Genomic DNA, 144,179 nt, shown 5'->3' with positions numbered 1-144,179 from the left:
GCAGATAAAAATAATTTTTAATTTGCAACCTGGTGGAGGATAGTATAGATGGACTAATAGACCAAGTCCCACACACTGCCAGAAGCCGAAATATTTTTTCAGAGCTAGATGCAGAAAAAAATCATATTGAATTTGCAACCTGATGGAGGTCAGTATAGATGGAAAAATAGACCAAATCCCACATAATGCTAGAAGCCCAAATATTTTTTCAGAGCTAGATGCAGAAAAAAATTATAATGAATTTGCAACCTGATGGAGGTCAGTATAGATGGACTAATAGAACAAGTCCCACACACTGCTAGAAGCCCAAATATTTTTTCAGAGCTAGATGCAGAAATTTTTTTATTGAAATTGCAACCTGATGGAGGTCAGTATAGATGGACGAATAGAACAAGTCCCACAGACTTCTAGAAACCCAAATATTCTTTAAGAGCTCGATGCAGATACAAATTATTTTTAATTTGCAACCTGGTGGAGGTTAGTATAGATGGACTAATAGACCAAGTCCCACATACTGGTAGAAGCCCAAACATTTTTTCAGAGCTAGATGCAGAAAAAAATTATATTGAATTTGCAACCTGATGGAGGTCAGTATAGATGGACTAATAGTACAAGTCCCACACACTGCTAGAAGCCCAAATATTTTTTCAGAGCTAGATGTAGAAAAAAATTATATTGAATTTGCAACCTGGTGGAGGTTAGTATAGATGGATAAATAGACCAAGTCCCACACACTGCTAGAAGCCCAAATATTTTTTCAGAGCTAGTTGCAGAAAAAAATTATATTGAATTTGCAACCTGATGGAGGTTAGTATAGATGGACTAATAGACCAAGTCCCACACACTGCTAGAAGCCCAAATATTTTTTCAGAGCTAGATACAGAAAAAAATTATATTGAATTTGCAACCTGATGGAGGTCAGTATAGATGGACTAATAGAACAAGTCCCACACACTGCTAGAAGCCCAAATATTTTTTAAGAGCTAGATGCAGAAAAAAATTATATTGAATTTGCAACCTGATGGAGGTCAGTAAAGATGGACTAATAGAACAAGTCCCACACACTGCTAGAAGCCAAAATATTTTTTCAGAGCTCGATGCAGATAAAAATTATTTTTAATTTGCAACCTGGTGGAGGTTAGTATAGATGGACTAATAGACCAAGTCCCACACACAGCTAGAAGCCGAAATATTTTTTCAGAGCTAGATGCAGAAAAAAATTATATTGAATTTGCAACCTGATGGAGGTCAGTATAGATGGACGAATAGAACAAGTCCCACACACTTCTAGAAGCCAAAATATTCTTTAAGAACTCGATGCAGATAAAAATTATTTTTAATTTGCAACCTGGTGGAGGTTAGTATAGATGGACTAATAGACCAAGTCCCACACACTGCTAGAAGCCCAAACATTTTTTCAGAGCTAGATGCAGAAAAAAATTATATTGAATTTGCAACCTGATGGAGGTCAGTATAGATGGACTAACAGACCAAGTCCCACACACTGCTAGAAGCCCAAATATTTTTTCAGAGCTCGATGCAGATAAAAATTATTTTTAATTTACAACCTGGTGGAGGTTAGTATAGATGGACTAATAGACCAAGTCCCACACACTGCTAGAAGCTCAAACATTTTTTCAGAGCTAGATGCAGAAAAAAATTATATTGAATTTGCAACCTGATGAAGGTCAGTATAGATGGACTAATAGAACAAGTCCCACACACTGCTAGAAGCCCAAATATTTTTTCAGAGCTCGATGCAGACAAAAATTATATTGAATTTGCAACCTGGTGGAGGTTAGTATAGATGGTCAAATAGACCAAGTCCCACACACTGCTAGAAGCCCAAATATTTTTTCAGAGCTAGATGCAGAAAAAAATTATATTGAATTTTGCAACCTGATGGAGGTCAGTATAGATGGACTAATAGACCAAGTCCCACACACTGCTAGAAGTCCAAATATTTTTTCAGAGCTAGATGCAGAAAAAAATTATATTGAATTTGCAACCTGATGGAGGTCAGTATAGATGGACAAATAGAACAAGTCCCACACACTGCTAGAAGCCCAAATATTTTTTAAGAGCTAGATGCAGAAAAAAATTATATTGAATTTGCAACCTGATGGAGGTCAGTATAGATGGACTAATAGACCAAGTCCCACACACTGCTAGAAGTCCAAATATTTTTCCAGAGCTCGATGCAGATAAAAATAATTTTTAATTTGCAACCTGGCGGAGGATAGTATAGATGGACTAATAGACCAAGTCCCACACACTGCTAGAAGCCGAAATATTTTTTCAGAGCTAGATGCAGAAAAAAATCATATTGAATTTGCAACCTGATGGAGGTCAGTATAGATGGAAAAATAGACCAAGTCCCACATACTGCTAGAAGCCCAAATATTTTTTCAGAGCTAGATGCAGAAAAAAATTATATTGAATTTGCAACCTGATGGAGGTCAGTATAGATGGACTAATAGAAAAAATCCCACGCACTGCTAGAAGCCCAAATATTTTTTCAGAGCTAGATGCAGAAAAAAATTATATTGAATTTGCAACCTGATGGAGGTCAGTATAGATGGACTAATAGACCAAGTCCCACACACTGCCAGAAGCCCAAATATTTTTTCAGAGCTCGATGCAGATAAAAATAATTTTTAATTTGCAACCTGGTGGAGGATAGTATAGATGGACTAATAGACCAAGTCCCACACACTGCCAGAAGCCGAAATATTTTTTCAGAGCTAGATGCAGAAAAAAATCATATTGAATTTGCAACCTGATGGAGGTCAGTATAGATGGAAAAATAGACCAAATCCCACATAATGCTAGAAGCCCAAATATTTTTTCAGAGCTAGATGCAGAAAAAAATTATAATGAATTTGCAACCTGATGGAGGTCAGTATAGATGGACTAATAGAACAAGTCCCACACACTGCTAGAAGCCCAAATATTTTTTCAGAGCTAGATGCAGAAATTTTTTTATTGAAATTGCAACCTGATGGAGGTCAGTATAGATGGACGAATAGAACAAGTCCCACAGACTTCTAGAAACCCAAATATTCTTTAAGAGCTCGATGCAGATACAAATTATTTTTAATTTGCAACCTGGTGGAGGTTAGTATAGATGGACTAATAGACCAAGTCCCACATACTGGTAGAAGCCCAAACATTTTTTCAGAGCTAGATGCAGAAAAAAATTATATTGAATTTGCAACCTGATGGAGGTCAGTATAGATGGACTAATAGTACAAGTCCCACACACTGCTAGAAGCCCAAATATTTTTTCAGAGCTAGATGTAGAAAAAAATTATATTGAATTTGCAACCTGGTGGAGGTTAGTATAGATGGACAAATAGACCAAGTCCCACACACTGCTAGAAGCCCAAATATTTTTTCAGAGCTAGATGCAGAAAAAAATTATATTGAATTTGCAACCTGATGGAGGTTAGTATAGATGGACTAATAGACCAAGTCCCACACACTGCTAGAAGCCCAAATATTTTTTCAGAGCTAGATACAGAAAAAAATTATATTGAATTTGCAACCTGATGGAGGTCAGTATAGATGGACTAATAGAACAAGTCCCACACACTGCTAGAAGCCCAAATATTTTTTAAGAGCTAGATGCAGAAAAAAATTATATTGAATTTGCAACCTGATGGAGGTCAGTAAAGATGGACTAATAGAACAAGTCCCACACACTGCTAGAAGCCAAAATATATTTTCAGAGCTCGATGCAGATAAAAATTATTTTTAATTTGCAACCTGGTGGAGGTTAGTATAGATGGACTAATAGACCAAGTCCCACACACAGCTAGAAGCCGAAATATTTTTTCAGAGCTAGATGCAGAAAAAAATTATATTGAATTTGCAACCTGATGGAGGTCAGTATAGATGGACGAATAGAACAAGTCCCACACACTTCTAGAAGCCAAAATATTCTTTAAGAGCTCGATGCAGATAAAAATTATTTTTAATTTGCAACCTGGTGGAGGTTAGTATAGATGGACTAATAGACCAAGTCCCACACACTGCTAGAAGCCCAAACATTTTTTCAGAGCTAGATGCAGAAAAAAATTATATTGAATTTGCAACCTGATGGAGGTCAGTATAGATGGACTAACAGACCAAGTCCCACACACTGCTAGAAGCCCAAATATTTTTTCAGAGCTCGATGCAGATAAAAATTATTTTTAATTTACAACCTGGTGGAGGTTAGTATAGATGGACTAATAGACCAAGTCCCACACACTGCTAGAAGCTCAAACATTTTTTCAGAGCTAGATGCAGAAAAAAATTATATTGAATTTGCAACCTGATGAAGGTCAGTATAGATGGACTAATAGAACAAGTCCCACACACTGCTAGAAGCCCAAATATTTTTTCAGAGCTCGATGCAGACAAAAATTATATTGAATTTGCAACCTGGTGGAGGTTAGTATAGATGGACAAATAGACCAAGTCCCACACACTGCTAGAAGCCCAAATATTTTTTCAGAGCTAGATGCAGAAAAAAATTATATTGAATTTTGCAACCTGATGGAGGTCAGTATAGATGGACTAATAGACCAAGTCCCACACACTGCTAGAAGTCCAAATATTTTTTCAGAGCTAGATGCAGAAAAACATTATATTGAATTTGCAACCTGATGGAGGTCAGTATAGATGGACAAATAGAACAAGTCCCACACACTGCTAGAAGCCCAAATATTTTTTCAGAGCTAGATGCAGAAAAAAATCATATTGAAATTGCAACCTGATGGAGGTCAATATAGATGGACTAACAGACCAAGTCCCACACACTGCTAGAAGCCCAAATATTTTTTCAGAGCTAGATGCAGATAAAAATTATTTTTAATTTGCAACCTGGTGAAGTTAGTATAGATGGACTAATAGACCAAGTCCCACACACTGCTAGAAGCCCAAACATTTTTTCAGAGCTAGATGCAGAAAAAAATTATATTGAATTTGCAACCTGATGAAGGTCAGTATAGATGGACTAATAGAACAAGTCCCACACACTGCTAGAAGCCCAAATATTTTTTCAGAGCTAGATGCAGAAAAAAATTATATTGAATTTGCAACCTGATGGAGGTCAGTATAGATGGACGAATAGAACAAGACCCACACACTTCTAGAAGCCCAAATATTCTTTAAGAGCTCGATGCAGATAAAAATTATTTTTAATTTGCAACCTGGTGGAGGTTAGTATAGACGGACTAATAGATCAAGTCCCACACACTGCTACAAGCCCAAACATTTTTTGAGAGCTAGATGCAGAAAAAAATTATATTGAATTTACAACCTGATGGAGGTCAGTATAGATGGACTAATAGAGCAAGTCCCACACACTGCTAGAAGCCCAAATATTTTTTAAGAGCTAGATGCAGAAAAAAATTCTATTGAATTTGCAACCTGATGGAGGTCAGTAAAGATGGACTAATAGAACAAGTCCCACACACTGCTAGAAGCCGAAATATTTTTTCAGAGCTCGATGCAGATAAAAATTATTTTTAATTTGCAACCTGGTGGAGGTTAGTATAGATGGACTAATAGACCAAGACCCACACACTGCTAGAAGCTGAAATATTTTTTCAGAGCTAGATGCAGAAAAAAATTATATTGACTTTGCAACCTGATGGAGGTCAGTATAGATTGAAAAATAGACCAAGTCCCACATACTGCTAGAAGCCCAAATATTTTTTTAGACCTAGATGCAGAAAAAAATTATTTTGAATTTGCAACCTGATGGAGGTCAGTATAGATGGACTAATAGAACAAGTCTCACACACTGCTAGAAGCCCAAATATTTTTTCAGAGCTAGATGCAGAAAAAAATTATATTGAATTTGCAACCTGATGGAGGTCAATATAGATGGACTAACAGACCAAGTCCCACACACTGCTAGAAGCCCAAATATTTTTTCAGAGCTCGATGCAGATAAAAATTATTTTTAATTTGCAACCTGGTGAAGTTAGTATAGATGGACTAATAGACCAAGTCCCACACACTGCTAGAAGCCCAAACATTTTTTCAGAGCTAGATGCAGAAAAAAATTATATTGAATTTGCAACCTGATGAAGGTCAGTATAGATGGACTAATAGAACAAGTCCCACACACTGCTAGAAGCCCAAATATTTTTTCAGAGCTAGATGCAGGAAAAAATTATATTGAATTTGCAACCTGATGGAGGTCAGTATAGATGGAAAAATAGACCAAGTCCCACATACTGCTAGAAGCCCAAATATTTTTTTGACCTAGATGCAGAAAAAAATTATTTTGAATTTGCAACCTGATGGAGGTCAGTATAGATGGACTAATAGAACAAGTCTCACACACTGCTAGAAGCCCAAATATTTTTTCAGAGCTAGATGCAGAAAAAAAAATTATATTGAATTTGCAACCTGATGGAGGTCAGTATAGATGGACTAATAGAATGATGCTATGCCCAAAAGGTTCACTAGGTGCAGTAAAAAAATTGGTATTCTATACACAGGTGGTGTAGCTTGCAACACAGATAGGCTACTCCACTGACTAACACACTCTGCAATAGGCCAAAAAGGATTTGCTTTGCTAGATTTAGCCAAATGCTGTGAAAACAACTTGCACAGAACTGGCACAGACCTGCCTGGCAAAAACTGATAGGAACTGATGTAACTTAGTCCTGAAAAGGACTGCAATTACAATTAGTCTTTACTCCCAACCTATCTATTTAAGAGCACAGACCTGCCTGATAAAAGTCGTAGGAAATGATGTAACCTAGTCCTTAAAAGGACTGCAATCACAACTCTTCCCTACTCCCAATCTATCTGTAGATTTGTGCGAAAATTGGCTTGAAATTAACAAAGTATAGCCCACACAGCAACAGCGGTGCCGTCTAACACGCAGCTGCAGCAGTGAGAAAATGGTGGCGACGGGGAAAATGGCTGGGTCTTATAGGGCAAGGACATGTGACATGCACTGCCAATGACACATGCCCTTGCTTGTGTGAAAAAAAGCAGTTTGCTCCGTGTGTGCGCTGCTGATAGGCTGACAGATTGCACCTCCCCACTGTAAATGCGGGAAAGAGAAAAAAAAATGGAGATCTTCATTATTTCTGCAGAGATCCATCCCCTGCTCCTCCCCCCGCCCCGCTGTACACTCAAACTGCGTATTAACATTAAATTTCAGCATTACTGAGAAAAAATCCAGTTATGATTTTGGTGCACGAACAGTTATCGAACATAACCTCGAACAGCCGAATTTTTTTCAAATTGTTTGTGTTCACCGAACGGCTCGAACACCGCCCAAAACAGCTCGAATTTGAGACTGGCGAACAGTTCGAGTCGAACACCGCTCATCTCTAGTCATCATGGTAACGATATAAGAGAATATTTACTATTGCTTTCAGTTAAAAAGTAAAGTTGAATTGACAATGTCAGGTACCACAACATTTTTACAAGAATATACCAAATACCATACTGTATAAAAGTATCTGCCTGTATTTCTCAACACTGAAGACACCATTAATCCTGATCTAATCACCAACTCCTGTTTCTGAAATGCAATCCCAAACCTGCAAAGACCATCCACCATGCTTCACTGTTACTTGCAGATGCTCATTACTCTACCACTCTCCAGCATTTCAGCAAACAAACTACCTTCTGTTACAGCCAAATATTTCAAATTTTGACTCATTTGTACAGAGAAAATGCAGCCATTTTTCCCACACCCCAGGTCCTATGTTTTCGTGCTTTGTACTTTTTACGTATCGAAGGCATGGAATTTTGGCTGCAATTCTTTCATGAAGTCGACTTCTGTCTAGACTTCTTCAAATAGTGGGGGTGTATCCGAGTCCAACTTATTTCTGCCAGTGCTGAACTGATGCCACTGCTTGAAATCCTCTGATCTCGAAGGGAAGTAAGTAAGATATGTCTTTCATCTGCTGAAAGTTTCCCTGGCTGAAAAAATACATGTATGATCCTTAACAATGCCCATTTATTGGTGTCCTCAATGCTGAGAAAAACAGGCAGATACTTATCCATCCTGAAATACTATACTGCTCAAAAAAATAAAGGGAACACTTAAACAACAGAATATAACTCCAAGTAAATCAAACTTCTGTGAAATCAAACTGTCCACTTAGGAAGCAGCACTGATTGACAATCAATTTCACATGCTGTTGTGCAAATGGAATAGACAATAGATGGAAATTATTGGCAATTATCAAGACACCCTCAATAAAGCAGTGGTTCTGCAGGTGGGGACCACAGACCACATCTCAGTACCAATGCTTTCTGGCTGATGTTTTGGTCACTTTTGAATGTTGGTTGTGCTTTCACACTTGTGGTAGCATGAGACGGTCTCTACAACCCACAGAAGTTGCTCAGGTAGTGCAGCTCATCCAGGATGACACATCAATGCGAGCTGTGGAAAGAAGGCTTGCTGTGTCTGTCAGTGTAGTGACCAGAGGCTGGAGGCACTACCAAGAGACAGGCCAGTACACCTGGAGACGTGGAGGGGGCCGTAGGAGGGCAACAACCCAGCAGCAGGACCGCTACCTCTGCCTTTGTGCAATGAGGAACAGGAGGAGCACTGCCAGAGCCCTGCAGAATGACCTCCAGCAGGCCACAAATGTGCATGTGTCTGCACAAACGGTTAGAAACTGACTCCATGAGGGTGGTATGAGGGCCCGACGTCCACAGATGGGGGTTGTGCTCACAGCCCAACACCATGCAGGTCGCTTGGCATTTGCCACAGAACACCAGGATTGGCAAAGTCGCCACTGGCACCCTGTGCTCTTCACAGATGAAAGTAGGTTCACACTGAGCACATGTGACAAACGTGACAGAGTCTGGAAACGCAGTGGAGAGCAAACTGCTGCCTGCAAAAACCTTCAGCATGACCGGTTTGGCAGTGGGTCAGTAATGGTGTGGGGTGGCATTTCTTTGGAGGGCTACACAGCCCTCCATGTGCTCGCCAGAGGTAGCCTGACTGCCATTAGGTACCGAGATGAGATCCTCAGACCCCTTGTGAGACCATATGGTGATGCAGTTGGCCCTGGGTTCCTCCTAATGCAGGAAAATGCCAGACCTCATGTGGCTGGAGTGTGTCAGCAGTTCCTGCAAGATGAAGCCATTGAAGCTATGGACTGGCCTGCCCGTTCCCCAGACCTGAATTCGATTGAGCACATCTGGGACATCATGTCTCACTCCATCCACCAATGTCATGTTGCACCACGAACTGTCCAGGAGTTGGCGGATGCTTTAGTCCAGGTCTGGAAGGAGATCCTACAGGAGACCATCCGCAACCTCATCAGGAGCATGCCCAGGCATTGTAGGGAGGTCATACAGGCACGTGGAGGCAACACACAATACTGATCCTCATTTTGACTTGTTTTAAGGACATTACATCAAAGTTGGATCAGCCTGTAGTGTGTTTTTCCACTTTAATTTTGGGGGTGACTCCAAATCCAGGCCTCCATTGGTTAATAAATTTGATTTCCATTGATGATTTTTGTGTGATTTTGTTGTCAGCACATTCAACTTTGCACAGAACAAAGTATTCAATGAGAATATTTCATTCATTCAGATCTAGGATATGTTATTTGAGTGTTCCCTTTATTTTTTTGAGCAGTGTATAAAGGAGGTATCTGATTGACTCAAAATTTATTCTGCAGCAGGACAATGACCCCAAACATACAGCCAATGTATTCAAGAACTATCTTCAGCTTGAAGGAGTCTTGAAAGTGATGAATTGGACCCCATTGCCACTAATCTCAATATCGTTCAGTCTGTAAGGGATTACATGAAGAGACAGAAGGATTTTGATATGAACTGACCTGGGTTGGTGTAGTGGAATTGCAACCACTAGGGGCAGCACCTGCAGGTAGCATAGTCAACAATCAGCCAGAGTTTACTACATGGGACAGTATAGTTTGAAGGATAAGCAGGTTGCGTAGTCAGGAATCTGCCAGAGATCGGTGCACAGTAGCAGCTGTATAGTTATGAACGAGGCAGCAGGTGAAAGGAGAACTTGACTAAAGGCTAGGTGCACAATAATCTTGCATGGAAGGAAGTGTAATGACCAGATGTGTGGTTATTTCCTTAAAGTGTTTGGAACAACCCTCCCTGCTAAGTTTCATGCCTGTACAAACAATTTTCCCCACAGGGGGGAAAATTAGCATTTGATACACTGCCGATTTTGGAAGTTTTCCCACCTACAAAGAATGGAGAGGTCTGTCATTTTTATCTTAAGTATACTTCAACTGTGAGAGAGAATCTAAAAATAGACACCAGAAATTCACATTGTATGATTTTTAAATAATTATATTGCATATTATTGCATGAAATAAGAATTTGATCACCTACCAACTATCATCATAAGAAAACCTCTCCTGCAATGTCACCATAAAATTTAGCATCAGAACTATGCAAAAGAACATCTAAACAAGCCTGATGCACTTGAGAAACAAGTCCTGTGGACCAATGAGGTCAAAATAGAACTCTTTGGCCATAATGATCAAAAGGTATGTGTGGAAAAATAAGGGCACAAAATTTCAGGAAAAGAACATCTCGCCAACCATTTAGCATGGGGGTGGATCAATCATGCTTTGGAGTTGTGTTGCAGCCAATGGCACGGGGAACATTTCACGGGTAGAGGGAAGAATGCATTCAATGAAATTTCAACAAATTCTTGATGCAAACATAACACCATCTGTAAAAAAGCTGAAGTTGAAAAGAGGATAGCTTCTACAAATGGATAATGATCCTAAATACACAATAGACTACCTCAAAAGACGCAAGCTGAAAGTTAATAATGGCCCTCAAAGTCCCCTGATCTGAACATCAATGAAAATATGTGACTAGACCTCAAAATAGCAGTGCATGCAAGATGACCCAGGAATCTCATAGAATTGGAAAAGTTTTCCAAGGAAGAATGAATGAAAATCCCTCAAACAAGAATTGAAAGACTCTTGTCTGGCTACAAAAATGCATTTACAAGCTGTGATACTTTCAAAAGGAGATGCAACTAGGTATTAACCATGGTGGGTGTCCAAACTGTTGCATTGGGCCATTTTCCTTTTTGTAATTTTTAAAATGTAAAAGATGAAAATAATATGTGTGTGTGTGTCTGTATCTTGCCAAAAATGTCAAATATGTAAATTTCAGATTCCAGGCGAGAACAAAAAAAAAGGCACAGAACACCAAAAAATTGAGCTGTAAAAGTCAGTGATAGTAATAAAACAGATTTTAGTATTGCTAGAGAGCTGAGTGATGGGTGAAATGCATTAATAATGAAGCAATGTAATTTCTGCTCAGTGGAAATGACCAGGATTTAGTTAAAAAAAATAGACACCACGTGCATTACAAGTATATGGGGGGAGATAAGAACATGAGAGAGAAGAGGTTATCCGGAGATCATAATATTATCACGATGTCCACACAAAATTGAAGACAGAAATGATAATGTGAGACAGCAAAAGTAGGGAAAAACAGTTGGACATTAAGGTTTTGAAAATAAAGATAAAGCAGCAGTATATATGTATTGTTCTAGCAAAGTATATATCTTCACCAGCGATGGGGAACATTTCAACCCCATTATGCTGCCTCTAATTTCCAAATAAGTGTCATGAAAAAAAAAAAAATGTTGTAATTGAAAGCAGTGCTGCAGGGGGCAAAGTGGTACTTAACTGCAATATGCCCAAGTTCATGCAGAATGCAATAACATAGATTAAAATTGTCACAAGACAACAAGGATGAATCTTAAAAAAACAGGTATTTTGTGAATTAATGGCTGTAATAGGTCATCTACCCAAGCACTGATACCTTCGCAAAGTGAGCCAATGCCAGAGATTATAGGCCTTAAAGGAGGGGGAAAAATATCCTTGTGTGTTTTAAGTAAGCCATAAAAAATGACCATGATAGGATGTTTGGTTAATGAAAAATTTAATTGTTGGTAGAAATAACAACCATACCAAAACATTGATTGTGTCATTTTTTTAATCCCAATTTAAATGCCATAGTTGGATCTGAGGTGAGAATATGATATGTACTATTATCATCCAATACATCAAACACCATTTTTTTTATACATAAGTATGCAATACAATAATTGAACCCCCTTATCGGAAGCCCAAATTATGATCTCTTTGTTATTTTTTAGTTGTGTAAGAGCCACAAACTGGGAAGAATTCAGTTTGTTCAGTTTGCTCGGTTTAGTTGCATTGGATAAGTCTGACAATTCTAAACAAGTGTTTGAGATTGAACAAGTACAGGAACTCGTGAGTGTATAGGATAGTACGTTGGAGTCCACAATATCAACTGATCAGTGTGAACTGTGTCATCCTTGATCATACCACTTTTATAGTATTTGTTCCCTGAAGGACAAATCATTATAATTATTAGCAGTAATTTTAGTAGTTTCAGGATGGTCACTGTTCAGTTCACAGGTATTTTCCACAGAAGGCTGGAGTCACACCAGCATATGGCATTGGAGGCCAGAGGTTTGGATGCCATATGCTAATGACCCCTGGCACCTGTTCTGCTTCGAGCGTGAGCCAAGTGTCATGCTACTGTGCTCCGATCCTCTCGCATGAGATAAACACAGCACAGCTACGGAGGAGACGGAGATAGTAATTTCTCCATCTCCTTCATGGCCTGACTGCGTATATTGGACTGCACTGAGCTGACATCCGAGTGCACTCCGATGTCTCACTCGCACCCATAGACTTGTATGAGTGCGAGTGAAACGAGTCTCACTGCAAATCGCAGCACGTTGTGATTGTTCTCTCATGCCGAATCGGCATGAGAAAATAATCACTGATCTGTGCTCGCCTATAGAATAACACTGGGCCGAGTGCTATGTGATGTTCATTGGGGAATTATAATCATTATCATTGGGGAACATGGCAGACCTTCTACCAAGAGTTTTTTAAGCGTTTCTGCAGAGGAATTGCCACTGCGGAAACACTTACAAAACGCATAGTGGGCACACAGCCTAAGCGTAGATTCACTGGAGGTGCATTGAGCACTTTAATCAAACACCTGAGCCAGTTTGACAAAATGTGAATCACCCTCCATTATAGAGATGGTATAGTCAGTTTTGAACACATGTATGGCATACAGTGGGTATAGTTCTTATAATTGAATGGGCTAATTAGTCAAAAATCCCCTTTAACTGAAGCAATATCAAAATTCACTTGAGAATTTTTAGTGACCAAAAAGTTGATATCGCATAAAGTGCAAAATTTTGAAAAAAAAATGCTGACCAATACCAATTCAATATGTACGCTGAACAGTCTTGAAATCCACTGAGAAAACTTAACAGCTTCAGTAAGTGAATATGAAAATAGAAAAAGTGCTGCAGGGTTTATATAAAATACAAATACTTTATTTAACCCCTTCACCCCAAAGCCTGTTTTCATCTTCCACACCAGGCCAAACTTTACAATTCTGACCAATTTCACTTTATAAAGGTATTAACTCTGGAAAGCTTCAGTGTGTCCCAGTGATTCCGATGTTGTTTTTTTGTGACATGTTGTGCTTTGTTAGTGGTTACTTTAGCCTAATATTTTTTGCCTTTATTTATGAAAATATCAGAATTTTGATGAAAGTTTTGCAATTTTTAAACTTTGAATTTTTATGCCCTTAAACCAGGTAGTTAATAAATAACATTTACCACATGTCATCCTTACATCAGCATCATTTTTTAAACAATTTTTCTTGTTATGAAGTTAGAAGGGTTAAAAGTTTATCGGCAATTTCTCAGTTTTCCTTCAAAATATACAAAATAATTTTTTAGGGACCACATCATGTTTGAAGTGTTTTTGACAGGCTTAATGACAGAAAACACCCAAAAGTGACACAATTTTAAAAACTGCGCCCTCAGTGCTCAAAACAACATTCAATAAATTTATTAACCCTTTAGGTGCTTCACAGGAATTAAAGCAATGTGGAAGCAAAAAATTAACATTTTCATTTTTCCCACAAAAATGTTCTTTTAGCCCCAAATTTTTAATTTTCACAAAGATAACAGGTGAAAATGAATCATAAAATTTGTTGTGCAACTTCTTCTGTATACGCCAGTACCCAATTTGTGGTGGAAAATTACTGTTAGGGCTCATGGAAGAGCTCGGAAGGGAATTAGCACCATTGAAGTTTTGGAGCACAAAACTGGCTGAAATAGATAGCGAACGCTATGTCACGTTTGCACATCTAGTTTGGAAACTAAACCCCTCAAGGAACTTATCTAGAGATGTGGTAAGCACCTTGAACCCGCAGGTGCTTCACAGAATTTTATAACATTGAGCTGTGAAAATGAAAAAATATATTTTTGCAGCAAAAATTTTGCTTCAGCCCCAAATTTTTGATGTTCACAAGGGTAAAAGTTCACAACAAATTGCACAGTTCACTTTCTACTGAATACATCAATACCCCATATGTGGTGGGAAACTCCTGTTTAGACGTACAGCAGGGCTCAGAAGGGAAAGAGCAGCAATTGAATTTCTGGAGCGAAATTTAGGCTGAAACAGATTGTGGATGTTGTGTCATATTTGAAGAGCCCCTGGCATGCCAAAACAGCATAAACCCCCACAAGTGATAATTTTTTGGAAACTAAAGCTCTTAATGAATTCATCTAGGGGTGTAGTTAGCATTTCTAATTCTCAGGTGATTCACAGAACTGTATAACATTGGGCTGAGTCAATGGAAAATTACCATTTTTTCTACTAAAATGTTGCTTTGGCTCCATGTTTTCAGTCTTCAAAAGGGATAACGATACAATTTGTTACATAATTTCTACTGAGTATGCAAAATTCCCATATGTGGTTGAAAACTGCTTTTGAGGCATAGTACAAAGCTCAGAAGGGAATAAACACCATATTGGAGTTTAGATTTTTCTGAAATGGTTTGAGGGTGCCATGTCACATTGTAAGAGCCCCTGAGATGCAAGAACAGCAGAAAACCCCATAAGTAACACAATTTTACAAACTACACCCCTCAATGAATTCATCTAGGGGTGCAGTGAGCATGTTGACACCACAGGTGGCTCACAGAATTTTATGCCGTTCGGCTGTGAAGAAAGAATAATTGCATTTTTAACACTAAAATGTAGTTTTAGCCCCAAGTTTTTAATTTTTATAAGGGCAAACAGGAAAAAAATAGACCACATAGTTTGTTGTGCAATTTCTCCTGAGTACGCCAATACCCTACATGAAATCAGGAAATACTTTTCAGACACAGTGGAAAGTGTGCAATATTAGAGTGCAGATTTTGCTGTTATGGTTTGTGGATGCCATAACTCGCTGGCAGATGCCCTGAGGTGCCATAACAGCAGAACCCCCATAAATGACCCCATTTTCCAAACTACACCTCTCAGTGAATTCATCTAAGAGAGCAGTGATCATATTGACACCACAAGTGTGTCACAGAATTTTATACCATTGAGCAGTGAAGAAAAAATAATTAAATTTTTGCCACAAATTTTACATTTTTCAGGGGGAAATGAGTAAAACTGGCACCAAAATTTGTCACACAATTTCTGCTGAATGTGACAATATCACATATGTGGCTGTACAGTACTGCTTAGCCACACAGCGAGACAAAGTGCTATTTACCTCCTGGAGGGCAGATTTTCCTATAATAGTTTGCAGATTCCATATACAGAGCCCCTAAGTGCTAGAAGAGCAGAATCCCCCCTCAAGTGACCCTATTCTGGAAATTACACAGCTCTGGGAATATATCTACAGGTGTAGCGTCAATTTTGACTCCATGGGTGTTTTCCAGAAACAAGTAACAGTGGATGTTGCTGAGTGAAAATTCCAAATATGCCAGTGTAGTGCCCAGTACGTTGTAGTGCCCATACATTGTGCCAAGCTCGTGCTTCTGGACTCATGCACCCCGGTAATTAAGTGGGCTCTCATCACTACAGAAATGTTAAACATGTGGATGCTAAGTGTAGTTTAGCCACACTTAGGGGCTCAGAAGGCATGGGGACATTTTGATTTGGGAGCACAGAATTCGCTGGATTTGTTTTGGGGGCGAGGAGCCATTTTCCAGTGCCTTTGTGTTACCAGTAACGGGGAAGCCTCATATATTTCCATTAACAGATGACGGACCTGAGTGGGGACTTTTTTCGTGGATTGAGTCTAAGCTTTTATTAAGAACATTTTACATAACATTTTAAATCACATTTATCCTTTACTGAATGCTGAGCACTTACATCCGGGTTTCCATCTAAATCTCCAAATGACATGACTCAGATGAAACCCCTGAAGGATCCATTCACCATAATGAGCACTGAGCAAACAGGAAAAAAAGAAGCGCTAGCTGACAATTCATAAAGCGTGGATGGTGATAATGCAGATAAGGAAACTCACATTGCAGTGGGGAGGCAGGTAGCCCCAACACTGCCTCCCCCTTGCAATGTGAGTTTCTTTATCTGCATTATCACCGTCTAAGCTTTATTAATTGTCAGCTGGCACTTCTTCTTTTTTCCTGTTTGTTCAGTGCTCTCTTTGCGGCATCAAGGTAGACATCTGGGTGAAAGCTGCAGGCTGAAAATTCACTGAAAGCTTGGTTGCATTTGTGAGTTGTTTTCAAGGCACTCACAGAGTGTAAGTTTCACATTTCTCCTTAGTCATTTTTAAATCCTGATATATTCCCATAGAGAAGCGCTGTTTTTTCAGATCCTCTTTTTCTTTCCTTTGCATTTAATTCACTATAATGAGGCAGCAGAGGTGCACAAAACTGAAGACAATTGTGGTTTTAGGCTATGCTCAGACATTGAGTTTTTTCTGCGTTTTTTTCTGCATGCAAAACCTGTTCTCTTGGCAGTAACAAAGCTGCTTACAAAAAGCAGGTTTTGCTGTGTATTTGCTGCATTTTTATTGTCTCTTGTGCATGCTGATAAGTTTAGTGCCCCCCACCCCCAAAAAAAATAAATGCTGCAACTTCCTTAAGGTTTTTGCACCAAAAACGCAGCAAAACCTTATACCTGTGTTTTCTGCACTTACTCATTGCTTTCTATTGGTGAAAAAATGCTGAAAGAAGTGACATGCTGGAGTTTGCAAAAACGCAGCAGTTTTCAAAATCAGTCAGGGAAAAAAAGTGTGTGCATGAGATTTCTGAAATCTCATAGCTTTTTCTGGTAATGTTAAACGCAGCTTAAAATTTGCATAAATAAAGCAGCAAAAATGCAACATGTGAACATAGCCTTATGCACACTTAAGAAGACAGACACCACCGGGTCATAGGCCTGACAGAGTCCACAGTGTTCAAAACCAAGTTATGTGAAAGGTAATACATGGATTCTTCCTATCCTTGAAACGTAGCAAAAAGCAAAAAATGCACTCGAAACAGCATAAATATATTATAAAAAAAAACGTTTTACTGTATGCAATTTTTTTTTGTTACAATTTCAGTAGCAATTTCATATATTACTATATACAGATTGTTACGCTCGCGCCCAGACTGACTGGCGTGAGCGTGATTAGTGATCCCACTGTACCATGAACCGAGGAGTGCCTGGAGGGGCGTAACTAAGTATCAACCCGATCCGACCAAGGTCGCACGGCGGCTTAGACGACTCCGTGGACCAAGGAGGAACCGAGCAGAGGTACCAGGTGCGACTCCAGGTCAGACCCCGGTCACAGTTGTTGACCCACACCGGGGAATGCAGGAGCAGGCAGGTTAGACTGGCATACAGGCAGGTGGGTATTGGCAAATACGACTGGTATGCAGACAGGTGGGTACTTGCAAGTACGGCTGGTATGCAGACAGGTGGGCACTGGCAAGCACGGCTGGTATGCAGACAGGGAGATACTGGCAAGCACGGCTTGAGTGCAGACAAGGAGGTACTAGCAGGTTGGAGCGCGGGCTGGATAGGGTCCAGTACAGACTGGGAGACAGGTACAGAGCCGCAGATGCGGTAGACAAGCAGAGTAAAGCAAAACCGCCAGAGCGGAGGACAAGGCAGAGCAGAGAGGAAATGCTGGTGTGGTGAGCAAGGCAGAGCAGAGAGAAGCCGCCGGAGCGGTGGGTAAGGCAGAGCAGAGGGAAGCCACCGGAGCAGTGGGCAAGTCAGAGCAGAGAGAAACCGCCGAAGTGGTGGGTAAGGCAGAGCAGAGGGAAGCCGCCGGAGCAGTGGGCAAGTCAGAGCAGAGAGAAACCGCCGAAGCGGTGGGCAAGACAGAGCGGAGCGAAACCGCAGGTGCGGTGGACAAGGCAGAGAGGATAGGGCTCTGTTCGCATGGAACAGACTGGAAAATACAGGAAGATGGCCAGAACACAGGAGGAAGATACGGAGGAAGGGAAAAGGGACAAGCCGAACCAGATACACACAAGATACTTACTATGAAGTAGGGAGTGGACACAAAACTCACAAACAGATGTACAGAGACAACGAGTTGGAGTAGGTGCAGGTTCAGATACTGCAGGAAAAGGGAAGGTATGGACATAGAGACAAACAGGTAACAGGCTAGGATACAGTTCAGACAGGAACTGCTACTGCAATGAGATACAAGAATGAGCCTGGGTATACAGCCCCCAGAGTGGCGGAAGAGACTAGAAGTCAGAGATAACAGGCCTGGGTATACAGCCCCCAGAGATGGCGGAAACGGACAAGAAGTCACAGATAACAGGTCTGGGTATGCAGGCACCAGAGATGGCGGAAACAGAAAAGAAGCAGAACTGGACCTGGCAACTTCAGAGTCAAGGAGCACACTGAATGTTAGTGTTGCTCAGGCACCTCCTACTGGGTGGAGGGGGTTTAAATATCCAGTGACTCACAGCAATAGGCTGGAGACGCATTAGGGGTGCGCCCACAGCAGCTATAAGAATCAGGAAGTAACCGGGCCGCCGCCCTAAGCAGTCAGTCAAGAGACATGCACACAGCATGAACTGGAGCAAGATTTGCAGGCTGGACTGACAGGTAAGATTGCAATCTTGCATAGTGAAAGGTGGTGCACTATGTAAGCTCGCCGCCAGGGATGTTACACAGATGAAATGTCCTTAATCCTTGTTTGGCAATTATAAACATTTTCTTTTGGCATAAATTCCTCCAATGTAAGATCCAGACTTCAAGACATGTAGCAAACACATGAGCAGCCAGCACTGACTTGGGACTCTTTCACTCGTCAGTATCTCCGGTACGAGTGGTGAGAGTTTCCACACATACTGGAGACACTGACACACGCAGACCCATTCAAATGAATGGGTCTATGCACACCTCAGTGTGTTTTCACGGACCACATGGATTACATTTGTGTGTCATCCATGTGACACATACCGGAGCCGGGGAATGGCGCTGTTCCCAAGCTCCAGTGCTGAACGCTGCCCTCATCAGGGTTCCCTGCCGATGCTGTGGTCAGCACCAGCAGGGACCATGATAAGGGTAGTAGCGTCTGCTCCCGGTGTCCACACCTGTTAAAATAAGAATAAAATAATAAAATACATGTACTCACTTCTCCTAGGTGTCCCCGGCTGTAATCCATGTGACCGCTGCTGCAGAGGAACCAGGTAGAATGAGCCACTCTGCGCTGCAGCTCAGGAGCGGTGTCCTGTCAGTCACTGAGTGCAGCCCTGGAGCCGCTCATTCTCCCCAGCTCCTTGGCTGCAGTGGTTGCATGGATTACAGTGGGGGACACCTAAAGGAGGTGAGTACATGGATTTTATTATTTTATTCTTATTTTTACAGGTGGGGACACCCGGGAACAGACTACCACTACGTTCATCATTGTCTCTGCTGGTCTGGTGCTGATCACAGCGCCGGCAGGGAACCATGATCAGGGCAGCGTTCAGCACTCGGCGCTTGGGAACAGTGCTACCCATAGTGCTGATTCCCAGGTGCCCGTGTGATCCTAATGCGGCACACATCCCGCACATGAATGCAACACATAAAACACACACGGGCCACAGATATCTCCGGTACCAGTTTTTCTGGTACCGGAAATATCCGGACGTGTGAAACCAGCCTTAGGGTATGTTTCGGGGGAACGCCCAGTTTCTCAAGCATGTGAGTTGGAACATTACACAGGTTTAAATACTTAATAGTGATGAGCGAGAATGCTCGTTACTCAAGATTTATGAGCATGCTCGAGTATTTTCCAAGTATCTTCAGCGTTCTCGGGTGTTATGTTTCAATCAGTCACTCCAGAGCTCATGATTTGTGACTGTTTGACATACATGTGAGGAATGCCTGTTTCTTAGGCATTCCTCACATGTATTTAAGCTGTCAAACAGTCACAAATCATGAACACTGAGTGACTGAAACATAACACTCGAGCACTCTGAAGATACTCGGCGAGCATCCGAGCATGCTTGCCGAAAGTGTTAACAGAACATACTCGCTCATCACTAATACTTAATCATTATCAAACATATTTGCATACATAGAACAGACAGAGTTCACAGTGTCGCTGTGACACTGAGTCACTTTTCACAGCCAGGCCGTGAGACGGGAAAGTCAAGGAGTCCGAAGTCAAAGCCAGGAGGGTACATCATAAACAGAGGGAAGAAGCAAAGGCGTAGTCAGGTAACGTTGCGTTGGTCAAAATACCAGGAGGATAGCGGATCAGAGCAGAAGGGGTTAAACAGATGGATGATCAGAACAAAGTCCAAGTTCAGGCAACGGAAGATCAATAAACAGAACTCAAGGCACAGAGAACAAACCTCAAACTACCTGAATGTACGTCTGGCAGAGATCTGGGACAAACAGCGCAATTAAGTAGCCAGGCATTCAACTGGGATAATGAACACCTGAAGATAGCCAGTGCCTCCCAGTCTCAGATTCGACAGCCGAGCTGTCAATCACCACACTGACAGCTATTGCACGCCCCTGTACCAGATTGCGATTTCTTGCCATAATACAAATTCTAGAAGTTTATTCAGTAGGACTATCAGCTGTGTATCCACCAGACTTCTGCACAACACAAGTGATGGTCCCAACCCCATTTATAAGGCAAGAAATCCCACTTATTAAACCTGACAGGGCACACCTGTGAAGTGAAAACCATTTTCGGTGACTACCTCTTGAAGCTCATAAAAAGAATGCCAAGAGTGTGAAAAGCAGTCATGAAAGTAAAAGGTGGCTACTTTGAAGAACCTAGAATATAAGACATATTTTCAGTTGTTTCACATTTTTTTGTTAAGTATATAATTCCACATGTGTTAATTCATAGTTTTGATGCCTTCAGTGTGAATGTACAATTTTCATAGTCATGAAAATACAGAAAAATCTTTAAATGAGAAGGTGTGTCCAAACTTTTGGTCTGTACTGTATTTCAAAGATTTACACGGAAATCCCGATGCAAGCGCTCAAGGTAGAGTGCAAGATAAATGTGAGCCAGGCTTTACTGCAATCTTTGGAAGGCAGAATGAACAAAACAACAGCAGGTCAAGAATTGGTTTTATGTACTTTTTACACCGTTGATGAGGAATAAGCGATTAGCTGACTTTATTCTTCGGGTTGGTGCGATTACAGTGATACTAGATTTATATCATTTTTTTGTGTTTGGCTACTATCACACACTAGTTTTTGCATCTCCATATTTTGAGAGCTATGCTTTTTCTATATTACTGCCAACAGAGTTATGTGAGGTTTTTTTTGCAGGATGAGATGATGTTTGTAATGGTATCATATTTGGCAGATAGCATTTTTTATCACTTTCTGTTCTGATTTTTAGGAGTCAGAATAAACAAAAACAAGGAAAATTCAGAAATAGTTGTTTTCTTGTTTTTTATGCCATTCACCATGTGGTAAAATTAATAGGACAGCTTTATTCTTCAGGTCACTATGATTACAGTGATACCACATTTATATGATTTTTTTTTTTTTTTCCGCTTTTACACAATAAAAACAATTTAATAAAAAAAAGAATTGTTTTTGCATCACTATAGTTGTGCTCAAAAGTTTACATACCCTGGAAGAATTTTTCCTTTCTTGGCCTTGTTTCAGAGAAAATGAATGATAACAAAAAAACGTTTTCTCCACTCATGGTTATTGGTTGGGTGAAGCTATTTATTGTTAAACTACTGTGTTTTCTCTTTTTAAATCTTAATGACAAGCAAAAACTTCCATATGACCCTGATCAAAAGTTCATATACCCTGGTGATTTTGGCCTGATAACATGCATACTGTAGAATTTGACACAAATAGGTTTGAATTGCTACTAAAGGAAACATCCTCACCTGTGACCTGTTTGCTTGTAATCAGTGTGTGTGTATAAAACCTGAGTGAGTTTCTGGGATCCAGACAGACTCTTGCATCTTTCATCCAGCCACTGACGTTTCTGGATTGTGAGTCATGGGGAAAGCAAAAGAATTGTCAATGGATGTATGGGAAAAGGTAGTTGAACTGTATAACACAGGAAAGGGATACAAAAAAATATCCAAGGAATGATAATGCCAGTCTGTAGCGTTCAAACTGTGATTAACAAATGGAAAATCAAGGACTCTGTAAAAACCAAGCCACAGTGAGGTAGATCAGCAAAAATTTTGGCCTCAACTGCCAGGAAAATTGTTTGGGATGCAAAAAAAACCCCACAAATAACATCAGCTGAAATTCAAGACTCTCTGAAAACTAGCGGTGTGGCTGTTTCAAGATGCACAACAAGGAGGCACTTGAAGAAAAATGGGCTGCATGGTCAAGTCGCCAGAAGAAAGCCATTACTGCGCAAATGCCACAAAGTATCTCGCCTACAATACGCCAAACAGCGCAGAGACAAGCCTCAAAACTTCTGGTACAAGGTAATTTGGAGTGATGAGACCAAAATTTTACTTTTTGGCCACAACCATAAACATTACATTTGGAGAGAGGTCAACAAGGCCTATGATGAAAGGAACACCATTCCTACAGTAAAGCACGGAGGTGAATCGCTGATGTTTTGGGGATGTGTGAGCTTCAAAAGCACAGGAAACTTGGTAAAAGTTGAAGGAAAGATGAATGCAGCACATTATCAGCAAATACTGAAGACAAATTTGCATTCATCAGCCCGGAAGCTGCGCATGGGACGTACTTGGACGTTCCAACATGACAACGATCCAAAACACAAGGCCAAGTCGACCTGTCATTGGCTATAGCAGAACAAAGTGAAGGTTCTGGAGTGGCCATCTCAGTCTCCTGATCTCAATATCATTGAGCCACTCTGGGGAAATCTCAAGCGCCCAGTTCATGCTAGGCAACCCAGGAATTTACAAGAACTGGAGGCTTTTTGCCAAAAAGAATGGGCAGCTTTACCATCTGAGAAATTAAAGACCCTCATCCACAACTACCGCAAAAGACTTCAAGCTGTCACTGATGTTAGAGGGGGCAATACACGGTATTAAGAACTGGGGTATGTGATCTTTTGATCAGGGTCATTTGGATGTTTTTGGTTGTCATTAAGATTTAAAAAGAGAAAACACAGTAGTTAGACAATAAACGGCTTCACCCAACCAATAACCTTGAGTGGAGAAAAAAATTTTTTGTTATCATTCATATTCTCTGAAACAATCCCAAGAAAGCAAAAATTCTGCCGGGGTATGTAAACTTTTGAGCACAACTGTATATTCTGAGAGTTAAAGCTTTTTTATTTCTCCCCTGATTTAGCTGCATGGTGGCTTGTTTTTAGAGGGACAAGATGATGTTTTCAGCTATACCATTTTTGTTTATATTCGACTTTTTGATCGCATTTTATTCCACTTTTTTGTGATATGATGAAAAAGCCTAATATTTTGCCAGTTTTTTATGGTGTTTACTGAAGGGGTTAAGTAGTGTGACTTGCAGTGTGTTTTATAGGTCCATACATACCAAATATGTATACTGTATTTGTTTATTTTTTTATTTTTGTTTTTACATAAATATATACAGTGCTGGCCAAAAGTTTTGGCACCCCTGCAATTCTGTCAGATAATACTCAGTTTCTTCCTGAAAATAATTGCAATCACAAATTCTTTGGTATTATTCTCTTCATTTAATTTGTCTTCCATGAAAAAAACACAAAAAGAATTGTCCTAAAGCCAAATTGGATATAATTCCACACCAAACCTAGAAAAGGGGGTGGACAAAAGTATTGGCACTGTTTCAAAAATCATGTGATGCTTCTCTAATTCGTGTAATTAACAGCACCTGTAACTTACCTGTGGCACCTAACAGGTGTTGGCAATAACTAAATCACACTTGCAGCCAGTTGACATGGATTAAAGTTGACTCAACCTCTGTCCTGTGTCCTTGCGTGTACCACATTGAGCATGGAGAAAAGAAAGAAGACCAAAGAACTGTCTGAGGACTTGAGAAACCAAATTTTGAGGAAGCATGAGCAATCTCAAGGCTACAAGTCCATCTCCAAAGATCTGAATGTTCCTGTGTCTTCTGTGCGCAGTGTCATCAAGAAGTTTAAAGCCCATGGCACTGTGGCTAACCTCCCTAGATGTGGACGGAAAAGAAAAATTGACAAGAGATTTCAACGCAAGATTGTGATTATGGTGGATAAAGAACCTTGACTAACATCCAAACAAGTTCAAGCCCGAGGGTACAACAGTGTCAACCCGTACTATCCATCGGCATCTGAATGAAAAAGGACTGTATGGTAGGATACCCAGGAAGACCCCACTTCTTACCCCGAGACATAAAAAAGCCAGGCTGGAGTTTGCCAAAACTTACCTGAGAAAGCCTAAAACGTTTTGGAAGAATATTCTCTGGTCAGATGAGACAAAAGTAGAGCTTTTGGGGAAAAAGCATCAACATAGAGTGTACAGGAAATAAAAGAGGCATTCAAAGAAAAGAACACGGTTCCTACAGTCAAACATGGCGGAGGTTCCCTGATGTTTTGGGGTTGCTTTTCTGCCTCTGGCACTGGACTGCTTGACCGTGTGCATGGCATTATGAAGTCTGAAGACTGCTAATAAAATTTTGCAGCATAATGTAGGGCCCAGTGTGAGAAAGCTGGGTCTCCCTCAGAGGTCATGGGTCTTCCAGCAGGACAATGACCCAAAACACACTTCAAAAAGCACTATAAAATGGTTTTAGAGAAAGCACTGGAGACTTCTAAGGTGGCCAGCAATGAGTCCAGACCTGAATCCCATAGAACACCTGTGGAGAGATCTCAAAATGGCAGTTTGGAGAAGGCACCCTTCAAATATCAGGGACCTGGAGCAGTTTGCCAAAGAAGAATGGTCTACAATTCCAGCAGAGCATTGTAAGAAACTCATTGATGGTTACCGGAAGCGGTTGTTCGCAGTTATTTTGGCTAAAATTTGTGCAACCAAGTATTAGGCTGAGGGTGCCAATACTTTTGTCCAGCCCTTTTTTGGAGTTTTGTGTGAAATGATCAATGATTTGATTTTTGCTTCATTCTCTTTTGTGTTTTTTCCTTGCAGGCAAATTAAATGAAGATAATAATACCAAAGAATTTGTGATTGCAATCATTTTCAGGAAGAAACTGAGTATTATCTGACAGAATTGCAGGGGTGCCAATACTTTTGGCCAGCACTGTATATTTATTGGTATAATATTTTTTTCTGATCTTTATTATGTGGTTTAAAATGTTTTTATAATTGTTAAAACTTTTTTTTAAACTTTTTTACCTTACCAGTATGGGACATCAACTTTCCTTTCTCTGATCACTGATCCACTACTCTACAATGCTTTTGCATTGCAGTGTATGAGATCAGGGTATGAGACACAGGCAGGAGGCGTGTCAGCTCCTGCTCTCAGCAGGAACTTACAGGCCAACATACCTGGGTGACCCCACGCCCAATTTTCGGCTTGGGGTCACCTAGGAGTCCACCGTCACAATGAAATCACAATCGCGATGTGACGATCAAAGCACAGAGGGAGCTCCCTCCTGCTATGCCGATTCATGTCACTATCACTATTGACAGCAGCATCAGAGGGGTTATATGCCAGCGATCAGCGCTAGCACTGATCGTGGGCATTGCTCTAGGGTGATAGCTGTCATATAGAACTGACACTTGCTGATTAATGCGCCAGTGCTGGGAGTGAGCGCGCGTAATCCTCATGCCGTATATGTATGGTGGATGTCATGAAGGGGTTAATCTGCATTAAAATTCCACATACATGTCAGGGAAAAGTGGCTACATCTGCTCTCTGACTTCCTCTTGATGTTCGATTTGTCTGATGCCAGCAGTGATTGGTCTCCAGACTCACGTGTCCTAACAACAGCTCGAAAGCCCAGGGAACGCGAGTGCCAAAACTGTTGTCATGGTGCCGGCATGGGAAGTGAGTATAAGGTTTTTTATTTTATCAGTGCCAATCATTCACATTGAGAAAGGGCTGTCTTCGTAGGGGACAACCCCTTTAATTATGAAGAATGCCCAGTGGCAGAGCACTTGTCCCAATACAGAGCCAACCTTCAAACAATACTGCTGCTTCCGTGTACCGACCTCTAGCTATTCTTGACTATGCAACCTGCTTTTCCTTCAAACTATACTGCTGCTTCCGTGTACCGACCTCTGGCTATTCCTGACTATGCAACCTGCTTATCCTTCAAACTATACTGCTGCTTTCATGTACCGACCTCTAGCTATTCCTGACTATGCAACCTGCTTATCCTTCAAACTATACTGATGCTTCCGTGTACCGACCTCTTGCTATTCCTGACTATGCAACCTGCTTATCCTTCAAACTATACTGCTGCTTCCGTGTACCGACCTCTAGCTATTCCTGACTATGCAACCTGCTTATCTTTCAAACTATACTGCTCCTCCCGTGTACCGACCTCTGACTATTCCTGACTATGCAACCTGCTTATCCTTCAAACTATACTGATGCTTCCGTGTACCGACCTCTGGCTATTCCTGACTATGCAACCTGCTTATCCTTCAAACTATACTGCTGCTTCCGTGTACCGACCTCTAGCTATTCCTGACTATGCAACCTGCTTATCCTTCAAACTATACTGCTCCTCCCATGTATCGACCTCTGGCTATTCCTGACTATGCATCTTGCTTATCCTTCAAACTATACTGCTGCTCCTGTGTACCGACCTCTGGCCATTTCTGATTACGCTACCTGCCGGTGCTGCCCCTAGTGATTGCAATACCACTACTCCAACCCAGGTCAGTTCATAACACAGTGAGTAATAGTTTCATGTGGCATTAAAAAGGCTAAAACAGGAAATAAAATTGCTTCCACAGGTACAACTTTGGCCATCTTAGTAAAGGGCAATTGCCGATACAAAATAGCAGCCTCCAGTAATAAGGAATTGAATGCAGCACAATTTCTCAAGATAAATAAGAGCAACCACCACTAGTGGCTATTTTTTTCTCTTTTCTCTGCTCTATGTAGAAACAGGAAATATCTTCCCCTCTTCAGCTCCTGATCCTGCTGCTCCACTCCTCCCTCCTGCCAGAGTGACTCATGACTTGTGCACAGAAAATTGACTTCCTGTTTCTACATAGTGCTTACAAGGATTTGATTCAGCTAGTCAGTTTTTAATCACGTGATGTCATAGACCTAATGGAAAACACAATAAATAACTGGCTAGAAAGGCAAAATGATCAATTGTAAGAACACGATGCTATACTGTATAATATCTTGACTGCAATATATTAAGAGGATAAAAAATTTTAATAGAAGTCCTTTAAATTCAGGATATTAACAGTGCATGGAGTGTGCGTTAGTTTGTCTGACTTTAAGGGTATGTGCACACGATCAGAATTGCTGCGGATTTGAAGCAGCGCACTTGGGCTGCGTGCAATCCGCAGCGGCCAGATATTACAGCATAGTACATGGGATTTATTCAAATCCCATGCCCACTATGCGTCTCCGTGCACCCGTGGCTCACCCGTGGACACGGACATGCGGGGCATCTTTACAGACTGCAGCATGTCAACATCTCTTGCAGAGACGCTAGTCTCCGCAAGAGAAATTCTATCAGTGCAATGTATGGGATGAGGTGAATCCACATGGTTTAATGAATACATGCGGATTAACCTGCGTGCAGCACTTTGGACGCATCATAAAGTATGCTGTATTCAAAGGGCTGCCAATAGCGCCCGTGTGCCCAAAGGCATTCAGAATGTTCTGGGCATTATCAATCTCAACAACTTCAAGTTGCCGTTCAAGTCTGTGTTGCACACACGCTGCTAGGTTCAGATAGGGGCAAGACAGGTTACATGAATTCTTTGGAATCATGGGGGAACTCAGAGCGACTATAGACCATATGCTGCAGCTTCTCGCAGGCACACAGGGGTATTGACCCTCAGGCACAGACACGTAGGTTGTTTCACTTGCTGACCAGACACACTTGACAAGTGTCCTCATAAACGGAAGATCAGTAGCAATTAATAAGAAGCCGCACACCCAGTGCAAGTTAAGTCTTATGAGCAACAGACTCCAGTGACAAACAGTACAGTTTACTTAGCAGAAAAGCAGTTCAGTCTTTCCACTAGTACAGGACAGCACAGTTCTAATGCAAAGGCACAATAATGAACACAGCATTCCTTACAGCACAGTGAGAGGGAGGAGGGGGGAGGGTTTGCGGAGGGAGATGATCCCTGTGACACCATTTCTACCAGTCCTTATCTTTCTGGCTGACAATACTCTGCACTGCTAGTTCAGGAACTCTACCTGACCTGTGCTTAGCGTCACACTTGAATCCTTATCACTTGCAGGGGGCTTCTGTGAGATACAAAACACACACACCACCTTTCTCTTCGGCTCCAGCCAGACAGTAAACTACTTCTCACAATCCCCCTGGGGCTCTGATAAAACACTCCCCTTCTTCTGTGACTGTGCTAACCCTTCTAGTTGCTCAATGCTTCTGTAGCACAACACTTCCTGTCTCCTGTGCTTGTGTTACTTCTAATAGTTGCAAAATGCTTTTAAAGCAACAGCACTACTTCTGCATGTCACACTCTGCAACAGCACTACTTCTGCATGTCACATCTCCCAGCGAGCAAGTTGCTGCTTTGTGCACAGCAGCAACTTGTCCACCATTTGACTTTTCTTCCTCATGCTTTAAGAGGGAATCTGTCAGCAGGTTTTTGCTATTTTATCTGAAGACAGCATGAGGTAGACGTTAAAACACAGGTTTCAGGGATGCCTGTCTTGTCAAGCTCCCAAGTTTTGTTTGCTTATAATGATTGTTTTAGCACCATTAGCTTATCATTGCTGTGACAAGCTGGTTGCTTGAACCTTAGTCCAACATGCCCTCTCCGGTGATGGGCAACTCACTGTCTATGGACATTGTATATACAGAGCCGTGGTTGGGCAGGGTTAGCTTTTCAGCTCTACTTCATTGCTAAATTTAAAAACTCTGGCTGTATGAGAACGATTGCACCCAGTAATCTAAGTGATACATCATTGGATTCAGCTTCTCTTTGCTTTCATCAAGATGCTCTCAGATGAGGTAGCAAAAATCTGCTGACAGATTCTCTTTAAGCTGTAAAACGGTTAGGCAGCTCTTTGCTTTGAATGAACGAAAAGAAAGCGTTGGTGTATGGAATCAACAATGGGCCCTGTGGCTGTTGTAGTGGCACATGTAGAGGCAGGCACATGAGGCATTTGCCCCGGGCATAGCTAGTAGGAGGGCACCGTCTGACCACCTGATGTGGCTGTCTGAGATGTCTCCCAGGCAGCTGCATTTTGCCATCCCCCAAGAATGTGATTCAGCCGTGCTCCGAGCCGGCTGTCAAAATTTTCACATGAAATAAAACATTTTGTTCTGTACAACTAAAGAAGTATAATCTATTCTACACTCCCTGACAGAAGTTATGTCGCTTATCCATGTTATGTAAATAAAAGCTTATAACCTGACGTTAAATTCATCCATTGGTTTTATAAATTACTCTTTTGAAAGCTGAAACCCTCCCAAATTTGGTTTAGGTTAAGAAAATAAATTGGCATCAATGCTGAAATATTGATCATTTAATGAACACAGAATGGTCAGATTTTGGCAAGACAAAAGTTTTGTCGCCCACAGAAAGTAATGTGATATTCAAACAAATAATTATCTTAAAATACAAATATATGTTGCATATCAATGAAGTTGTGGTGCTATTAGAGTCATATTTAATATTTTGTGTGACTTCCATGAGCTTGAAGGACTGCATCCATGCGGTTCAACAATGATTCATACAATTTATTAATGAAGCCATCAGGAATAGCAAAGAATGCAGTCTTACATGCCTCCCTGAGTTCATCTAGATTCTTTGGTTTTGTCTTCCAAGCTTCCTCTTTCATCCTACCCCAAACATGCTCAATGATGTTCATGTCTGGTGACTGGGCTGGCCAGGCATTGAGCACCTTGATCTTTTTTGCCTGGAGGAACTTTGTTGTAGAGATGGATGTATGAGATGGACCACCATCCTGCTGCAGAATTGACCTCTTTTATGATTTGGAATGTAAGAGGTAGCTAATACTTCTTGATATTTTAGGCTATTGATATTGCCTTCCACCTTGCAAATGTTTCGCACACCCCCATACTGAATGTAACCGCAGACCATGATTTTTCCACAACCAAATTTAACTGTTTTCTGGGTGTATTTTGGATCCATAAGGGCTCCAGTAGGTCTCCTGCAGTATTTGCGGCGGCTGCGGTGTAATTCTACTGAAGATTCATCAGAGAAATCAACCTTCTGCCACTTTTCCAGCGTCCATCTGTTTAGCAGGATGTGGGACTTTGCAAATGCCACACGGTTTTTTATTTGCCTTTTGTTTAGTGCTGGCTTCTGGGCACTGATTCGACCATGGAGGCCATTTCAAGACAGAATCCTACAAACTGTTCTATTTGACACAGGGACTTGAGGTGACCAGGCCTGTTGAAGCTCTGCTGCAGTGGAAGAGGGGCTTGCTTTGGATTTTCTAACCGACAAACGTTCCTCCTGAGCAGTTGTCTTGCGGGGTCTGCTGGACCTGGGCTTGTCAAACACATCTCCAGTCTCTTTAAATCTTTTTTTAATTCTTTATACTTGACGTTGAGACTAGTGCTGAGCCACCCCCGTAGTGTTCGTGTTCGGTTTGGTTCGTCGAACACCTGTGTGTTCGCCGAACTGCTCGTCGAACTGTTCGTCGAACACCTTCGAACACCGTTAAAACCAATGGCAGGCAAACAAAAACACATAGAAACACATAGAAAACACCTTCAAAGGTGTCCAAAAGCTGACAAACTGCTCAGAAGACATAACTAACACATGGAAAAGTGACAAGTACATATAGTCATGCGAAAAGAAAAGAGGTGGAGGAGTAAAAGGAGGGTAGACACAGATATAGGCATGTCATGCCCTTCTAAAATCCAAAAAGTGAGAAGCCGACACGGCCAGTCCGTTCCTGCCTGTGCCACCTCCGTGTCGCCGGGTTTGTGCCAGAGCCGCGGTGGACCCTGACGGACAGCCCCCCTCTCCCAATACTGGTGCCTGTCCACTGGTGGGTCGAGCTAGCCCCCCTGTGGTGGAGGCAGCTCTAAGCTTTTTAATTTAAATTGTCTCTCTAATAGAGATGAGCGTTGTTCTACTCGAACTGTTCGCCAATCTCAAATTCGAGCTGTTTTGGGCGGTGTTCGAGCCGGTCGGCGAACACGAACAATTTGAGAAAAATTCGGCTGTTCGAGGTTATGTTCGATAACTGTTCGTGCACCAAAATCATAACTGGATTTTTTCTCAGTAATGATGAAAATTAATGTTAATACGCAGTTTGAGTGTACAGCGGGGCGGGGGGGGGGCAGGGGATGGATCTCTGCAGGAACAATGAAGATCTCCATTTTTTTTTCTCTTTCCCGCATTTGCAGTGGGGAGGTGCAATCTGTCAGCCTATCAGCAGCGCACACACGGAGCGAAGTGCTTTTTTTCACACAAGCAAGGGCATGTGTGATTGGCAGTGTATGTCACATGACCTTGCCCTATAAGACCAAGCCATTTTCCCCGTCGCCACCATTTTCTCACTGCTGCAGCTGCGTGTTAGACGGCACCGCTGTTGCTGTGTGCGCTATACCTTGTTAATTTCAAGCCAATTTTCGCACAAATATACAAATAGCTTGGGAGTAGGGAATAGTTGTGATTGCAGTCCTTTTAAGGACTAGGTTACAGCATTTCCTACGACTTTTATCAAGCAGGTCTGTGCTCTTAAATAGATAGATTGTGGGAGTAAAGACTAATTGTAATTGGAGTCCTTTTCAGGACTAGGTTACATCAGTTCCTATCAGTTTTTGCCAGGCAGGTCTGTGTCAGTGCTGTGCAAGTTTTTTTCACAGCATTTGGCTGAATCTAGCAAAGCTAATCCTTTTTGGCCTATTGCAGAGTGTGTTAGTCAGTGGAGTAGCCTATCTGTGTTGCAAGATATACCACCTGTGTATAGAATACCAATTTTTTTACTGCACCTAGTGAAGTAAAATCTTTTGGGCATAGCATCATTCTATTAGTCCATCTATACTGACCTCCATCAGGTTGCAAATTAAAAATAATTTTTTTCTGCATCTAGCTCTGAAAAAATATTTGGGCTTCTAGCAGTGTGTGGGACTTGGTCTATTAGTCCATCTATACTGACCTCCATCAGGTTGCAAATTAAAAATAATTTTTTTCTTCATTTATCTCTGAAAAAATATTTGGGCTTCTAGCAGCGTGTGGGACTTGTTCTATTAGTCCATCTATACTGACCTCCATCAGGTTGCAAATTAAAAATAATTTTTTTCTGCATCTAGCTCTGAAAAAATATTTGGGCTTCTAGCAGTGTGTGGGACTTGGTCTATTAGTCCATCTATACTGACCTCCATCAGGTTGCAAATTAAAAATAATTTTTTTCTCCATCTAGCTCTGAAAAAATATTTGGGCTTCTAGCAGTGTGTGGGACTTGGTCTACTAGTCCATCTATACTGACCTCCATCAGGTTGCAAATTGAATAAAAAAATTTTCTGCATCTAGCTCTGAAAAAATATTTGGGCTTCTAGCGGTGTGTGGGACTTGGTCTATTAGTCCATCTATACTGACCTCCATCAGGTTGCAAATTAAAAATAATTTTTTTCTGCATCTAGCTCTGAAAAAATATTTGGGCTTCTAGCAGTGTGTGGGACTTGGTCTATTAGTCCATCTATACTGACCTCCATCAGGTTGCAAATTAAAAATAATTTTTTTCTTCATTATCTCTGAAAAAATATTTGGGCTTCTAGCAGTGTGTGGGACTTGTTCTATTAGTCCTTCTATACTGACCTCCAGCAGGTTGCAAATTGAATATAATTTTTTTCTGCATCTAGCTCTGAAAAAATATTTGGGCTTCTAGCGGTGTGTGGGACTTGGTCTATTAGTCCATCTATACTGACCTCCATCAGGTTTCAAATTAAAAATAATTTTTTTCTGCATCTAGCTCTGAAAAAATATTTGGGCTTCTAGCAGTGTGTGGGACTTGGTCTATTAGTCCATCTATACTGACCTCCATCAGGTTGCAAATTAAAAATAATTTTTTTCTTCATTTATCTCTGAAAAAATATTTGGGCTTCTAGCAGCGTGTGGGACTTGTTCTATTAGTCCATCTATACTGACCTCCATCAGGTTGCAAATTAAAAATATTTTTTTTCTGCATCTAGCTCTGAAAAAATATTTGGGCTTCTAGCAGTGTGTGGGACTTGGTCTATTAGTCCATCTATACTGACCTCCATCAGGTTGCAAATTAAAAATAATTTTTTTCTTCATTTATCTCTGAAAAAATATTTGGGCTTCTAGCAGCGTGTGGGACTTGTTCTATTAGTCCATCTATACTGACCTCCATCAGGTTGCAAATTAAAAATAATTTTTTTCTGCATCTAGCTCTGAAAAAATATTTGGGCTTCTAGCAGTGTGTGGGACTTGGTCTATTAGTCCATCTATACTGACCTCCATCAGGTTGCAAATTAAAAATAATTTTTTTCTTCATTTAGCTCTGAAAAAATATTTGGGCTTCTAGCAGTGTGTGGGACTTGTTCTATTAGTCCTTCTATACTGACCTCCAGCAGGTTGCAAATTGAATATAATTTTTTTCTGCATCTAGCTCTGAAAAAATATTTGGGCTTCTAGCGGTGTGTGGGACTTGGTCTATTAGTCCATCTATACTGACCTCCATCAGGTTGCAAATTAAAAATAATTTTTTTCTGCATCTAGCTCTGAAAAAATATTTGGGCTTCTAGCAGTGTGTGGGACTTGGTCTATTAGTCCATCTATACTGACCTCCATCAGGTTGCAAATTGAATAAAAAAAATTTCTGCATCTAGCTCTGAAAAAATATTTGGGCTTCTAGCGGTGTGTGGTACTTGGTCTATTAGTCCATCTATACTGACCTCCATCAGGTTGCAAATTAAAAATAATTTTTTTCTGCATCTAACCCAGCCAATAGTTTTGGCCTAATACCACAGTTTGGCCACTCAGCTCTGCTCGGTTACCATCCATTGTTTTTTTGTGCAAACAACTCCAGAGTTGTGAATTAGTTAACCACCAAAATGAGTGGAAAAAGGCCTGCTGCTGGTGGAAAGGGGAATAGGCGTGTTGGGAAGGGGAAAAAAGGTTGTGTCCGTGGGGTAGGTGCAGAAGAAAGACCATCTTCCAGCCAAACTAAAATGTCTACTTCTTTTAGCGGACAATGTGATAAGATCTCTTTCTTACGGCCACGCCAATCGCTACAAATTCCAGATGAGGCACAAAAACAGCAGGTGCTTCAACGGATATCAAGTGCTCCTTTAAGTGGGCTCTCCTCCACATCAACTTCAACATCACAAATACTCCAGTCCTCAAACGTGTCACCCAAATCGCACTTGCTTCCTCACAGCTCCCAAATCTCCAGCTGCCCGTCTGAGTATGAGGTAGAACAGATGGTTGAGTCTGCAGAGCTGTTTACTCATACTATAGCCTGGGAATCAGAGGTCGACTCCAGCGCTTCTGTGAATCCAGACGAGGAAATGATCTGCACTGATGCCCAGAATCTTTATAAGTCGGATCCAGGACCAGACGCAGAAAGTTCTGACCATAATGTAGACCCTCATTCCCAAAGTGTAACTCCTGTTGGTGGAGACAATGAGGAAGACGATGATAAGACTCAAATACCTGATTGGAGCGACAACTTTAGTTTTTTGTCAGGGCAGGAACAGGTTGGCTCTGAGGACGACGGGTGTGATACCGCACAGGGTGATGATGATGAGGTCGGAGATCCCACTTACTGTCAACCCACAGTCAGCCAAGAGATGAGGTCAGCAGAGGAGGTGGAGGAAGATGCTAGTGACGACGAGGTCAGGTTGCGCCTTCCTGGACAGAGACGTAGTACTGGAAGCACGTCAACAACTGCATCCTCAAACACAACTCTGCCTCTCACCACAAGTCGTGGTGGCTCTTCAGGTCGCATGGGTGCTAAGCCTTGCATAGCCTGGGCATTTTTTCAGATCGATAAAGATGACCCAACTCGTGTTATCTGTAACATTTGTCAGCAAAAGCTAAGTAGAGGCCAAAAAATACATAGTTTGAGTACTTCATGCATGAACCGGCACATGGACATGAAGCATAAGTTGCAGTGGGAAGCTCAGTGTGCTACAATGCGGCCTAGCCGGCCGGGCCAACCACCGTCTGCCATATCTTGTGCATCCGCGGCCTCTTCATCCTCTGTGACTGGGGGGACAGCAGTCACACCTGTTTTGGGGCGCAGACCTGCCACCTCTTTACCCGCAACAGCCAGCGTGATCGGCAGGTCATCATTTTCTTTGGACGTGGTAACACCAGCTGGTGTTGAGCGCTGTCCGACATCGATAGCACCACCTTTGGATCAAGGCAACCTAACATGTCCGCCTGCATCTTCCTCACAGACCGGCAGTTTGCCGGGGACACCCTTATCAACCCCGTCTAAGCACAATAGCCAGCCCTCGGTCCCTCAGATGTGGACAAGTAAAAGACCATTTCCTCCTAGCCATGAGAAAGCTAAGAGGTTGAATTTCACCATCTGCAAGCTCTTGGCTACAGAAATGCTGCCTTTCCGCCTGGTGGACACAGAGGATTTTCGAGACCTTATGTCCGTCGCAGTGCCCCAGTACCAGATGCCCAGTCGGCACTACTTCTCAAAGAAAGGTGTGCCTGCGCTCCACCAGCATGTCGCACACAACATCACCGCTTCTTTGAGAAACTCTGTGTGTGACAGGGTGCATTTCACCACAGACACTTGGACGAGTAGGCATGGACAGGGGCGTTACATGTCGCTGACTGGGCACTGGGTAACTATGGTGACAGCAGGACAAGGGGCTGCTGTCCAAGTCTTGCCGTCCCCACGAGTTGTGCGTCAATCCTCTTTATGTCAAAGTTCCTCCACTGCTTCTGCCTCCTCAACCTCCTCTCGGTCTTCCACCTGCACCCAAAGCCTGTCTGGTCATGCCACAAGCTTTCTAACTGCGCAGAAGGGATCCTGCACACCTCCTTACTATGCTGGCAGTAGGGCTCAACGTCATCAGGCGGTTTTTACATTGAAATGTCTGGGAAATGTGAGTCACACAGCTGAGGAGTTGTGGTCAGCTCTGGAGAACCAATTTCATGAATGGTTGTCTCCACTGGACCTGAAACCAGGGAAGGCCGTGTGCAACAATGCTGCAAACCTGGGTGCGGCCCTTCGCCGGGGCAATGTCACACACGTGCCTTGTATGGCTCACGTGTTGAACCTGGTTGTCCAGCAATTTTTAGCCCACTATCCCAGACTAGATGGCCTTCTGCAGAGGGCACGGTCGCTGTGTGCTCACTTTTGCCGTTCGCATACCGCAGCTCAGCGATTTACATCTCTACAGAAGTCGTTGGGCCTGCCACTTCACCGGCTAAAATGCGATGTGCCTACCCGGTGGAATTTAACTCTGCACATGTTGCAGCGACTGTGGCAGCACCGACAAGCCCTGGTGCAATACGTTCTGACGTATAGCCTGGGCCAACGAGATTCAGAGGTGGGGCAAATCACGCTGGAGGAGTGGTCTCAGATCAGGGACCTATGCACCCTTCTGCACAGTTTTGAAATGGCGACGAAGATGTTTAGTGCTGACGATGCCATTATCAGCATGACTATTCCGGTGATTTACATGCTGGAGCACATGTTAAACAGAATTCGGAGTCAGGTGGTGGCACAAGAGGAGGTGGAGGAAGTAGAGGAGGAGGAGTTGTATGCGGAAGGGCTAACATCTGCAAGGTCCAGACGGTCGGCAGCACCAAGGCGGCAGGCATGTGAGGGTGGGGGAGATGATTTTACCGGGGCGCATGGTAGCAGCCAAACTAGTGAGGAAGGTGCAGGAGCCCAGGAAGAAGTGGAGGACGAACTGATGGAAGACTCATCAGATGAGGGAGACCTTGATCACATTTCTGTTGTGCGAGGTTGGGGGGAGAGGACAGAGGAAGGAAGCATGATTGTTACCTCGCCACCAACACAACAGGGACTTGGTGCTCCTGGATGCGCAACACACATGAGTGCCTTCTTGCTGCACTACCTGCAACATGACCCTCGAATTGTGAGAATTAGAAATAATCCTGACTACTGGGTTGCCACACTGTTAGATCCCCGGTACAAAAGTAAATTTGCAGAAATTATTCCTGCCATAGAAAGGGATGCACGCATGCAGGAGTATCAGCAGAGACTGTTGCAGAATCTTACATGTGCTTTTCCACAAAATACCAGTGGTGCACGTAGTGAATCTCACAGTTCCAACTTGCCAACCGTGGGACCGTCAAGTGTTCAGCACTCAAACCGTAACAGAACCACAGTATCTGCTGGTAACATCAATTTTACGGAATCATTTCACCACTTTTTTAGCCCATCCTTTGCAAGGCCACAGAAGACAAGAAGTCTGACACATAGTCAACGCCTAGAGACGATGGTACAGGAGTATCTCCAAGTAAACATTGAAGCCACGACTGTGTCACTGGACCCTTGCTCTTTTTGGGCTTCCAATCTGGATAAATGGCCGGAGCTAGCCACTTACGCCTTGGAGATCTTGTCATGCCCCGCAGCCAGCGTTCTGTCTGAACGTGTGTTCAGCGCTGCTGGTGGTGTGCTGACAGATAAGCGCACGCGGCTCTCCACTGATAATGTAGACAGACTCACGTTCATAAAGATGAACAAATCATGGATCCGAAACGACTTTTCTACCCCTGTGTCATCCTGGGGAGAGTAAAAGCTTGATGATTGGTTAAAATCACCCTACCAACCGTTTTAAGCTTTCAAATTACTAATCATGTTTATCTGTATCTTGACTGGAAAATAATTTGGGCTTTGTAGCAGTGTGCAGCACTGATCCTATTAGGCCATCTATAATAAGCTTCACCAGATTTAAAATTAAAAATAATTTTTAGCTGCATCTAGCCCGGAAAATAATTTTGGGGCTCCGAGATGCGCAAGACACATAAGTGCCTTCTTGCTGCACTACCTGCAGCATGACCCTCATATTGTCAGAATTCGAAGTAATCATGACTACTGGGTTGCCACACTCTTAGATCCCCCAAACTTTTCGATCAACCTTTTCATTTTAATAAAGACCAAAAAAATGGTCATTTTTGAAATTATAAGCATTAGCTGGTTGTTAGAAACTGAAATCAAACAGTTTTCAACTCAAAACTTTATTCTAGGTGATGTTACATTTTCACATAGGACCCCTTGTTCGAAAGAAGCTTCTGAACTCTCTCGTCCATTGAATTTGTCAGGTTTTGGATGGTTTCTGCTTCAATTGTTTTGCATGAGGACAGAATACCCTCCCAGAGCTGTTGCTTAGATGTGAACTGCCTCCCGCCATCATAGACACTCCTTTTAATGATGCTCCAAAGGTTCTGAATGGGGTAGAGGTCAGGGGAGCATGGGGGTCACACCATAAGTTTGTCCCCTTTTATGCCCATATCAGCCAGAGATGCAGATGTTTTATGTGCAGCATGAGATGGTGCATTATCATGCAGAAAAATGATCTTGCTGTGAAATACACGGTTCTTCTTCTTGAACCATGGCAGGAAGTGCTGTTTGAGAAAATCCACATACATTATGGAGTTCATCTTTAGCGCCTTCAGGGATCCTAAAGGGGCCGACAATCTCTCTCCCCATGATTCCAGCCCAAAACATTACTCCACCTCCTCCTTGTTGGCGCTGTAGCCGTGTTTGCGTGGGGTGTCCATCAACCAGCCATCCTCCACTCCATTCATCTGGACCATCGAGCGCTGCACGGCACTCATCCGTGAACAAAACAGTTTTGAAATCAGTCTTCATGTAATGTTTGGCCCACTGGAGCCGTTTCTGCTTGTGTGAAGTGGATAGAGGAGGTCGACAGGATGGCGTATGCACAGCTGCAAACCTCTGAAGGACCCTGCATCTTGTTGTTCGGGGGACGTTGGAGGCACAAGCAGCTTCAAAAACTTGTCTGCTGCTATGACAAGGCTTTTTTGCCGCTGCTCTTTCAACCTGACGTAATTGCCTGTAGGAAAGAGTCCTCAATTTGCCCTTATCAGCACGCACACGTGTGTACTGTGAATCAGCTACATACTTCTTGATTGCCAAGACACTTCATCCTGATCATCGCACAATGTTGATTGTAGTCATGCCTTGACCTAAACACTCCACAATTTGTTGCTTCTCAGCAGCCGACACATCCTTTTTCTTTCCCATTTTGGCAGAAAATGTAGGCTGCTTAATAATGTGAGAGAGCCTTCTTAAGTAGTCTTGCCTTTCATTGGACACACCTGCCAAACTAATTAGCACAGGTGTCTGCAATTGCTTACAGTGATATAAAGAGCCCTGACACACATCACCATCAATGAGTTTAACTGACAAACAAACAAATTCTTCCCTTATCACTCCTAAACACTTTTTGCATAATAATTTGGAACGCGGTGTACATGTGCTTTTCCACAAAACACCAGTGGTTCACGTAGTGAATCTTACAGTTCTAACTTGCCAACCGTGGTCTGTATGGAATTGTTCAATAAAGGGCCCAAAATTAAGATAACATAGATGGGAGAGGTCTCTATGAAGAGGAATTCCTAAGTATTTGATACCCTGTGAGGGCCAGGCAAAGGGAAAGTTGGACTGGATGGAATCCTATATGGATTTAGGGAGGGAGACATCGAGGGCCTCAGACTTCGCTGCATTGATTTTAAAATTTTACCATGTAACAAAGTGATCTATTTCAGCCATAACAGCAGGGATGGATATATGTGATTGAGTGATATATACTAGGACATCATCAGCAAATAGAGAGCACTTGTACTCGGTGCCTCCCACCTCAATCCACCTAATATTGGGGTTATGGCGAATTGATGAGAGCAGGTCCTCCGTCACTAGGATGTATAAGAGAGGGGACAGAGGACATCCCTGCCTTGTCCCATTGGTGATTGTGAAAGGTGATGAAAATGTTCTGACGCACCCCCTGGGCCTTGGGACACCTGGAGCCGGACCCTTTGGTGGATGCTGGTGGTTGTAGTCTTCGTGGCGGCGATCCGGTTCCGTGGCTCAGGGCGGTCAAACCAGTGGCGGAACTATTTATGTGGTTTTGATGTTTAAATGTCCGACTACGCCACCCGTGGATTGCGGTCAGAGTGAACCGCCGCTACAGGGCAGACCGCTAAGGCTGGTGTTGTGGGTGCAGCAGAGCGTAGCATAACTCCCCACGGGAGGAGTATAGCCTCAGGGCAGTGTATGCGGAGGATGGGGGTGATGGTGCAGGGCAGCAGCAGTAACGACACGGAGTCAGTGATGCAGTTCAGGGCCTTTACTCACAGTTCTTATTATCCAGACCATGTCTGCAGGTAACGGCTGCCCACGTCGTACTGTGCTCACCAGGTGAGGGGCTCAGACAACTCCCAGATAACTTTGGAGCGCTTCACAGGACCCCCTTTGTGTGTCCTTTGTCTGGCCTTTCTTACCAACACTTCTGTCCGGCTGCCTCGGGCCTCCTCTTGGTAAACTTGGCGCCAGTTTCCCTGACCCTATGTGGTGCCTTCCTAGCGGGTGGAGCAAGGGGCTGCGCCACATAAAATGTCAGAGCCTCCGGTTTCTAGCTGAGGGTCGTTTCCTGCCTCCACTAGTTCGGGGACCGGTCTCCCCCTTTGGCCTGACCCCTCCACGCAGGTGGATTTGGGCGTGCGGTGGCGACTCGCCCGTCCGCACCCCTGGGATCCCTTCGTTCCTCGTTCCTGGAGCCTTCTGTGCTCCTCTTCCTTCCTTCTCCCTCTTGCAGGCCTGGGCCTCGGTTACTAGGCCCGCCTCCGGAGCAGAGCTCATGTAGAGCCCCTGCTCCCAGCCACTTCTGCTCAGACTTCTCTGCACTGAACTAAGATGGTGCCCACCTTTTATACTCCCTTCTCAATGCACCCAGGAACTGCTTCCTCCCTGCTCCTGCACTGCAGGGTTCCCCTTCCTCAGTGTTCCCTCCCCCCACTCCAGCCAGGGACAGGGACTGTCGTGCCCATCTCAGGGGCATATTGGTCGCCCTGCCCCACGGCAATGTGGTGTAATGCATGCAGGTGTCGGGTCCTGATCCACACTCCATCCTTATCTGAGAGTGAGATATCACACCTCTGGGTGAGGTGCAATACGTCTGTAGCAACCGAGCCCTCGGTGCTACAGTTCCATTTATCTTCAGCCTAGGTGACGTATTGTGATACAGGGCCGTGATTTTGGCTATAAAAGGGTCCCCTAGACCCCTACCCCATGCTTTTTAAGAGAATCATATATGGCGTGCCAGGAGACTCTATGGAATGCTTTCTCAGCATCCAACGAGAGTATCTACTTACAAATTTTTAACTGCTTCTAGCCCAGGAAATACTTTGTGCCTAGTAGCAGTGTCTGCTAGTCAGCGGATTATCCCGGCTGTTAAGCAAGCTACACCACCTGTAGTTTGGACACTTAATTTTTTCAAAGGAAATGCTTCGGGACCACGGGATACTCAGTGAAGAGCATCAGGAGGCACCCCAAGGCATAGGGGCTGGGACTGGCACTAGGATGCCTTGCGGTGGACAGCCGAGCTCGATCCTTATAAAAGCTTTTTAACTGCAGCAGCTTTAGTGGACGCTACTGGAGCTGGAATTACGCGGCTGCTGGCATGAGACTTGCCCTCCAATAGATCCTTGTAAATGGATTTAAAGTGTATTCATTCAAATTAGAGGGACAATTTAAATTAAAAAGCTTAGAGCTGCCTCCACCACAGGGGGGCTCTCTCGACCCACCAGCGGACAGGCACCAGTATTGGGAGAGGGGGGCTGGCCGTCAGGGTTCACCGCGGCTCTGGCACAAACCCGGTGACACGGAGGTGGCACGGGCAGGAGCGGACTGGCCGTCTCGGCTTCTCACTTTTTGGATTTTAGAAGGGCATGACATGCCTATATCTGTGTCTCCCCCTCCTTTTACTCCTCCACCTCTTTTCTTTTCGCATGACTATATGTACTTGTCACTTTTCCATGTGTTAGTTGTGTCTTCTGAGCAGTTTGTCAGCTTTTGGACACCCTTGAAGGTGTTTTCTATGTGTTTCTATGTGTTTTTGTTTGCCTGCCATTGGTTTTAACGGTGTTCGAAGGTGTTCGATGAACAGTTCGACGAACAGTTCGGCGAACACACGGGTGTTCGACGAACCGAACCGAACTCGAACACTACGGGGGTGGCTCAACACTACTCTCTAATTTGAATTAATACACTTTAAATCCTTTAACAAGGATCTATTGGAGGGCAAGTCTCATGCCAGCTGCAGCGTAATTCCAGCTCCAATAGCGTCCACTAAAGCTGCTGCAGTTGAAAAGCTTTTATAAGGATCGAGCTTTGCTGTCCACCGCAAGGCATCCTACCGCCAGTCCCAGCCCCTATGCCTTGGGGTGCCTCCTGATGCTCTTCACTGAGTATCCCGTGGTCCCGAAACATTTCCTTTGAAAAAATTAAGTGTCCAAACTACAGGTGGTGTAGCTTGCTTAACAGCCGGGATAATCCGCTGACTAGCAGACACTGCTACTAGGCACAAAGTATTTCCTGGGCTAGGTGCAGTTAAAAATTTGGAATTAGATACTCTCATTGGATGCTGAGAAAGCATTCCATAGAGTCTCCTGGCACGCCATATATTATTCTCTTAAAAAGCTTGGGGTAGGTGTCTAGGGGACCCTTTTATAGCCCAAATCACGGCCCTGTATAGCAATATGTCACCTAGGTTGAAGATAAATGGAACTGTAGCACCCTGAGGGCTCGGTTGCTACAGAGGTATTGCACCTCACCCAGAGGTGTGATATCTCACTCTCAGGTAAGGATGGAGTGTGGATCAGGACCCGACACCTGCATGCATTGCACCACATTGCGGTGGGGCAGGGCGACCAATATGCCCCTGAGATGGGCACGACAGTCCCTGTCCCTGGCTGGAGTGGGGAGAGGGAACACTGAGGAAGGGGAACCCTGTAGTGCAGGAGCAGGGAGGAAGCAGTTCCTGGGTGCATTGAGAAGGGAGTATAAAAGGTGGGCACCATCTTAGTTCAGTGCAGTGAACTCTGAGCAGAAGTGACAGGGAGCAGGGGCTCTGCATGAGCTCAGCTCCAGAGGCGGGCCTAGTAATCGAGGCCCAGGCCTGGAAGAGGGAGAAGGAAGGAAGAGGAGCGGAGAAGGCTCCAGGAACGAGGAACGAAGGGATCCCAGGGGTGCGGACGGGCGAGTCGCCACCGCACGCCCGAATCCACCTGCATGGGAGGGGTCAGGCCAAAGGGGGAGACCGGTCCCCAAAACTAGTGGAGGTGGGAAACGACCCTCAGCTAGAAACCGGAGGCTGTGACATTTTATGCGGTGCAGCCCCTCGCTACACCCACTAGGAAGGCACCACATAGGGTCAGGGAAACTGGCGCCAAGTTTACCAAGAGGAGGCCCGAGGCAGCCGGACAGAAGGGTTGGTAAGAAAGGCCAGACAAAGGACACACAAAGGGGGTCCTGTGAAGCGCTCCAAAGTTATCTGGGAGTTGTCTGAGCCCCTCACCTGGTGAGCACAGTACGACGTGGGCAGCCGTTACCTGCAGAAGTGGTCTGGATAATAAGAACTGTGAGTAAAGGCCCTGGACTGCATCACTGACTCCGTGTCGTTACTGCTGCTGCCCTGCACCATCACCCCCATCCTCCGCATACACTGCCCTGAGGCTATACTCCTCCCATGGGGAGTTATGCTACGCTCTGCTGCACCCACAACACCAGCCTCAGCGGTCTGCCCTGCAGCGGCGGTTCACTCTGACCGCAATCCATGGGTGGCGTAGTCGGACGTTTAAACATCAAAACCACATAAATAGTTCCGCCACTGGTTTGTCCGCCCTGAGCCACGGAACCGGGTCGCCGCCACGGAGACTACAACCACCAGCATCCACCAAAAACGGTCCGGCTCCGGGTGTCCCAAGGCCCAGGGGGCGCGTCAGAACATTTTTATCACCTTTCATAATCACCAATGGGACAAGGCAGGGATGTCCTCTGTCCCCTCTCTTATACATCCTAGTGACGGAGCACCTGCTCTCATCAACTCGCCATAACCCCAATATTAGGTGGATTGAGTTGGGAGGCACCGAGTACAAGTGCTCTCTATTTGCTGATGATGTCCTAGTATATATCACTCAATCACATATATCCATCCCTGCTGTTATGGCTGAAATAGATCACTTTGTTACATGGTCAAATTTTAAAATCAATGCAGCGAAGTCTGAGGCCCTCGATGTCTCCCTCCCCAAATCCATACAGGATTCCATCCTGTCCAACTTTCCCTTTGCCTGACCCTCACAGGGTATCAAATACTTAGGATTTCCTATTCATAGAGACCTCTCCCGTCTATGTTATCTTAATTTTGGGCCCTCTATTGAACAACTCCATACAGACCACGGTTGGCAAGTTAGAACTGTAAGATTCACTAAGTGAACCACTGATGTTTTGTGGAAAAGCACATGTACACTGTGTTCCAAATTATTATGCTAAAAGTGTTTAGGAGTGATAAGGGAAGAATTTGTTTGTTTGTCAGTTAAACTCATTGATGGTGATGTGTGTCAGGGCTCTTTATATCACTGTAAGCAATTGCAGACACCTGTGCTAATTAGTTTGGCAGGTGTGTCCAATGAAAGGCAAGACTACTTAAGGAGGCTGTCCCACATTATTAAGCAGCCTACATTTTCTGCCAAAATGGGAAAGAAAAAGGATGTGTCGGCTGCTGAAAAGCAACAAATTGTGGAGTGTTTAGGTCAAGGCATGACTACAATCAACATTGTGCGATGATCAGGATGAAGTGTCTTGGCAATCAAGAAGTATGTAGCTGATTCACAGTACACACGTGTGCGTGCTGATAAGGGCAAATTGAGGACTCTTTCCTACAGGCAATTACGTCAGGTTAAAAGAACAGCGGCAAGAAAGCCCTGTCATAGCAGCAGACAAGTTTTTGAAGCTGCTGGTGCCTCCAACGTCCCCCGAACAAGAAGATGCAGGGTCCTTCAGAGGTTTGCAGCTGTGCGTAAGCCATCCTGTCGACCTCCTCTATCCACTGCACACAAGCAGAAACAGCTCCAGTGGGCCAAACAATACATGAAGACTGATTTCAAAACTGTTTTGTTCACGGATGAGTGCCGTGCAACGCTCGATGGTCCAGATGGATGGAGTGGAGGATGTCTGGTTGATGGACACCCCACGCAAACACGGCTACAGCGCCAACAAGGAGGAGGTGGAGTTATGTTTTGGGTTGGAATCATGGGGAGAGAGATTGTCGGCCCCTTTAGGATCCCTGAAGGGGTAAAGATGAACTCCATAATGTATGTGGAGTTTCTCAAACAGCACTTCCTGCCATGGTTCAAGAAGAAGAAACGTGTATTCCACAGCAAGATCATTTTCATGCATGATAATGCACCGTCTCATGCTGCACAAAACACATCTGCATCTCTGGCTGATATGGGCATAAAAGGGGACAAACTTATGGTGTGACCCCCATGCTCCCCTGACTTCTACCCCATTCAGAACCTCTGGAGCATCATCAAAAGGAGTGTCTATGATGGCGGGAGGCAGTTCACATCTAAGCAACAGCTCTGGGAGGGTATTCTGTCCTCATGCAAAACAATTGAAGCAGAAACCATCCAAAACCTGACAAATTCAATGGACGAGAGAGTTCAGAAGCTTCTTTCGAGCAAGGGGTCCTATGTGCAAATGTAGCATCACCTAGAATAAAGTTTTGAGTTGAAAACTGTTTGATTTCAGTTTGTAATGACCTGCTAATGCTTATAATTTCAAAAATGACCATTTTTTTGGTCTTTATTAAAATGAAAAGGTTGATCGAAGAGTGTGGGGGATCTAAGAGTGTGGCAACCCAGTAGTCAGGATTACTTCGAATTCTGACAATCTGAGGGTCATGTTGCAGGTAGTGCAGCAAGAAGGCACTTATGTGTCTTGCGCATTTCGGAGCCCCAAAATTATTTTCCGGGCTAGATGCAGCTAAAAATTATTATTAATTTTAAATCTGGTGGAGCTTAGTATAGATGGCCTAATAGAATCAGTACTGCACACTGCTACAAAGCCCAAATTATTTTCCAGCCAAGATACAGATAAACATGATTAGTAATTTTAAATCTGGTGGAGCTTAGTATAGATGGCCTAATAGAATCAGTGCTGCACACTGCTACAAAGCCCAAATTATTTTCCAGCCAAGATACAGATAAACATGATTAGTAATTTTAAATCTGGTGGAGCTTAGTACATATGGCCTAATAGAATCAGTAATGCACACTGCTACAAAGCCCAAATTATTTTCCAGCCAAGATACAGATAAACATGATTAGTAATTTTAAATCTGGTGGAGCTTAGTATAGATGGCGTAATAGAATCAGTACTGCACACTGCTACAAAGCCCAAATTATTTTCCAGCCAAGATACAGATAAACATGCTTAGTAATTTGAAAGCTTAAAACGGTTGGTGAGGTGATTTTAACCAATCATCAAGCTTTTACTCTCCCCAGGATGACACAGGGGTAGGAAAGTCGTTTCGGATCCATGATTTGTTCAAATTCTGTTTAACATGTGCTCCAGCATGTAAATCACTGGAATAGTCATGCTGATAATGGCATCGTCAGCACTAAACATCTTCGTCGCCATTTCAAAACTGTGCAGAAGGGTGCATAGGTCCCTGATCTGAGACCAATCCTCCAGCGTGATTTGCCCCACCTCTGGATCTCGTTGGCCCAGGCTATACGTCAGAACGTATTGCACCAGGGCTTGTCGGTGCTGCCACAGTCGCTGCAACATGTGTAGATTTCAATTTCACCGGGTAGGCACATCGCATTTTAGCCGGTGAAGTGGCAGGCCCAACGACTTCTGTAGAGATGTAAGTCGCTGAGCTGCGGGATGCGAACATCGGAAGTGAGCACACTGCGACCGTGCCCTCTGCAGAAGGCCATCTAGTCCGGGAAGTGGGCTAAAAATTGCTGGACAACCAGGTTCAACACGTGAGCCATACAAGGCACGTGTGTGACATTGCCCCGGCGAAGGGCCACACCCAGGTTTGCAGCATTGTCACACACGGCCTTCCCTGGTTTCAGGTCTAGTGGAGACAATCATTCATGAAATTGGTTCTCCAGAGCTGACCACAACTCCTCAGCTGTGTGACTCACATTTCCCAGACATTTCAAAGTAAAAACCGCCTGATGACGTTGAGCCCTACTGCCAGCATAGTAAGAGGGTGTGCAGGATCCCATCTGCGCAGTTAGAAAGCTTGTGGCATGACCAGACAGGCTTTGGGTGCAGGTGGAGGACCGAGAGGAGGTTGAGGAGGCAGAAGCAGTGGAGGAACTTTGAGATAAAGAGGATTGACGCACAACTCGTGGGGACGGCAAGACTTTGACAGCAGCCCCTTGTCCTGCTGTCACCATAGTTACCCAGTGCCCAGTCAGCGACATGTAACGCCCTTGGCCATGCCTACTCGTCCAAGTGTCTGTGGTGAAATGCACCCTGTCACACACAGAGTTTCTCAAAGAAGCGGTGATGTTGTGTGCGACATGCTGGTGGAGCGCAGGCACACCTTTCTTTGAGAAGTAGTGCCGACTGGGCATCTGGTACTGGGGCACTGCGACGGACATAAGGTCTCGAAAATCCTCTGCATCCACGAGGCAGAAAGGCAGCATTTCTGTAGCCAAGAGCTTGCAGATGGTGAAATTCAACCTCTTAGCTTTCTCATGGCTAGGAGGAAATGGTCTTTTACTTGTCCACATCTGAGGGACCGAGGGCTGGCTGTTGTGCTTAGACGGGGTTGATAAGGGTGTCCCCGGCAAACTGCCGGTCTGTGAGGAAGATGCAGGCGAACATGTTAGGTTGCCTTGATCCAAAGGTGGTGCTATCGATGTCGGACAGCGCTCAACACCAGCTGGTGTTACCACCTCCAAAGAAAATGATGACCTACCAATCACGTTGGCTGTTGCGGGTAAAGAGGTGGCAGGTCTGCGTCCCAAAACAGGTGTGACTGCTGTCCCCCCAGTCACAGAGGATGAAGAGGCCACGGATGCACAAGCTGTGGCAGACGGTGGTTGGCCCTGCCTGCTAGGCCGCATTGTAGCACAGTGAGCTTCCCACTGCAAATTATGCTTCATGTCCATGTGCCGGTTCCTGCATGAAGTACTCAAACTATGTATTTTTTGGCCTCTACTTAGCTTTTGCTGACAAATGTTTTAGATAACACGAGTTGGGTCATTCTTATCGATCTGAAAAAATGCCCAGGCTATGCAAGGCTTAGCACACATGCGACCTGAAGAGCCACCATGACTTGTGGTGAGAGGCAGAGTTGTTTTTGAGGATGCAGTTGTTGACGTGCTTCCAGTCCTACGTCTCTGTCCAGGAAAGCGCAACCTGACCTCGTCGTCACTAGCATTCTCCTCCACCTCCTCTGCTGACCTCATCTCTTGGCTGACTGTGGGTTGACAGTAAGTGGGATCTCCAGCCTCATCATCATCACCCTGTGTGTTATCACACCCGTCATCCTCAGAGCCAACCTGATCCTGCCCTGACAAAAAACTAAAGTTGTCGCTCCAATCAGGTATTTGAGTCTCATCATCATCTTCCTCATTGTCTCCACCAACAGGAGTTACAGTTTGGGAATGAGGGTCTACATTATGGTCAGAACCTTCTGCGTCTGGTCCTGGATCCGACTCATAAAGATTCTGGGCATCAGTGCAGATCATTTCCTCGTCTGGATTCACAGAAGCGCTGGAGCCGACCTCTGATTCCCAGGCTATAGTATGAGTAAACAGCTCTGCAGACTCAACCATCTGTTCTACCCGATACTCAGATGGGCAGCTGGAGATTTGGGAGCTGTGAGGAAGCAAGTGCGATTGGGCTAACACCTCTGAAAACTGGAGTATTTGTGATGTTGAAGTTGATGTGGAGGAGAGCCCACTTAAAGGAGCACTTGATATCCGTTGAAGCACCTGCTGTTTTTGTGCCTCATCTGGAATTTGTAGCGATTGGCGTGGCCGTTAGAAATGGATCTTATCACATTGTCCGCTAAAAGAAGTAGACATTTAATTTGGCTGGAAGATTGGTCTTTCTTCTGCAGATGTTACAGTTGCTTTAACACCTACCCCACGGACACAACCTTTTTTCCCCTTCCCAACATGCCTATTCCCCCTTTCCACCAGCAGCAGGCCTTTTTCCACTCATATTGGTGGTTAACTAATTCACAACTCTGGAGTTGTTTGCACAAAAAAACAATGGATGGGAACCGAGCAGAGCTGAGTGGCCAAACTGTGGTATTAGGCCAAAACTATTGGCTGGGTTAGATGCAGAAAAAAAATTATATTGAATTTGCAACCTGATGGAGGTCAGTATAGATGGACTAATAGAACAAGTCCCACACACTGCTAGAAGCCCAAATATTTTTTCAGAGCTAGATGCAGAAAAAAATTATATTGAATTTGCAACCTGATGGAGGTCAGTATAGATGGACTAATAGACCAAGTCCCACACACTGCTAGAAGCCCAAATACTTTTTCAGAGCTAGATGCAGAAAAAAATTATATTCAATTTGCAACCTGGTGGAGGTCAGTATAGATGGACTAATAGAACAAGTCCCACACACTGCTTGAAGCCCAAATATTTTTTCAGAGCTAGATGCAGATAAAAATTATTTTTAATTTGCAACCTGATGGAGGTTAGTATAGATGGACTAATAGACCAAGTCCCACACACTGCTAGAAGGCCAAATATTTTTTCAGAGCTAGATGCAGAAAAAAATTATATTCAATTTGCAACCTGATGGAGGTCAGTATAGAAGGACTAATAGAACAAGTCCCAACCACTGCTAGAAGCCCAAATATTTTTTCAGAGCTAAATGAAGAAAAAAATTATTTTTAATTTGCAACCTGATAGAGGTCAGTATAGATGGACAAATAGACCAAGTCCCACACACTGCTAGAAGCCCAAATATTTTTTCAGAGCTAGATGCAGAAAAAAAATATTTTTAATTTGCAACCTGATGGAGGTCAGTATAGATGGACTAATAGACCAAGTCCCACACACTGCTAGAAGCCCAAATATTTTTTCAGAGCTAGATGCAGAAAAAAATTATTTTTAATTTGCAACCTGATGGAGGTCAGTATAGATGGACTAATAGACCAAGTCCCACACACTGCTAGAAGCCCAAATATTTTTTCAGAGCTAGATGCAGAAAAAAATTATTTTTAATTTCCAACCTGATGGAGGTCAGTATAGATGGACTAATAGACCAAGTCCCACACACCGCTAGAAGCCCAACTATTTTTTCAGAGCTAGATGCAGAAAAAAATTATATTCAATTTGCAACCTGCTGGAGGTCAGTATAGAAGGACTAATAGAACAAGTCCCACACACTGCTAGAAGCCCAAATATTTTTTCAGAGCTAAATGAAGAAAAAAATTATTTTTAATTTGCAACCTGATGGAGGTCAGTATAGATGGACTAATAGACCAAGTCCCACACACTGCTAGAAGCCCAAATATTTTTTCAGAGCTAGATGCAGAAAAAAATTATATTCAGTTTGCAACCTGATGGAGGTCAGTATAGATGGACTAATAGAATGATGCTATGCCCAAAAGATTTTACTTCACTAGGTGCAGTAAAAAAATTGGTATTCTATACACAGGTGTTATATCTTGCAACACAGATAGGCTACTCCACTGACTAACATACTCTGCAATAGGCCAAAAAGGATTAGCTTTGCTAGATTCAGCCAAATGCTGTGAAAAAAACTTGCACAGCACTGGCACAGACCTGCCTGGCAAAAAGTGATAGGAACTCATGTAACCTAGTCCTGAAAAGGACTCCAATTACAATTAGTCTTTACTCCCACAACCTATCTATTTAAGAGCACAGACCTCCCTGATAAAAGTCGTAGGAAATGCTGTAACCTAGTCCTTAAAAGGACTGCCATCACAACTATTCCCTACTCCCAAGCTATCTGTATATTTGTGCGAAAATTGGCTTGAAATTAACAAGGTATAGCGCACACAGCAACAGCGGTGCCGTCTAACACGCAGCTGCAGCAGTGAGAAAATGGTGGCGACGGGGAAAATGGCTTGGTCTTATAGGGCAAGGACATGTGACATACACTGCCAATGACACATGCCCTTGCTTGTGTGAAAAAAAGCACTTCGCTCCGTGTGTGCGCTGCTGATAGGCTGACAGATTGCACCTCCCCACTGCAAATGCGGGAAAGAGAAAAAAAAATGGAGATCTTCATTGTTCCTGCAGAGATCCATCCCCTGCCCCTCCCCCCACCCCGCTGTACACTCAAACTGCGTATTAACATTAATTTTCATCATTACTGAGAAAAAATCTAGTTATGATTTTGGTGCACGAACAGTTATCGAACATAACCTCGAACAGCCGAATTTTTCTCAAATTGTTCGTGTTCGCCGAACGGCTCGAACACCGCCCAAAACAGCTCGAATTTGAGATTGGCGAACAGTTCGAGTAGAACAATGCTCATCTCTATTCTTTACAGCCAGAGCAGTCAGACTGTGGAATGTCCGACCACAAGAGGTAGTAATGGCTGACAATATAACAGCTTTTATACAAGGGCTGGATGATTTCCTCAGTAAATATAACATTGAACATTGTGGGTTATAGGTAAATTAGTGACAAAATGTATAATTGGTGGAGAAAGGTTGAACTTGATGGACCTAGGTAATTTTTCAACCTATTTAACTATGTAAAAAAAAAAATAAATAAAAAATCCTGCAAAAATATGAGTATTGTATGCAGTGTTTTTCCTGCTACCAGTCTGTTTAATTGGGTAGAAAAAAAATGCAACATGTGAACATAGCCTTATCCTGGTTGTGTTGTAGTTGGAAAGAAAAACAATCGGCCATAATAACATGGAGACATAATTAATTCTACGGTGTTTCCACTTTCAATATTGCTCGGTGTCATCTATTTCTGCAGAGCCGCCGTTTAAGATTCTATCATTAGATTCCATTCTATTATGACATCACAGCTCCCAGTCACTACTTATATAATGTACACAGGATCACGGGTGCCTTTCTTGGCTTCAGAGTGATTGATAGCTCTTGCAGTTTTTCGCTATGGCTGAATTTCTTCTGGATAATCTTCAGGTAGAAGCAATATTGGGGATTCTTATCAACAATCGCCCTGACACTGCGCTTCTACCACCCGATGGCGTCCTCAGTTTCACTCACCGGCTGGTGATGGAGCTAGTAAATGACTGCCTGACCAAATACTACCTAGGTCATCTAACGTCAGAGTATCTGACAGATTTACCTCAGAACATCAGAACATTACAGCAGGTAAATGGTGGACGCTTAGCACAAATCTACTACATAATAATAATGGGATAGAAACTTCTTCTTTCCTCCAATATAAAACGTGCCGAATTCCCCAATATGGAGCCATTGTATCTGGAGACAGAGGAGCAGATGTCACATACAATGGCCGCTTCCATTGTGTCTATTCTCATCTAAGGATTTTCCTTTTAATTTCTTTTTTTTTTCTGCAGGCTGAAAAAAGATTTCAAAATGGTGATTTGACTTTTATTAAAGAACTCGCCCATAAAGTCCTGTCTGTCCTGGAACGTCCGGCCCGCTCATCGGAACGCCTGGTAAGGAGCCGTCATCTTCTCTATCACACGTCCTTGGTTTCTGATCTTCTCCAGATCACCAGTCAGATATCAGATCTGGTGGTAGATGTTACAGCACCTCCTGTCAGCTCTGGGCCGGCACAGCATATGTATGGCGGCTAGTCTCTGCTGCTCCCTCGCCTGTGAGGACAGTCTGTATTCTGCTGATGTAGTCACAGCTCACTGGCGGGAAGTTTGCATTTCCACCTCTGTCTATCACTATTATCAGAGTCTTCCTGAGTTGTAAATGCTGCAGCTGAGATAATAGGCGATATTACAGAAAAGTAGCGCACACAAGTCATTTATACGGTATATTAATCTGGACTTGTGGAGAGGGGCTGCAGTGTAAAGCAATTCCACCCAATACTATAATGAATGAAGTACAAGATGTACCTGTGATATAAAGAACGCAGGTAACACACCTCTGGGATATCACAGTGCAGAAAAGTCAAAGCTTACACGGAACATTTGATTTTTCAATCTTATTTTATCATAATGCACCTAAATGAGAGAACTTTCTAAGAAAAGTTACCAAGATGGGTCATTACTTATATAGTTACAATTGCTGCATCTGTAAATGCAGGTTTAGTGCTTCCTGATTTATGTATTTGGTGATTTAGTGAAATCTTCCACATATTAAATATTTATATATTATATCTATTATTAAACAGCAGAAGGCAAGACCGAAAATGGGCAAAATCTACACCCGGAAATAATCCCTGACCATAATATGGGTCAACGGGAACTGACCAGCCATCTGATCATAGGTAAGCCGATCATCCGCCCTTCTATAAGAAATATCCAGATATTATAGAGAACAGGGAATAATGGTAGATTTACTCTCTGCTCTGTGTAAAGGGAACATGTTACATATGACGTAGTGGTGTGACTGTACAGGCCATTTACCTCTAAGATAGAGGAACCCTTTATGGCAGAAATCCAATGTCTCAGTCAGGAGAAATCTAACGTAGAAGCCATATACAAATCTGGATATAAGATCACTGGGGGCGTGGAAGAAAGTCTGAGCGCAGTGACACGCCCCCAGTGCACTTCCAGGCTAATTTGCATATGGCTGCTCTGCTTGAGCTCTCTCTTCCCATCACTCACATGTACAGCAAGGGTCATGCGTTCCTCATTTATGTGATGATAGGTGATTCCTCCATCATTTATATCACATGTATCTGTCTATGGAGGCGCCGTACGTTCTCATATTTAGAATCCTCATATAATTAGTAATAATCCCATTCACTCCGTTATATTGTTGTATTATATATTGTAGGATTGATATCATCTAATACATTTTATTTCTTCATCGTTTTATTACTATTTTAGAAACAACTGTGCTGGCGGATCCTGGCAGTGGAATCTGTGAGATCCCGGAGATCCAAGAACCAAACGCTGTAAGTATCATAGAGGGAGAAGTCTGTATATCACCAGACCATGGGGTGGGAATGTCCAGTATTATCCCCCATATAACCATGGGACATCTCTATTCTATATGTAGATGACACTATTGTGTTAGATAATAGCATTTATACTAAAGGGAATCTGTCACCAGGTTTTCCTAACTTATCTGAGGGCAGCATGATGTAGGGGCAGGGACCCTGATTCCAGCGATGTCACTTACTTTACTAGATGCAGCAGTTGTGATAAAATCCCTCTTTTCTCCACTGCAGATCTAGCAGTGCTCTGATTGCTGAGCCCTGTGTAACCTTGCCCACACCACTGATTGGCAGCGTTCTGTGTACAGTACACTGTGAATAGGCAGAAATCCGCTAATCAGTGGTGGGGGCGGGGTATACAGAGCAATAGGACTACATGGGACAAGACTAGCCCTGTAGTGATCTCTTGCAGATTAAACATTGATTTTAATAAAACAATGACACACATCCTAGTAAGTGACACATCGCTGGGAACAGGATTTCAGCCCAAAAATCATGCTGTTCTTAGATTACATATATATAAAAACCTGCTGACAGATTCCCTTTAAGGTCTCCTCGGTGATCTCCCCTATTATTCAGCACTATGCAATGATTACATTGCAGTACATCCATGTCTGCGGAGCGTCCTGCTTGTATCATCCCCTACATTCAATCAGTGTAAATCAGCTGGGACATAATATAGGAGGAAGAAGTTTTTGTATTTGGAGCTTTTTTCTTATCTGAATATCATTTCTTACTTTTTTATAGGGCGTGATCGAATCATTGATCCCGGCGAGAAAGCCGCAAATGAGCGACTTTGAGACATCAAAACTGATCGGCAGTGGACCTTTTGGGTGAGATTTCTGTTGGCATAATCCATATTTCTCAGGGTTCCCTATGACAATACTTCTGCCTCTGTGCTGTACCATTCAGTGTCATCATAGGGAACTGATCTGAGTCCACATCACTGTTCATATCTAATTCTCACTATTCTGGTCAGTTATAAACAGCTGAGAAAACCGAACTGTAACAAATTAGACTGTAAGGGCCTGTGCACACACTGCACATTGACTTCTATAGATGGACTGTTAATAAGGATTCATTATAAACCATGATTCTCCTTCTCTCCAGGGCCGTCTATTTAGTGCACCATAAAGACTCCTGCCAGAACTTTGCAATGAAGACAATGGCCAAGAGCAACCTGGATACGGCAAAAAAAGTGGAATTGGCCTTTCTGGAGAGGGACATCATAACATACGCTGATTGTCCCTTTGTGGTATCCATGGTCTGCTCCTTTCCAACTAAATCTCACCTGTGTATGGTCATGAAGCATGTAGGAGGTAGGACATGTACATTATATTATATTTAACCCATGTCTGCTTACATCTTATCACCACTCATATAATTAGGATTTTCTAAGAAGTTGGTTAAATCACCATAGAGCATTTTATATAGGTTATATATTACCAAGATGCCTGGAAATTCATTGATCTTTGTGCTATGGGGCCCATGAGTTGGAGGGGGGAGGGCCCCACTTGGCACTTGGCCCCATCCCTCCTCTTGTCATCACAATTTTAGTGGTATCCGCACCCTCAGAATGTGGATATGGCTGAACTGAATGGTGGATCAGGGAGCCAAAAGCTCCCTGATCCACCATTCTGCCTGTGCTGGTGAGTCTGAGACTCCGTGCATTGCAAGTGCAAAGTCATCACAGCATCATGCCTGTAGTGTGGAGTCTCAGTTCTCCCACTGCACAGACCAGAGCTGCGTGTCGGGGGAACGGGGCAAGGTGAGTAGTGCTTTTTTTAGGCCACATTCACATGTTCAGCATTTGGTCAGTATTTTACATCAGTATTAGTAAGCCAAAACCAGGAGTGGAACAACTCTAAAAAAATCTATAATAGAAACACATCACCACTTCTGCTTTTTTGACCCACTCCTCATTTTGGCTTACAACTACTGGTGTGAAATACTGACCAAATACTAATAGTGTAACCGTAGCCTTAATGTCAGAAATTGGAGGGGTCAGAACACTAAATAGGTGGATAGAGAGAGCCAATCATACTGATTGGGACACTGGTGGGGGCCATTATACTGATTTAGGGGCTGGTGGGGGCCATGATACTGATTAGGGAGCTGACGGGGGCCATGATATTGATTGGAGGGGTGGTGGGGCTTGTGGGTGTCATAATACTTAGTGGTAGGGCAGATCGGGGCCATAATACTGAGTGGTGGGGTTGTTGAGGGCCATAATACTGAGTGATGGTGCTGGTGGGGACCATAATACTGAGAGATGGGGCTGGTGGGGGCCATAATATTAAGATGGGGGGCCGGTGGAGGACTTAATACTGAGAATTGTGGCTAATGGAGACCATAATACTGAGGGAGAGGGGCTAGTGGGGTCATAATACTGAATTGGGGGCTGTGGGGGACAAAATAATGTGTGAGAGGCTATGGGAGACTAGGAATGCCCCCATATTGATTTGCCGACTGTGAATGCCCCTATACTGAGTGGGATCCTCATACTGAGTGGTGTGCTGTGGGGCTCCTTGCTCTGTGTGGGGGTCCTCATACTCTGTTGGGTTCCAAATTCTGTGTGAGGTGCTGTGAGGGCCATTATATTTGGTCGTGTGACTGTGGACGCCATCATACTGGGTAGGCTTCAAACTGAGTGGGAACATCATACGGACACTGTATATGTGGGGTGAACCTTTTGGGAGGGGGATTCACTGTGGGTATGCCATACTCAGTGTGTGTGAGTGGGGGCACTTTTAGGAGCATCATAATTTAAAATGACCATAAAAGGTATATTGCTGGTGAGAACACCAAGGGGCTTCAATAAATACATTATATATATCTTTTGAGGGGGGCCTAATTAGAACTTTTTTGGGGGGGTGATTTTGGCCCTGTGATTTTTATGTACGCAACTGTCTATGTGATCTCCACTCTATGTCCGCACTGAGCTTGTTAGTATCTCCGGCTATTGATGAGATGTGACATCACTTTATGTGATTAGTTACATGGAGGACATTTCACCATTACTTTAGACTAATATCATGTGCACTGTACATTAAATCTGTATATATTTTCTCCTGCCCAATATCTCTGCTCACTTCTCATTATGCATCATGGTGATCTGCTTTATAAACCCCTCACCGGTCACATTTCCTTTTTATTCTATAGGTGGAGACTGTGAGATCCTTCTCAGGGGTGGTCCCTTACCTGTCTCTTTGGCCCGCTTGTACTTTGCAGAAGCTGTTCTTGCTGTGGAATACTTGCACAGCTATGGTGTTGTGCACAGAGACTTGAAGCCAGAGAATTAAGTGCCCCCTTTAGTATAATAAGGGTGAAACGGGAACTTATCATTTATTATCACATGGTCTGTAAGGCTAAAACCATCTTTTCTTTCTCAGCCTTCTGATAACATCTGCTGGACACATTAAAGTTACCGATTTTGGGCTTTCAAAAGTTGGTGTTATGATACCAAAAACCAACAAGCACAAGCAATTAGTAGAAGACATCACCAGAGAGTTCCGGGACCATGAGGTCAGCATCACTTACAGAAACCCAGTTTGTTCTTTACAAATCTCATCACACTACTGTTTCTTCTCTACGTTCTTCATTTCTAGAGAATTTTTCCACTGATATTTTATTTTCTGTCATTGTGTTTTTATGACGAGAACTTGTCATAATAATGGAATCATCAATCTCATCTCTTTCTTCTGTTGGTTTCCAGGTCTGTGGCACCCCGGAATATATAGCCCCAGAGGTCCTCCTGCAAAAAGGCTGTGGAAGACCTGTTGACTGGTGGTCAATGGGTATCATCCTATATGAATTTCTTGTGGGATATGCACCATTCTATGGGGAATCCGTAATTGAGCTTCATAGAGATATTGTCGCTGGTAGGTAGAATAATCCGATCGTTGCTTTGATTGGTTACATTGGTTTAGTTATTTCCTTTGCTTTATCTTATAGTCCAATAACAAGGTTTTATTTTCTGTAATTTTCTGTGTAACAGGCGACGTACAATGGGATTGTAATCCCGTTCCTCCCTTTCCTGCTCAGATCCTCATCACTGAACTGTTCAGAAAAAATCCTGCACATAGACTTGGGACAGGTAGCAATTTACTTATTACACTTATCACCCGTGTCCATGAGAATCAGCACTTATCTGTCAGCACATCCATTTATAGTTCTCCATAATATGACTTTCAGTCTATTTCTTTCATCTACGTTGGCTCAGTTATTTCATTAGTTCAGATTAAAGGGGTACTCTGGGGATATATATTTTTTTTACTGTACCTGCACTTATAAACTATAAAGATGAGATGGCTGTTACTCATAGTGAGGAGCTGCATACTGCTGTGTGACGCATTGTCCCAGACTAGAGGGAGGTAGCAGTGAGGAGCAGCTCCTCTCACACTGAATTACAAGTGTTCTAAAGATAACAGAAGTGCACTGGGCATCTCATCTTTATACTTTATGAGGGCAGGGAGAGTACAACCTTATTTTTTATCTCCTCAGAGTACCCCTTTAATTTAAACTGTTCATATATGGAGCAGTCAATGACAATATCCACAACGCTTTTGTTTTGTTTTTTCCAGCAGGAGCATTTGGGATCAAGGGTCATCCATTCCTGATTGGCTTAGATTTTGACAATCTTCTAAGTCTGAAGCCGGAGTATGTTCCTCAGCTTGTTTCAGACATGGACACAAGCTTCTTTATCCGTAAGTAGAAGAAGACGTCATCTAGACTAAGCGACTGTTTGTCTCATCTTCCATAATATGATACAATCGGTTCCCATTACTATTAGTGATAAATTATGACTGTGTTATAAAGATATTTTCTAATAATATTTCATTACCTATGTCTTGTAGATCACTCTGATATAAACGAACATATAATCTCAGAGGATGAGGATGGCACAAGTGAGGACAATGAGAGCCTAACCTTCCAAAATTTTGCATCATCTTCTGAAAAGCTTTCTAAAGTATGAGATCAATAAATCCAAAATATGTAAAAAAAAAAAAAGACCTCTAAAAGTAAAAAAAAATATTTCATATCTTCTTGTTATCTGCATTTAGCTCTGTACCACCGCTACCAAGACGATGAACAATGAGGATCCTAAGTCCCCTGCAGAGTTTACTCCAGCATCCAGCACAAACCTCTTAGAAATGTGAGTAGATTATAGGGTCATTATTGGGAGCTCCAATGCATACAATCACAAATATAGGATAGAAATACCATAATATCAAATACAGCATCCATCGCCCCATGATTAGAAGTCATTGTTCTTTTGGCTTTAGAAACCGTTGGTGATAACAGCCCATAATTGCAGCGTGTCATGCATTTTTACTGCTGCCCACACTGTAGGAGAGATGTAGTACTACATGCCAGCCATTCTGGGTAGCTGTATTTTGCCTTATAGTCGGTGTTATTCTATTGAGACAACCCCTTTTATACTGCATTTACTGGTGATTTACACGTTTTTCTTCTTTAAAACAGGCAGAAAGATTCTTTTCCTGTATGTAATACAGACAATGCTATTTTCAGCTTGCCATTCTCGTTCCTATTGTCAGGTATGTTTATGTCTATGTATACAGCACAAAAAATGAGAAAGGCTCAAATATTTCCATATGGTTTTTCTGTTATTGGTCTCCTATGCTATTCATGTTCCATGGATCCCTATTATCCACAGGCCCATACTGTATCTCAATTTTGTACAGTTTTTCCAGATTACCAGATCTGCAGGAGACAGGAAAAGAATAATTTTTCTATGTACAGGAAAGATACAAAACAGTTCCTATAAGAATATATTGTTATTGAGTTTTTTTTATTCTCTGTTCAGAATTTCCAACTCAGGAGGAAAAATGCTTTTCAATAAATCTAAGCATAGAGCAAAAAACCTCAGAAAATGAAGAAGAGGGGGAAAAGAGACAAGGTAAGGCTGAGAATCAGCTCCATGTTGTATGATGTAAGTCAATGAGAATAATTCATGTGGAGCATATGATATGTCAGTGATGGGATTGTCATTAGGGATGAACGAACCCTAACAGTAAAGTTCGGGATTCATAACCAACACTTACTGTCCGGTGCAGAACCCCGAAAACAGACTTCTCCAAGAAGTCTGTGTTACTTTTCGTGTTTGACAGCCAAACAAATCTTGTTGAAAGGCTGCAGCGCAACCAATCAGCAAGCTTCAAAACTGTGGGCACTTCTGGCCCCATCACAGCAATTATTGGCATGGCTGTGACTGACCAGCTCCACCCGTGACCCAGCCTGTATGAATGCTTGATCATAAGTGGTGTGAGGGACAATGTAAAAATGAATAAATCAATTTAAAAAACGAAGTTGGGTCCCCACTATTCTTAATAACTAGCCAAGGGAAAGCAGACAGCTGGGGGCTCATATAAACAGGCTGGGAAAATGCAAATTGGACCCTTCCCAACCTAATAAAACCAGCTCTAAGCAGCCCCAGAAATGGTGCATCCATTAGATGCACCAATTTTGGTGCTTAGCCTCAACTCTTCCCAATTGCCCTGGTGCATTTGACAATTGGGGTAATGGGATTGTGGGGCTGATGTCAGCAAGCCCATCGGTTATTAATAGAGAGCCGTCTATCAGACACCACCATTACTAACCCAATAAGTAAAAAGAAAAAAAAAAAAACACCCAAAAAAATCTTTATTTGAAAAAAAAACCTACCGAACAATTTCCCTCTTTCACCCATCTATTAAAACAAAACAAAACAGTTCACTGTAGTCCACATGAAGGTCCCAAACTGGCCTGGTGTAGTCCACCTGGAGGTACCACGATGACCTCCCATCTCTGTCTTCCAGTGTATGGCGCCCAGTACAGAGCACTGGGCTTTATAGACTGGAGCAGCAGCCACTCCCTCCGGGTCTCGCGCTGTACTCCAAGGGTCTTGTGGAGTACAGCGTGAGAGCCGAAATGATGAGTGGTGCATGACCGCCAGTGACCTATGGAGCCTCGTTCTGCATAATAGTGTTATGTAATATGGAGTCCCATTACTTACATTATAGATACAAAGCAGATCCTATAAGAATGTATCGTTACTGAGATTTTTTTACTTTCTGATCAGAACTTCCAGCTCCCGAGGAACGAAAATCACTAAATCTGAGAATAGAGGAACAAACCTCAGAAAATGAAGAAAAGGTAGAAAATGGACAAGGTAAGTGTGAGAATCAGCTCCATGTTGTGTGATGTCAGTCAGTGAGAATAATTCATGTGGAGCAGATGTTATCTGTCAGTGATGGGATTGTCACATGTATGATGGCTGACAATGATCCCTGACCTCTGTATGATAAGATTCCTCTGCTGTCCGGCCAAAGTGACTGCACAGTAGTATCATGTAATAAGTCGCCCCATTACTTACATTCTAGATACAAAGCAGATCCTATAAGTGTCATTACTGAGGGTTTTTTTTTACTTTCTGATCAGAATTTCCAGCTCCTGAGGAAAGAAAATCTTCTATAAATCTGAGCATAAAGAAACAAACCTCAGAAAATGGAGAAAAGAGGGAAAGGAGACGAGGTAAGTGTGAGAATCAGCTCCATGTTGTGTGATGTCAGTCAGTGAGAATAATTCATGTGGAGCAGATGTTATATGTCAGTGATGGGATTGTCACATGTATGATGCCTGACAATGATCCCTGACCTATTTATGAATCCGACTCCTCTACCGCACATTAGCATCATGTAATATGGAGTCCCATTACTTACATTATATTTACTTCTCATAGGTTCCATCCTCCGCCGGATCTTATCATCCTGCCGGCGTGGATTATCTAGGGCTGCTCGCGTATTTGCGTGTTGTCACTGTTCCCCCAAAACCATCTAAAAGACAGGAAACCTTAACATCTAGCGCCCTGAAGTACAGCAGATCCACCATCACTGCTGTACCTGTATAGAAGGACCTTCATCATCTACCTTTAATCCTATTCTTAATTAATAAAAACAACTAAAATCTGTTACTATTCCTCTGATTGCTTTTCAATTTGAACTCACAGCTAATTGTAACTTACTAATTGTTCTTCTTATCACTAAATGCATTTGTCATTATCCTGAATGCAGCAGCCAGGCTCATATTTCTATCCAGCAGCTACACCGATGCCTCCACTCAGTACCAGACATTGCACCTAACATCCTCCATATTTAGGACCTCCCACCTTCACTTCCATGACTATTTCTATGCTGCACCAGCTTTCAGGAGTGCACTACTCCAGACAATCATGTTCATTCCCACTGTCTATTGATTTAAGTATGACCTAAAAACAGACAATTTTTGGCAGGATTATCAAGTCACCTCACTAATCTAAGTTTTGCCCACAGCATTCCAGTAGTACTTAATCTCTATACATATAGATATTGTCTGGTGACCTGTTCATGCAGCCTTAACTCCTCAAATATATGAAAACAAAACATCAACCTGTTTCATACAGTCAAACCATCCATTATCATGGCAGAAAAACTTCACTTTAAGTTCAAACAATGAGTATTTGGTGAGTTTTTGACGTTGTGTATTTTCATTGCGCAAAGAATGTGTCTTACAGTTCCAGCAAATCATTGTACACTGACGCATGGTGTTGTAGTTTTGAACAACGCCATTTATTTTATCATATAATATATTGAAAAATGGGAAGAGGGGTAAAAATGCCATGTTTGCATTTCTTCATTTTACAGTGTTCATTGGGTTGAAAAAATGAGTTGTCTAACTGAATCTTAGAGTCATTAGTACAATTACTGTGATACCAAAGGTATAAGGTTTACATACATGTATAGACTATACAGTACGGACCAAAAGTTTGGACACACCTTCTCATTTAAAGATTTTTCTGTATTTTCATGACTTTGAAAATTTTACATTCACACTGAAGGCATCAAAACAATGACTTAACACATGTGGAATTATTTACTTAACAAAAAAGTGTGAAACAACTGAAAATATGTCTTATCTTCTAGGTTCTTCAAAGTAGCCACCTTTTGATTTGATGACTTCTTTACACACTCTTGGCATTATCTTGATGAGTTTCAAGAGGTAGTCACCGGAAATGGTTTTCACTTCATAGGTGTGCCCTGTCAGGTTTAATAAGTGGGATTTCTTGCCTTATAAATGGGGTTGGGACCATCAGTTGTGTTGTGCAGAAGTCTGGTGGATACACAGCTGATAGTCCTACTGAATAGACTGTTAGAATTTGTATTATGGCAAGAAAAAAGCAGCTAAGTAAAGAAAAACGAGTGGCCATCATTACTTTAAGAAATGAAGGTCAGTCAGCGCGAAAAATTGGGCAAACTTTGAAAGTGTCCCCAAGTGCAGTTGCAAAAACCATCAAGCGCTACAAAGAAACTGGCTCACATGAGGACCGCCCCAGGAATGGAAGACCAAGAGTCACCTCTGCTTCTGAGGATAAGTTTATCTGAGTCACCAGCCTCAGAAATCGCAGATTAACAGCAGCTCAGATTAGAGACCAGGTCAATGCCACACAGAGTTCTAGCAGCAGACACATCTCTTCAACAACTGTTAAGAGAAGACTTTGTGCAGCAGGCCTTCATGGTAAAATAGCTGCTAGGAAACCACTGCTAAGGACAGGCAACAAGCAGAAGAGACTTGTTTGGGCTAAAGAACACAAGGAATGGACATCAGACCAGTGGAAATCTGTGCTTTGGTCTGATGAGTCCAAATTTGAGATCTTTGATTCCAACCACCGTGTCTTTGTTCAACGCAGAAAAGGTGAACGGATGGACTCTACATGCCTGGTTCCCACCGTGAAGCATGGAGGAGGAGGTGTGATGGTGTGGGGGTGCTTTTCTGGTGACACTGTTGGGGATTTATTCCAAATTGAAGGCATACTGAACCAGCATGGCTACCACAGCATCTTGCAGCGGCATGCTATTCCATCCGGTTTGCGTTTAGTTGGACCATCATTTATTTTTCAACAGGACAATGACCCCAAACACACCTCCAGGCTGTGTAAGGGCTATTTGACCAAGAAGGAGAGTGATGGGGTGCTACGCCAGATGACCTGGCCTCCACAGTCACCAGACCTGAACCCAATCGAGATGGTTTGGGGTGAGCTGGACCACAGAGTGAAGGCAAAAGGGCCAACAAGTGCTAAGCATCTCTGGGAACTCCTTCAAGATTGTTGGAAGACTATTTCCGGTGACTACCTCTTGAAGCTCATCAAGAGAATACCAAGAGTGGGCAAAGCAGTCATTAAAGCAAAAGGTGGCTACTTTGAAGAACCTAGAATATAAGACATATTTTCAGTTGTTTCACACTTTTTTGTTAAGTATATAATTCCACATGTGTTAATTCATAGTTTTGATGCCTTCAGTGTGAATGTACAATTTTCATAGCCAAGAAAAAACAGAAAAATCTTTAAATGAGAAGGTGTGTCCAAACTTTTGGTCTGTACTGTATATAAAAGGTGCAGTAAGAAAAATCCGCCATAGGGTATTTTAAAGTAAATGTATTAAGTATCCCAAAAATTACAAGACAATACAAAAATATTAAAATCAACTGTCAAGAGTGAAGACTCAGGCATGAAAAATGGTACAGATTATATGTCTAATGTATAGAGGGGCAGTGTGATAAAGAGATAGGCAGTAAAACCTACAGTATCAAAAAGATAGACCAAGTGTAATATAAATCCATGTGCCCAAACCATTGATAAGGGCAGGTCAGGTAACCAACAGCAATGTGGATAGATAGCTGATCTAGGGAAAACACTGATTACCTATTACTCATGATGTCTCAATGTGCACAAGCAACTCCAACGTGCGTTTCACTTGGGCTTCCTTTGGGGAATGTGTCTTACTGTATAATGGTTGATATTAAATTCTCTCCCCACAGATGTAAAGAGATGGAGTCACATAATTGCATTGCATGTGTGCCGGTGCTAGCGTTATGCGCGCATTGCTTCCGGCCATCCAGGCTATATGGCGAGTAAAGGAAATTCCCATGATGTTGTTATTCCACGTCCATCACCCTCAGATCCCATCTGCAATACACGAGAACAATATCAGGCATGCGTACAGCGATCTCCATCTTGAAAAAGGGCAAATATTGCCAGTCTAGTAGTGCAATTGATAAAACATGTAAGCAGCGGAAGAAAGGATATGATCCAGCTCCCAGTTCATATTTCCACAATGTGTTAAAACAAATAGTCCTTTATTATAAAAATTTTAAAAACTAAGGAGAAATATGACAAAATCAATAACAGGCGTGAAACCTCTGGCAAGTGGTGGAGGGGGTACGGAGACAGAAAAAAAATGTACGCAATCAAACGCATTTCGAACGTGAAGTGTTCTTAGGCTTTGGTATCAGATTAAAAAGACAGAATGAATCTTTAAGGAAGGAAGGAATAATTAGAGAACAGGAATCAGATGGGTGAGATGACCCAGGGAAGAATCCTCAGGAAAAATCACCCTGTATAAACTTGGAACAAAGAAATATGTAATGCATAGTCAAGTAATGACAGCACTGATATTAAAACATTGACAGGAAAATATATATATAAAAAAAAATGATGAGACATTGATTAAAAATCATATATAAACAAGCTTGACAAAACGAACCCAGTATTAATAACATAGCATAAGTTCTCCTCTCAAGTTCAGACCATAAGGTACCCTTGTATTTAACCCCTTTACCCCCGAGGGTGGTTTGCACGTTAATGACCAGGCTAATCTTTACAATTCTGACCACTGTCAATTTATGAGATAATTACTCTGGAACGCTTCAACGAATCCCCCTGCTTCTGAGACAGTTTTTTCGTGACATATTGTACTTCATGATTGTGGTAAAAAATTTTCGATATCACTTGCGTTTATTTGTGAAAAAAACGTAAATTTGGCGAAAATTTTGAAAATTTTGCAATTTTCAAAATTTGAATTTTTATGCCCTTAAATCAGAGAGATATGTCACACAAAAGAGTTAATAAATAACATTTTCCACATATCTACTTTACATCAGCACAATTGTGGAACCAAAAATTTTTTTTGTTAGGGAGCTATAAGGGTTAAAATTTGACCAGCGATTTCTCATTTTTCCAACAAAATTTACAAAACCATTTTTTTAGGGACCACATCACATTTGAAGTCACTTTAAGAGGTCTTTATGACAGAAAATACCCAAAAGTGACACCATTCTAAAAACTGCACCCCTCAAGGTGCTCAAAACCACATTCAAGAACTTTATTAACCCTTCAGGTGCTTCACAGGAATTTTTGGAATGTGGAAGAAAAAAATAAACATTTTACTTTTTTCACAAAAATGTTACTTTAGACCCAATTTTTTTTATTTTTGCAGGGGTAACAGGAAAAAATGGACCCCAAAATTTGTTGTGCAATTTCCCCTGGGCACGCAGATACCACATATGTGGGGAAAAAAACACTGTTTGGGCGCACGGCAGGGCTCGGAAGGGAAGGAGCGCCATTTGACTTTTTGATTGTAAAATTTGCTTGAATAATTAGCGGACGCCATGTTGCATTTGGAGAGCCCCTGATGTGCCTAAACAGTGGAAACCCCCACAAGTGACCACATTTTGGAAACTAGACACCCCAAGGCACCTATCCAGATGCATAGTGAGAACTTGGAACCCCTAGGTGCTTCACAAATTGATTCGTAAAAATGAAAAAGTATTTTTTTTTCCACTTTTTCATTTTTACGAATCAATTTGTGAAGCACCTGAGGGTTCCAAGTGCTCACTATGCATCTAGATTGGTGCCTTGGGGGGTCTAGTTGCCAAAATGGGATCACTTGTGGGGGAGCTCCACTGTTTATGCACATCAGGGGCACTCCAAACGCGACATGGTGTCCGCTAACAAATTGAATGGAAAATCGGCTCAAATTGTTAGCGGACACCATGCTGCGTTTGGAGAGCCGCGCGCGCCGTCCTAAGGAGTCCCCGGCCAATGGCCGGAGGATCTCACCATATATAAGGCACCTCCTCCAAAATGGAGGTGCCCGAGCAATGTTGTTGCATAGCCTATCACTCTGCTTCAGCCCTCAGGTCCCGTTACCAGATACCTGCCAGTTACCTGCCAGTTACCTGCCAGATTCCTGCTTGATACCTGCCTGATACTTGTCTATCTACTTGCATTCCTGCGGTCCGACAGTCTGCCTACCAGCTCTGCCAGTCTGTCTATGGATCTGATGGCCCGCTCACCTGGGAGCGCTCATCTGCTACCTGCCTGCTAGCCTACCTGGAGGCTCTGCCGTCATGTGCTGTGACCACCTGCCTGTCCAGAGACTCTTACCCGCTCACCTGGGAGCGTCCGCCTGCTACCTGCCTGCTAGCCTACCTGGAGGCTCTGCCGTCACGTGCTGTGACCACCTGCCTGTCCAGAGACTCTTACCTGCTCACCTGGGAGCGTCCACCTGCTACCTGCCTGCCAGCCTACCTGGAGGCTCTGCCGTCATGTGCTGTGACCACCTGCCTGTCCAGAGACTCTTACCCGCTCACCTGGGAGCGTCCGCCTGCTACCTGCCTGCTAGCCTACCTGGAGGCTCTGCTGTCACGTGCTGTGACCACCCGCCTGTCCAGAGACTCTTACCCGCTCACCTGGGAGCGTGCACCTGCTACCTGCCTGCTAGTCTACCTGGAGGCTTAGCCATCACTTGCTGTGACCACCTGCCTGTCCAGAGACTCTTGCTCGCTCACCTGAGAGCGTCCACCTGCTACCCGCCTGCTAGCCTATCTGGAGGCTTAGCCGTCACTTGCCGTGACCACCCGCCTGTCAAGAGACTGTTCCCGTCACTTGCCGTGACCTCCTGCCCTTCTACCCAGGGACAGTTCCCGTCACTTGCCGTGATCTCCTGCCCTTCTACCCAGAGACTGTCCCCGTCACTTGCCGTGACCTCCTGCCCTTTCTACCCAGAGACTGTCTCCGTCACTTCCCGTGACTACCTGCCCGGCTACCCTGGGAGCCACCCGCTTCCTTACAAGGACTGCCCCTTTGTATCGTTGCTCAGAGGTTCCACCTCCCAGACCCGTCACAGTTTGCTCGGGCCATGGAACCCGGTGGCACCCAAGCTCCCTCGCTCTCGGACTTGTGTCATGAACTTTCCCGTCAGAGGTCCCAACAGGAGTCCATCCTGAGTCATCTGCGTAGTGTTAACTCCCGCCTGGACACATTGTCTACCTCTTCGGGAGCTGCCTCCACACGCACACTTACTACCCCGCCACCGCCGCAGCCCATCAACACCATGGCATCTCTTCCCGGTCCCCGCCTCTCCGCTCCTCCTTGTTTTGGTGGAGATCCCAGCCAGGCATGGGGCTTCATTAACCAGTGCACTCTGCACTTCGAACTGTTGGCACACCAGTTTTCCACCGACCGAGCCAAAGTAGCCTTCATCATGTCCCATCTCACGGGAGAGGCACTGGCTTGGTTAAATCCTCTATGGGAGAGAGGAGACCCCCTGGTGTCCAACCTGCCAGCCTTTCTCACGGCTTTCCGGAAAGTCTTCGACGAACCAGGACGGAAGACCTCATCCGCATCATCTCTGCTACGCCTCTGTCGAGGAAATCTCACCGTGGGCCAATATGCCATACGGTTCCGTACCCTTGCTTCGGAGCTGGCCTGGGATAACGACGCCCTGGTGTCTGTCTTTTGGGAGGGTCTGTCCGGCCGTATTAAAGATGAACTTGCCGGTCGGGACATTCCTACCACTCTCGACGACTTAATAACTCTTGCAACCCGGATAGACATCCGGTTCCAGGAGCGCGCCAAAGAGGTCACCCGTGAGAGGAGGTTTCCACGTCTAGCCCCTACCTTCCAGAAACCCGTCACTTCTCCCGTTACTCCCCAGGCGCACTCACCCGAGCCTATGCAGGTCGACCAGACCAAGATGGTCAAGACCCGTCAAGAGTTACGTCGAGCCGAGGGGAGCTGCTTCTACTGTGGCAGTAAGGAGCACCGGATCCGTTCCTGCCCGGAGAGGGCGGGAAACGCCTGTGTCTAGGATCGCTCAGAGAGGTCGTCCTAGAAAAGAGTAAACCCTCTCCATCTCTGTTGCTGTCGGTCTCTATCTTCTGTGGGGAGAACCGTTATTTTGAACTAGCCCAACTTGACTCTGGAGCTGACGGAAATCTCATTTCTCAGTCCCTGGTAGAGAAATACCACATTCCCACCAAACCTCTAGCTGTACCCTTGTCTGTCACTGCCGTAGATGGGGGCCTCTTACCTCATCCCATCCAACTCATCACCGAATCCATAACCCTGCAGGTGGGAATGCTGCACTCAGAGAGCATGTTCTTTCATGTTCTGCCTGGACTCTCTCACGCCCTCTTGCTAGGCCTACCTTGGCTTCAGAAACATGCACCCATGCTTGATTGGCAGACCGAAGAAGTCCTTCGCTGGGGACAGGACTGCCATAAGACTTGTTTAGTTCCCGTCCATCCTGTCCGTCCTTCTCCTACCCCAGCCAATCTACCTGGTCTTCCGGTTCCCTATTGGTCTTATGCGGACGTCTTTAATAAAAAGGAGGCAGAGACATTACCCCCTCATAGACCATACGACTGCCCAATCGACCTGATGCCCGGCGCTACTCCTCCCCGTGGGCGTATTTACCCTTTGTCCGCTGCTGAGACCCGGTCCATGTCTGAATATATTGAGGAGAATCTGGCCTGGGGATTTATCCGGAAATTGACCTCCCCGGCGGGAGCAGGCTTCTTCTTCGTCAAAAAGAAGGACGGCTCACTCCGTCCCTGTATAGACTATAGAGGCCTTAACCAGATCATGGTGAAGAATAAATACCCCCTTCCGCTCATTCCGGAATTATTTGACCGTCTGAGGGGGGCTAGAATCTTCACCAAGGTGGACCTCCGTGGGGCGTATAACCTGGTCCGTATCCGTCAGGGGGATGAATGGAAGACGGCATTCAACACCCGGGACGGCCACTATGAATACCTGGTAATGCCCTTCGGTCTCTGTAACGCTCCCGCCGTCTTTCAAGAGTTGGTCAATGACATCTTCCGTGACCTTCTCTACTCCTGCGTAGTGGTGTACCTGGATGACATCTTGGTCTTCTCTCTGGATCTTCTCACTCACTGGAGGGACGTTCGTCAGGTCCTGCTCAGGCTCAGGCAGAACCACCTCTACGCTAAATATGAGAAGTGCCTCTTTGAGCAGACCTCGCTTCCGTTTCTGGGCTACATAATCTCTCAGACAGGCCTACGAATGGATCCTGAGAAACTGTCTGCCATCCAGAAGTGGCCCCGACCAGAGGGGTTGAAGGCTATTCAGCGGTTCCTGGGCTTCGCCAACTACCACCGCCTCTTCATACCGCACTTCTCTTCCCGGACCGCCCCAATCTCTGCGCTCACCCGTAAGGGCACTAATCCCAGAGAATGGCCGCCCGAAGCAGAGGAAGCCTTTCTTTCCTTAAAACAGGCTTTCTCTTCCGCCCCGGTGCTGCATCGTCCAGACGGCAACAAACAATTCTTTCTGGAAGTGGACGCCTCCTCCTCTGGAGCCGGAGCGGTACTTACCTAAAAGTCGTCTTCCGGAAGAATGGTAACTTATTGGCCATTAAGCTGGCACTGGAGGAGTGGCGTTACCTGCTCGAGGGGGCTCTTCACCCGGTAATTATTTACACGGACCACAAGAACTTGGCTTACCTCCAGAGCGCCCAGAGACTTAACCCGAGCCAAGCCCGGTGGTCCTTGTTTTTTGCCCACTTTGATTTCGTTCTTCATTTTCGCCCGGCAGACAAAAACATCAAAGCTGACGCCTTGTCCCGATCCTTCCTGGTGTCTGATCTAGAGGAGGAGCCTAAGCAAATCATTGATCCCGCCAGAGTAATGCAGGTGGCCCCCGTGAATCTAAATCGTCTCCCTCCCGGTAAGACGTTCGTAACAGTACCTGATCGGAAGAAGATCCTACACTGGGGTCACTCGTCTAAGCTAGCTGGCCACGCCGGTCAGAAAAAGACCCTCCAGCTTATTACCCGGCATTACTGGTGGCCTACCCTGCACAAGAACGTAATAGACTTTGTTTCAGCCTGTGTGTCCTGCGCCCGCAACAAGGTTCCGAGACATCTGCCAGCCGGTCGCCTCCTTCCTCTTCCAGTACCTGCTGCCCCGTGGCAGCATATAGCTATGGACTTTATAACGGATCTCCCTGTCTCTGCCGGTTGTACGGTTATTTGGGTGGTCGCTGACCGCTTTTCCAAGATGGCTCACTTCATTCCCCTGCCGGGCCTCCCATCTGCACCCGAGCTGGCTAAAGACTTTATCCGCCACATCTTCCGTCTCCACGGCCTGCCCCTCCACATCGTGTCGGATCGTGGGGTTCAGTTCACCTCACGCTTCTGGAGAGCCACATGTAAGCAGCTGGACGTCACCCTGGACTTCTCCTCCGCCTACCACCCACAGTCCAATGGTCAAGTGGAGCGGATCAATCAGATCCTGACCAGTTACCTCCGGCACTTCGTTAATGCCCACCATTCGGACTGGGTGGATCTCCTACCATGGACCGAGTTCTCTTACAATAATCACGAGAGCGAATCTTCCTCCAAATCCCCGTTTTTTGTAGTCTTTGGTCAGCATCCTCGGATCCCATTTCCCGTCTCCACCTCGGTGAACAATCCGGCTGCGGAATCTCTCGTTAGCGAATTCTCCTCCATTTGGGAGAGTACCCGATCCGCACTCCTTCAGTCGTCCGAGCGGATGAAAAGACACGCTGACAAAAAACGCCTGGATCCTCCACAATTCCGTCCTGGAGATAAAGTCTGGCTCTCGTCCAAGTATGTCTGGCTCAAGATTCCTTCCTACAAGTTAGGGCCCCGGTTCATCGGCCCACTGGAAGTTATCAAACAAATCAACCCAGTGGCCTATAAATTGAAATTCCCGGCCAACTTGCGGATCCCTAACTCCTTCCATGTATCTCTCCTCAAACCCGTGGTACTTAACTCTTTATCCAAGTCTACAGGTACGCCTCCTGCTCCGGTTTCCGCTGAAAACGAGTTTGAGGTAGAGAACATTATGGCCACCAAAAGGGTAAGAGGAAAGACCTTTTTTCTAGTGGATTGGAAGGGGTTTGGTCCTGAGGAGAGAACGTGGGAGCCCTGGGAGAACATCCATGCCCCTCTCATCCTTGATAAATTTCTGTCTGGCCTAAAAAAGGGGGGGCCTAAAGGGGGGGTACTGTAGCGTCGGCGTCCCTGCCTCCTGCTAGGCAGGGACGCTGTTCCCCTCACCTCTCCGCTCCATGCCCGGCGTCTTCCTCTCGCTCTGCTGGCAGCGCGCGCTGCTTCCCGGACACTCTCTTAAAGGGGCCGCGCGCGCCATCCTAAGGAGTCCCCGGCCAATGGCCGGAGGATCTCACCATATATAAGGCACCTACTCCAAAATGGAGGTGCCCGAGCAATGTTGTTGCATAGCCTATCACTCTGCTTCAGCCCTCAGGTCCCGTTACCAGATACCTGCCAGTTACCTGCCAGTTACCTGCCAGATTCCTGCTTGATACCTGCCTGATACTTGTCTATCTAGTTGCATTCCTGCGGTCCGACAGTCTGCCTACCAGCCCTGCCAGTCTGTCTATGGATCTGATTGCCCGCTCACCTGGGAGCGCTTATCTGCTACCTGCCTGCTAGCCTGCCTGGAGGCTCTGCCGTCACGTGCTGTGACCACCTGCCTGTCCAGATACTCTTACCCGCTCACCTGGGAGCGTCCGCCTGCTACCTGCCTGCTAGCCTACCTGGAGGCTCTGCCGTCATGTGCTGTGACCACCTGCCTGTCCAGAGACTCTTACCCGCTCACCTGGGAGCGTCCGCCTGCTACCTGCCTGCTAGCCTACCTGGAGGCTCTGCCGTCACGTGCTGTGACCACCTGCCTGTCCAGAGACTCTTACCCGCTCACCTGGGAGCGTCCACCTGCTACCTGCCTGCTAGTCTACCTGGAGGCTTAGCCATCACTTGCTGTGACCACCTGCCTGTCCAGAGACTCTTACCCGCTCACCTGGGAGCGTCCACCTGCTACCTGCCTGCTAGCCTATCTGGAGGCTTAGCCGTCACTTGCCATGACCACCCGCCTGTCAAGAGACTGTTCCCGTCACTTGCCGTGACCTCCTGCCCTTCTACCCAGAGACTGTCCCCGTCACTTGCCGTGATCTCCTGCCCTTCTACCCAGAGACTGTCCCCGTCACTTGCCGTGACCTCCTGCCCTTTCTACCCAGAGACTGTCCCCGTCACTGGCCGTGACTACCTGCCCGCCTACCCTGGGAGCCACCCGCTTCCTTACAAGGACTGCCCCTTTGTATCGTTGCTCAGAGGTTCCACCTCCCAGACCCGTTACTCCTCCCACCTCTCTTCTTGCTCTCTCTTTGACCACCTCCAATCTGGCTTCCGACTGCACCATTCTACTGAAACTGCCCTGACTAAAGTCACCAATGACCTACTAACCGCCAAATCCAAGCGACACTACGGAACATTCCCTCTTACTACAGATTATCTCTTCTTTTGGCATCAAAGACTTGGCCCTATCCTGGATCTCCTCATATTTAGCAGACAGGACATTCAGTGTCTCCCACTCACACACCACCTCCTCATCTTGCCCCCTATCTGTCGGTGTCCCCCAAGGTTTAGTCCTAGGACCCCTGCTCTTCTCCATCTACACTTTGGCCTGGGACAACTCATAGAGTCTCACGGCTTTCAGTACCACCTCTATGCTGACGACACACAGATCTACCTCTCTGGACCCGATATCTCCTCCCTACTAACCAAAATCCCATATTGTCTATCCGCTATCTCATCCTTCATCTCTGGCAGATTTCTAAAACTTAACATGGATAAAACAGAACTCATCCTCTTTCCACCATCTTATTTATCCCCCCCACCTGACCTATATCAAAGTCAATGGCTGTTCACTCTCACCAAGGCTTGCTGCCTTGGGGTAACCCTGTACTCTGACCTCTCCTTCAAACCACATATCCAAGCCCTTTCTACTTCCTGCTGACTCCAACTCAAAAATATCTCCCCGATTCGCACATTCCTTAACTACGAATCTGCAAAACAATACTGCACGTCCTCATCATCTCCCGCCTCGACTACTGCAACCTCCTGCTCTGTGGCCTCCCCTCTAAAACTCTCACACCCCTCCAATCTATTCTAAATTCTGCTGCCCGACTAATCCATCTGTCCCCATGCTATTCCCGGCTTCTCCTCTCTGTCAATCCCTTCACTGGCTCCCCATTGCCCAGAGACTCCAGTTCAAAACCCTAACCATGGCATACAAAGCCATCGACAACCTGTCTCCTCCTTATATCTGTGACCTAGTCTCCTGTTACATACCTGAATGCAACCTCTATTCCTCAAAAGATCTCTTGCTCTACTCCCCTCTTATCTCCTCGTCCCACAATCGCATACAAGATTTCTCCCGTGCATCCCCCTACTCTGGAACTCTCTACCCCAGCATATCAGACTCTTGCCTACCATGGAAACCTTCAAAAAGAACCTGAAGACTTGTTGCACAGCTTCTGGATCCCCACAGTTGCGGTAGAAACTTCACAGAGCAGATTACATGGGATAACAAGCTTTTACTTCTCAGAACATGAGGTAAAGGAAAAAACGCACAGTCACACAGTAGTGCACCAGGAAGAAAGAACAAAACAGAAAAAAAACAAGAGAGACATTTTTTCTTTTACAATACAGTAAACAAGGAAACTTTACACAACATCGCCATCTAATGTCAGATCAGCATAAAGTCCTCCTTCACACAAACAAAGATATCCACAACTATTGCATATACCAACAGATTGGATGGGTGAGCTGTCAGTAACTGCATCCCAGACACAGTGAGGGGTGGAACCGTGACAGTCTCCATCTTTCTCACTATAGGGAATCTTCTGTCAGGAGTTTAATCTGAATCACATATTTCAAAGATTTTCATGAAAATCCTGATGTGAGCGCTCAAGGTAGAGCATAGGATAAATGTGAGCCAGAATTTACTGCAATCTTTGGGAGGCAGATTGAACAAACCAACAGCAGGTCAAGAATTTGTTTTATGTACTTTTTACACCATTGATGTGAAATAAGTGATTAGATGACTTTATTCTTCCGGCTGGTGCGATTACAATGATACTAGATTTATATCTTTTTTTTGTGTTTTGCTACTATCACATACTAGTTTTTGAATCTCCATATTTTGAGAGCTATGCTTTGTCTATATTACTGCCGACAGAGTTATGTGAGGGTTTTTTTTACAGGATGAGATGGCGTTTGTAATGGTACCATATTTGGACAGATAGCATTTTTTATCACGTTCTGTTCTGATTTTTGGGAGTCAGAATAAATAAAAACCAGGAAAATTCAGAAATAATTGTTTTCTTTTTTTTTATGCCATTCACCATATGGTAAAATTAATAAGACAGCTTTATTTTTCAGGTCACTACGATTACAGTGATACCACATTTATTTAATTTTTTATGTTTTGCCGCTTTTACACAATAAAAACAATTTTATAAAAAAAAGAATTGTTTTTGCATCACTACAGTTGTACTCAAAAGTTTACATACCCGAGCAGAATTTTTCCTTTCTTGGCCTTGTTTCAGAGAATTTGAATGATAACGGAAAAAACTTTTTCTCCACTCATGGTTTTTGGTTGGGTGAAGTCATTTATTGTCAAACTACTGTGTTTTCTCTTTTTAAATCTTAATGACAAGGAAAAACATCCAAATGACACTGATCAAAAGTTCATATACCCTGGTGATTTTGGCCTGATAACATGCACAGAATTTAACACAAATAGGTTTGAATGTCTACTAAATGAAACATCCTCACCTGTGACCTGTTTGCTTGTAATCAATGTGTGTGTATAAAAGCTGAGTTTCTGGGATCCACACAGACTCTTGCATCCTTCATCCAGCCACTGACGTTTCTGGATTGTGAGTCATGGGGAAAGCAAAAGAATTGTCAACGGATCTATGGGAAAAGGTTGTTGAACTGTATAACACAGGAAAGGGATACAAAAAAATATCCAAGGAATGATAATGCCAGTCAGCAGCGTTCAAACTGTGATTAACAATTGGAAAATCAAGGACTCTGTAAAAACCAAGCCACAGTCAGGTAGACCAGCAAAAATGTTGGCCTCAACTGCCAGGAAAGTTGTTCGGAATGAAAAGAAAAACTCACAAATAACATCAGCTGAAATTCAGGACTTTATGAAAACTAGCAGTGTGGCTGTTTCAAGATGCACAATAACGAGGCACTTGAAGAAAAATGGGCTGCATGGTTGAGTAGCCAGAACAAAGCCATTACTGCGCAAATGCTACAAAGTATATCGCCTACAATACGCCAAACAGCGCAGAGACAAGCTTCAAAACGTCTGGTACAAGGTAATTTGGAGTGATGAGACCAAAATTTTACTTTTTGGCCACAACCATAAACGTTACATTTGGAGATAGGTCAACAAGGTCTATGATGAAAGGAACACCATTCCTACAGTAAAGCACAGAGGTGGATCACTGATGTTTTGGGGATGTGTGAGCTACAAAGGCACAGGAAACTTGGTTAAAGTTGAAGGAAAGATGAAAGCAGCACATTATCAGCAAATACTGAAGACAAATTTTCATTCATCAGCCCGGAAGCTGCGCATGGGACGTACTTGAACGTTCCAACATGACAACGATCCAAAACACAAGGCCAAGTTGACCTGTCATTGGCTACAGCAGAACAAAGTGAAGTTTCTGGAGTGGCCATCCCAGTCTCCTGATCTCAATATCATTGAGCCACTCTGGGGAAATCTCAAGCGTGCAGTTCATGCTAGACAGCCCAGGAATTTACAAGAACTGGAGGCTTTTTGCCAAAAAGAATGGGCAGCTTTACCATCTGAGAAATTAAAGAACCTCATCCACAACTACCATAAAAGACTTCAAGCTGTCACTGATGTTAGAGGGGGCAATACATGGTATTAAGAACTGGGGTATATGAACTTTTGATCAGGGTCATTTGGATGTTTTTGGTTGTCATTAAGATTTAAAAAGAGAAAACACAGTAGTTTGACAATAAATGGCTTCACCCAACCAATAACCATGAGTGGAGAAAAAGTATTTTTGTTATCATTCATATTCTCTAAAATAATCCCAAGAAAGAAAAAATTCTGCTGGGGTATGTAAACTTTTGAGCACAACTGTATATTCTGTGGGTTATAGCTTTTTTATTTCTCTGCTGATTTAGCTGTATGGTGGCTTGTTTTTTGAGGGACAAGATGATGTTTTCAGCTATACCATTTTTGTTTATATTCGACTTTTTGATCGCATTTTATTCCACTTATTTTGTGATATGATGAAAAAGCCTAATTTTTTGCCACTTTTTTATGGTGTTTACTGAAGGGGTTAAGTAGTGTGACTTGCAGTGTGTTTTATAGGTCCGAACATACCAAATATGTATACTGTATTTGTTTATTTTTGTTTTTACATAAATTTATATATTTATTGGTATAATATTTTTTTTCCATTCTTTATTATGTGGTTTAAAATGTTTTTCAATTATTAAAACTTTTTTTAAACTTTTTTACCTTACCAGTATGGGACTTCAACTTTCCTTGCTCTGATCGCTGATCTAGTACTCTGCAATGCTTTTGCATTGCAGTGTATGACATCAGGGTATGAGACACAGGCAGGAGGCGTGTCAGCTCCTGCTCTTAGCAGGAACTTACAGGCCAACATACCAGGATGACCCTGCGCCCAACTTTCGGCCTGGGGTCACCTAGGAGTCCACCGGCACAATGCGATCACAATCATGATGTGCCGATCAAAGCACAGAGGGAGCTCACTCCTGCTATGCCGATTCATGTTACTGTCACTATTGAGAGCAGCATCAGAGGGGTTATATGCCCGCGATCAGCGCTAGCACTGATCGCGGGCATTGCTCTAGGGTGATAGCTGTCATATAGCACTGACACCTGCTGATTAATGCACCACTGCTGGGAGTGAGCCCGCGTAATCCTCATGCCGTATATGTACGATGGATGTCATGAAGGAGTTAATCTGCGTTAAAATTCCACATGCATGTCAGGGAAAAGTGGCTACATCTGCTCTCTGACTTCCTCTAAATTTTTGATTTGTCCGAAGGCGGGGACAGTGATGTCAGCAGTGATTGGGCTCCGGACTCACGTGTCATAACAACGGATCGAAAGCCTCGGGAACGCGAGTGCCAAAGCTGTTGGAATGGTGCCGGCATGGGAAGTGAGTATAAGGTTTTTTATTTTATCAGTGCCAATCATTCACATTGAGAAAGGGCTGTCTTAGTAGTGGACAACCCCTTTAATTATGAAGAACGCTCAGAGACAGAGCATTTGTCCCAATACAGAGAAAACCTTCAAACTATACTGCTCCTCCCGTGTACCGACCTCTAGCTATTCCTGACTATGCAACCTGCTTTTCCTTCAAACTATACTGCTCCTCCCGTGTACCGACCTCTAGCTATTCCTGACTATGCAACCTGCTTTTCCTTCAAACTATACTGCTGCTCCCGTGTACTGACCTCTGGCTATTCCTGACTATGCAACCTGCTTTTCCTTCAAACTATACTGCTGCTTCCGTGTACCGACCTCTGGCTATTCCTGACTATGCAACTTGCTTATCCTTCAAACTATACTGCTGCTCCTGTATACCGACCTCTGGCCATTTCTGATTACGCTACCTGCCGGTGCTGCCCCTAGGGATTGCAATACCACTACTCCAACCCAGGTCAGTTCATAACGCAGTGAGTCAGAGTTTCATGTGGCATTAAAAAGGCTAAAACAGGAAATAAAATTGTTTCCACAGGTACAACTTTGGCCATCTTAGTAAAGGGCAATTGCCGATACACAATAGCAGCCTCCAGTAATAAGGAATTGAATGCAGCACAATTTCTCAAGACAAATAAGAGCAACCACCACTAGTGGCTATTTTTTCTCTTTTCTCAACTCTATGTAGAAACAGGAAATTTCTTCCCCTCTTCAGCTCCTGATCCTGCTGCTCCACTCCTCCCTCCTGCCAGAGTGACTCATGACTTGTGCATAGAAAATTGACTTCCTGTTTCTACATAGTGCTTACAAGGATTTGATTCAGCTAGTCAGTTTTTAATCACGTGATGTCATAGACCTAATGGAAAACACAATAAATAACTGTCTAGAAAGGCAAAATTATCAATTGTAAGAACACGATGCTATATAATATCTTGACTGCAATATATTAAGAGGATAACATTTTTTAATAGGAGTGCTTCTTTCAATTCAGAATATCGAGAGTGCATGGAGTGTGCGTTACTTTGTCTGACTTTAAGGGTATGTGCACACGATCAGAATTGCTGCGGATTTGAAGCAGCGTACTTGAGCTGCGTGCAATCCGCAGTGGCCAGATATTACAGCATAGTGGATGGGATTTATTCAAATCCCATGCCCACTATGCGTCTCCGTGCACCTGTGGCTCACCCGTGGACACGGACATGTGGGGCATCTTTACAGACTGCAGCATGTCAACATCTCTTGCAGAGACGCTAATCTCCGCAAGAGAAATTCTATTAGTGCAATGTATGGGATGAGGTGAATCCACATGGTTTAATGAATACATGCGGATTCACCTGCGTGCAGCACTTTGGACGCATCATAAAGTATGCTGTATTCAAAGCGCTGCCAATAGCGCCCGTATGCACATACCCTAAGGCATTCAGAATGTTCAGGGCATAATCAATCACAACAACTCCAAGTTGCAGTTCAAGTCTGTGTTGCACACACGCTGCTAGGTTCAGATAGGGGCAAGACAGGTTACATGAATTCTTTGGAATCATGGGGGAACTCAGAGCGACTATAGACCATATGCTGCAGCTTCTCGCAGGCACACAGGGGTATTGACCCTCAGGCACAGACACGTAGGTTGTTTCACTTGCTGACCAGACACACTTGACAAGTGTCCTCATAAATGGAAGATCAGTAGAATTTAATAAGAAGCCGCACACCCAATGCAAGTTAAGTCTTATGAGCAACAGGCTCCAGTGACAAACAGTACAGTTTACTTAGCAGCAAAGCAGTTCAGTCTTTCCACTAGTACAGGACAGCACAGTTCTAATGCAAAGGCACATTAATGAACACAGCATTCCTTACAGCACAGTGAGAGGGAGGAGGGGGGAGGGTTTGCTGAGGGAGATGATACCTGTGACACCATTTCAGTCCTTATCTTTCTGCCTGACAATACTCTGCACTGCTAGTTCAGGAACTCTACCTGACCTGTGCTTAGCGTCACTCCTGACTTGAATCCTTATCACTTGCAGGCGGCTTCTGTGAGATACAGAACACACACACCACCTTTCTCTTCGGCTCCAGCCAGACAGTAAACTACTTCTCACAATCTCCCTGGGGCTCTGATAAAACACTCCCCTTCTCCTGTGACTGTGTTAACCTTTCTAGTTGCTGGATGCTTCTGGAGCACAACACTTCCTGTCTCCTGTGCTTGTGTTACTTCTAATAGTTGCTGAATGCATTTAAAGCAACAGCACTACTTCTGCATGTCACATCTCCCAGCGAGCAAGTTGCTGCTTTGTGCACAGCAGCAGCTTGCCCACCATTTGACTTTTCTTCCTCATGCTTTAAGAGGGAATCTGTCAGCAGGTTTTTGCTATTTTATCTGAAGACAGCATGAGGTAGAGGTTAAAACACAGATTTCAGGGATGCCAGTCTTGTCAAGCTCTCAGGTTTTGTTTGCTTATAATGATTGTTTTAGCACCAGTAGCTTATCATTGCTGTGACAAGCTGTTTGTGAGAGCCTTAGTCCAACGCGCCTTCTCCTGTGATGGGCAGCTCACTGTCTATGGACATTGTATATACAGAGCCGTGGTTGGGCAGGGTTAGCTTTTCAGCTCTACTTCATTGCTAAATTTAAAAACTCTGGTTGTATGAGAACGATTGCACCCAGTAATCTAAGTGATACATCATTGGATTCAGCTTCTCTTTGCTTTCATCAGGATGCTCTCAGATGAGGTAGCAAAAATCTGCTGACAGATTCTCTTTAAGCTGTAAAACTGTTAGGCAGCTCTTTGCTTTGCATGAACGAAATGAAAGTGTTGGTGTATGGAATCAACAATGGGCCCTGTGGCTGTTGCAGTGGCACATGTAGAGGCAGGCACATGGGGCATTTGCATCGGGCATAGCTAGTAGGAGGGCACCGTCTGACCACCTGATGTGGCTGTCTGAGATGTCTCCCAGGCTGCTGCATTTTGCCATCGCCCAAGAATGTGATTCAGCCATGCTCCGAGCCGGCTGTCAAAATTTTCACATGAAATAAAACATTTTGTTCTGTACAACTAAAGAAGTATAATCTATTCTACACTCCCTGACAGAAGTTATGTCACTTATCCATGTTATGTAAATAAAAGCTTATAACCTGACGTTAAATTCATCCATTGGTTTCATAAATTATTCTTTTGAAAGCTGAAACCCTCCCAAATTTGGTTTAGGTTAAGAAAATAAATTGGCATCAATGCTGAAATATTGATCATTTAATGAACACAGAATGGTCAGATTTTGGCAAGACAAAAGTTTTGTCGCCCACAAAAAGTAATGTGATATTCAAACAAATAATTATCTTAAAACACAAATATATGTTGCATATCAATGAAGTTGTGGTGCTATTAGAGTCATATTTAATATTTTGTGTGACTTCCATGAGCTTGAAGGACTGCATCCATGCGGTTCAACAATGATTCATACAATTTATTAATGAAGTCATCAGGAATAGCAAAGAATGCAGTCTTACATGCCTCCCAGAGTTCATCTAGATTCTTTGGTTTTGTCTTCCAAGCTTCCTCTTTCATCCTACCCCAAACATGCTCAATGATGTTCATGTCTGGTGACTGGGCTGGCAAGGCCTTGAGCACCTTGATCTTTTTTGCCTGGAGGAACTTTGTTGTAGAGATGGATGTATGAAATGGACTACCATCCTGCTGCAGAATTGACCCCTTTTATGATTTGGAATGTAAGAGGTAGCTAATACTTCTTGATATTTTAGGCTATTGATATTGCCTTCCACCTTGCAAATGTTTCGCACACCCCCATACTGAATGTAACCCCAGACCACGATTTTTCCACAACCAAATTTAACTGTTTTCTGGGTGTATTTTGGATCCATACGGGCTCCAGTAGGTCTCCTGCAGTATTTGCAGCGGCTGTGGTGTAATTCTACTGAAGATTCATCAGAGAAATCAACCTTCTGCCACTTTTCCAGCATCCATCTGTTTAGCAGGATGTGGGACTTTGCAAATGCCACACGGTTTTTTATTTACCTTTTGTTTAGTGCTGGCTTCTGGGCACTGATTCGACCATGGAGGCCATTTCGAGACAGAATCCTACAAACTGTTCTAGTTGACACAGGGACTTGAGGTGACCAGGCCTGTTGGAGCTCTGCTGCAGTGGAAGAGGGGCTTGCTTTGGATTTTCTAACCGACAAACGTTCCTCCTGAGCAGTTGTCTTGCGGGGTCTGCTGGACCTGGGCTTGTCAAACACATCTCCAGTCTCTTCAAATTTTTTTTAATTCTTTATACTTGACGTTGAGACTAGTGTTGAGCCACCCCCATAGTGTTCGAGTTCGGTTCGTTTCGTCGAACACCCGTGTGTTCGCCGAACTCTTCGTCGAACTGTTCGTCGAACACCTTCGAACACCGTTAAAACCAATGGCAGGCAAACAAAAACACATAGAAACACATAGAAAACACCTTCAAAGGTGTCCAAAAGCTGACAAACTGCTCAGAACACATAACTAACACATGGAAAAGTGACAAGTACATATAGTCATGCGAAAAGAAAAGAGGTGGAGGAGTAAAAGGAGGGGGAGACACAGATATAGGCATGTCATGCCCTTCTAAAATCCAAAAAGTGAGAAGCTGACACGGCCAGTCCATTCCAGCCCGTGCCACCTCCGTGTCGCAGGGTTTGTGCCAGAGCCGTGGTGGACCCTGACGGCCAGCCCCCCTCTCCCAATACTGGTGCCTGTCCGCTGGTGGGTCGAGTGAGCCCCCCTGTGGTGGAGGCAGCTCTAATCTTTTTAATTTAAATTGTCTCTCTAATTTGAATGAATACACTTTAAATCCTTTTACAAGGATCTATTGGAGGGCAAGTCTCATGCCAGCAGCCGCGTAATTCCAGCTCCGGTAGTGTCCACTAAAGCTGCTGCAGTTAAAAAGCTTTTATAAGGATCGAGCTCGGCTGTCCACCGCAAGGCATCCTACCGCCAGTCCCAGCCCCTATGCCTTGGGGTGCCTCCTGATGCTCTTCACTGAGTATCCCGTAGTCCCGAAGCATTTCCTTTGAAAAAATTAAGTGTCCAAACTACAGGTGGTGTAGCTTGCTTAACAGCCGGGATAATCCGCTGACTAGCAGACACTGCTACTAGGCACAAAGTATTTCCTGGGCTAGATGCAGTTAAAAATTTGGAATTAGATACTCTCGTTGGATGCTGAGAAAGCATTCCATAGAGTCTCCTGGCACGCCATATATTATTCTCTTAAAAAGTTTGGGGTAGGGGACTAGGGGACCCTTTTATAGCCAAAATCACGGCCCTGTATCGCAATACGTCACCTAGGCTGAAGATAAATGGAACTGTAGCACCCTGAGGGCTCGGTTGCTACAGAGGTATTGCACCTCACCCAGAGGTGTGATATCTCACTCTCAGGTAAGGATGGAGTGTGGATCAGGACCCGACACCTGCATGCATTACACCACATTGCCGTGGGGCAGGGCGACCAATATGCCCCTGAGATGGGCACGACAGTCCCTGTCCCTGGCTGGAGTGGGGGGAGGGAACACTGAGGAAGGGGAACCCTGTAGTGCAGGAGCAGGGAGGAAGCAGTTCCTAGGTGCATTGAGAAGGGAGTATAAAAGGTGGGCACCATCTTAGTTCAGTGCAGAGAAGTCTGAGCAGAAGTGACAGGGAGCAGGGGATCTGCATGAGCTCTGCTCCGGAGGTGGGCCTAGAAACAGAGGTCCAGGCCTGGAAGAGGGAGAAGGAAGGAAGAGGAGCGGAGAAGGCTCCAGGAACGAGGAACGAAGGGATCCCAGGGGTGCGGACGGGCGAGTTCGCCACCGCACGCCCGAATCCACCTGCGTGGAGGGGTCAGGCCAAAGGGGGAGACTGGTCCCCGAAACTAGTGGAGGCGGGAAACGACCCTCAGCTAGAAACCAGAGGCTGTGACATTTTATGTGGCGCAGCCCCTCGCTACACCCGCTAGGAAGGCACCACATAGGGTAAGGTAAACTGGCGCCAAGTTTACCAAGAGGAGGCCCGAGGCAGCCGGACAGAAGGGTTGGTAAGAAAGGCCAGACAAAGGACACACAAAGGGGGTCCTGTGAAGCGCTCCAAAGTTATCTGGGAGTTGTCTGAGCCCCTCACCTGGTGAGCACAGTACGACGTGGGCAGCCGTTACCTGCATAAGTGGTCTGGATAATAAGAACTGTGAGTAAAGGCCCTGGACTGCATCACTGACTCCGTGTCGTTACTGCTGCTGCCCTGCACCATCACACCCATCCTCCGCATACACTGCCCTGAGGCTATACTCCTTCCGTGGGGAGTTATGCTACGCTCTGCTGCGCCCACAACACCAGCCTCAGCGGTCTGCCCTGCAGCGGCGGTTCACTCTGACCGCAATCCACGGGTGGCGTAGTCGGACGTTTAAACATCAAAACCACATAAATAGTTCCGCCACTGGTTTGACCGCCCTGAGCCATGGAACCGGGTCGCCGCCACTGAGACTACAACCACCAGCATCCACCAAAAAGGGTTCGGCTCCGGGTGTCCCAAGGCCCAAGGGGCGCGTCAGAACATTTTCATCACCTTTCATAATCACCAATGGGACAAGGCAGGGATGTCCTCTGTCCCCTCTCTTATACATCCTAGTGACAGAGCACCTGCCCTCATCAATTCGCCATAACCCCAATATTAGGTGGATTGAGGTGGGAGGCACCGAGTACAAGTGCTCTCTATTTGCTGATGATGTCCTAGTATATATCACTCAATCACATATATCCATCCCTGCTGTTATGGCTGAAATAGATCACTTTTTACATGGTCAAATTTTAAAATCAATGCAGCGAAGTCTGAGGCCCTCAATGTCTCCCTCCCCAAATCCATACAGGATTCCATCCAGTCCAACTTTCCCTTTGCCTGGCCCTCACAGGGTATCAAATACTTAGGAATTCCTATTCATAGAGACCTCTCCCGTCTATGTTATCTTAATTTAGGGCCCTTTATTGAACAACTCCATACAGACCACGGTTGGCAAGTTAGAACAGTAAGATTCACTACGTGAACCACTGGCGTTTTGTGGAAAAGCACATGTACACTGTGTTCCAAATTATTATGCAAAAAGTGTTTAGGAGTGATAAGGGAAGAATTTGTTTGTTTGTTAGTTAAACTCATTGATGGTGATGTGTGTCAGGGCTCTTTATATCACTGTAAGCACTTGCAGACACCTGTGCTAATTAGTTTGGCAGGTGTGTCCAATGAAAGGCAAGACTACTTAAGAAGGCTGTCCCACATTATTAAGCAGCTTACATTTTCTGCAAAAATGGGAAAGAAAAAGGATGTGTCGGCTGCTGAAAAGCAACAAATTGTGGAGTGTTTAGGTCAAGGCATGACTACAATCAACATTGTGCGATGATCAGGATGAAGTGTCTTGGCAATCAAGAAGTATGTAGCTGATTCACAGTACACACGTGTTCGTGCTGATAAGGGAAAATTGAGGACTCTTTCCTACAGGCAATTACGTCAGGTTAAAAGAGCAGCGGCAAAAAAGCCTTGTCATAGCAGCAGACAAGTTTTTGAAGCTGCTAGTGCCTCCAACGTCCCCCGAACAACAAGATACAGGGTCCTTCAGAGGTTTGCAGCTGTGCGTAAGCCATCCTGTCGACCTCCTCTATCCACTGCACACAAGCAGAAACGGCTCCAGTGGGCCAAACAATACATGAAGACTGATTTCAAAACTGCTTTGTTCACGGATGAGTGCCGTGCAACACTCGATGGTCCAGATGGATGGAGTGGAGGATGGCTGGTTGATGGACACCCCACGCAAACACGGCTACAGCGCCAACAAGGAGGAGGTGGAGTAATGTTTTGGGCTGGAATCATGGGGAGGGAGATTGTCGGCCCTTTTAGGATCCCTGAAGGGGTAAAGATGAACTCCATAATGTATGTGGAGTTTCTCAAACAGCACTTCCTGCCATGGTTCAAGAAGAAGAAACGTGTATTCCACAGCAAAATCATTTTCATGCATGATAATGCACCATCTCATGCTGCACATAACACATCTGCATCTCTGGCTGATATGGGCATAAAAGGGGACAAACTTATGGTGTGACCCCCATGCTCCCCTGACCTCTACCCCATTCAGAACCTCTGGAGCATCATCAAAAGGAGTGTCTATGATGGCGGGAGGCAGTTCACATCTAAGCAACAGCTCTGTGGGGGTATTCTGTCATCATACAAAACAATTGAAGCAGAAACCATCCAAAACCTGACAAATTCAATGGACGAGAGAGTTCAGAAGCTCCTTTCGAACAAGGGGTCCTATGTGCAAAAGTAACATCACCTAGAATAAAGTTTTGAGTTGAAATCTGTTTGATTTCAGTTTCTAATAACCTGCTAATGCTTATAATTTCAAAAATGACCATTTTTTTGGTCTTTATTAAAATGAAAAGGTTGATCACAGAGTGTGGGGGATCTAAGAGTGTGGCAACCCAGTAGTCAGGATTACTTAGAATTCTGACAATCTGAGGGTCATGTTGCAGGTAGTGCAGCAAGAAGGCACTTATGTGTCTTGCGCATCTCGGAGCCCCAAAATTATTTTCTGGGCTAGATGCAGCTAAAAATTATTATTAATTTTAAATCTGGTGGAGCTTAGTATAGATGGCCTAATAGAATCAGTACTGCACACTGCTATAAAGCCCAAATTATTTTCCAGCCAAGATACAGATAAACATGATTAGTAATTTTAAATCTGGTGGAGCTTAGTATAGATGGCCTAATAGAATCAGTGCTGAACACTGCTACAAAGCCCAAATTATTTTCCAGCCAAGATACAGATAAACATGATTAGTAATTTTAAATCTTTGTGGAGCTTAGTATAGATGGCCGAATAGAATCAGTACTGCACACTGCTACAAAGCCCAAATTATTTTCCAGCCAAGATACAGATAACATGATTAGTAATTTGAAAGCTTAAAATGGTTGGTGAGGTGATTTGAACCAATCATCAAGCTTTTACTCTCCCCAGGATGACACAGGGGTAGAAAAGTCATTTCGGATCCATGATTTGTTCATCTTTATGAACGTGAGTCTGTCTACATTATCAGTGGAGAGCCGCGTGCGCTTATTTGTCAGCACACCACCAGCAGCGCTGAACACACATTCAGACAGAACGCTGGCTGCGGGGCATGACAAGATCTCCAAGGCGTAAGTGGCTAGCTCCGGCCATTTATCCAGACTGGAAGCCCAAAAAGAGCAAGGGTACAGTGACACAGTCATGGCTTCAATGTTTACTTGGAGATACTCCTGTACCATCGTCTCTAGGCGTTGACTATGTGTCAGACTTCTTGTCTCCTGTGGCCTTGCAAAGGATGGGCTAAAAAAGTGGTGAAATGATTCCGCAAAATTGATGTTACCAGCAGATACTGTGTTTCTGTTACGGTTTGAGTGCTGAACACTCGACGGTCCCACGGTTGGCAAGTTGGAACTGTGAGATTCACTACGTGCACCACTGGTGTTTTGTGGAAAAGCATATGTAATCATAGAATCATAGAATCATAGAATGGAAGAGTTGGAAGGGACCTCCTGGGTCATCTGGTCCAACCCCCTGCTCAAAGCAGGATTCACTAGATCATCTCAGACAGATGTCTGTCCAGCCTCTGTTTGAAGACGTCCATTGAAGGGGAACTCACCACCTCTCGTGGCAGCCTGTTCCACTCATTAATCACCCTAACTGTCAAAAAGTTTTTTCTAATATCTAATCTGTGTCTCCTCCCATTTAGTTTCATCCCATTGCTTCTAGTCTTTCCTTGTGCAAATGAGAATAAAGATGATCCTTCTACAATGTGACAGCCCTTGACATATTTGTAGACAGCTATTAAGTCTCCTCTCAGTCTTCTTTTTTGCAAGCTAAACATTCCCAAATCCTGCAACCGTTCCTCATAGGACATGGTTTGCAGACCAGTCACCATTCTGGTCGCTCTTCTCTGAACTTGCTCCAGTTTGTCTATGTCTTTTTTAAAATGTGGTGCCCAAAACCGTACACAGTATTCCAGATGAGGTCTGACCAAAGAGGAGTAAAGACCGATAATGACTTCACGTGATCTAGACTGTATGCTTCTGTTAATACATCCCAGAATTGTATTTGCCTTTTTTGCTGCTGCATCACACTGTTGACTCATGTTCAGTCTATGATCTATTAGTATACCTAAGTCTTTTTCACATGTACTGTTGCTTAGCTCTATTCCTCCCATTCTGTATATGCTTTTTTCATTTTTATTGCCCAGATGTAGTACTTTGCATTTTTCCCTGTTAAAAGCCATTCTGTTGGTTGCTTCCCATTGCTCCAGTTTATTTAGGTCTTTTTGAATCCTCTCTCTCTCTTCTCTAGTATTAGCTATCCCTCCTAGCTTTGTGTCATCAGCAAATTTAATCAGTTTACCCTCAATTCCTTCATCTAAATCACTGATAAAGATGTTGAACAATACAGGTCCCAGGACGGAGCCCTGTGGTACCCCACTTGAGACATTCATCCAGCTGGATGTGAAGCCATTTACAACCACCCTTTGAGTCCGATCACTAAGCCAGTTATGAATCCACCTAACAGTTGCCTGGTCCATTGCATACTTGGTCATTTTTTCAATAAGGATGGTGTGAGATACTTTGTCAAATGCTTTGCTGAAGTCAAGATATACTATATCTACAGCATTTCCCTGATCCACCCAGTCAGTGATTCTGTCATAGAAGGAAATTAAGTTAGTCTGACATGACTTGATAGTTACAAACCCATGCTGACTCTGGTTAATCACTTCATTCTGATCCATGTACTTACATATATGTTGTTTAATAATTTGTTCAAAGATCTTTCCTGGTATAGAAGTCAGACTCACCGGCCTATAGTTCCCTGGGTCCACCTTCTTCCCCTTTTTGAAGATAGGAACAACATTTGCTCTTCTCCAGTCTTCTGGGACTTCTCCTGTTCTCCAAGAATTTTCAAAGATTATGGAGAGTGGTTCTAAAATTTCTTCTATGATCTCCTTCAGTACTCTGGGGTGTAATTCATCTGGACCTGGAGACTTGAACTCATTTATGTTAGCTAAATATTCCCTCACAATCTTTCTGTTTACAGAAAACTTGGATTCCTCTATTCCTTTAAAAGGACAGTGAAGATCAGTTGATGTTACATTTTCTTTCTGAGAGAAAACAGATGCAAAATAGGAATTAAAAAGTTCGGCCTTCTCAACATCCTCTCTTACCATTTCTCCATTTTCATCCTGTAAAAATCCTATAGCATCTTTGACTTTTCTTTTACTTTTGACATACCCCCAATATTCTGCAACAGTCTATGCTGATACTCCTGCATGCGTGCATCCCTTTCTATGGCAGGAATAATTTCTGCAAATTTACTTTTGTACCGGGGATCTAACAGTGTGGCAACCCAGTAGTCAGGATTATTTCTAATTCTCACAATTCAAGGGTCATGTTGCAGGTAGTGCAGCAAGAAGGCACTCATGTGTCTTGCGCATCCAGGAGCACCAAGTCCCTGTTGTGTTGGTGGCGAGGTAACAATCATGTTTCCTTCCTCTGTCCTCTCCCCCCAACCTCGCACAACAGAAATGTGATCAAGGTCTCCATCATATGATGAGTCTTCCATCAGTTCGTCCTCCACTTCTTCCTGGGCTCCTGCACCTTCCTCACTAGTTTGGCTGCTACCATGCACCCTGGTAAAACCATCTCCCCCACCCTCACATGTCTGCCGCCTTGGTGCTGCCGACCGTCTGGACCTTGCAGATGTTAGCCCTTCCGCATACAACTCCTCCTCCTCTACTTCCTCCACCTCCTCTTGCGCCACCACCTGACTCCGAATTCTGTTTAACATGTGCTCCAGCATGTAAATCACCGGAATAGTCATGCTGATAATGGCATCGTCAGCACTAAACATCTTCGTCGCCATTTCAAAACTGTGCAGAAGGGTGCATAGGTCCCTGATCTGAGACCACTCCTCCAGCGTGATTTGCCCCACCTCTGGATCTTGTTGACCCAGGCTATACGTCAGAACGTATTGCACCAGGGCTTGTCGGTGCTGCCACAGTCGCTGCAACATGTGCAGAGTTGAATTTCACCCGGTAGGCACATCGCATTTTAGCCGGTGAAGTGGCAGGCCCAACGACTTCTGTAGAGATGTAAATCGCTGAGCTGCGGGGTGCGAACGGCGGAAGTGAGTACACAGCGACCGTGCCCTCTGCCGAAGGCCATCTAGTCCGGGATAGTGGGCTAAAAATTGCTGGACAACCAGGTTCAACACATGAGCCATACAAGGCACGTGTGTGACATTGACCCGGCGAAGGGCCGCACCCAGGTTTGCAGCATTGTCGCACACGGCCTTCCCTGGTTTCAGGTCCAGTGGAGACAACCATTCATAAAATTGGCTCTCCAGAGCTGACCACAACTCCTCAGCTGTGTGACTCATATTTCCCAGACATTTCAAAGTAAAAACCGCCTGATGACATTGAGCCCTACTGCCAGCATAGTAAGGAGGTGTGCAGGATCCCTTCTGCGCAGTTAAAAAGCTTGTGGCATGACCAGACAGGCTTTGGGTGCAGGTGGAGGACCAAGAGGAGGTTGAGGAGGCAGAAGCAGTGGAGTAACTTTGAGATAAAGAGGACTGACGCACAACTCGTGGGGACGGCAAGACTTGGACAGCAGCCCCTTGTCCTGCTGTCACCATAGTTACCCAGTGCCCAGTCAGCGACATGTAACGCCCCTGTCCATGCCTACTCATCCAAGTGTCTGTGGTGAAATGCACCCTGTCACACACAGAGTTTCTCAAAGAAGCGGTGATGTTGTATGCAACATGCTGGTGGAGCGCAGGCACACCTTTCTTTGAGAAGTAGTGCCGACTGAGCATCTGGTACTGGGGCACTGCGACAGACATAAGGTCTCAAAAATCCTCTGTGTCCACCAGGCGGAAAGGCAGCATTTCTGTAGCCAAGAGCTTGCAGATGGTGAAATTCAACCTCTTAGCTCTCTCATGGCTATGAGGAAATGGTCTTTTACTTGTCCACATTTGAGGGACCGAGGGCTAGCTGTTGTGCTTAGACGGGGTTGATAAGGGTGTCCCCGGCAAACTGCCGGTCTGTGAGGAAGATGCAGGCGGACATGTTAGGTTGCCTTGTTCCAAAGGTGGTGCTATCGATGTCGGACAGCGCTCAACACCAGCTGGTTTTACCACCTCCAAAGAAAATGATGACCTGCCAATCACGCTGGCTGTTGCGGGTAAAGAGGTGGCAGGTCTGCGTCCCAAAACAGGTGTGACTGCTGTCCCCCCAGTCACAGAGGATGAAGAGGCCGCGGATGCACAAGATGTGGCAGACGGTGGTTGGCCCGGCCCGCTAGGCCGCATTGTAGCACAGTGAGCTTCCCACTGCAACTTATGCTTCATGTCCATGTGCCGGTTCATGCATGAAGTACTCAAACTATGTATTTTTTGGCCTCTACTTAGCTTTTGCTGACAAATGTTACAAATAACACGAGTTGGGTCATCTTTATCGATCTGAAAAAATGCCCAGGCTATTTAAGGCTTAGCACCCATGCGACCTGAAGAGCCACCACGACTTGTGGTGAGAGGTAGAGTTGTGTTTGAGGATGCAGTTGTTGACGTGCTTCCAGTACTACGTCTCTGTCCAGGAAGGCGCAACCTGACCTCGTCGTCACTAGCATCCTCCTCCACCTCCTCTGCTGACCTCTTCTCTTGGCTGACTGTGGGTTGACAGTAAGTGGGATCTCCAACCTCATCATCATCACCCTGTGTGTTATCACACCCGTCGTCCTCAGAGCCAACCTGATCCAGCCCTGACAAAAAACTAAAGTTGTCGCTCCAATCAGGTATTTGAGTCTCATCATCGTCTTCCTCATTGTCTCCACCAACAGGAGTTACAGTTTCGGAATGAGGGTCTACATTATGGTCAGAACCTTCTGCGTCTGGTCCTGGATCCGACTCATAAAGATTCTGGGCATCAGTGCAGATCATTTCCTCGTCTGGATTCACAGAAGCGCTGGAGCTGACCTCTGATTCCCAGGCTATAGTATGAGTAAACAGCTCTGCAGACTCAACCATCTGTTCTACCTCATACTCAGACGGGCAGCTGGAGATTTGGGAGCTGTGAGGAAGCAAGTGCGATTGGGGTGACACCTCTGAGGACTGGAGTATTTGTGATGTTGAAGTTGATGTGGAGGAGAGCCCACTTAAAGGAGCACTTGATATCCTTTGAAGCACCTGCTGTTTTTGTGCCTCATCTGGAATTTGTAGCGATTGGCGTGGCCGTAAGAAAGGGATCTTATCACATTGTCCGCTAAAAGAAGTAGACATTTTAGTTTGGCTGGAAGATGGTCTTTCTTCTGCAGTTGTTACTGTTGCTTTAACACTTACCCCATGGACACAACCTTTTTTCCCCTTCCAAACACGCCTATTCCCCTTTCCACCAGCAGCAGGCCTTTTTCCACTCATTTTGGTGGTTAACTAATTCACAACTCTGGAGCTGTTTGCACAAAACAACAATGGATGGGAACCGAGCAGAGCTGAGTGGCCAAACTGTGGTATTAGGCCAAAACTATTGGCTGGGTTAGATGCAGAAAAAAATTATATTCAATTTTCAACCTGATGGAGGTCAGTATAGATGGACTAATAGACCAAGTCCCACACACTGCTAGAAGCCCAAATATTTTTTCAGAGCTAGAGGCAGAAAAAAATTATATTGAATTTGCAACCTGATGGAAGTCAGTATAGATGGACTAATAGACCAAGTCCCACACACTGCTAGAAGCCCAAATATTTTTTCAGAGCTAGATGCAGAAAAAAATTATTTTTAATTTGCAACCTGATGGAGGTCAGTATAGATGGACTAATAGACCAAGTCCCACAAACTGCTAGAAGCCCAAATATTTTTTCAGAGCTAGATGCAGAAAAAAATTATATTCAATTTGCAACCTGATGGAGGTCAGTATTAGAGATGAGCGTTGTTCTACTCGAACTGTTCGCCAATCTCAAATTCGAGCTGTCTTGGGCGGTGTTCGAGCCATTCGGCGAACACGAACGATTTGAGAAAAATTCGGCTGTCCGAGGTTATGTTCGATAACTGTTCGTGCACCAAAATCATAACTGGATTTTTTCTCAGTAATGATGAAAATTAATGTTAATACGCAGTTTGAGTGTACAGCGGGGTGGGGGGAGGGCAGGGGATGGATCTCTGCAGGAATAATGAAGATCTCCATTTTTTTTTCTCTTTCCCGCATTTACAGTGGGAAGGTGCAATCTGTCAGCCTATCAGCAGCGCACACACGGAGCGAAGTGCTTTTTTTCACACAAGCAAGGGCATGTGTCATTGGCAGTGTATGTCACATGTCCTTGCCCTATAAGACCAAGCCATTTTCCCCGTCGCCACCATTTTCTCACTGCTGCAGCTGCGTGTTAGACGGCACCGCTGTTGCTGTGTGCGCTATACCTTGTTAATTTCAAGCCAATTTTCGCACAAATCTACAGATAGCTTGGGAGTAGGGAATAGTTGTGATTGCAGTCCTTTTAAGGACTAGGTTACAGCATTTCCTACGACTTTTATCAGGCAGGTCTGTGCTCTTAAATAGATAGGTTGTGGGAGTAAAGACTAATTGTAATTGGAGTCCTTTTCAGGATTAGGTTACATCAGTTCCTATCAGTTTTTGCCAGGCAGGTCTGTGCCAGTGCTGTGCAAGTTTTTTTCACAGCATTTGGCTGAATCTAGCAAAGCTAATCCTTTTTGGCCTATTGCAGAGTGTGTTAGTCAGTGGAGTAGCCTATCTGAGTTGCAAGATATACCACCTGTGTATAGAATACCAATTTTTTTACTGCACCTAGTGAAGTAAAATCTTTTGGGCATAGCATCATTCTATTAGTCCATCTATACTGACCTCCATCAGGTTGCAAACTGAATATATTTTTTTCTGCATATACCTCTGAAAAAATATTGGGCTTGTAGCTGTGTGTGGGACTTGTTCTATTAATCCATCTATACAGACCTCCATCAGGTTGCAAACTGAATATAATTTTTTTCTGCATCTACCTCTGAAAAAATATTGGGCTTGTAGCTTTGTGTGGGACTTGTTCTATTAATCCATCTATACAGACCTCCATCAGGTTGCAAACTGAATATAATTTTTTTCTGCATCTACCTCTGAAAAAATATTTGGGCTTCTAGCTGTGTGTGGGACTTGTTCTATTACTCCATCTATACTGACCTCCATCAGGTTGCAAATTGAATATAATTTTTTTCTGCATCTAGCTCTGAAAAAATATTGGGCTTCTAGCTGTGTGTGGGACATGTTCTATTAATCCATCTATACAGACCTCCATCAGATTGCAAACTGAATATAATTTTTTTCTGCATCTAGCTCTGAAAAAATATTTGGCCTTCTAGCAGTGTGTGGGACTTTCTCTATTAGTCCATCTATACTGACCTCCATCAGGTTGCAAATTAAAAATAATTTTTATCTGCATCTAGCTCTGAAAAAATATTTGGGCTTCTAGCTGTGTGTGGGACTTGTTCTATTACTCCATCTATACTGACCTCCATAAGGTTGCAAATTGAATATAATTTTTTTCTGCATCTAGCTCTGAAAAAATATTGGGCTTCTAGCTGTGTGTGGGACTTGTTGTATTAGTCCATCTATACTGACCTCCATCAGGTTGCAAACTGAATATATTTTTTTCTGCATCTACCTCTGAAAAAATATTGGGCTTCTAGCTGTGTGTGGGACTTGTTCTATTAATCCATCTATACAGACCTCCATCAGGTTGCAAACTGAATATAATTTTTTTCTGCATCTAGCTCTGAAAAAATATTTGGCCTTCTAGCAGTGTGTGGGACTTTCTCTATTAGTCCATCTATACTGACCTCCATCAGGTTGCAAACTGAATATAATTTTTTTCTGCATCTAGCTCTGAAAAAATATTTGGCCTTCTAGCAGTGTGTGGGACTTTTTCTATTAGTCCATCTATACTGACCTCCATCAGGTTGCAAATTAAAAATAATTTTTATCTGCATCTAGCTCTGAAAATATATTTGGGCTTCTAGCTGTGTGTGGGACTTGTTCTATAACTCCATCTATACTGACCTCCATCAGGTTGCAAATTGAATATAATTTTTTTCTGCATCTAGCTCTGAAAAAAAATTGGGCTTCTAGCTGTGTGTGGGACTTGTTGTATTAGTCCATCTATACTGACCTCCATCAGGTTGCAAACTGAATATATTTTTTTCTGCATCTACCTCTGAAAAAATATTGGGCTTCTAGCTGTGTGTGGGACTTGTTCTATTAATCCATCTATACAGACCTCCATCAGGTTGCAAACTGAATATAATTTTTTTCTGCATCTAGCTCTGAAAAAATATTTGGCCTTCTAGCAGTGTGTGGGACTTTCTCTATTAGTCCATCTATACTGACCTCCATCAGGTTGCAAACTGAATATAATTTTTTTCTGCATCTAGCTCTGAAAAAATATTTGGCCTTCTAGCAGTGTGTGGGACTTGTTCTATTAGTCCACCTATACTGACCTCCATCAGTTTGCAAATTCAAAATAATTTTTGTCTGCATCTAGCTCTGAAAAAATATTTGGCCTTCTAGCAGTGTGTGGGACTTTCTCTATTAGTCCATCTATACTGACCTCCATCAGGTTGCAAACTGAATATTTTTTTTTCTGCATCTACCTCTGAAAAAATATTTGGGCTTCTAGCTGTGTGTCGGACTTGTTCTATTAGTCCATCTATACTGACCTCCATCAGGTTGCAAATTGAATATAATTTTTTTCTGCATCTATCCCAGCCAATAGTTTTGGCCTAATACCACAGTTTGGCCACTCAGCTCTGCTCGGTTCCCATCCATTGTTTTTTTGTGCAAACAACTCCAGAGTTGTAAATTAGTTAACCACCAAAATGAGTGGAAAAAGGCCTGCTGCTGGTGGAAAGGGGAATAGGCGTGTTGGGAAGGGGAAAAAAGATTGTGTCCGTGGGGTAGGTGTTAAAGCAACAGTAACATCTGCAGAAGAAAGACCATCTTCCAGCCAAACTAAAATGTCTACTTCTTTTAGCGGACAATGAGATAAGATCCCTTTCTTACGGCCACGCCAATCGCTACAAATTCCAGATGAGGCACAAAAACAGCAGGTGCTTCACCGGATATCAAGTGCTCCTTTAAGTGGGCTCTCCTCCACATCAACTTCAACATCACAAATACTCCAGTCCTCAAAGGTGTCACCCCAATCGCATTTGCTTCCTCACAGCTCCCAAATCTCCAGCTGCCCGTCTGAGTATGAGGTAGAACAGATGGTTGAGTCTGCAGAGCTGTTTACTCATACTATAGCCTGGGAATCAGACGTCGACTCCAGCGCTTCTGTGAATCCAGATGAGGAAATGATCTGCACTGATGCCCAGAATCTTTATGAGTCGGATCCAGGACCAGACGCAGAAGGTTCTGACCATAATGTAGACCCTCATTCCCAAACTGTAACTCCTATTGGTGGAGACAATGAGGAAGACGATGATGAGACTCAAATACCTGATTGGAGCGACAACTTTAGCTTTTTGTCAGGGCAGGAACTGGTTGGCTCTGAGGACGACGGGTGCGATAACGTACAGGGTGATGATGATGAGGTTGGAGATCCCACTTACTGTCAACCCACAGTCAGCCAAGAGATGAGGTCAGCAGAGGAGGTGGAGGAAGATGCTAGTGACGACGAGGTCAGGTTGCGCCTTCCTGGACAGAGACGTAGTACTGGAAGCACGTCAACAACTGCATCCTCAAACACAACTCTGCCTCTCACCACAAGTCGTGGTGGCTCTTCAGGTCGCATGGGTGCTAAGCCTTGCATAGCCTGGGCATTTTTTCAGATCGATAAAGATGACCCAACTCGTGTTATCTGTAACATTTGTCAGCAAAAGCTAAGCAGAGGCCAAACAATACATAGTTTGAGTACTTCATGCATGAACCGGCACATGGACATGAAGCATAAGTTGCAGTGGGAAGCTCAGTGTGCTACAATGCGGCCTAGCCGGCCGGGCCAACCACCGACTGCCATATCTTGTGCATCCGTGGCCTCTTCATCCTCTGTGACTGGGGGGACAGCAGTCACACCTGTTTTGGGGTGCAGACCTGCCACCTCTTTACCCGCAACAGCCAGCGTGATTGGCAGGTCATCATTTTCTTTGGAGGTGGTAACACCAGCTGGTGTTGAGCGCTGTCCGACATCGATAGCACCACCTTTGGATCAAGGCAACCTAACATGTCCGCCTGCATCTTCCTCACAGACCGGCAGTTTGCCGGGGACACCCTTATCAACCCCGTCTAAGCACAGTAGCCAGCCCTCGGTCCCTCAGATGTGGACAAGTAAAAGACCATTTCCTCCTAGCCATGAGAAAGCTAAGAGGTTGAATTTCACGATCTGCAAGCTGTTGGCTACAGAAATGCTGCCTTTCCGCCTGGTGGACACAGAGGATTTTCGAGACCTTATGTCCGTCGCAGTGCCCCAGTACCAGATGCCCAGTCGGCACTACTTCTCAAAGAAAGGTGTGCCTGCGCTCCACCAGCATGTCGCACACAACATCACCGCTTCTTTGAGAAACTCTGTGTGTGACAGGGTGCATTTCACCACAGACACTTGGACGAGTAGGCATGGACAGGGGCGTTACATGTTGCTGACTGGGCACTGGGTAACTATGGTGACAGCAGGACAAGGGGCTGCTGTCCAAGTCTTGCCGTCCCCACGAGTTGTGCGTCAATCCTCTTTATGTCAAAGTTCCTCCACTGCTTCTGCCTCCTCAACCTCCTCTCCGTCTTCCACCTGCACCCAAAGCCTGTCTAGTCATGCCACAAGCTTTCTAACTGCGCAGAAGGTATCCTGCACACCTCCTTACTATGCTGGCAGTAGGGCTCAACGTCATCAGGCGGTTTTTACTTTGAAATGTCTGGGAAATGTGAGTCACACAGCTGAGGAGTTGTGGTCAGCTCTGGAGAACCAATTTCATGTATGGTTGTCTCCACTGGACCTGAAACCAGGGAAGGCCGTGTGCGACAATGCTGCAAACCTGGGTGCGGCCCTTCGCCGGGGCAATGTCACACACGTGCCTTGTATGGCTCACGTGTTGAACCTGGTTGTCCAGCAATTTTTAGCCCACTATCCCAGACTAGATGGCCTTCTGCAGAGGGCACGGTCGCTGTGTGCTCACTTCCGCCGTTCGCATCCCGCAGCTCAGCGACTTACATCTCTACAGAAGTCGTTGGGCCTGCCACTTCACCGGCTAAAATGCAATGTGCCTACCCGGTGGAATTCAACTCTGCACATGTTGCAGCGACTGTGGCAGCACCGACAAGCCCTGGTGCAATACGTTCTGACGTATAGCCTGGGCCAACGAGATCCAGACGTGGGGAAAATCACGCTGGAGGAGTGGTCTCAGATCAGGGACCTATGCACCCTTCTGCACAGTTTTGAAATGGCGACGAAGATGTTTAGTGCTGATGATGCCATTATCAGCATGACTATGCCGGTGATTTACATGCTGGAGCACATGTTAAACAGAATTCGGAGTCAGGTGGTGGCACAAGAGGAGGTGGAGGAAGTAGAGGAGGAGGAGTTGTATGCGGAAGGGCTAACATCTGCAAGGTCCAGACGGTCGGCAGCACCAAGGCGGCAGGCATGTGAGGGTGGGGGAGATGGTTTTACCAGGGCGCATGGTAGCAGCCAAACTAGTGAGGAAGGTGCAGGAGCCCAGGAAGAAGTGGAGGACGAACTGATGGAAGACTCATCAGATGAGGGAGACCTTGATCACATTTCTGTTGTGCGAGGTTGGGGGGAGAGGACAGAGGAAGGAAGCATGATTGTTACCTCGCCACCAACACAACAGGGACTTGGTGCTCCTGGATGCGCAACATACATGAGTGCCTTCTTGCTGCACTACCTGCAACATGACCCTCGAATTGGGAGAATTAGAAATAATCCTGACTACTGGGTTCCAACACTGTTAGATCCCCGGTACAAAAGTAAATTTGCAGAAATTATTCCTGCCATAGAAAGGGATGCACGCATGCAGGAGTATCAGCAGAGACTGTTGCAAAATCTTACATGTGTTTTTCCACAAAACACCAGTGGTGCACGTAGTGAATGTCACAGTTCCAACTTGCCAACCGTGGGACCGTCAAGTGTTCAGCACTCAAACCATAACAGAACCACAGTATCTGCTGGTAACATCAATTTTGCGCAATCATTTCACCACTTTTTTAGCCCATCCTTTGCAAGGCCACAGGAGACAAGAAGTCTGACACATAGTCAACGCCTAGAGACGATGGTACAGGAGTATCTCCAAGTAAACATTGAAGCCATGACTGTGTCACTGGACCCTTGCTCTTTTTGGGCTTCCAATCTGGATAAATGGCCGGAGCTAGCCACTTACGCCTTGGAGATCTTGTCATGCCCCGCAGCCAGCATTCTGTCTGAACGTGTGTTCAGCACTGCTGGTGGTGTGCTGACAGATAAGCGCTCGCGGCTCTTCACTGATAATGTAGACAGACTCAAGTTCATAAAGATGAACAAATCATGGATCCGAAACGACTTTTCTACCCCTGTGTCATCCTGGGGAGAGTAAAAGATGGATGATTGGTTAAAATCACCCTACCAACCGTTTTAAGCTTTCAAATTACTAATCATGTTTATCTGTATCTTGGCTGGAAAATAATTTGGGCTTTGTAGCAGTGTGCAGCACTGATTCTATTAGGCCATCTATAATAAGCTCCACCAGATTTAAAATTACTAATCATGTTTATCTGTATCTTGGCTGGAAAATAATTTGGGCTTTGTAGCAGTGTGCAGCACTGATCCTATTAGGCCATCTATACTAAGCTCCACCAGATTTAAAATTAATAATAATTTTTAGCTGCATCTAGCCCGGAAAATAATTTTGGGGCTCCGAGATGCGCAAGACACATAAGTGCCTTCTTGCTGCACTACCTGCAACATGACCCTCATATTGTCAGAATTCGAAGTAATCATGACTAATGGGTTGCCACACTCTTAGATCCGCCAAACTTTTCGATCAACCTTTTCATTTTAATAAAGACCAAAAAAATGGTCATTTTTGAAATTATAAGCATTAGCAGGTTATTAGAAACTGAAATCAAACAGTTTTCAACTCAAAACTTTATTCTAGGTGATGTTACATTTTCACATAGGACCCCTTGTTCGAAAGGAGCTTGTGAACTCTCTCGTCCATTGAATTTGTCAGGTTTTGGATAGTTTCTGCTTCAATTGTTTTGCATGAGGACAGAATACCCTTCCAGAGCTGTTGCTTAGATGTGAACTGCCTCCCGCCATCATAGACACTCCTTTTGATGATGCTCCAGAGGTTCTGAATGGGGTAGAGGCCAGGGGAGCATGGGGGTCACACCATGAGTTTGTCCCCTTTTATGCCCATATCAGCCAGAGATGCAGATGTTTTATGTGCAGCATGAGATGGTGCATTATCATGCAAAAAAATGATCTTGCTGTGAAATACACCGTTCTTCTTCTTGAACCATGGCAGGAAGTGCTGTTTGAGAAAATCCACATACATTATGGAGTTCATCTTTAGCGCCTTCAGGGATCCTAAAGGGGCCGACAATCTCTCTCCAAATGATTCCAGCCCAAAACATTACTCCACCTCCTCCTTGTTGGCGCTGTAGCCGTGTTTGCGTGGGGTGTCCATCAACCAGCCATCCTCCACTCCATCCATCTGGACCATCGAGCGCTGCACGGCACTCATCCGTGAACAAAACAGTTTTGAAATCAGTCTTCATGTAATGTTTGGCCCACTGGAGCCGTTTCTGCTTGTGTGAAGTGGATAGAGGAGGTCGACAGGATGGCGTATGCACAGCTGCAAACCTCTGAAGGACCCTGCATCTTGTTGTTCGGGGGACGTTGGAGGCACCAGCAGCTTCAAAAACTTGTCTCCTGCTATGACAAGGCTTTTTTGCCGCTGCTCTTTTAACCTGACGTAATTGCTTGTAGGAAAGAGTCCTCAATTTGCCCTTATCAGCACGCACATGTGTGTACTGTGAATCAGCTACATACTTCTTGATTGCCAAGACACTTCATCCTGATCATCGCACAATGTTGATTGTAGTCATGCCTTGACCTAAACACTCCACAATTTGTTGCTTCTCAGCAGCCGACACATCCTTTTTCTTTCCCATTTTGGCAGAAAATGTAGGCTGCTTAATAATGTGAGACAGCCTTCTTAAGTAGTCTTGCCTTTCATTGGACACACCTGCCAAACTAATTAGCACAGGTGTCTGCAATTGCTTACAGTGATATAAAGAGCCCTGACACACATCACCACCATCAATGAGTTTAACTGACAAACAAACAAATTCTTCCCTTATCACTCCTAAACACTTTTTGCATAATAATTTGGAACACAGTGTACATGTGCTTTTCCACAAAACACCAGTGGTTCACGTAGTGAATCTTACAGTTCTAACTTGCCAACCGTGGTCTGTATGGAGTTGTTCAATAAAGGGCCCAAAATTAAGATAACATAGATGGGAGAGGTCTCTATGAATAGGAATTCCTAAGTATTTGATACCCTGTGAGGGCCAGGCAAAGGGAAAGTTGGACTGGATGGAATCCTATATGGATTTGGGGAGGGAGACATCGAGGGCCTCAGACTTCGCTGCATTGATTTTAAAATTTGACCATGTAACAAAGTGATCTATTTCAGCCATAACAGCATGAATGGATATATGTGATTGAGTGATATATACTAGGACATCATCAGCAAATAGAGAGCACTTGTACTCGGTGCCTCCCACCTCAATCCACCTAATATTGGGGTTATGGCGAATTGATGAGAGCAGGTGCTCCGTCACTAGGATGTATAAGAGAGGGGACAGAGAACATCCCTGCCTTGTCCCATTGGTGATTGTGAAAGGTGATGAAAATGTTCTGACGCGCCCCCTGGGCCTTGGGACACCCGGAACCGGACACTTTTTGGTGGATGCTGGTGGTTGTAGTCTCCGTGGCGGCGACCCGGTTCCGTGGCTCAGGGCGGTCAAACCAGTGCCGGAACTATTTATGTGGTTTTGATGTTTAAATGTCCGACTACGCCACCCGTGGATTGCGGTCAGAGTGAACCGCCGCTCCAGGGCAGACCGCTGAGGCTGGTGTTGTGGGTGCAGCAGAGCGTAGCATAACTCCCCACGGGAGGAGTATAGCCTCAGGGCAGTGTATGCGGAGGATGGGGGTAATGGTGCAGGGCAGCAGCAGTAACGACACGGAGTCAGTGATGCAGTCCAGGGCCTTTACTCACAGTTCTTATTATCCAGACCACGTCTGCAGGTAACGGCTGCCCACGTCGTACTGTGCTCACCAGGTGAGGGGCTCAGACAACTCCCAGATAACTTTGGAGCGCTTCACAGGACCCCCTTTGTGTGTCCTTTGTCTGGCCTTTCTTACCAACCCTTCTGTCCGGCTGCCTCGGGCCTCCTCTTGGTAAACTTGGCGCCAGTTTCCCTGACCCTATGTGGTGCCTTCCTAGCAGGTGTAGCGAGGGGCTGCGCCACATAAAATGTCACATCCTCCGGTTTCTAGCTGAGGGTCGTTTCCTGCCTCCACTAGTTTCGGGGACCGGTCTCCCCCTTTGGCCTGACTCCTCCACGCAGGTGGATTCGGGCGTGCGGTGGCGACTCGCCCGTCCGCACCCCTGGGATCCCTTCATTCCTCGTTCCTGGAGCCTTCTCCGCTCCTCTTCCTTCCTTCTCCCTCTTCCAGGCCTGGGCCTCTGTTACTAGGCCCGCCTCCGGAGCAGAGCTCATGCAGAGCCCCTGCTCCCTGCCACTTCTGCTCAGACTTCTCTGCACTGAACTAAGATGGTGCCCACCTTTTATACTCCCTTCTCAATGCACCCAGGAACTGCTTCCTCCCTGCTCCTGCACTACAGGGTTCCCCTTCCTCAGTGTTCCCTCCCCCCACTCCAGCCAGGGACAGGGACTGTCGTGCCCATCTCAGGGGCATATTGGTCGCCCTGCCCCACGGCAATGTGGTGTAATGCATGCAGGTGTCGGGTCCTGATCCACACTCCATCCTTACCTGAGAGTGAGATATCACACCTCTGGGTGAGGTGCAATACCTCTGTAGCAACCGAGCCCTCAGGGTAATACAGTTCCATTTATCTTCAGCCTAGGTGACGTATTGCGATACAGGGCCGTGATTTTGGCTATAAAAGGGTCCCCTAGACCCCTACCCCAAGCTTTTTAAGAGAATCATATATGGCGTGCCAGGAGACTCTATGGAATGCTTTCTCAGCATCCAACGAGAGTATCTAATTACAAATTTTTAACTGCATCTAGCCCAGGAAATACTTTGTGCCTAGTAGCAGTGTCTGCTAGTCAGCGGATTATCCCGGCTGTTAAGCAAGCTACACCACCTGTAGTTTTGACACTTAATTTTTTCAAAGGAAATGCTTCGGGACCACGGGATACTCAGTGAAGAGCATCAGGAGGCACCCCAAGGCATAGGGGCTGGGACTGGCGGTAGGATGCCTTGCGGTGGACAGCCGAGCTCGATCCTTATAAAAGCTTTTTAACTGCAGCAGCTTTAGTGGACGCTACAGGAGCTGGAATTACGCGGCTGCTGGCATGAGACTTGCCCTCCAATAGATCCTTGTAAATGGATTTAAAGTGTATTCATTCAAATTAGAGAGACAATTTAAATTAAAAAGCTTAGAGCTGCCTCCACCACAGGGGTGCTCGCTCGACCCACCAGCGGACAGGCACCAGTATTGGGAGAGGGGGGCTGGCCGCCAGGGTTCACCGCGGCTCTGGCACAAACCCGGCGACACGGAGGTGGCACGGGCAGGAGCGGACTGAACGTGTCGGCTTCTCACTTTTTGGATTTTAGAAGGGCATGACATGCCTATATCTGTGTCTCCTGCTCCTTTTACTCCTCCACCTCTTTTCTTTTCGCATGACTATATATACTTGTCACTTTTCCATGTGTTAGTTGTGTCTTCAGAGCAGTTTGTCAGCTTTTGGACACCTTTGAAGGTGTTTTCTATGTGTTTCTATGTGTTTTTGTTTGCCTGCCATTGGTTTTAACGGTGATCGAAGGTGTTTGACGAACAGTTCGACGAACAGTTCGGCGAACACACGGGTGTTCGACGAACCGAACCGAACTCGAACACTACGGGGGTGGCTCAACACTAGTCAGTATAGATGGACTAATAGAACAAGTCCCACACACTGCTAGAAGCACAAATATTTTTTCAGAGCTAGATGCAGATAAAAATTATTTTTAATTTGCAACCTGATGGAGGTCAGTATAGATGGACTAATAGACCAAGTCCCACACACTGCTAGAAGCCCAAATATTTTTTCAGAGCTAGATGCAGATAAAAATTATTTTTAATTTGCAACCTGATGGAGGTCAGTATAGATGGACTAATAGACCAAGTCCCACACACTGCTAGAAGCCCAGATATTTTTTCAGAGCTAGATGCAGATAAAAATTATTTTTAATTTGCAACCTGATGGAGGTCAGTATAGATGGACTAATAGACAAAGTCACACACACTGCTAGAAGCCAAAATATTTTTTCAGAGCTAGATGCAGAAAAAAATTATATTCAATTTGCAACCTGATGGAGGTCAGTATAGATGGACTAATAGAACAAGTCCCACACACTGCTAGAAGCCCAAATATTTTTTCAGAGCTAGATGCAGATAAAAATTATTTTTAATTTGCAACCTGATGGAGGTCAGTATAGATGGACTAATAGAACAAGTCCCACACACTGCTAGAAGCCCAAATATTTTTTCAGAGCTAGATGCAGAAAAAAATTATATTCAATTTGGTGGAGGTCAGTATAGATGGACTAATAGAACAAGTCCCACACACTGCTAGAAGCCCAAATATTTTTTCAGAGATAGATGCAGATAAAAATTATTTTTAATTTGCAACCTGATGGAGGTTAGTATAGATGGACTAATAGACCAAGTCCCACACACTGCAAGAAGCCCAAATATTTTTTCAGAGCTAGATGCAGATAAAAATTATATTCAATTTGCAACCTGATGGAGGTCAGTATAGATGCACTAATAGAACAAGTCCCACACACTGCTAGAAGCCCAAATATTTTTTCAGAGCTAGATGCAGATAAAAATTATTTTTAATTTGCAACCTGATGGAGGTCAGTATAGATGGACTAATAGACCAAGTCCCACACACTGCTAGGAGCCCAAATATTTTTTCAGAGCTAGATGCAGATAAAAATTATTTTTAATTTGCAACCTGATGGAGGTCAGTATAGATGGACTAATAGACCAAGTCCCACACACCGCTAGAAGCCCAAATATTTTTTCAGAGCTAGATGCAGATAAAAATTATTTTTAATTTGCAACCTGATGGAGGTCAGTATAGATGGACTAATAGACCAAGTCCCACACACTGCTAGAAGCCCAAATATTTTTTCAGAGCTAGATGCAGAAAACAGTTATATTGAATTTTCAACCTGATGGAGGTCAGTATAGATGGACTAATAGACCAAGTCCCACACACTGCTAGAAGCCCAAATATTTTTTCAGAGCTAGATGCAGAAAAAAATTATATTCAATTTGCAACCTGGTGGAGGTCAGTATAGATGGACTAATAGAACAAGTCTCACACGCTGCTAGAAGCCCAAATATTTTTTCAGAGCTAGATGCAGAAAAAAATTATATTCAATTTGCAACCTGATGGAGGTCAGTATAGATGGACTAATAGAATGATGCTATGCCCAAAAGGTTTTACTTCACTAGGTGCAGTAAAAAAAATTGGTATTCTATACACAGGTGGTGTAGCTTGCAACACAGATAGGCTTCTCCACTGACTAACTCACTCTGCAATAGGCCAAAAAGGATTAGCTTTGCTAGATTTTGCCAAATGCTGTGAAAAAAACTTGCACAGCACTGGCACAGACCTGCCTGGCAAAAACTGATAGGAACTGATGTAACTTAGTCCTGAAAAGGACTGCAATTACATTTAGTCTTTACTCCCAACCTATCTATTTAAGAGCACAGACCTGCCTGATAAAAGTTGTATGAAATGCTATAACCTAGTCCTTAAAAGGACTGCAATCACAACTATTCCCTACTCCCAAGCTATCTGTAGATTTGTGCGAAAATTGGCTTGAAATTAACAAGGTATAGCGCACACAGCAACAGCGGTGCCGTCTAACACGCAGCTGCAGCAATGAGAAAATGGTGGCGACGGGGAAAATGGTTGGGTCTTATAGGGCAAGGACATGTGACATACACTGCCAATGACACATGCCCTTGCTTGTGTGAAAAAAAGCACTTCGCTCCGTGTGTGCGCTGCTGATAGGCTGACAGATTGCACCTCCCCACTGTAAATGCGGGAAAGAGAAAAAAAAATGGAGATCTTCATTATTCCTGCAGAGATCCATCCCCTGCCCCTCCCCCCGTCCCGCTGTACACTCAAACTGCGTATTAACATTAATTTTCATCATTACTGAGAAAAATCCAGTTATGATTTTGGAAGTGCATTGAGGTGAAGGGTACATTGCTGGAAAAGGAAAAAAAAAAAAACTCTTTAAATCTCTTAGTTTGCGAGTGTGAACGAGCTGCGTGTGTCCGGAGCGTAAGTGCGAACGAAAGTAAGTATGTGACTTGTTTTTCAGTGACTTTGGATTCAGGGAGTTTGGAAGGGAGGACTTAGGACTGAATTGCTGACTGTATTTCATTCTTTCTTTACTTTACTTTTTACTTAATTAATCCACCTGACCTACTTAGCTGATTCCCCCGTCCATACTTGATACTTAATTGATCCCCCGTCCATACTTAACTGATCCCCCGCCGATATCTAATTGATACACTTGCACATCCCTAATAGAGATGAGCGTTGTTCTACTCGAACTGTTCGCCAATCTCAAATTCGAGCTGTTTTGGGTGGTGTTCGAGCCGGTCGGCGAACACGAACAATTTGAGAAAAATTCGGCTGCTCGAGGTTATGTTCGATAACTGTTCGTGCACCAAAATCATAACTGGATTTTTTCTCAGTAATGATGAAAATTAATGTTAATACGCAGTTTGAGTGTACAGCGGGGCGGGGGGAGGGGCAGGGGATGGATCTCTGCAGGAACAATGAAGATCTCCATTTTTTTTTCTCTTTCCCGCATTTGCAGTGGGGAGGTGCAATCTGTCAGCCTATCAGCAGCGCACACACGGAGCGAAGTGCTTTTTTTCACACAAGCAAGGGCATGTGTGATTGGCAGTGTATGTCACATGTCCTTGCCCTATAAGACCAAGCCATTTTCCCCGTCGCCACCATTTTCTCACTGCTGCAGCTGCGTGTTAGACGGCACCGCTGTTGCTGTGTGCGCTATACCTTGTTAATTTCAAGCCAATTTTCGCACAAATATACAGATAGCTTGGGAGTAGGGAATAGTTGTGATTGCAGTCCTTTTAAGGACTAGGTTACAGCATTTCCTACGACTTTTATCAGGCAGGTCTGTGCTCTTAAATAGATAGATTGTGGGAGTAAAGACTAATTGTAATTGGAGTCCTTTTCAGGACTAGGTTACATCAGTTCCTATCAGTTTTTGCCAGGCAGGTCTGTGCCAGTGCTGTGCAAGTTTTTTTCACAGCATTTGGCTGAATCTAGCAAAGCTAATCCTTTTTGGCCTATTGCAGAGTGTGTTAGTCAGTGGAGTAGCCTATCTGTGTTGCAAGATATAACACCTGTGTATAGAATACCAATTTTTTTACTGCACCTAGTGAAGTAAAATCTTTTGGGCATAGCATCATTATATTAGTCCATCTATACTGACCTCCATCAGGTTGCAAACTGAATATAATTTTTTTCTGCATCTAGCTCTGAAAAAATATTTGGGCTTCTAGCAGTGTGTGGGACTTGGTCTATTAGTCCATCTATACTGACCTCCATCAGGTTGCAAATTAAAAATAATTTTTTTCTGCATCTAGCTCTGAAAAAATATTTGGGCTTCTAGCACTGTGTGGGACTTGGTCTATTAGTCCATCTATACTGACCTCCATCAGGTTGCAAATTAAAAATAATTTTTTTCTTCATTTATCTCTGAAAAAATATTTGGGCTTCTAGCAGCGTGTGGGACTTGTTCTATTAGTCCATCTATACTGACCTCCATCAGGTTGCAAATTAAAAATAATTTTTTTCTGCATCTAGCTCTGAAAAAATATTTGGGCTTCTAGCAGTGTGTGGGACTTGGTCTATTAGTCCATCTATACTGACCTCCATCAGGTTGCAATTTAAAAATATTTTTTTTCTGCATCTAGCTCTGAAAAAATATTTGGGCTTCTAGCGCTGTGTGGGACTTGGTCTATTAGTCCATCTATACTGACCTCCATCAGGTTGCAAATTAAAAATAATTTTTTTCTGCATCTAGCTCTGAAAAAATATTTGGGCTTCTAGCAGTGTGTGGGACTTGGTCTATTAGTCCATCTATACTGACCTCCATCAGGTTGCAAATTAAAAATAATTTTTTTCTGCATCTAGCTCTGAAAAAATATTTGGGCTTCTAGCAGTGTGTGGGACTTGGTCTATTAGTCCATCTATACTGACCTCCATCAGGTTGCAATTTAAAAATATTTTTTTTCTGCATCTAGCTCTGAAAAAATATTTGGGCTTCTAGCGCTGTGTGGGACTTGGTCTATTAGTCCATCTATACTGACCTCCATCAGGTTGCAAATTAAAAATAATTTTTTTCTGCATCTAGCTCTGAAAAAATATTTGGGCTTCTAGCAGTGTGTGGGACTTGGTCTATTAGTCCATCTATACTGACCTCCATCAGGTTGCAAATTAAAAATAATTTTTTTCTGCATCTAGCTCTGAAAAAATATTTGGGCTTCTAGCAGTGTGTGGGACTTGGTCTATTAGTCCATCTATACTGACCTCCATCAGGTTGCAAATTGAATAAAAAAATTTTCTGCATCTAGCTCTGAAAAAATATTTGGGCTTCTAGCGGTGTGTGGGACTTGGTCTATTAGTCCATCTATACTGACCTCCATCAGGTTGCAAATTAAAAATAATTTTTTTCTGCATCTAGCTCTGAAAAAATATTTGGGCTTCTAGCAGTGTGTGGGACTTGGTCTATTAGTCCATCTATACTGACCTCCATCAGGTTGCAAATTAAAAATAATTTTTTTCTTCATTTAGCTCTGAAAAAATATTTGGGCTTCTAGCAGTGTGTGGGACTTGTTCTATTAGTCCTTCTGTACTGACGTCCAGCAGGTTGCAAATTGAATATAATTTTTTTCTGCATCTAGCTCTGAAAAAATATTTGGGCTTCTAGCGGTGTGTGGGACTTGGTCTATTAGTCCATCTATACTGACCTCCATCAGGTTGCAAATTAAAAATAATTTTTTTCTGCATCTAGCTCTGAAAAAATATTTCGGCTTCTAGCAGTGTGTGGGACTTGGTCTATTAGTCCATCTATACTGACCTCCATCAGGTTGCAAATTAAAAATAATTTTTTTCTGCATCTAGCTCTGAAAAAATATTTGGGCTTCTAGCGGTGTGTGGGACTTGGTCTATTAGTCCATCTATACTGACCTCCATCAGGTTGCAAATTAAAAATAATTTTTTTCTGCATCTAGCTCTGAAAAAATATTTGGGCTTCTAGCGGTGTGTGGGACTTGGTCTATTAGTCCATCTATACTGACCTCCATCAGGTTGCAAATTAAAAATAATTTTTTTCTGCATCTAGCTCTGAAAAAATATTTGGGCTTCTAGCGGTGTGTGGGACTTGGTCTATTAGTCCATCTATACTGACCTCCATCAGGTTGCAAATTAAAAATAATTTTTTTCTGCATCTAACCCAGCCAATAGTTTTGGCCTAATACCACAGTTTGGCCACTCAGCTCTGCTCGGTTACCATCCATTGTTTTTTTGTTCAAACAACTCCAGAGTTGTGAATTAGTTAACCACCAAAATGAGTGGAAAAAGGCCTGCTGCTGGTGGAAAGGGGAATAGGCATGTTGGGAAGGGGAAAAAAGGTTGTGTCCGTGGGGTAGGTGCAGAAGAAAGACCATCTTCCAGCCAAACTAAAATGTCTACTTCTTTTAGCGGACAATGTGATAAGATCCCTTTCTTACGGCCACGCCAATCGCTACAAATTCCAGATGAGGCACAAAAACAGCAGGTGCTTCAACGGATATCAAGTGCTCCTTTAAGTGGGCTCTCCTCCACATCAACTTCAACATCACAAATACTCCAGTCCTCAAAGGTGTCACCCAAATCGCACTTGCTTCCTCACAGCTCCCAAATCTCCAGCTGCCCGTCTGAGTATGAGGTAGAACAGATGGTTGAGTCTGCAGAGCTGTTTACTCATACTATAGCCTGGGAATCAGAGGTCGACTCCAGCGCTTCTGTGAATCCAGACGAGGAAATGATCTGCACTGATGCCCAGAATCTTTATGAGTCGGATCCAGGACCAGACGCAGAAGGTTCTGACCATAATGTAGACCCTCATTCCCAAACTGTAACTCCTGTTGGTGGAGACAATGAGGAAGACGATGATAAGACTCAAATACCTGATTGGAGCGACAACTTTAGTTTTTTGTCAGGGCAGGAACAGGTTGGCTCTGAGGACGACGGGTATGATAACGCACAGGGTGATGATGATGAGGTCGGAGATCCCACTTACTGTCAACCCACAGTCAGCCAAGAGATGAGGTCAGCAGAGGAGGTGGAGGAAGATGCTAGTGACGACGAGGTCAGGTTGCGCCTTCCTGGACAGAGACGTAGTACTGGAAGCACGTCAACAACTGCATCCTCAAACACAACTCTGCCTCTCACCACAAGTCGTGGTGGTTCTTCAGGTCGCATGGGTGCTAAGCCTTGCATAGCCTGGGCATTTTTTCAGATCGATAAAGATGACCCAACTCGTGTTATCTGTAACATTTGTCAGCAAAAGCTAAGTAGAGGCCAAAAAATACATAGTTTGAGTACTTCATGCATGAACCGGCACATGGACATGAAGCATAAGTTGCAGTGGGAAGCTCAGTGTGCTACAATGCGGTCTAGCCGGCCGGGCCAACCACCGTCTGCCATATCTTGTGAATCCGCGGCCTCTTCATCCTCTGTGACTGGGGGGACAGCAGTCACACCTGTTTTGGGGTGCAGACCTGCCACCTCTTTACCCGCAACAGCCAGCGTGATTGGCAGGTCATCATTTTCTTTGGAGGTGGTAACACCAGCTGGTCTTGAGCGCTGTCCGACATCGATAGCACCACCTTTGGATCAAGGCAACCTAACATGTCCGCCTGCATCTTCCTCACAGACCGGCAGTTTGCCGGGGACACCCTTATCAACCCCGTCTAAGCACAATAGCCAGCCCTCGGTCCCTCAGATGTGGACAAGTAAAAGACCATTTCCTCCTAGCCATGAGAAAGCTAAGAGGTTGAATTTCACCATCTGCAAGCTCTTGGCTACAGAAATGCTGCCTTTCCGCCTGGTGGACACAGAGGATTTTCGAGACCTTATGTCCGTCGCAGTGCCCCAGTACCAGATGCCCAGTCGGCACTACTTCTCAAAGAAAGGTGTGCCTGCGCTCCACCAGCATGTCGCACACAACATCACCGCTTCTTTGAGAAACTCTGTGTGTGACAGGGTGCATTTCACCACAGACACTTGGACGAGTAGGCATGGACAGGGGCGTTACATGTTGCTGACTGGGCACTGGGTAACTATGGTGACAGCAGGACAAGGGGCTGCTGTCCAAGTCTTGCCGTCCCCACGAGTTGTGCGTCAATCCTCTTTATGTCAAAGTTCCTCCACTGCTTCTGCCTCCTCAACCTCCTCTCCGTCTTCCACCTGCACCCAAAGCCTGTCTAGTCATGCCACAAGCTTTCTAACTGCGCAGAAGGTATCCTGCACACCTCCTTACTATGCTGGCAGTAGGGCTCAACGTCATCAGGCGGTTTTTACTTTGAAATGTCTGGGAAATGTGAGTCACACAGCTGAGGAGTTGTGGTCAGCTCTGGAGAACCAATTTCATGTATGGTTGTCTCCACTGGACCTGAAACCAGGGAAGGCCGTGTGCGACAATGCTGCAAACCTGGGTGCGGCCCTTCGCCGGGGCAATGTCACACACGTGCCTTGTATGGCTCACGTGTTGAACCTGGTTGTCCAGCAATTTTTAGCCCACTATCCCAGACTAGATGGCCTTCTGCAGAGGGCACGGTCGCTGTGTGCTCACTTCCGCCGTTCGCATCCCGCAGCTCAGCGACTTACATCTCTACAGAAGTCGTTGGGCCTGCCACTTCACCGGCTAAAATGCAATGTGCCTACCCGGTGGAATTCAACTCTGCACATGTTGCAGCGACTGTGGCAGCACCGACAAGCCCTGGTGCAATACGTTCTGACGTATAGCCTGGGCCAACGAGATCCAGACGTGGGGAAAATCACGCTGGAGGAGTGGTCTCAGATCAGGGACCTATGCACCCTTCTGCACAGTTTTGAAATGGCGACGAAGATGTTTAGTGCTGATGATGCCATTATCAGCATGACTATGCCGGTGATTTACATGCTGGAGCACATGTTAAACAGAATTCGGAGTCAGGTGGTGGCACAAGAGGAGGTGGAGGAAGTAGAGGAGGAGGAGTTGTATGCGGAAGGGCTAACATCTGCAAGGTCCAGACGGTCGGCAGCACCAAGGCGGCAGGCATGTGAGGGTGGGGGAGATGGTTTTACCAGGGCGCATGGTAGCAGCCAAACTAGTGAGGAAGGTGCAGGAGCCCAGGAAGAAGTGGAGGACGAACTGATGGAAGACTCATCAGATGAGGGAGACCTTGATCACATTTCTGTTGTGCGAGGTTGGGGGGAGAGGACAGAGGAAGGAAGCATGATTGTTACCTCGCCACCAACACAACAGGGACTTGGTGCTCCTGGATGCGCAACATACATGAGTGCCTTCTTGCTGCACTACCTGCAACATGACCCTCGAATTGGGAGAATTAGAAATAATCCTGACTACTGGGTTCCAACACTGTTAGATCCCCGGTACAAAAGTAAATTTGCAGAAATTATTCCTGCCATAGAAAGGGATGCACGCATGCAGGAGTATCAGCAGAGACTGTTGCAAAATCTTACATGTGTTTTTCCACAAAACACCAGTGGTGCACGTAGTGAATGTCACAGTTCCAACTTGCCAACCGTGGGACCGTCAAGTGTTCAGCACTCAAACCATAACAGAACCACAGTATCTGCTGGTAACATCAATTTTGCGCAATCATTTCACCACTTTTTTAGCCCATCCTTTGCAAGGCCACAGGAGACAAGAAGTCTGACACATAGTCAACGCCTAGAGACGATGGTACAGGAGTATCTCCAAGTAAACATTGAAGCCATGACTGTGTCACTGGACCCTTGCTCTTTTTGGGCTTCCAATCTGGATAAATGGCCGGAGCTAGCCACTTACGCCTTGGAGATCTTGTCATGCCCCGCAGCCAGCATTCTGTCTGAACGTGTGTTCAGCACTGCTGGTGGTGTGCTGACAGATAAGCGCTCGCGGCTCTTCACTGATAATGTAGACAGACTCAAGTTCATAAAGATGAACAAATCATGGATCCGAAACGACTTTTCTACCCCTGTGTCATCCTGGGGAGAGTAAAAGATGGATGATTGGTTAAAATCACCCTACCAACCGTTTTAAGCTTTCAAATTACTAATCATGTTTATCTGTATCTTGGCTGGAAAATAATTTGGGCTTTGTAGCAGTGTGCAGCACTGATTCTATTAGGCCATCTATAATAAGCTCCACCAGATTTAAAATTACTAATCATGTTTATCTGTATCTTGGCTGGAAAATAATTTGGGCTTTGTAGCAGTGTGCAGCACTGATCCTATTAGGCCATCTATACTAAGCTCCACCAGATTTAAAATTAATAATAATTTTTAGCTGCATCTAGCCCGGAAAATAATTTTGGGGCTCCGAGATGCGCAAGACACATAAGTGCCTTCTTGCTGCACTACCTGCAACATGACCCTCATATTGTCAGAATTCGAAGTAATCATGACTAATGGGTTGCCACACTCTTAGATCCGCCAAACTTTTCGATCAACCTTTTCATTTTAATAAAGACCAAAAAAATGGTCATTTTTGAAATTATAAGCATTAGCAGGTTATTAGAAACTGAAATCAAACAGTTTTCAACTCAAAACTTTATTCTAGGTGATGTTACATTTTCACATAGGACCCCTTGTTCGAAAGGAGCTTGTGAACTCTCTCGTCCATTGAATTTGTCAGGTTTTGGATAGTTTCTGCTTCAATTGTTTTGCATGAGGACAGAATACCCTTCCAGAGCTGTTGCTTAGATGTGAACTGCCTCCCGCCATCATAGACACTCCTTTTGATGATGCTCCAGAGGTTCTGAATGGGGTAGAGGCCAGGGGAGCATGGGGGTCACACCATGAGTTTGTCCCCTTTTATGCCCATATCAGCCAGAGATGCAGATGTTTTATGTGCAGCATGAGATGGTGCATTATCATGCAAAAAAATGATCTTGCTGTGAAATACACCGTTCTTCTTCTTGAACCATGGCAGGAAGTGCTGTTTGAGAAAATCCACATACATTATGGAGTTCATCTTTAGCGCCTTCAGGGATCCTAAAGGGGCCGACAATCTCTCTCCAAATGATTCCAGCCCAAAACATTACTCCACCTCCTCCTTGTTGGCGCTGTAGCCGTGTTTGCGTGGGGTGTCCATCAACCAGCCATCCTCCACTCCATCCATCTGGACCATCGAGCGCTGCACGGCACTCATCCGTGAACAAAACAGTTTTGAAATCAGTCTTCATGTAATGTTTGGCCCACTGGAGCCGTTTCTGCTTGTGTGAAGTGGATAGAGGAGGTCGACAGGATGGCGTATGCACAGCTGCAAACCTCTGAAGGACCCTGCATCTTGTTGTTCGGGGGACGTTGGAGGCACCAGCAGCTTCAAAAACTTGTCTCCTGCTATGACAAGGCTTTTTTGCCGCTGCTCTTTTAACCTGACGTAATTGCTTGTAGGAAAGAGTCCTCAATTTGCCCTTATCAGCACGCACATGTGTGTACTGTGAATCAGCTACATACTTCTTGATTGCCAAGACACTTCATCCTGATCATCGCACAATGTTGATTGTAGTCATGCCTTGACCTAAACACTCCACAATTTGTTGCTTCTCAGCAGCCGACACATCCTTTTTCTTTCCCATTTTGGCAGAAAATGTAGGCTGCTTAATAATGTGAGACAGCCTTCTTAAGTAGTCTTGCCTTTCATTGGACACACCTGCCAAACTAATTAGCACAGGTGTCTGCAATTGCTTACAGTGATATAAAGAGCCCTGACACACATCACCACCATCAATGAGTTTAACTGACAAACAAACAAATTCTTCCCTTATCACTCCTAAACACTTTTTGCATAATAATTTGGAACACAGTGTACATGTGCTTTTCCACAAAACACCAGTGGTTCACGTAGTGAATCTTACAGTTCTAACTTGCCAACCGTGGTCTGTATGGAGTTGTTCAATAAAGGGCCCAAAATTAAGATAACATAGATGGGAGAGGTCTCTATGAATAGGAATTCCTAAGTATTTGATACCCTGTGAGGGCCAGGCAAAGGGAAAGTTGGACTGGATGGAATCCTATATGGATTTGGGGAGGGAGACATCGAGGGCCTCAGACTTCGCTGCATTGATTTTAAAATTTGACCATGTAACAAAGTGATCTATTTCAGCCATAACAGCATGAATGGATATATGTGATTGAGTGATATATACTAGGACATCATCAGCAAATAGAGAGCACTTGTACTCGGTGCCTCCCACCTCAATCCACCTAATATTGGGGTTATGGCGAATTGATGAGAGCAGGTGCTCCGTCACTAGGATGTATAAGAGAGGGGACAGAGAACATCCCTGCCTTGTCCCATTGGTGATTGTGAAAGGTGATGAAAATGTTCTGACGCGCCCCCTGGGCCTTGGGACACCCGGAACCGGACACTTTTTGGTGGATGCTGGTGGTTGTAGTCTCCGTGGCGGCGACCCGGTTCCGTGGCTCAGGGCGGTCAAACCAGTGCCGGAACTATTTATGTGGTTTTGATGTTTAAATGTCCGACTACGCCACCCGTGGATTGCGGTCAGAGTGAACCGCCGCTCCAGGGCAGACCGCTGAGGCTGGTGTTGTGGGTGCAGCAGAGCGTAGCATAACTCCCCACGGGAGGAGTATAGCCTCAGGGCAGTGTATGCGGAGGATGGGGGTAATGGTGCAGGGCAGCAGCAGTAACGACACGGAGTCAGTGATGCAGTCCAGGGCCTTTACTCACAGTTCTTATTATCCAGACCACGTCTGCAGGTAACGGCTGCCCACGTCGTACTGTGCTCACCAGGTGAGGGGCTCAGACAACTCCCAGATAACTTTGGAGCGCTTCACAGGACCCCCTTTGTGTGTCCTTTGTCTGGCCTTTCTTACCAACCCTTCTGTCCGGCTGCCTCGGGCCTCCTCTTGGTAAACTTGGCGCCAGTTTCCCTGACCCTATGTGGTGCCTTCCTAGCAGGTGTAGCGAGGGGCTGCGCCACATAAAATGTCACATCCTCCGGTTTCTAGCTGAGGGTCGTTTCCTGCCTCCACTAGTTTCGGGGACCGGTCTCCCCCTTTGGCCTGACTCCTCCACGCAGGTGGATTCGGGCGTGCGGTGGCGACTCGCCCGTCCGCACCCCTGGGATCCCTTCATTCCTCGTTCCTGGAGCCTTCTCCGCTCCTCTTCCTTCCTTCTCCCTCTTCCAGGCCTGGGCCTCTGTTACTAGGCCCGCCTCCGGAGCAGAGCTCATGCAGAGCCCCTGCTCCCTGCCACTTCTGCTCAGACTTCTCTGCACTGAACTAAGATGGTGCCCACCTTTTATACTCCCTTCTCAATGCACCCAGGAACTGCTTCCTCCCTGCTCCTGCACTACAGGGTTCCCCTTCCTCAGTGTTCCCTCCCCCCACTCCAGCCAGGGACAGGGACTGTCGTGCCCATCTCAGGGGCATATTGGTCGCCCTGCCCCACGGCAATGTGGTGTAATGCATGCAGGTGTCGGGTCCTGATCCACACTCCATCCTTACCTGAGAGTGAGATATCACACCTCTGGGTGAGGTGCAATACCTCTGTAGCAACCGAGCCCTCAGGGTAATACAGTTCCATTTATCTTCAGCCTAGGTGACGTATTGCGATACAGGGCCGTGATTTTGGCTATAAAAGGGTCCCCTAGACCCCTACCCCAAGCTTTTTAAGAGAATCATATATGGCGTGCCAGGAGACTCTATGGAATGCTTTCTCAGCATCCAACGAGAGTATCTAATTACAAATTTTTAACTGCATCTAGCCCAGGAAATACTTTGTGCCTAGTAGCAGTGTCTGCTAGTCAGCGGATTATCCCGGCTGTTAAGCAAGCTACACCACCTGTAGTTTTGACACTTAATTTTTTCAAAGGAAATGCTTCGGGACCACGGGATACTCAGTGAAGAGCATCAGGAGGCACCCCAAGGCATAGGGGCTGGGACTGGCGGTAGGATGCCTTGCGGTGGACAGCCGAGCTCGATCCTTATAAAAGCTTTTTAACTGCAGCAGCTTTAGTGGACGCTACAGGAGCTGGAATTACGCGGCTGCTGGCATGAGACTTGCCCTCCAATAGATCCTTGTAAATGGATTTAAAGTGTATTCATTCAAATTAGAGAGACAATTTAAATTAAAAAGCTTAGAGCTGCCTCCACCACAGGGGTGCTCGCTCGACCCACCAGCGGACAGGCACCAGTATTGGGAGAGGGGGGCTGGCCGCCAGGGTTCACCGCGGCTCTGGCACAAACCCGGCGACACGGAGGTGGCACGGGCAGGAGCGGACTGAACGTGTCGGCTTCTCACTTTTTGGATTTTAGAAGGGCATGACATGCCTATATCTGTGTCTCCTGCTCCTTTTACTCCTCCACCTCTTTTCTTTTCGCATGACTATATATACTTGTCACTTTTCCATGTGTTAGTTGTGTCTTCAGAGCAGTTTGTCAGCTTTTGGACACCTTTGAAGGTGTTTTCTATGTGTTTCTATGTGTTTTTGTTTGCCTGCCATTGGTTTTAACGGTGATCGAAGGTGTTTGACGAACAGTTCGACGAACAGTTCGGCGAACACACGGGTGTTCGACGAACCGAACCGAACTCGAACACTACGGGGGTGGCTCAACACTAGTCAGTATAGATGGACTAATAGAACAAGTCCCACACACTGCTAGAAGCACAAATATTTTTTCAGAGCTAGATGCAGATAAAAATTATTTTTAATTTGCAACCTGATGGAGGTCAGTATAGATGGACTAATAGACCAAGTCCCACACACTGCTAGAAGCCCAAATATTTTTTCAGAGCTAGATGCAGATAAAAATTATTTTTAATTTGCAACCTGATGGAGGTCAGTATAGATGGACTAATAGACCAAGTCCCACACACTGCTAGAAGCCCAGATATTTTTTCAGAGCTAGATGCAGATAAAAATTATTTTTAATTTGCAACCTGATGGAGGTCAGTATAGATGGACTAATAGACAAAGTCACACACACTGCTAGAAGCCAAAATATTTTTTCAGAGCTAGATGCAGAAAAAAATTATATTCAATTTGCAACCTGATGGAGGTCAGTATAGATGGACTAATAGAACAAGTCCCACACACTGCTAGAAGCCCAAATATTTTTTCAGAGCTAGATGCAGATAAAAATTATTTTTAATTTGCAACCTGATGGAGGTCAGTATAGATGGACTAATAGAACAAGTCCCACACACTGCTAGAAGCCCAAATATTTTTTCAGAGCTAGATGCAGAAAAAAATTATATTCAATTTGGTGGAGGTCAGTATAGATGGACTAATAGAACAAGTCCCACACACTGCTAGAAGCCCAAATATTTTTTCAGAGATAGATGCAGATAAAAATTATTTTTAATTTGCAACCTGATGGAGGTTAGTATAGATGGACTAATAGACCAAGTCCCACACACTGCAAGAAGCCCAAATATTTTTTCAGAGCTAGATGCAGATAAAAATTATATTCAATTTGCAACCTGATGGAGGTCAGTATAGATGCACTAATAGAACAAGTCCCACACACTGCTAGAAGCCCAAATATTTTTTCAGAGCTAGATGCAGATAAAAATTATTTTTAATTTGCAACCTGATGGAGGTCAGTATAGATGGACTAATAGACCAAGTCCCACACACTGCTAGGAGCCCAAATATTTTTTCAGAGCTAGATGCAGATAAAAATTATTTTTAATTTGCAACCTGATGGAGGTCAGTATAGATGGACTAATAGACCAAGTCCCACACACCGCTAGAAGCCCAAATATTTTTTCAGAGCTAGATGCAGATAAAAATTATTTTTAATTTGCAACCTGATGGAGGTCAGTATAGATGGACTAATAGACCAAGTCCCACACACTGCTAGAAGCCCAAATATTTTTTCAGAGCTAGATGCAGAAAACAATTATATTGAATTTTCAACCTGATGGAGGTCAGTATAGATGGACTAATAGACCAAGTCCCACACACTGCTAGAAGCCCAAATATTTTTTCAGAGCTAGATGCAGAAAAAAATTATATTCAATTTGCAACCTGGTGGAGGTCAGTATAGATGGACTAATAGAACAAGTCTCACACGCTGCTAGAAGCCCAAATATTTTTTCAGAGCTAGATGCAGAAAAAAATTATATTCAATTTGCAACCTGATGGAGGTCAGTATAGATGGACTAATAGAATGATGCTATGCCCAAAAGGTTTTACTTCACTAGGTGCAGTAAAAAAAATTGGTATTCTATACACAGGTGGTGTAGCTTGCAACACAGATAGGCTTCTCCACTGACTAACTCACTCTGCAATAGGCCAAAAAGGATTAGCTTTGCTAGATTTTGCCAAATGCTGTGAAAAAAACTTGCACAGCACTGGCACAGACCTGCCTGGCAAAAACTGATAGGAACTGATGTAACTTAGTCCTGAAAAGGACTGCAATTACATTTAGTCTTTACTCCCAACCTATCTATTTAAGAGCACAGACCTGCCTGATAAAAGTTGTATGAAATGCTATAACCTAGTCCTTAAAAGGACTGCAATCACAACTATTCCCTACTCCCAAGCTATCTGTAGATTTGTGCGAAAATTGGCTTGAAATTAACAAGGTATAGCGCACACAGCAACAGCGGTGCCGTCTAACACGCAGCTGCAGCAATGAGAAAATGGTGGCGACGGGGAAAATGGTTGGGTCTTATAGGGCAAGGACATGTGACATACACTGCCAATGACACATGCCCTTGCTTGTGTGAAAAAAAGCACTTCGCTCCGTGTGTGCGCTGCTGATAGGCTGACAGATTGCACCTCCCCACTGTAAATGCGGGAAAGAGAAAAAAAAATGGAGATCTTCATTATTCCTGCAGAGATCCATCCCCTGCCCCTCCCCCCGTCCCGCTGTACACTCAAACTGCGTATTAACATTAATTTTCATCATTACTGAGAAAAATCCAGTTATGATTTTGGAAGTGCATTGAGGTGAAGGGTACATTGCTGGAAAAGGAAAAAAAAAAAAACTCTTTAAATCTCTTAGTTTGCGAGTGTGAACGAGCTGCGTGTGTCCGGAGCGTAAGTGCGAACGAAAGTAAGTATGTGACTTGTTTTTCAGTGACTTTGGATTCAGGGAGTTTGGAAGGGAGGACTTAGGACTGAATTGCTGACTGTATTTCATTCTTTCTTTACTTTACTTTTTACTTAATTAATCCACCTGACCTACTTAGCTGATTCCCCCGTCCATACTTGATACTTAATTGATCCCCCGTCCATACTTAACTGATCCCCCGCCGATATCTAATTGATACACTTGCACATCCCTAATAGAGATGAGCGTTGTTCTACTCGAACTGTTCGCCAATCTCAAATTCGAGCTGTTTTGGGTGGTGTTCGAGCCGGTCGGCGAACACGAACAATTTGAGAAAAATTCGGCTGCTCGAGGTTATGTTCGATAACTGTTCGTGCACCAAAATCATAACTGGATTTTTTCTCAGTAATGATGAAAATTAATGTTAATACGCAGTTTGAGTGTACAGCGGGGCGGGGGGAGGGGCAGGGGATGGATCTCTGCAGGAACAATGAAGATCTCCATTTTTTTTTCTCTTTCCCGCATTTGCAGTGGGGAGGTGCAATCTGTCAGCCTATCAGCAGCGCACACACGGAGCGAAGTGCTTTTTTTCACACAAGCAAGGGCATGTGTGATTGGCAGTGTATGTCACATGTCCTTGCCCTATAAGACCAAGCCATTTTCCCCGTCGCCACCATTTTCTCACTGCTGCAGCTGCGTGTTAGACGGCACCGCTGTTGCTGTGTGCGCTATACCTTGTTAATTTCAAGCCAATTTTCGCACAAATATACAGATAGCTTGGGAGTAGGGAATAGTTGTGATTGCAGTCCTTTTAAGGACTAGGTTACAGCATTTCCTACGACTTTTATCAGGCAGGTCTGTGCTCTTAAATAGATAGATTGTGGGAGTAAAGACTAATTGTAATTGGAGTCCTTTTCAGGACTAGGTTACATCAGTTCCTATCAGTTTTTGCCAGGCAGGTCTGTGCCAGTGCTGTGCAAGTTTTTTTCACAGCATTTGGCTGAATCTAGCAAAGCTAATCCTTTTTGGCCTATTGCAGAGTGTGTTAGTCAGTGGAGTAGCCTATCTGTGTTGCAAGATATAACACCTGTGTATAGAATACCAATTTTTTTACTGCACCTAGTGAAGTAAAATCTTTTGGGCATAGCATCATTATATTAGTCCATCTATACTGACCTCCATCAGGTTGCAAACTGAATATAATTTTTTTCTGCATCTAGCTCTGAAAAAATATTTGGGCTTCTAGCAGTGTGTGGGACTTGGTCTATTAGTCCATCTATACTGACCTCCATCAGGTTGCAAATTAAAAATAATTTTTTTCTGCATCTAGCTCTGAAAAAATATTTGGGCTTCTAGCACTGTGTGGGACTTGGTCTATTAGTCCATCTATACTGACCTCCATCAGGTTGCAAATTAAAAATAATTTTTTTCTTCATTTATCTCTGAAAAAATATTTGGGCTTCTAGCAGCGTGTGGGACTTGTTCTATTAGTCCATCTATACTGACCTCCATCAGGTTGCAAATTAAAAATAATTTTTTTCTGCATCTAGCTCTGAAAAAATATTTGGGCTTCTAGCAGTGTGTGGGACTTGGTCTATTAGTCCATCTATACTGACCTCCATCAGGTTGCAATTTAAAAATATTTTTTTTCTGCATCTAGCTCTGAAAAAATATTTGGGCTTCTAGCGCTGTGTGGGACTTGGTCTATTAGTCCATCTATACTGACCTCCATCAGGTTGCAAATTAAAAATAATTTTTTTCTGCATCTAGCTCTGAAAAAATATTTGGGCTTCTAGCAGTGTGTGGGACTTGGTCTATTAGTCCATCTATACTGACCTCCATCAGGTTGCAAATTAAAAATAATTTTTTTCTGCATCTAGCTCTGAAAAAATATTTGGGCTTCTAGCAGTGTGTGGGACTTGGTCTATTAGTCCATCTATACTGACCTCCATCAGGTTGCAATTTAAAAATATTTTTTTTCTGCATCTAGCTCTGAAAAAATATTTGGGCTTCTAGCGCTGTGTGGGACTTGGTCTATTAGTCCATCTATACTGACCTCCATCAGGTTGCAAATTAAAAATAATTTTTTTCTGCATCTAGCTCTGAAAAAATATTTGGGCTTCTAGCAGTGTGTGGGACTTGGTCTATTAGTCCATCTATACTGACCTCCATCAGGTTGCAAATTAAAAATAATTTTTTTCTGCATCTAGCTCTGAAAAAATATTTGGGCTTCTAGCAGTGTGTGGGACTTGGTCTATTAGTCCATCTATACTGACCTCCATCAGGTTGCAAATTGAATAAAAAAATTTTCTGCATCTAGCTCTGAAAAAATATTTGGGCTTCTAGCGGTGTGTGGGACTTGGTCTATTAGTCCATCTATACTGACCTCCATCAGGTTGCAAATTAAAAATAATTTTTTTCTGCATCTAGCTCTGAAAAAATATTTGGGCTTCTAGCAGTGTGTGGGACTTGGTCTATTAGTCCATCTATACTGACCTCCATCAGGTTGCAAATTAAAAATAATTTTTTTCTTCATTTAGCTCTGAAAAAATATTTGGGCTTCTAGCAGTGTGTGGGACTTGTTCTATTAGTCCTTCTGTACTGACGTCCAGCAGGTTGCAAATTGAATATAATTTTTTTCTGCATCTAGCTCTGAAAAAATATTTGGGCTTCTAGCGGTGTGTGGGACTTGGTCTATTAGTCCATCTATACTGACCTCCATCAGGTTGCAAATTAAAAATAATTTTTTTCTGCATCTAGCTCTGAAAAAATATTTCGGCTTCTAGCAGTGTGTGGGACTTGGTCTATTAGTCCATCTATACTGACCTCCATCAGGTTGCAAATTAAAAATAATTTTTTTCTGCATCTAGCTCTGAAAAAATATTTGGGCTTCTAGCGGTGTGTGGGACTTGGTCTATTAGTCCATCTATACTGACCTCCATCAGGTTGCAAATTAAAAATAATTTTTTTCTGCATCTAGCTCTGAAAAAATATTTGGGCTTCTAGCGGTGTGTGGGACTTGGTCTATTAGTCCATCTATACTGACCTCCATCAGGTTGCAAATTAAAAATAATTTTTTTCTGCATCTAGCTCTGAAAAAATATTTGGGCTTCTAGCGGTGTGTGGGACTTGGTCTATTAGTCCATCTATACTGACCTCCATCAGGTTGCAAATTAAAAATAATTTTTTTCTGCATCTAACCCAGCCAATAGTTTTGGCCTAATACCACAGTTTGGCCACTCAGCTCTGCTCGGTTACCATCCATTGTTTTTTTGTTCAAACAACTCCAGAGTTGTGAATTAGTTAACCACCAAAATGAGTGGAAAAAGGCCTGCTGCTGGTGGAAAGGGGAATAGGCATGTTGGGAAGGGGAAAAAAGGTTGTGTCCGTGGGGTAGGTGCAGAAGAAAGACCATCTTCCAGCCAAACTAAAATGTCTACTTCTTTTAGCGGACAATGTGATAAGATCCCTTTCTTACGGCCACGCCAATCGCTACAAATTCCAGATGAGGCACAAAAACAGCAGGTGCTTCAACGGATATCAAGTGCTCCTTTAAGTGGGCTCTCCTCCACATCAACTTCAACATCACAAATACTCCAGTCCTCAAAGGTGTCACCCAAATCGCACTTGCTTCCTCACAGCTCCCAAATCTCCAGCTGCCCGTCTGAGTATGAGGTAGAACAGATGGTTGAGTCTGCAGAGCTGTTTACTCATACTATAGCCTGGGAATCAGAGGTCGACTCCAGCGCTTCTGTGAATCCAGACGAGGAAATGATCTGCACTGATGCCCAGAATCTTTATGAGTCGGATCCAGGACCAGACGCAGAAGGTTCTGACCATAATGTAGACCCTCATTCCCAAACTGTAACTCCTGTTGGTGGAGACAATGAGGAAGACGATGATAAGACTCAAATACCTGATTGGAGCGACAACTTTAGTTTTTTGTCAGGGCAGGAACAGGTTGGCTCTGAGGACGACGGGTATGATAACGCACAGGGTGATGATGATGAGGTCGGAGATCCCACTTACTGTCAACCCACAGTCAGCCAAGAGATGAGGTCAGCAGAGGAGGTGGAGGAAGATGCTAGTGACGACGAGGTCAGGTTGCGCCTTCCTGGACAGAGACGTAGTACTGGAAGCACGTCAACAACTGCATCCTCAAACACAACTCTGCCTCTCACCACAAGTCGTGGTGGTTCTTCAGGTCGCATGGGTGCTAAGCCTTGCATAGCCTGGGCATTTTTTCAGATCGATAAAGATGACCCAACTCGTGTTATCTGTAACATTTGTCAGCAAAAGCTAAGTAGAGGCCAAAAAATACATAGTTTGAGTACTTCATGCATGAACCGGCACATGGACATGAAGCATAAGTTGCAGTGGGAAGCTCAGTGTGCTACAATGCGGTCTAGCCGGCCGGGCCAACCACCGTCTGCCATATCTTGTGAATCCGCGGCCTCTTCATCCTCTGTGACTGGGGGGACAGCAGTCACACCTGTTTTGGGGTGCAGACCTGCCACCTCTTTACCCGCAACAGCCAGCGTGATTGGCAGGTCATCATTTTCTTTGGAGGTGGTAACACCAGCTGGTCTTGAGCGCTGTCCGACATCGATAGCACCACCTTTGGATCAAGGCAACCTAACATGTCCGCCTGCATCTTCCTCACAGACCGGCAGTTTGCCGGGGACACCCTTATCAACCCCGTCTAAGCACAATAGCCAGCCCTCGGTCCCTCAGATGTGGACAAGTAAAAGACCATTTCCTCCTAGCCATGAGAAAGCTAAGAGGTTGAATTTCACCATCTGCAAGCTCTTGGCTACAGAAATGCTGCCTTTCCGCCTGGTGGACACAGAGGATTTTCGAGACCTTATGTCCGTCGCAGTGCCCCAGTACCAGATGCCCAGTCGGCACTACTTCTCAAAGAAAGGTGTGCCTGCGCTCCACCAGCATGTCGCACACAACATCACCGCTTCTTTGAGAAACTCTGTGTGTGACAGGGTGCATTTCACCACAGACACTTGGACGAGTAGGCATGGACAGGGGCGTTACATGTCGCTGACTGGGCACTGGGTAACTATGGTGACAGCAGGACAAGGGGCTGCTGTCCAAGTCTTGCCGTCCCCACGAGTTGTGCGTCAATCCTCTTTATGTCATTTTTCCTCCACTGCTTCTGCCTCCTCAACCTCCTCTCGGTCTTCCACCTGCGCCCAAAGCCTGTCTGGTCATGCCACAAGCTTTCTAACTGCGCAGAAGGGATCCTGCACACCTCCTTACTATGCTGGCAGTAGGGCTCAACGTCATCAGGCGGTTTTTACATTGAAATGTCTGGGAAATGTGAGTCACACAGCTGAGGAGGTGTGGTCAGCTCTGGAGAACCAATTTCATGAATGGTTGTCTCCACTGGACCTGAAACCAGGGAAGGCCGTGTGCGACAATGCTGCAAACCTGGGTGCGGCCCTTCGCCGGGTCAATGTCACACACGTGCCTTGTATGGCTCACGTGTTGAACCTGGTTGTCCAGCAATTTTTAGCCCACTATCCCAGACTAGATGGCCTTCTGCAGAGGGCACGGTCGCTGTGTGCTCACTTCCGCCGTTCGCATCCCGCAGCTCAGCGACTTACATCTCTACAGAAGTCGTTGGGCCTGCCACTTCACCGGCTAAAATGCGATGTGCCTACCCGGTGGAATTCAACTCTGCACATGTTGCAGCGACTGTGGCAGCACCGACAAGCCCTGGTGCAATACGTTCTGACGTATAGCCTGGGCCAACGAGATTCAGAGGTGGGGCAAATCACGCTGGAGGAGTGGTCTCAGATCAGGGACCTATGCACCCTTCTGCACAGTTTTGAAATGGCGACGAAGATGTTTAGTGCTGACGATGCCATTATCAGCATGACTATTCCGGTGATTTACATGCTGGAGCACTTGTTAAACAGAATTCGGAGTCAGGTGGTGGCACAAGAGGAGGTGGAGGAAGTAGAGGAGGAGGAGTTGTATGCGGAAGGGCTAACATCTGCAAGGTCCAGACGGTCGGCAGCACCAAGGCGGCAGGCATGTGAGGGTGGGGGAGATGGTTTTACCAGGGCGCATGGTAGCAGCCAAACTAGTGAGGAAGGTGCAGGAGCCCAGGAAGAAGTGGAGGACGAACTGATGGAAGACTCATCAGATGAGGGAGACCTTGATCACATTTCTGTTGTGCGAGGTTGGGGGGAGAGGACAGAGGAAGGAAGCATGATTGTTACCTCGCCACCAACACAACAGGGACTTGGTGCTCCTGGATGCGCAACACACATGAGTGCCTTCTTGCTGCACTACCTGCAACATGACCCTCGAATTGTGAGAATTAGAAATAATCCTGACTACTGGGTTGCCACACTGTTAGATCCCCGGTACAAAAGTAAATTTGCAGAAATTATTCCTGCCATAGAAAGGGATGCACGCATGCAGGAGTATCAGCAGGGACTGTTGCAGAATCTTACATGTGCTTTTCCACAAAATACCAGTGGAGCACGTAGTGAATCTCACAGTTCCAACTTGCCAACCGTGGGACCGTCAAGTGTTCAGCACTCAAACCGTAACAGAACCACAGTATCTGGTGGTAACATCAATTTTGCGGAATCATTTCACCACTTTTTTAGCCCATCCTTTGCAAGGCCACAGGAGACAAGAAGTATGACACATAGTCAACGCCTAGAGACGATGGTACAGGAGTATCTCCAAGTAAACATTGAAGCCACGACTGTGTCACTGGACCCTTGCTCTTTTTGGGCTTCCAATCTGGATAAATGGCCGGAGCTAGCCACTTACGCCTTGGAGATCTTGTCATGCCCCGCAGCCAGCGTTCTGTCTGAACGTGTGTTCAGCGCTGCTGGTGGTGTGCTGACAGATAAGCGCACGCGGCTCTCCACTGATAATGTAGACAGACTCACGTTCATAAAGATGAACAAATCATGGATCCGAAACGACTTTTCTACCCCTGTGTCATCCTGGGGAGAGTAAAAGCTTGATGATTGTTTAAAATCACCCTACCAACCGTTTTAAGCTTTCAAATTACTAATCATGTTTATCTGTATCTTGACTGGAAAATAATTTGGGCTTTGTAGCAGTGTGCAGCACTGATCCTATTAGGCCATCTATAATAAGCGCCACCAGATTTAAAATTAAAAATAATTTTTAGCTGCATCTAGCCCGGAAAATAATTTTGGGGCTCCGAGATGCGCAAGACACATAAGTGCCTTCTTGCTGCACTACCTGCAGCATGACCCTCATATTGTCAGAATTCGAAGCAATCATGACTACTGGGTTGCCACACTCTTAGATCCCCCAAACTTTTCGATCAACATTTTCATTTTAATAAAGACCAAAAAAATGGTCATTTTTGAAATTATAAGCATTAGCAGGTTGTTAGAAACTGAAATCAAACAGTTTTCAACTCAAAACTTTATTCTAGGTGATGTTACATTTTCACATAGGACCCCTTGTTCGAAAGGAGCTTCTGAACTCTCTCGTCCATTGAATTTGTCAGGTTTTGGATGGTTTCTGCTTCAATTGTTTTGCATGAGGACAGAATACCCTCCCAGAGCTGTTGCTTAGATGTGAACTGCCTCCCGCCATCATAGACACTCCTTTGAATGATGCTCCAAAGGTTCTGAATGGGGTAGAGGTCAGGGGAGCATGGGGGTCACACCATAAGTTTGTCCCCTTTTATGCCCATATCAGCCAGAGATGCAGATGTTTTATGTGCAGCATGAGATGGTGCATTATCATGCAAAAAAATGATCTTGCTGTGAAATACACGGTTCTTCTTCTTGAACCATGGCAGGAAGTGCTGTTTGAGAAAATCCACATACATTATGGAGTTCATCTTTAGCGCCTTCAGGGATCCTAAAGGGGCCGACAATCTCTCTCCCCATGATTCCAGCCCAAAACATTACTCCACCTCCTCCTTGTTGGCGCTGTAGCCGTGTTTGCGTGGGGTGTCCATCAACCAGCCATCCTCCACTCCATCCATCTGGACCATCGAGCGCTGCACGGCACTCATCCGTGAACAAAACAGTTTTGAAATCAGTCTTCATGTAATGTTTGGCCCACTGGAGCCGTTTCTGCTTGTGTGAAGTGGATAGAGGAGGTCGACAGGATGGCGTATGCACAGCTGCAAACCTCTGAAGGACCCTGCATCTTGTTGTTCGGGGGACGTTGGAGGCACAAGCAGCTTCAAAAACTTGTCTGCTGCTATGACAAGGCTTTTTTGCCGCTGCTCTTTCAACCTGACGTAATTGCCTGTAGGAAAGAGTCCTCAATTTGCCCTTATCAGCACGCACACGTGTGTACTGTGAATCAGCTACATACTTCTTGATTGCCAAGACACTTCATCCTGATCATCGCACAATGTTGATTGTAGTCATGCCTTGACCTAAACACTCCACAATTTGTTGCTTCTCAGCAGCCGACACATCCTTTTTCTTTCCCATTTTGGCAGAAAATGTAGGCTGCTGAATAATGTGAGAGAGCCTTCTTAAGTAGTCTTGCCTTTCATTGGACACACCTGACAAACTAATTAGCACTGGTGTCTGCAATTGCTTACAGTGATATAAAGAGCCCTGACACACATCACCATCAATGAGTTTAACTGACAAACAAACAAATTCTTCCCTTATCACTCCTAAACACTTTTTGCATAATAATTTGGAACACAGTGTACATGTGCTTTTCCACAAAACACCAGTGGTTCACGTAGTGAATCTTACAGTTCTAACTTGCCAACCGTGGTCTGTATGGAGTTGTTCAATAAAGGGCCCAAAATTAAGATAACATAGATGGGAGAGGTCTCTATGAATAGGAATTCCTAAGTATTTGATACCCTGTGAGGGCCAGGCAAAGGGAAAGTTGGACTGGATGGAATCCTATATGGATTTGGGGAGGGAGACATCGAGGGCCTCAGACTTCGCTGCATTGATTTTAAAATTTGACCATGTAACAAAGTGATCTATTTCAGCCATAACAGCATGGATGGATATATGTGATTGAGTGATATATACTAGGACATCATCAGCAAATAGAGAGCACTTGTACTCGGTGCCTCCCACCTCAATCCACCTAATATTGGGGTTATGGCGAATTGATGAGAGCAGGTGCTCCGTCACTAGGATGTATAAGAGAGGGGACAGAGAACATCCCTGCCTTGTCCCATTGGTGATTGTGAAAGGTGATGAAAATGTTCTGACGCGCCCCCTGGGCCTTGGGACACCCGGAGCCGGACCCTTTTTGGTGGATGCTGGTGGTTGTAGTCTTCGTGGCGGCGATCCGGTTCCGTGGCTCAGGGCGGTCAAACCAGTGGCGGAACTATTTATGTGGTTTTGATGTTTAAATGTCCGACTACGCCACCCGTGGATTGCGGTCAGAGTGAACCGCCGCTACAGGGCAGACCGCTAAGGCTGGTGTTGTGGGTGCAGCAGAGCGTAGCATAACTCCCCACGGGAGGAGTATAGCCTCAGGGCAGTGTATGCGGAGGATGGGGGTGATGGTGCAGGGCAGCAGCAGTAACGACACAGAGTCAGTGATGCAGTTCAGGGCCTTTACTCACAGTTCTTATTATCCAGACCACGTCTGCAGGTAACGGCTGCCCACGTCGTACTGTGCTCACCAGGTGAGGGGCTCAGACAACTCCCAGATAACTTTGGAGCGCTTCACAGGACCCCCTTTGTGTGTCCTTTGTCTGGCCTTTCTTACCAACACTTCTGTCCGGCTGCCTCGGGCCTCCTCTTGGTAAACTTGGCGCCAGTTTCCCTGACCCTATGTGGTGCCTTCCTAGCGGGTGGAGCAAGGGGCTGCGCCACATAAAATGTCAGAGCCTCCGGTTTCTAGCTGAGGGTCGTTTCCTGCCTCCACTAGTTCGGGGACCGGTCTCCACCTTTGGCCTGACCCCTCCACGCAGGTGGATTCGGGCGTGCGGTGGCGACTCGCCCGTCCGCACCCCTGGGATCCCTTCATTCCTCGTTCCTGGAGCCTTCTCCGCTCCTCTTCCTTCCTTCTCCCTCTTGCAGGCCTGGGCCTCTGTTACTAGGCCCGCCTCCGGAGCAGAGCTCATGCAGAGCCCCTGCTCCCTGCCACTTCTGCTCAGACTTCTCTGCACTGAACTAAGATGGTGCCCACCTTTTATACTCCCTTCTCAATGCACCCAGGAACTGCTTCCTCCCTGCTCCTGCACTGCAGGGTTCCCCTTCCTCAGTGTTCCCTCCCCCCACTCCAGCCAGGGACAGGGACTGTCGTGCCCATCTCAGGGGCATATTGGTCGCCCTGCCCCACGGCAATGTGGTGTAATGCATGCAGGTGTCGGGTCCTGATCCACACTCCATCCTTATCTGAGAGTGAGATATCACAACTCTGGGTGAGGTGCAATATGTCTGTAGCAACCGAGCCCTCGGTGCTACAGTTCCATTTATCTTCAGCCTAGGTGACGTATTGTGATACAGGGCCGTGATTTTGGCTATAAAAGGGTCCCCTAGACCCCTACCCCAAGCTTTTTAAGAGAATCATATATGGCGTGCCAGGAGACTCTATGGAATGCTTTCTCAGCATCCAACGAGAGTATCTACTTACAAATTTTTAACTGCATCTAGCCCAGGAAATACTTTGTGCCTAGTAGCAGTGTCTGCTAGTCAGCGGATTATCCCGGCTGTTAAGCAAGCTACACCACCTGTAGTTTGGACACTTAATTTTTTCAAAGGAAATGCTTCGGGACCACGGGATACTTAGTGAAGAGCATCAGGAGGCACCCCAAGGCATAGGGGCTGGGACTGGCACTAGGATGCCTTGCGGTGGACAGCCGAGCTCGATCCTTATAAAAGCTTTTTAACTGCAGCAGCTTTAGTGGACGCTACTGGAGCTGGAATTACGCGGCTGCTGGCATGAGACTTGCCCTCCAATAGATCCTTGTAAATGGATTTAAAGTGTATTCATTCAAATTAGAGGGACAATTTAAATTAAAAAGCTTAGAGCTGCCTCCACCACAGGGGGGCTCTCTCGACCCACCAGCGGACAGGCACCAGTATTGGGAGAGGGGGGCTGGCCGTCAGGGTTCACCCGGCTCTGGCACAAACCCAGCGACACGGAGGTGGCACGGGCAGGAGCGGACTGGCCGTCTCGGCTTCTCACTTTTTGGATTTTAGAAGGGCATGACATGCCTATATCTGTGTCTCCCCCTCCTTTTACTCCTCCACCTCTTTTCTTTTCGCATGACTATATGTACTTGTCACTTTTCCATGTGTTAGTTGTGTCTTCTGAGCAGTTTGTCAGCTTTTGGACACCTTTGAAGGTGTTTTCTATGTGTTTCTATGTGTTTTTGTTTGCCTGCCATTGGTTTTAACGGTGTTCGAAGGTGTTCGACGAACAGTTCGACGAACAGTTCGGCGAACACATGGGTGTTCGACGAACCGAACCGAACTCGAACACTACGGGGGTGGCTCAACACTAATCCCTAATTGATCCCCGTCCATACACCTATATATAACTAATTGTGTTTTGTACTTGTATATATATACTGACTGTATCCCCATATTTAGAATGACGTCCATGTTGGCCGGAGCCGTGCAGTGTACATCTTGCGCAATGTATGCATTCCGTGAGCAACCACTCGAGGATCCATACTGCTGCGAGAGATGTGAGCATATCGTGCACTTGGAAGCCCAAATTCTGGATCTAAGTGCTCAGATAGCGATACTGAGGAGCATCGACAACATGGAACGGAGTTCGCTGCTCACCGAGCAGACACTCAATGGGTCAATACTGGGGGTGGAGCATAGAGGGGAAGCGCAGGCTGAACAGGCAGGGAGCTGGATAACAGTTAGGAGGGATAGAGGGAAGAAGTATAGGAAGGCTGGTTCAGAACCGGCATTATTGGAGCACGACAGATCCTCTGACCGCCGGGGGAGTGTATGCTCCAGTAATGAGGGGAGGGGGGAAGTGTAGGGCAGGCAAGACAGGTTCTGGTAGTGGGTGACTCTATTATTAGGGGGACAGACAGGGCAATCTGTCACAAAGACCGGGATCGCCGAACGGTGTGCTGCCTCCCTGGCGCTCGAGTCCGGCACATCGCGGATCGGGTTGACAGGTTACTGGCGAAGACCCAGCGGTCATGGTCCACATCGGCACCAATGACAAAGTGAGTGGTAGATGGAGGGTCCTTAAAAATGACTTCAGGGACCTAGGTAGGAAGCTTAGGGCAAGGACCTCCAAGGTAGTTTTCTCAGAAATACTACCAATCCCGCGAGCCACACAGGAGTGCCAACGGGAAGTTAGGGAGGTGAATAAGTGGCTAAATAGTTGGTGCAAGGCAGAAGGGTTTGGGTTCATGGAGAACTGGGCCGACTTCGCGGTCGGCTACAGGTTCTACTGTAGGGACGGGCTGCACCTCAATGGGGAGGGTGCAGCGGTGCTGGGGAAGAAGATGGCTAATAGGTTGGAGGAGTTTTTAAACTAGAGACGGGGGGGGGACCAAGGAAATAGGTGGGATGTGAGGCAAGCAAGGGGGAAGTGGAGAAGTGAATATAATGAGGGTGGAGAGGGGGGTGGGGATAGTATAGTTAGATCGTTAGAGAAGAATAGGATAAATAACCCCAAAGTTTTATCTTGCATGCTGACCAACGCAAGAAGCCTGACCAATAAGGCAGATGAGCTGCGGGCGCTTATATCGGAGGAGAGGTATGACATCGTAGGTATAACAGAGACTTGGCTAGACGATAGCTACGACTGGGCGGTAAATTTATTAGATTATAGTTTATTTAGGAGGGACCGGAAACAGGGGAAAGGCGGAGGAGTCTGCTTATATGTAAAGTCATGTCTAAAACCCAGACTAAGGGAAGATATAGGAGAGGGAGAAGAGGGGGTCGAGTCCATGTGGGTAGAGATAGACGGGGCAAAAAATAATAATAAAATATTACTGGGGGTCTGCTATAAGCCACCAAATATAACAGAGGAGAATGAGAATCTGCTATTAGGACAAATAGACAAAGTATCAAAACATAATGAAGTGATTGTAATGGGGGATTTCAACTACCCGGATATTGACTGGGAAACAGAAACCTGTAGATCTCAGAAAGGAAAAAGGTTCTTGACAAATATTAAGGATAATTATCTCTCCCAACTAGTGCAGGAACCAACGAGAGGGAAGGCCGTGTTGGACTTAATATTGACTAATAGGCCTGATAGAATAACTGAGGTACAGATAGGGGGGCACCTAGGTAATAGCGATCATAATATTATCGACTTCAAAATGCCCTTCAGTAGGGTTATCAATAAGGGAACAACAAAAACATTAAACTTTAGGAGGGCGAAGTTTGATCAGCTGATAGAAAACCTTCAACTTATTGACTGGGACAAAGTACTTAATCAATGGAATACGAATAGTAAATGGGAAACCTTCAAAAGAATTCTGAATACTCAGTGCGAGAGGTATATACGGTATGGAAATAAAAGGACCAGAAATAAGAGGAAACCAATATGGTTGAACAAGAACGTAACAGGGGCGTTAAATAGCAAAAAAGAGGCATTCAAGAGATTAAAACAGGAAAACAGTAAGGAGGCACTAATGTGTTACAAGGAAAAAGCGAGAACCTGTAAAAAACAAATAAAAATAGCGAAGGAGGAAACAGAGAAACGTATTGCTAGGGAAAGTAGATCAAATCCCAAACTGTTCTTTACGTATATAAATAGTAAAAGGATTAAATCGGATAATATTGGACCGATAAAAAGTGAGGAAGGCAAAATCATAGAGAAAGATGAGGATAAAGCTAATCTATTAAATAATTTTTTTTCGACAACTTTCACAAAGGAAATAGAACTAACAGGAGAAATGAGAAGTGACAAGCTTAATCCTCCACTAAGTATGACAAATCTAACCCAAGTTGAGGTACAGAAACGCCTCAGTAACATTAAAATAAACAAATCACCAGGAGCTGATGGCATACACCCACGGGTACTAAGGGAACTAAGTAATGTGATAGACAGACCGTTATATCTTATATTTAAGGACTCTGTTGAGACTGGGTCTGTGCCACTTGATTGGCGACAGGCGAATGTAGTGCCAATATTCAAAAAGGGAGCGAAAAGTGACGCCGGAAACTATCGGCCGGTGAGTCTGATGTCCGTTGTGGGCAAAATTTTTGAAAGCTTCATTAAAGAGGCAATTACGGAGCATCTTGATGCTAATAATCTTTTAATCCCGAACCAACATGGATTCATGAGGAATCGCTCCTGCCAAGCAAACCTGATTGACTTCTACGAGGAGGTTAGCTCTCGAGTAGATCAGGGGGAACCAGTGGATGTCGTGTATCTCGACTTCTCAAAAGCGTTCGATAGCGTGCCACATAATAGGTTGGTATACAAAATGAGAATGATGGGGCTGGGGGAAAATGTTTGCAAGTGGATAGCTAACTGGCTAAGGGATAGAAGGCAGAGGGTAGTTATAAATGGAATATACTCAGATTGGGTAAGCGTCACTAGTGGGGTACCACAGGGGTCTGTACTAGGCCCAATGTTATTTAATATCTTTATTAACGACATAGTCAACTGGATAAATAGTAAAATATCAATATTTGCAGATGACACAAAGTTATGTAAAACAATTAATACAAAAGAGGACAGTGCAGACCTACAGAGGGATTTGGATAAGCTGGGTAGGTGGAGCATTAAATGGCAAATGAGGTTTAACGAGGAGAAATGTAAGGTCATACATATGGGAAGGAAAAATGGAAGTCACCAGTACTCACTGAATGGGAAATCATTGGGGAATTCAGAGATGGAGAAGTACTTGGGCATCTTGATTGATAGCAAACTAAATTGGAGTGCCCAAAGTCAGGCCGCTGCTGTAAGGGCAAACAGGGTAATGGGATGTATCAGAAGAGGTATAGCTGCAAAGGATGAGAACATTGTTCTTCCACTGTACAAAGCACTGGTCAGACCACACTTGGAATACTGTGCTCAGTTATGGGCCCCAATATATAGAAAGGATATAAATGAGCTTGAAAAGGTACAAAGGAGGGCAACAAAATTAATAAAGGGAATGGAGGGACTGCAATACCCAGAGAGGTTGGCAAAACTAGGACTATTCAGCCTGGAAAAGAGAAGGTTGAGGGGGGACATAATAAACGTGTACAAATATGTTAGGGGACAGTATAGAGACCTTGCTCGGGATTTGGTCAAAAGGAGGGATATTACGGTAACAAGAGGGCATTCACTAAGACTGGAAGAGAAAAGGTTTCAGCACCAGCATAGGAAGGGGTTCTTTACGGTAAGAGCAGTGAGAATATGGAATTCACTGAGTGAGGAGACGGTAATGTCAGATTCACTACACCAGTTCAAGCGGGGACTGGATGCATTTCTAGATACCAGGCAGATTTCAGCATATACTTAAAAATAAAATAAAATAGTAGGTTGATACAGGGATTTATTCTGACTGCTGGTTTCAGAGTCGGGAGGGAATTTTTCCTCAGGTGAAGATTGACTAAATTATTTGGGGTTTTTGCCCTCCTCTGGATCAACTTTAGCAATTACAGAACTAACAGGTCGAACTTGATGGACGCAAGTCTTTATTCGGCTTTACAAACTATGTTACTATGTGCACGAACAGTTATCGAACATAACCTCGAACAGCCGAATTTTTTTCAAATCGTTCGTGTTCGCCGAACGGCTCGAACACCGCCCAAAACAGCTCGAATTTGAGATTGGCGAACAGTTCGAGTCGAACAGCGCTCATCTCTAGTTGAGACACATTAGAGGTGCCAGCCACCTCTGCAGTGGATCTGGTCTTCAGCCTCTTGATAATCAAGGCTTTGGTCGCAGGGTGGATTTTTGGCATGTTGTCAGAGCTCAAGTTGCAGTTCAAGTGAAGGTCTGGGGTGCTGGGTTTCTTTTTATACACACCCACCAATTAACCGATCATTTACTGAGCACTGGTGAGGATGTAAACTAGGATTGGTTGCATTATATGACCAGGCGACAAAACTTTTGTCTTGCCAAAATCTGACCAATCTGTGTTCATTAAATGATTAATATTTCAGCATTGATGCCAATTTATTTTCTTAACCTAAACCAAATTTGGGAGGGTTTCAGCTTTCAAAAGAGTAATTTATAAAACCAATGGATGAATTTAACATCAGGTTATAAGCTTTTATTTACATAACATGGATAAGAGACATAACTTCTGTCAGGGAGTGTATTGTGTTTGTATTTAATAGATATTCCATGGCCAGAAAAGATTGAAGTGTTGACATGGGTCAGACACACATTACATCTTCTGCTTGGATTTTCCAGGTGGAAAATCAACTACTTATACAGTTTTAGGGCTCTTTCACACGTCAGTGTCTCCAGTACGAGTAATGACAGTTTCCACACATACCGGAGACACTGACACACACATTCAAATGAATGGGTCTGTGCACATCTCAGTGTGTTTTCGCGGACTGTGCTCCACTTGGAGACAAGTCTGTTTTTTTCCAGATACACGGCTCGCAAAACGTACCACACGGATAACATCCATGTGACATCCGTGTGACACGTACCGGCGCCAGGGAATCAGCGCTATAGTTAGCTCGGTTCCCAAGCGCCGGGTGCTGAACACTGCCCTCATCTTGGTTCCCTGCCAGTGCTGCGATCAGCACCAACAGGGACTATGATGAGGGTAGTAGTGTTATGATCTGCAACATGTACTAAGGAAAGATAGGGGAAAGCTGTCCCTACAGTAAGACTAAGCTGAATCCCTACGATGTAGCGGGCTGCCTGTTCCTAGTGAACAGACCCGCCTTAGTCCTTGGCTAGTCTGAACGAAGACCTATAGAATTAAGGGAGGGGTCACTATAAGAACTAAGGACTGGGACAAAAATGGGACACCTCCTAAACAGAAGTTGTTGCAGAACACAAAAAGAAAAACTGACAAAATGTACTAGAGGTCCCAGAGGACCAAGCGAACTTGACAGAGAAAGGCACCGAAGCACCAGGCTAGAGAAACAGTCTAACACTGAATTCCAGCACAGCCAGAAGGGCGGAGTTGGAATATAAAGGCAGATGGTCACGTGACCGCAAAACACAAGATAGCAAAAACAAACAATAGGGTTCTAACAAGTAGTGTCTGCTCCCGCAGTGTCCACACCTGTAAAAATAAGAATAAAATAATAAAATTCTTATACTCACTTCTCCTAGGTGTCCCCCGCTGTATCCATGCAACCGCTGATACCGAGGAGCTGGGGAGAGTGAGCTGCTCCGGAGCTGCACTCACTGAGTGACAGGACACAGCTCCTGAGCTGCAGCTTCAGAGCAGCTCATTCTCCCCGGCTCCCCGGCTGCAGAGGTCGCAAGGAACCACGATAAAGGCAGTGTTCAGCACCCGGTGCTTGGGAACAGCGCTAAATGTAGCGCTGATTCCCAGGCGTTGGTCCATGTGGTACTGATGCGGCACACGGATAGCACACGGTTACCACACGTATGACACACTCAGACACACGAGACACGGATATCTCCGTACCGTTTTTTCCAGTACCGGAGATATATGAATGTGTGAAATCGGCCTTGAAGCACCATGTACTTTGGTGGTAGTTCGCAAAACAAACACTATTTTTCTTACAGTATGTTAATCTATTCTGCAAATCATTATAACAGATTTCAACCATTGAAATGCATATATCTACAGAAAATTGCCAGCAGCGTAATCCATACAATTTTTAGTTCGGATTTTGCTACTTTACTATAAATCTTGGGTGGACAAACACTGCAAGCATTTTCCAGAAGTGTCAAAAATTAGTATAACAATTAAAAATGTGATAATTAATGACAAAAATCCTAACTCCCCTGTTAGAATCCCCCCTCCAGCATTAATGCTGCAGTTGCCCAAACCAATGTTTTTAATTTTTACTTCAATTGTAACCGCTGCTGACAATCAATGGGCTCAGCTGTTTTTTGCCATACAAGGACCACCAGAAGGAAGGTAAGTGCTGGAATGACAGGGTTTTAAAATGTAACTTAGGCCACGGCTATCAGTATTTGGTCAGTATTTTTTCTCAGGAGTGGGAGCCAAAACTAGGTGAGGAACAATCAGAGAAAAGGTGTAATAGAAACAAGTCACCAATTCTGCATTTATCACTAGAGATGAGCGGTGTTTTGGTTTTGGCTCCCACTCCTGAGAAAAAATACAGACCGAATACTGACCAGACACTGATAGTGGGGTCGTGGCCTAATGGTTATTTTGTATTCCCATCCATTTTACAATGCTAATTTTAAAAAATCCTAGAAAACCCTAATAAAGAGCACAGCTGATTCTTGTCGCCTGCAAAAAAAATTGAAATCAGGCAGATCTGGTGATATTGTCTGTATTGTTGGATATGTCAGTACTATCTGTAAAGTTGGCCTGGTTGGTATTGTTAGTGCAGTTGATTTTGGTAGTATTATTGGTATTATTATTGTTGGTATTTTCAGTACTGTTGGTATTGTTAGTATTGGTGGTATTATCAGTACTGTCAGCATTGATGGTATTGTCAGTATGGTTGGTATTGTTTTGCTATTATTTTTAATTCAAAATCATGGAAAAAAACATTGTGGCAAAAAAATCACTGCCACATGTGAACACAGTTAAAAATATGTTGCACCAGGTCTGTGATATGATCACACACGTACCATGCCTGGCTCATGTTCTTAACCTCGCGGTTCAGCGGTTTCTTAAATCGTACCCCGAGTTGCCAGATCTGCTCGTGAAAGTACGCCGCCTGTCAGCTCATTTTTGCAAGTCAGCTACAGCTTCCGCCGCCCTTGCTGTGTTGCAGCAGCGTTTGCAGCTTCCGGCACACCGACTGGTGTGTGATGTCCCCACACGTTGGAACTCTACCCTCCACATGTTGCAAAGGATTTGTGAGCAGAAGAGAGCAGTTGTGGAGTACCAGCTGCAACAAGGCCGTCGATATTCAGGTCAGACTCCACACATAAGACCTCAGGAGTGGACCTGGATGTCTGACATATGTACCATCCTGACAAACTTTGAGGAGGCCACCAAGATGGTGAGTGGCGATGATGCCATCATTAGTGTCAGCATCCCACTTGTCTGTCTTTTGCAACGCTCTCTGCAGAGAATTAAAGAGGAGGCATTGCAGCCAGAGTATGATGAGATGGATCAAGAAGCCGTAGCGGGCGATTACACACAGCCCAGCCTCATCTCATCCCAATGTGCATTGGGGGACAATGAGGGAGAGGAGGAGGAGGAGGAGGAGGAGGAAGAACAGGAGCTGCTATCATGCGTTGTAGACGGTAGTACCTGTACAAGTGTCATACCGTCGGTTCAGCGTGGGTGGCCTGAGGACAGGGGGGAGGAGGAAGAGGAGGAGGAGGAGAGCATGGTCAGTCGTCATCTTGGTGAGGACACGGAAGTCTTGCCGTTACCAGTCTGGCACGCATGGCTGACTTTATGTTACGCTGCCTTAACCGTGACCCTCGCGTTGTCAAAATGTTGGGTGACAGTCATTACTGGTTGGTGACACTTGTAGACCCCCGCTACAAGGAGAACTTTCACTCTCTTATTCCTGAGGTGGAGAGGTCTACAAAAATGGGGCAATACCAGAAGGCCCTTGCTGCAGAACTCTTAAAAAAATTCCCATCTGAACACGCTAGCGGCAGAGGTCACAGTTCGTTGCCCAACCAAGGCGTACAGGCGAGAGAGATGCAACTCCAATCCAGCAGAAGCAGGGGAACACTGTCAACATTCTGGGACTGTTTTCTGACACCCGCCCAGCTTACAGGCCCTGAGGCGCGGGGTACTCTCACAAGGAGTGGAAAGTTTCAAAAGATGGTGAGGGAGTACCTTGCCGATCGTACCAGCGTCCTCCATGATTCCTCTGTGCCTTTTAATTATTGGGTATCCAAGCTGGACACTTGGAATGAAGTCGCTCTGTATGCCTTGGAGGTCCTGGCCTGCCCTGCCGCTAGCGTGTTATCGGAGCGTGTTTTTAGTGTCGCTGGTGGAATTATAACTGATAAGTGCAGTCGCCTGTCAACTGACAATGCTGTCAAGCTGACCCTTATCAAAATGAACAAGGGCTGGATTGGGCCAGACTTCTCATCACCACCAAATGACAGCAGAGTAACATAAAGTCAAATCCACTGTGTTATTTCGGGAGGTGTATTCACATGCACCGCTTCACACCCACACATGGGTATACTCTTCCTCGCTGTTTAATCTTCTTTTCCTTATCCTCAGCCTCCACCACCACTATACCACCAGGGTGCCAGCATTGCAAGATCCTCCGTCCTTATTTTTGGCAGCTTTTGCTTGCAAGGCATAAGCAAATACTATGGGACACCCACTCCCCAATAATGGGACTTATGTTTGTAATATGCTGTACTGCATGGCTCTTGTAAGGGGCATTGCAAGTTGCTCTGTCCAAATTTTTGGCAGCTTTTGCTGGGAAAGCATAAGCAAATACTATGGGACACCCACTCCCCAATAATGGGACTTATGTTTGTAATATGCTGTACTGCATGGCTCTTGTAAGAGGCATTGCAAGTTGCTCCGTCCTAATTTTTGGCAGCTTTTGCTGGGAAAGCATAAGCAAATACTATGGGACACCCACTCCCCAATAATGGGACTTATGTTTGTAATATGCTGTACTGCATGGCTCTTGTAAGGGGCATTGCAAGTTGCTCCGTCCTACTTTTTGGCAGCTTTTGCTGGGAAAGCATAAGCAAATACTATGGGACACCCACTCCCCAATAATGGGACTTATGTTTGTAATATGCTGTACTGCATGGCTCTTGTAAGGGGCATTGCAAGTTGCTCCGTCCTAATTTTTGGCAGCTTTTGCTGGGAAAGCATAAGCAAATACTATGGGACACCCACTCCCCAATAATGGGACTTATGTTTGTAATATGCTGTACTGCATGGCTCTTGTAAGGGGCATTGCAAGTTGCTCCGTCCTAATTTTTGGCAGCTTTTGCTGGGAAAGCATTAGCACATACCAAGGGACACCCACTCCCCAATAATGGGACTTATGTTTGTAATATGCTGCACTGCATGGCTCTTGTAAGGGGCATTGCAAGTTGCTCCGTCCTAATTTTTGGCAGCTTTTGCTGGGAAAGCATAAGCAAATACTATGGGACACCCACTCCCCAATAATGGGACTTATGTTTGTAATATGCTGTACTGCATGGCTCTTGTAAGGGGCATTGCAAGTTGCTCCGTCCTAATTTTTGGCAGCTTTTGCTGGGAAAGCATAAGCAAATGCTATGGGACACCCACTCCCCAATAATGGGACTTATGTTTGTAATATGCTGTACTGCATGGCTCTTGTAAGGGGCATTGCAAGTTGCTCCGTCCTAATTTTTGGCAGCTTTTGCTGGGAAACCATAAGCAAATACTATGGGACACCCACTCCCCAATAATGGGACTTATGTTTGTAATATGCTGTACTGCATGGCTCTTGTAAGGGGCATTGCAAGTTGCTCCGTCCTAATTTTTGGCAGCTTTTTCTGGGAAAGCATAACAAATACCATGGGACACCCAATCCCCAATAATGGGACTTATGTTTGTAATATGCTGTACTGAATGGCTCTTGTAAGGGGCATTGCAAGTTGCTCCGTCCTAATTTTTGGTAGCTTTTGCTGGGAAAGCATAAGCAAATACTATGGGACACCCACTCCCCAATAATGGGACTTATGTTTGTAATATGCTGTACTGCATGGCTCTTGTAAAGGGCATTGCAAGTTGCTCCATCCTAATTTTTGGCAGCTTTTGCTGGGAAAGCATAAGCAAATACTATGGGACACCACTACCGAATAATGGGACTTATGTTTGTAATATGCTGTACTGCATAGCTCTTGTGAGGGGCATTGCAAGTTGCTCCGTCCTAATTTTTGGCAGCTTTTGCTGGGAAAGCATAAGCAAATACTTTGGGACACCCACTCCCCAATAATGGGACTTATGTTTGTAATATGCTGTACTGCATGGCTCTTGTAAGGGGCATTGCAAGTTGCTCCATCCTAATTTTTGGCAGCTTTTGCTTGGAAAGCATAAGCAAATACCATGGGACACCCACTCCCCAATAATGGGACTTATGTTTGTAATATGCTGTACTGCATGGCTCTTGTAAGGGGCATTGCAAGTTGCTCCGTCCTAATTTTTGGCTGCTTTTGCTGGGAAAGCATAAGCAAATACTATGGGACACCCACTCCCTAATAATGGGACTTATGTTTGTAATATGCTGTACTGCATGGCTCTTGTAAGGGGCATTGCAAGTTGCTTCGTCCTAATTTTTGGCAGCTTTTGCTGGGAAAGCGTAAGCAAATACTAGGGGACACCCACTCCCCAATAATGGGACTTATGTTTGTAATATGCTGTACTGCATGGCTCTTGTAAGGGGCATTGCAAGTTGCTCCATCCTAATTTTTGGCAGCTTTTGCTGGGAAAGCATAAGCAAATACTAAGGGACACCCACTCCCCAATAATGGGACTTATGTTTGTAATATGCTCTACTGCATGGCTCTTGTAAGGGGCATTGCAAGTTGCTCCGTCCTAATTTTTGGCAGCTTTTGCTGGAAAAGCGTAAGCAAATACTATGGGACACCCACTCCCCAATAATGGGACTTATGTTTGTAATATGCTGTACTGCATGGCTCTTGTAAGGGGCATTGCAAGTTGCTCCGTCCTAATTTTTGGCAGCTCTTGCTGGGAAAGCATAAGCAAATACTATGGGACACCCACTCCCCAATAATGGGACTTATGTTTGTAATATGCTGTACTGCATGGCTCTTGTAAGGGGCATTGCAAGTTGCTCCGTCCTAAT

The sequence above is a fragment of the Phyllobates terribilis genome, unplaced genomic scaffold (genome assembly GCF_046119375.1).
Source record: "Phyllobates terribilis strain yellow unplaced genomic scaffold, ASM4611937v1 Scaffold_1__5_contigs__length_1240528914, whole genome shotgun sequence".
Taxonomy (NCBI): Eukaryota; Metazoa; Chordata; class Amphibia; order Anura; family Dendrobatidae; genus Phyllobates; species Phyllobates terribilis.
Note: the sequence above shows the minus strand (reverse complement) of the source record.